General features: G+C 39.6%; 1 protein-coding gene and 1 long non-coding RNA gene across 9 annotated transcripts; one reads left to right on the forward strand and one right to left on the reverse strand.

Annotated features, from left to right (window-relative positions):
- Nucleotides 1–14,504: 14,504 nt before the first annotated feature.
- On the reverse strand, nucleotides 14,505–43,531 carry LOC106829453 (uncharacterized). 7 transcript variants are annotated; one of them, XR_011496695.1, is made up of 5 exons: nucleotides 43,469–43,531; nucleotides 42,743–42,795; nucleotides 28,429–28,528; nucleotides 27,205–27,349; nucleotides 14,505–14,824 (listed from the first exon to the last, which is right to left on the reverse strand). It is a non-coding gene; the product is annotated as an uncharacterized lncRNA (long non-coding RNA). The 7 variants fall into 7 exon arrangements; XR_011496694.1 differs by lacking the exon at nucleotides 28,429–28,528 and adding an exon at nucleotides 36,609–36,702 and having other exon boundaries at nucleotides 14,506–14,824; nucleotides 43,469–43,530; XR_011496696.1 differs by having other exon boundaries at nucleotides 14,506–14,824; nucleotides 43,377–43,503.
- A 7,264-nt stretch (nucleotides 43,532–50,795) lies between these two features.
- On the forward strand, nucleotides 50,796–97,729 carry TSC22D2 (TSC22 domain family member 2). Of its 2 annotated transcripts, XM_014838567.3 has the most exons (4): nucleotides 50,796–52,684; nucleotides 64,109–64,180; nucleotides 94,975–95,026; nucleotides 96,010–97,729. In XM_014838567.3, the coding sequence occupies exons 1-4, from the start codon at nucleotides 50,796–50,798 to the stop codon at nucleotides 96,268–96,270; spliced, it is 2,274 nt and encodes a 757-aa protein (XP_014694053.2). In that variant the 3' UTR covers nucleotides 96,271–97,729. The 2 variants fall into 2 exon arrangements, with proteins under 2 accessions (XP_014694053.2, XP_070349761.1); XM_070493660.1 differs by lacking the exon at nucleotides 64,109–64,180.
- The last annotated feature ends 46,450 nt before the right edge of the window (nucleotides 97,730–144,179 follow it).

Genomic DNA, 144,179 nt, shown 5'->3' on the forward strand with positions numbered 1-144,179 from the left:
CCTACTTTGAAGGGGCTCACCTAATCAGGAAGAGAAAATATTGTTTGCTGGCCAGATGTGTGATTAATTACAACGACTCACAGTTTCTATTCTGAGCTCTGCTGCTCTGCCCTGGGGAGCCCTGGGCGAGTCAGTAGGTCTCCCCGTGTCCTCAGTTTTCTCATCTGTAAAACAGAACGAAGAATGCCAGCCTTCCCCAGCTCCTCAGTGAGAATTAATTAAGGTTTGAGATTCTCAGATGAAAGACTCTCCGGATGCACAGAGGACAATTACACAAACAATAAACTTGCATTTATACACAGCTGGGCATGATTCACACGAGAAGAGACGAATTCTTGTAAGCTCTGCACCCTGTCGAGACCAGGATACGTGTCTGTCCCTTGATGGCGCAAGGCTTTGACTCTGTCTAACATAATAGACTCTGTCTACTTCTAACAGAAATAGAATGTGACCCACATACGTAATTTTAAGTTTTCTAGTTGCTGAATTAAAAAAGTAAAAAGGAGTAAGTAAAAATAATTTTAATAATGTATTTGATCTAGCCTAATATAACCAAAAAATCATTTCAACCTGTGGTCAATGTAAGCAAGTGGTAATGAGTTATTTTTTTTAATTAAGTAATTGAAATGTGGTATGTATTTTACAATCACAGCACATCTCAACCAAGACTAGCCAAATTTCAAGTGCCTAACAGCCAAACGTATCAGAAAGCCCAAGTCTAAGAGCTCCCACAGCTCCAGGCTGCAAGTGTCATCCATTGACCCGCATGCCTCTGGCTTCTCTTGGGTGGATAGGTCAGCACAGATATACTCCCTTGTCACCCTCTCTACTGTTGGGCTTCAGAAAGCATGATGCTAGAAAGTCCTTGCTTCCAGTAGTGCTCAGGAGATTAGCAAGATGGTAATGGAAGATGCTCCAGAGAGAAAAATGAATAAATCTTCCCCATTTCTCCCATCCGCTTGGGAGGGGTGCCTTGAGACACTGGGGGAAAGCTCCCTGTGTTTCCTACCATTACCACCAGCACACACATGGCACCCCACGGGGAATACACAGACTCACAGAATCACCCCCAGTCTCCAGTTAAGAACGTTCAGTCAACTTTAAGTGACTCCCAGTAAAGTTGGTGAGAGTTTGAAGTGCAATAAACAAAACCTGTTCTGTTTTGTTTCGTTTTGTCTCTTTGAGGGGAGACTGTCACCATTGATTTTTGTTTGTTTGTTCGGTTCTTCTTCCTCTTCTTTAAATAGAATTACATCAAATTATTAGAGACCTGAACTTTTGTTGATTTTAACCTTAAACTCATTTGTTTCAGACAAATCCTAACTCAAAAACTGTAGGAATTTTTCACATCAAGTCGAAATAACCAAGCTACAATGTAATCTTGCGTAATGGCTTGCATAGTGCATGCTCAAGAAAAAATATGCCTTAGCCAGACACATTGGCCATTTCATTCTTCCCACTGACCTTTGGGAAACTCTGTCCTTTCTTTGTAATCTCCAAATTTCACAGTGAAACCATCCTGTCTGTTTCCACTTAGCTCCAGTCTTGATTTGCCCCAGGGTTCTGCCCAGGACCTGCCCTACGTGTATTCTCTGTGACCCTCTTCACACAAATTGTGGCATGATCTTGAGTCTTTCAAAACTGACCTTAGGTCATCAGATGTTTATTGAACGTCTGCTATGGGCAAAACAGGGCAATGTAGAGAATGCTAACATAAGTACGATGAAGGACCTGCCCTCACGCTGCCTGTATCTAAAAGGATTAGTAGGAAATGTATATTATTACAATGAAAGAAATACAAAGAATCCTTTATTCAAGGGTGTTTTATTCGGCTCAAGCTGACACAACAAAATAGAGTGGGTGGCTTAAATAACAAAAATTTATTTTCTCACTGTTCTGGAAGCTAGAAGTCCCAGATCAAGGTCAAACAGAGTTGGTTTCTGGTGAGAGCTCTCTTCTCGGCTTGTAGATGGCTGCCTTCTTGCTACACGCTCACGTGGCCTCCCTCTATGCGTGTGGAGAGAGAGAGCAAGCTCTCTGGTGTCTCTTCTTACAAGGGTACTAATCCCGTGAGACCAGCGCCCCACCCTCAGGACCTCATCTAATTCTAATTACCTCTCAAAGGCCCCACCTCTAAATAACATCATTTTGGGGGTTAGGACATCAACATACGAATTTGAGGGGGACATAAGCATTCAGTCCATAACAAAGGGTCTCAGAGTGAAGAGACCCTACCCAGTTGGGTTGATCAGCAAAGATATTATGACGGAAGTTGCACCTAAGATAACCATTAAGGTGCCCTCCCTTCTGGGTACTAACAGAAGTCATGCATCAAGGACCAAACAGATGAAATAACTTTTATTCGTCAGTGTGGCTATTTCTGGTCAATGAGTCTGTTACCCTGGCATTTAGCTCACGTGGCCTTACCTCTCCTTCCTAGCTCCAGGCCTGCATGTCCATCTGCCTTCTGGACATCTCCACCTTTATGACGCACAGCTACATAAAACTCAACGTCTCCAAAACAGAATTCATTACCTTTCACCACCCAACTTGTCCTTGCCTTGTGCCTGCCTTCCTAAACTCTTTTGGTACCAACACCCTCCACTCAGTCATTCAACCTGGAATCTCCTCCTTCCTCACCCCTGAGTGTAATCTACTAAAATCTTGTCAAATCCACTCCTTATCCTTCTCATCCCATCCCCTCCTTACAATTTCCACTGCCTGTACCTTAGTTCAGACCATCATTATCTTTCGTTTGAACTACTGAAAGATGATTATTATATTTTAATAATAATAGCTAGCGTGTACTGAGAGCTTCCTACATGGCAGGCTCTGCCCTGAGCACTTTATAGGTATGGTTCCCTTTAATCTTCACGGCTATTATGACATGCATTTTACAGATGAGGAAAACAGGTCAACAGAGAGGCTAAGGAACTTGCCCAAACACACAGCTGCCAGCTGGTAGAGCTAGATGCCCAATCCCGGCAGTCTGAATCCAGAACTTGCCCTCCTCGTGACCCTTCTCAGCGGTGGACTCCCTCCCTCCAGACTGCTCACTTTCAATTCTTCCTCCATACCACTGCCATAGAGATCTGTCTAAATTGCAAATCTGAGGTTCTCATTTCCTGGTTTCAAATCCTTCGATGGATTCCGTCTCCTACAGGATGAAACTCCGTGGGACCAGGACCACAAGGCCTCCAGACTGCAGCTCTGCCTTTCTCTCCAGCTTTGTCTACTTTTGTTTCCTCATCTCACTCTTTGTACTGCAGCACATGGTTCTCAGGACACACCATTCCATTCCACGCCTCCAGGAGGACACGCACGCTCTCCCCTCGCCACAGAACATCTTTCTTTACCAGTCGCCACAGCCCTTCCCCCCAAACCTGTGCCTTCTTTATGTCCCAGCTTGAACTGAGCTTGCCCTCAGGGAAGCAAGCCAGTTAGTTAAAAATCATTTGCTGAAAGTCAATTCCTGAGTGATTACTTTGTCAAGGGACCAATTTACTAAATTTGTCAAACTTTACAATTTTTATACTATTTAGAAAGTTAATAATAATTCATCTTGGATGGGATAGTTTCTTCAGCTATTTGAAGATTTCTGTGAGGTTATTGTTGACCGGGTTAATTAATTGATCCCAGGACCCTGACCTACAGATTTTTCCTCCTTTTGCTCTGTGGCTTCCGTATCTATGTCCACACTCATCTGATGCACTTACCCCTCTGTGCAGTAATCATTTCACATGTCTGAGATCCCGAGAAGATTGTGGTCTCCACAAGGGTTTGGCTGTGTATTTTTACCTCTTGTCCCTCCACTCAGCGGAGTGTGGAGGAATATGATAAATCTTCAATAAATACCATATTAAGCTGAATCTTAATTAGTCAATAAATGAGCACTTTTATATCCTACTCATTTCAGCCACAAGGAAAAGGTAAATTATTAAGCAAAACAAACTATACATTCTAAAAACTTATGAATCATAGAAAATGCATACTCAGGCCTGCTCCTAGCCTTTTGGGGGCCCACCTTGAGCACAAATGGAGGACCACATGCCTGCCATATGAAAAATATTTTGAAGTTATAAGAGCAATCTAACAAACCATTAGATTAAATATAGTCTATCTTTTTACTTGAAAAATATAGCTTCAAAATTATCTAGAGAGCAGGATTGAATTTAGGTAGCGTGGGGATGTCGAACCCAGACCCTGGCCCTTGGTCCCTGGCCTGTAGTCCATGCCTTCTTCTACCTCCAGCTCAGCTCCATACTGTGAGCACACACACACACACACACTGATGTGGATATCCAACCACCTGGAAACAGCTGCCCCTTGGCCACATTTTGATGCTACAGTGGCACAGCCCACTCCTCAGGAGGCTGGGCCCTGGAAGAGGCCGGGGTCTTTGGGGCAAGGAATTCCTGGTCCATGCAACTAGAATGCCCTTGGCTCACAGCCATTAAATATCATATTGGAAATGTAAAGATATCCATGGTATATTAAATTTTAAAAACAAGGTTTGAAGGTTTTAAGACAGCTGTATAATAATCTATTTTTGTGGAAAATAGTATACATATATAAAGGTACATAGAAAAAATCTAAGGAAGTATACATCAAGTTTATTATGGTGGTTATCATCTCCAGGTGGCAGGATCAGGTGTGATGTTTTTCTTTTTACTTACCTGTGTTTTATATGCTTCCACTATGAACATGCATTATGTTATTTTTAAAATGATAAAAGTTAAAATCAAGAACATTAAAAAAAGTACTTATACCAGGATAATTTCTACACTGTTTAAGTGAAACATGATATTTGTTAAAACCTCAAAAATTTAGTATTTCCTGTGCAGGAATAGTAGAGGATTTATAAAATATACCAGAAAACTCCTTGGCTAGTGAGGAAAATGCATGGAGCTATTGAGACCCCCATATTTACAGACATGCGCTTATGAGGCTATGAATGTATACATTTATACTGAGTCATATAAAAATACTCAAAGTAGACAGTGCATATGTGTTCATCCTGGTGCCCGGAATTCTGTAGACAGAGAAGTGCTCTGTTCTGCGGAGAGCCTGTCACTAGCTTACTGTCAGAATGTGAGCAAACTGCTGTGGGCCCCAAATGGGGGAGTCGGGCTATAAAACCAGTCATTAGAAAGATGCTTGCAGAGTCTCACAGAAGGACCGTCTACCTGACTAGTATTGCTGCACTAACATGGAAGGGAAAGATATTATTTGTTGATATTCCAGGTAATTTTGAGGATTGTGTGTGTGTGTGCGCGCCTAGACAAATAATGTGCATACCCCACATGCATATGCAAATTGCAATTGGAGCCTGGATGCTTATACGCATGGCATTTCAATAACCTTAGATGTTGTTGGGTTTTTTTCCACTGAGAGTAAACTTCTGCTTAGAGATGGAATCAGAATAATCATCATATAAATTTTCAACAATCTCAGCGCATAATAAATTGACCCAAATATTCCTCAAAGTGTTCAAGTTATAAATTAATCCTAAACTAAGCTTCTCTGAACTCATTTTTAAGAGTTAGTTTTAAATTAGCATTTCCTGCCATTTGTAATAAATGTTACGTATAAACAAGAGCGTGACAACATTTCTATTTTCAGGGGATTCTATCTAGACCATAAATATTCACTCCAGAATAAATGTCTAGGGGGAAAAACAGTCCTTTCCCAAAAGAACTGCTATTTTCTCTATATTCTGAAAAATTTATCTGTTCAAAAACGAGAAAGTATTATACACTCAAAAGATTTATGCATTCTGTTGTCAATTTTGTCTCTCACAATACTAAAATAGAAATACAATTGCCTTCACGAGCTACACAAATAGCAAGTGAGAAATCAAAGAAACAGTCTACCGTCAAAAAGAATTAAAAACATTGAACATATTGCCATAACTTGCCACGTTCACACCCAAATCCTGTATTTATTCCTTATATTTACTTGTCTAGGCAGTTCTCTACTGATTGGAAGGATGTGTTCCAAAAGCTAGGCATTTGGACATTAGAACACATAAGTGCTTGAGATCAAGATTAAATTTGGGAGTTGGGTTTATGAGATAGCCTCAGAAGCCTACACCTAACCTATAACAGAATGGACTAGCCTTGGAAACTCACCACATTTATAACATTGTTGCTATGGGGACATGCATCCCCAAAGAGCTCAGGAAGTCATTTAACCACACTCCCTCCTCACTTCCCTGTGCTTTTGGACACAGAAGGGAATATGGTGGCTGGGGGAATGCTTTTGGCACTCCAGAGTTGGAGGTGGTCTGTCTCTCTCTGTTTGCTGGTTTTGTTTTTTTATTACTAACTGTGCCTAATTTTTCCAATCAGAAGAAATGTATGCCTGTTGCTATAAAAATTAACAATGAAGAACACATTACTAAAGAGTTGAATGTCTCCCATGATCCTTTTCTTCAGCTATACCCACTGCTACCAGTTTGGTGCACAGCCTTCTCATGCTTTTGTGTATTTGTGAGTGTTGCTATCTTGCATTAAAAAATCTATCATATCATACATAGCGTTCTGCAACTTGCTTTCCTTGACTTAAAATGTGATCTTGGACCTCTTTTTTTCTTGTACATACACTCTAGAAGTAGAATTTTTTTTTGCCAAAGTATATGCATATTTAGAATTTTACCAACACGTGGACAACTTGTACTCTAAAAGATTTTACCAATCTACCCATATATCAATGTGTAGTGTCTGTTTCCCCAATACCCTCCCCAGTAATGAATATTATAGAGCTCTTTAACCTACAAATTCAAAAGGAGAGAAAAAGATTTAACGTTATTGCTTCAATTCACAAATTATTAATGCACAAATATATTTTAATTACTAGAAAGATGGAGTATTTTTAAAATGTTTAATTGGCCACTTTTAGTTCTTTCATATACTTAAGTGGCCTTTGCTTGTTTTCCTTCTAGTTTGGTGGATTTTTTTCTTTTGTATTTGTAACAACTCTGCAGATTTGTGATATTAGTTATTTGACATGTGTACTACCAACACTTTACGTTGTCTTTTGACTTGTCTATCATTCTTTCATTGTATAGAAGTTTAAATTTTTTGTGTAGTATAATTTATGGCATCTGGGTTTCAACTTAACAACTTCTCCAATCCAAAATTGCAAAAATAATTACTTCCATATTTTCTTCTAGCATTTTTAGGGCATAATTTTCTATAGTTAAAACTTTGATCCATGTGGAACCCATCCCCCTAACTGTGCCCCAGCTTGCAAATTGTTCTAATACTGTTTACGGGATTTTCTCTTCTAATTTGAAAGTCTGCCTTTATCTCACACATGCTAGGGTGTATTTATAGATTATCTATTTTTTCCATTAATCTTCAATAAATCCTTCTCCAGTACCACATTTTATTTTAACTTACGTAGTTCTGTAATATGGTTTAATACGTGGTAACATAGAATCTCTCCTCTTTTGTCTTTTTCTCAAATTATTCCCGGCCCCTTTTTAAAAATTTTTTTCTCCTTTCAGATGAACTTTCTATTCATCTTATAAAGTTTCCAAAAATATCTTGTTGGGATTTTAATTGAGATTGCATTTGATTTATAAAATAATTCAGGGAGAAATGATAGTTACACAATGCTGAGTCTTCCTGGAAGGTTTCAGCATATATCTTTCCATTTTATTCAAAGATTTTTCATGCCCCTCAGAAAAAATCAGACTTTTCTTCCTGTAGAAACTGCACCTTCTTCATTAAATTTATTTTTAGGTAGGTTATGTGGTTGTTGTTGTGCAGTTGCTACTATGACGGAGAAGTCTTCACCATCACATTTTCTAATGAATTAATATTTTTGTGAGGAAAGCTAATTATTTTTGTATAATTCTTTTGTATCTAGTCACATTACTAAAATTACTTATTGCTCATAATAATTTTAATTAATTCTCAGATTTTTCTCCATATGTAATTATATCTTGTCCAACTAGTGACCATTTTGTCTTCTTTTACATGTGAGAACATCTGCAGTTCGAAGAGTGCCTTGTTGAGTTCCCGGTGCTGGAGCTGGCTCGAGCTCACATGCTCGCAAGAGCTGATGGTTGCATTTTCAGGAGTTTTGCAAACTGGCTTCAAGTTGGTAGCTTGAAATTGGTGATGAGCAAAAGTGGTCACACCACGGAAATCAGCAAAGGCTATAAGTCAGAGCTCCCATCCGACCCCAGCACCTCCAATTGGTCGTTAACCATTTACCCGCACCAGATTTACTTCATACCTGCTACGTCTGAGATAAAAAAAGAACCTTGTTTTTTAAAGCTTCCAGAAGTGAATCCACAGATTACAATTAAAACTCAATTCAATGAGTAACAATCTTATCAAAAAAATCCGTCCTTACTTCTAAGAGCATGAATGAGATGTTACAGCACAGTGGTTAAGAGCTCTGGCTTTGGATCTGAATTTAAGTCAAAGTTTAGTAAATACTATCTCTGTGGAAATGCAAATCAAAACCACAACGAGATACCACTTCACACTCACTAAGATGGCTGAAATAATGTCGGCAAGAATGTGTAGAAATGGGAACCCTCTTACATTGCTCACAGGATTGTAAAATGGTGGCACTGACTTGGAAGACAATTTGGCAATTCCTCGACATGTTAAACGTAGAGTTGTCATATGACTCAGATATTCCACCTCTAAATTATACCCAAGAGAAATGAAAACACGTGTCCACACAAAATTTGTACACGAATGTTTATAGCAGCATTATTCATAATAGCCAAGAGGTGGAAACAACCAAAATGTCCATCAACTGATAAATGGGTAAATAAAATGTGGCATATCCATATAATAGAATAGTATTTGGCAATAAAAGAAGTACTAATATAGGCTACAATGCAAATAGTTCTTGAAAACATCATGCTAAGAAGCAAGACAGAAAAGGCTGCATATCGTATGATTCCATTTATATGAAATGTTCGAAACAGGCAAATCTATACAGAAAGAAAGTGGATCAGTGATTACCAGGAGCTTCGGGCAGGAGGAATGAGGAGTGAAGTCCAGTGTGTACAGGGTTTCTTTTTGGGGTGATGGAAATTATCTAAAATGAGATGGCAGTAATTCACAACTCTGTGAATATACTAAAAACCACCGAATTGTGCACTTTAAAAGGGTGAATCTTGTGCTATGTGAATTACATATCAGTAAAGTGTTATTAAAATATATATATTAGCTTGTGGCCTTAGGTTATTTAATCTCTCTGAGTCTTAATTCCTTATCTCTATCGGGTTCTGTGAGCGTTTATTAATATATATATGTTTAACAAATATTGATATGTATATTCACTGTTACATACATAATGGACTGATATATATATGCACATATGTATAATCACTATTGTCAGTGATCTATATCTATATCTATGACGTAGATACATAATACAACACCATGGCTGACACAGAGCAGGCCTTCTGATGATGATAGTTGCTACATTAAATTCTTTATGTAACAGCAAACCTCCTTTTTAATGTCTTTTCTATGTCTTTTCTCGATGTAAAATAGCTAGCCATTCTCTGTCATGTATGTCTTCATCTTGTACTTGAAAATCACGATTATTACGCTACTCTCGGTTCATCTCTCTTTTTGGTGAATAAACCCACATTTCTAACACTTACCTGACTGATGACGTCACCTTTATCTGCTTGACTCCATTAACGTGTGTCCTGCACTAAACCATTGCAAGAAGGTGGGGCCCCCACCTGGTTTTGTTCCACCCTGAATCACCAGTGCTAGCCCAGGGCCAGACACACAGTTAGAGTTCAGGACGAGGTGTGGAATGAATGAATGGATAGACATTACATCTGCTCAGTGAGTGGCCTTCCTGTAAATGGGTGGTTCTCGGTGAGGGACGGGGTGTGGAGAGAAGGCAGGTTGTCATACAGGATACAGGTTGTCATATCTGAATCACCTGCAGTGGTTTTTTTAAAGTTACCTGACGCCTTCTCCCCAGGGCATATCATACCAGGGCCTACACTTTGCAGTTCACTAGCGTACTTCACACTAGTGTATTGTGGTGTAGTTCACACTTTGTGCTTCAGGGGGAGGAAGGCCCATTTCACCCGAAATACATCTCATACAACAGTCACTGGTGACAGAAATTTCTTTAATAGGACACAAAATCTTTCATTCATAATCGGAGATGAAGGCTAAGGTACAAATACCTTTGGCCAGTGTGATATGATAGAAACAGTGCTGACAGGACCAGGAGGCAGCAAAGCTGGCCTTTAGAGCCGCCTTGACTTTGGATATGGGTATGTGACAGGAAGGGAAGAGAGAGGAGTACACAGCCTGCTGAGCGTCCAAGGAGGTGTGGAGAAGTGGGGCATGAGCAGAGGGCCAGCATCACTGGGATACGGTGTGGAGGCCTCATCTTCTTCACGTTCGCTGGCATCAAGCCTACCTTCTGAGGGGCCCATCTGCTTTCTGCTCTCAAGGGGAAAAGCTCGTGAGTCACATGGCCTGGGTTTAGGACCTGCCTGGGCAATCGGGATCTGCCCGCCCAGCGATACTTCCACAGACGAGCCGGGAGGATCATTTCTCATCTGCTGGGTGTCCACTTCATTCTTATTCCCAACGTGTGTTAATGGTTTTTAACTGAGCCCTAACTGCTAGCTCATGTTCACCTTGGCTCCAGGCTGATTCCCAAGATCCTCTGCTGTATTCAAACTCTGTTTTAACTTTTTAAACTGTAAAATATAGCACCCATAGTGTACAGTTTAATGGTAGTATAAAGTCAACATCTGTGTAAGTAATGTACCGATTACATTATACGTTACATACATGTATAAACATTATCCATAGACAACATGTTATATTAATTTTATTGTACGTAAGTTAAACCTCAATAGGAATGATTTTTAAAGAAAAACAAAATGAAATGATATATTATAAAACTTCTGAAGGTCCCCACTCACGGCCCCATACCAATCACAAGCCCTTACATTCCTCCCTAAAGAAACCATTATTCTGGGGCTGGCCCCGTGGCCGAGTGGTTAAGTTCACGCGCTACATGTCGGTGGCCCAGGGTTTCGCTGGTTCGAATCCTGGGCGTGGACACAGCACTGCCCCTCAGGCCACGTTGAGGTGGCGTCCCATATGCCACAACTAGAAGGACCCACAACTAGGATATACAACTATATACTGGGCGGATTTGGGGAGAAAAAAAAAAGACGATTGGCAACAATTGTTAGCTCAGGTGCCCATCTTTAAAAAAAAAGAAACCATTATTCTGACTTTCATGTTAATCACTTTTCTTTCTTTTCTTAATGGATTTACCACCTAAGTATGCATCCCTAAAAAAATATGTTTAATCTTGTCTGCTTTTGAACTTCCCATAAGTAGAATCATACAATATATACTCTGTTTGCTGGATTTCTTTCACTCAACAACGTTTTTAAGATTCATCCACATTATGGCCTGTAGCTATAGTTTGTTGATTTTTATTTATATATATTATTCTAGCGAATGAATGTTCCACAATTTGCTTGCACATTCTACTGTTGACGGATACTTGGGTTGTTTCCAGTTTCAGGCTATTATGAGTAATATGGCTATGAGCATTCGTGTACCTGTCTTTTTTTTTTTTTACAGCTTTATTGAGGTATACTTCACATATCATAAAATCCACACATTGTCAGGGTACAATGCAAAGGGGTTTTTTCCTAGTTTCATTGAGGAATAATTGACATACCTTACAGTACAAGTTTAATGCATACAGCATGACAGTTTGATTTACATAGAGAAGTTTCCCCCACTATCTGAAAGTAGGGTGTTCCTGTGAAAACCTTCATGAGTGAAATGGCGTAAAGCAAAGAAGCAGTTACCGTTAATTTACATGGGAAAAAATCTTGAGTGTTCCCAGATCCCAATAACCTATCAAATCATACCAAATAACATATAAAACCTAAAATAACACTAACATATAGTAAAAGCAGGAATGATACGATAAATATACAGCCTTTATAAAGCAGAAATAATGTCTGTACAGTGATGTTTCACTTACCAGAATCAGGAAGGCAGTGAGCACACTGGAAGGCCGAGAGGTGGTGGTGGTGATGATGGGGTGTTAGGCTGAACTGTTGGAGGTTGGGGTGGTGGGAGGTCCAGGGGACTGGGGTGGAGGCAAGAGAGGAAGAGCGTCATCTATTAGCATCTCATCGAAGTCCGAATCCATCAGGGCGTGCAAGTCACTGACGTCTACACCGTCTTCTATGCCTGCTGCCTCGATGTCGAAGGTCGAGGTTCCTTGTCTGCTGTGGCTGATGTGGCTGGCTTGAAATACGACAGTATGCTTGACTGCTTAGCCTCTATAACTGGCTCGCCGCAAAAAAAATGCTGAACGCTTTTTTCACATCTTTTTTTGTAAAAGCAAAAATCCTCTTCGGATTTCTTTAGGTTAACAAAAACAGGTACTAATGTAAGTCTTTCCTTTTTTCTTTTTTTTTTTTTTGAGGAAGATTAGCCCTGAGCTAACATCTGCCACCAATCCTCCTCTTTTTGCTGAGGAAGACTGGCACTGAGCTAACATGAGTGCCCATCTTCCTCTGCTTTTTTTTTTTTATATGTGGGATGCTGCCACGGCATGGCTTGACAAGCAGTGCGTAGATCTGCACCCGGGATCCTGGCTGGCGAACCCCGGGCCACTGAGGCGGAACGTGAGAACTTAACCACTTCGCCACTGGGCCGGCCCCTAATGTAAGTCTTTCTTAAAAGCGAAGAGGTGTAAAGTGAACTTTGGGATAGTGAGGGAAACCTGTATTGTGAAATGATTACCACAATAGGTTCAGCTAACACCCATCTTCTCATATAGATACAATAAAAAGAGAAAATCTCCTTGTGATGAGAATGCATAAGATTTGCTTTCTAAACAACTGTCCTATATATCATCCAGCGGTGTCAGCTGTAGCCATCATGTTGTACATTACTTCCCGAGAACTTACCTTATAACTGGAAGGTTGTACCTTTTGACTACCTTCCTCCAATTTCTCCTCTCCCCTACTCTCCGCCTCTGGTAACCACAAGTCTGGTCTCTTTTTCTATGAGTTTGGTTTCCTTTTTCTTTTCAGATTCCACACATAAGTGAAATACAGGATTTGTGTTTCTCTGTCTGACTTATTTCACTTAGCATAACGCCTTCATGGTACACCCCTGTTATCGCAAATGGTAGGATTGCCTCATCTTTTACACGTGAGTAATATCCCATTGTGTATATGTATATATACACATATACACCACAACTTCTTCATCCATTCACCTGTCGATGGACACTAGGTTGCTTCCATGTCTTGTCTGTTGTGAATGATGCTGCTATGAATGTGGAGGTGCAGATATCTCTTCAAGTTAGTGTTTTTGTTTCCTTTGGATATATTCTCAGATGTGGAATTGCTGGATCATATGGTAATTCTGTTACCTGGCCCACCAAACCCATAAGACATTAACCACAACCCTGCTCAGAACAAGCCTAACGTATTATCTTTAGCTTACAGGAAACCACAAAGAGAGGAAGGAGGAGATGGCTGAGACATATAGTCGAAACCAGTCAAAACCAGTTGAAGGCAACCTGGCAGTCTGACTTAACCTGACATAGACCCCGCAGCTTATTATTCACTCATTGTAATATATTATCATGATACATAACACACCCACCAGTGCCATGACAGTTTACAACTGCCATGACAACAATGGAAACAAACCACATAAGGACCAAAGACGGACGGCAACCTCATTTCCCAGAAAAGCCTGCCCAGGTCCCCATGTTGCTGTGAATTGCTCTCCTCTTCATCGCCTGACCCCTTACAACGGCTGCTGGGTCGCCCCAAGGGCTGAGAAGTTGATTTGTGAACTTAGTTCCCGCTTCTCCATTCTTTGGCCATTGAATAAAGCTTGTAGTGTTGAACACTCAGTTTTGTTTCAAATCTGCAATACCGAACAGAAAAGACACCCTCTGAGGAAGAAAAGGGCTGATTGTGGGTTCAAGGTCCTCCGGCCCTGGGTTCTTCCTTGGGTCCCTTCTAATTGTGGGTTTAAGTCCCATGAGAGGGAATCAAAACTGGTAACAGTTCTATTTTTAATTTTTTGAAGATCTTCCATACTGTTTTCCATAGTGGCTGCACCAATTTATAATCCCACCAAGAGTGTAGGAGGGTTCCCTTTTCTCCACATCCATATACATGTCTTTTGATGTACATGTGCACCTATTTCTGTTGCATGCATGTCTAGGAGCAGGATTCTGATAACCTTTCTGGTGGTATGTGTATCTTCAGTTTTGTTGGATACTGTGGCGTTTGGTAAAGGATCTCCCTTGTAGCATCTGTGGTACTGTGCTGGTAAGTAGGTGCTTATATAGCTTCTGTTGTACAAAAACAGCATCTAGAGGACAAAAATCTAAGTTATAATCATTCCCAGCACCTGGCACAGGAATAAACAAATGATAAGCATATTTGTTATTCATGTAAAAAAAAAAAAAAACCTCAAAATTAGCAGCTTAAAGCAGCAAACATTTATTATCTCATACAGCTTCTGAGGTCAAGGGTCCAAGAGGAGCTTAGATGGGTGGGTTCTGGCTCAGGGTCTCACAAGGCTCCAATCAAGGTGTGAGGTAGGGCTGCAGTCATCCAAAAGCTTGCCTGGGGCTGTTGAATCTGCTTCCAAGATGGCTTACTCACGGAACTGTTGACAAAAGGCCAGTTCTTCTTCAGCTGTTCGCAGAGGTCCTCACTTCCTAACCACCTGGGCCTCTTCATAGTCCACTAACTGTCCTCATGCTATGGCAGCTGGCTTCCTCCAGATCAAGTGGTCTAAGGGAGAAAGTAAGGCAGAAGCCACCGTTTTTTTTTTTAATATTCTGTCTCAGAATTGACATACCATCACTTTTGCTGTGTTCTATTGATCACACAGAACAACCCTGGTAAATGTGGAAGGGCACTACACAGGGCACACATACCAGGAAGCAGAGATTACTGGGCTTAGAGGCTGACAACCACAGTAGGCACTTATTCAATGTCTCAATGAATCAATGAATGAAGAAATGAATGAGTGAAGTGACCTCCTTTGGACCATACCCCAAAGCTCTTAGTGATCCAAGAACCAAAATGAACTCATTTTTCTTAAGGCAGCCTTGGCTATGATAAAGTCATCTCTAGACACTGATTGGGACCACAAACAGCACATGAGAGAGGTTCCCATGCCGTATTTACCCACTCTCTGAATAGAAGGACATTGTCATTTTTCAGGAATATGGACTCAGACCAGAGAAGATGGAATAATTGACTTGAGGTCACTGAGAAGGTCAGATGACTCAAGAGTAGACTCCCTGTCCATGGAGAATTATCAGAGTGAGTTTTAGATGAGCACACCTTCTGGGTGCTGTTGAGTTGTTTGGGATGCTGAGTCTTCTCTACCTTCACTAAAGGGAGATTCGTGGGTCCAGGAGACGACCAGTTCATAGCATATCAGTGTGTTAAGAGTTTTCCTTTTCTCATTTTCCTAATTTTGGGATGAGACACACTTTCCTACTACATCCTAATCTCTAGTAACTGGTCATCCCCATGGATTTTACAGAAGATTCTCATGTGACTTAATAACTGTGGGCCCTAGAGAAGGGTTCCTGGCCTTTTACCGTCATCTTGTCCTTTTGTCCCACGTTAGCTCCCTGTATGGACTGTCTTTTCCTTAAATTTTAATATCAACCTACTGTAATTCTACCAGTTCTTCTAGTTCCAGCCAAATCTCTACTCCTTCAAGAAGTTTCTCTGATTATTCCATCCAGAGAGTTCACGTCCTCATTGGACCAACCCTCTCTCACAAGTTGTTTCACTCCTGTGGCATCTGAGTTTGTTTTCCTTTTGTTTTTTTTAAAGATTGGCACATGAGCTAACATCTGTTGCCAATCTTTTTCTTCTTCTTCTTCTCCCCACAGCCCCCCAGGACATAGTTGTATATTCTAGTTATAGGTCCTTCTGGCTCTGCTATGTGGGACGCTGCCTCAGCATGGCTTGATGAGCAGTGTCATGTCCACGCCCAGGATCCCAACCAGGAAACCCTGGGCTTCCAAAGCGGAGCACACAAACTCACCTACTTGGCCATGGAGCCAGCCCCTGAGTTTGTTTTTGAAGCATTTAGGTATGTGCAGGACATGTCATACATATTTTCATTCTCTAGTTCCCCCAAATAAATATTCCTTAAATGAGTAAATAAATACATTTGCTTTCATTTAATCGTAAAACATTCAAAAAGGTCTCTTTACTCTTGAAAACTTAAAGATGAACACTTTTGTAATATTCAAACTATTTTTCAATCTTTTGTTTGTTTTTTTAGTTTGTTTTTGCTTTTTATTGTGACTTCAGACTTTAAAAATGTTACACTTGAAGGCAGGACACAGATACTGTAAAATTAACAGGTTACACATGTGCAGTGTTGATACGCTTCTCCTTTAACAAAATTAAATTCACTAATCACATTCATTTCTAAAGCCCTTTGAAATTGTGTGTCATGCTTATGGGTGGCCACATTCCAGAGAACTGAGTATGTGCTACGAAACGAAAGGAGGCTTGGGGGTGGGGAGGAAACCCTTACAAGGCAAGAGAACTGAGCATGTGCGGGGTTCTGTACCAAACAAAGGAGGGCAGAGAAGTGCAGTTTTAGAAATACCTAGGGGAACGAAAACAGAAAGGGAACTGGAGAGCGGGGCATGGCTCACCACACTCAGGAGATCACCCAGAATCCACAAGTGGAAAGGGTGCACTCAAGGAAGGACGTTCCTTAATCAGACCCTTCTGGCATCTCTTTACCAGGCCCTACCCTTTGGGGATGCCCAGACCAAGCCATCACTCCTCACACTCACTGACTCCTGAGACCCCTGCCCTTTACCTGACACATGTTCTGTCACTCTGCATCAGAATTGTGGCTTTGGGTTTTTGAGAGGTGATGTGGTATGGGGAGTCCAATGGAGCTGGAAGAATTCTGGCTCACTTGCTTAGAAGCTGGCAACTTACTCAATCTCTTGCACCCTCGGTTTTCTCCTCTATAAATTGGGGATAATAACACCTACAATGCAGGTATTATTGTGGATTACAGGTATAGCAGGCATTGCAGGATTGTTGTGAGGATTACACACCAGCAGGTACTCAATCGACAGCAGCTCTGAAAAGCAGTGGCGTGGTGGCTAAAAGCATGGCGTCTGGATTAGACGGTCTGGGTTTGAATCCTTGTTTCATTACCTACTCTCTGTGCCTACTCTCATTACCTACTCTCTACTTAGTATCTCTGTGCCTGACTTTCCTAATCGATCAAATGGGACTAATAACGATAGCATAGTTTCTATCTCACAGAGTTGATGGAAGGGTATGCTGGTGATAATGCAGTGCCTGTCACATAAAAAGCATTCAGGAGATGGAAGTAGCAATAGAAGCTGTTTCTGTTATTATTTATGATAAAAGATGCAGCGGAGGGCAGCAGTTACGACTATGTACTCTTGCGCTGAACTCCCTGGGTTCAGATCCTGGTTCTATTTTCCCCCAGCTATATGAGGCCAGAGCCTCCATTCTGTAAATCTATCTGTAAAATGGTGATAATAATAGTACTTACTTCGTAAGATTAAATAAATTCATATATGTAAAGTACTTAGTGCTGGTGCCTAGTAAACAATACATGTTAGCCATTATTATTATAAATTCCAACAAGCCATAGCTCCAGTTTTTATGCATTTCGACAGGTAATCTTAAAGCTTGATACTTTGTACAATTAAATAAAGTTAAAGTTTATGTATTCTGTGGTGATTAACCTGAACTACCAGTTCCCTTGGAAATGAGCCAGGCTTTCAACCACAAAAGGTTTTCAACTGGGTCCCAGCTGACCGTCTCTTCAGTGTCTATGTGTACAGCAGATGGTGAGCTGCATTTTTTAAACTACTCCTTTCAAGTTCTCAGGAAAATTAAATGCCCTCATCGCAGGAGAGTGCCCTTGCCTCAGCCTCTCGCTCCGGCTCCCGGGAAGAGAGCTCACAACCAGCCAGGCTGGGGAGTCTCCCCGGTGCCACAGACTGCAGTTATCAATGACACACCGAAAGCCGGCCTCTTCACCTCACATTTTCACTCTGCTCTCTGGCTGTACTGCAGTAACAGGACAAGTTGTTCGTTCAGATACCGGAAAGGCTGACAGTCCAGGAAACTTTTTTTTTTTCGTTTCTGCAGCCAATAATCTTGCAGCACGATGATGTCACCCAACAGTTACGCATATGACTTAACTGTTGGCTAGGTGACAGGAATTCCACTGACACCGAGATCACAATGAAACTGCTTAGCTGCTAAATTAGTCATATTGTACGTTACCGATAAGTCCCTTTTAAACTGATTAACTGCCAGTTCAAACAGCGCTATTGTCTATTAGGGAAGTCAGGGCCCCATTGCTCACAGTTTAAAGGACCACAGCCAGCATTCTAGCACTGAAAAAAGCAAATCAGGTGGTTACTGAATTTGACAACATCACAGGCCACTCGAAGAGGGACACAGTGAGAAAAGGAAACACTTTCTATCCTCTGTTTTCAGGGAAAAATTGGTAGACTATCTCCTGGACTATGTCCTAAAATGAGTCATTTCAATCTCTTGATGACTTTCCCAATCCACATAAGATGAGAATAGGATTCTGTTCCTGAATGAAGACACAGATTATTTAGTGCTGTTTTCTTTTTCTAACACAAGCTGGCCTCTGTCCTACAATTCAACCACACTGTGAAAGGGGATTTTTACTGACCACAAGCCATGAGGTAGATGCCACTTATTCCACAGAATCAGTTATTAAAATAATGCTTACATTTTCCCATTTAAAAAGTAGTACGTGTATGAGAAAAAATTTAGGAAATACTAAAAAGTACGAAAAAAGAAGGATAGCTCCCGCCATCTCACGCTCCCCAAAACAACCGTAACTAAAACTTTGTAAATTTCTTTCAGCTCCAATACATATTGAATGAATACAACCACCTAACAAACTCCTTGCCTGGCAGCATGGTGGATGTCAGGCAGAGAAAGATAAGTAAGATTCCAGGCCTCTCCCTCAAGAAGCGCACAGCTTAATGTAATGGGGTATCTGAACACAAAAGAGGCATTTAGCGCAGGCTGGAGAGAGCGGAATGTGGACTGGAGGAGACGGAAGGGATTACCAGAGCAGATGACAGAAATCCTAGAGAAGGGCTGCTCAAAGCGTGGTCCACAGGTGACACCGGATCTTCCAAGCTTTGTACAGAACCTGAGAGAAAGCATTTAAAACTTCCGGGGAAATTTGACAGAGTAATTGTATGTCTTTTGAATCGAATAGTAATTTTTAAAATTGGACCTGCATTTTGTACGTCTTTTGCATTTCATTTTGGTTGTATTTATTCTTATTGTATTTTCAAAAAATCAGTCCACAATAGATTAGAAATTAAAATTGAAATAGATTAGAAATTAAAAATGAGAAACTCTTCTGTCACGACAAATAGTTTGAAAACCACTTTCCTCAGGGACACAATCGCTTAGTTAAGGGTAGGGTAACCAGCCGTCCTGGTTTGCACTAAACCTGGCAGAGTCCCAGGCAAACGGGGATGAGTCGGCCACCTCACAAGTGTCTAATTCCAAGAAAAAGTTAGCTTCACGGGAGACTAGATCACATAAAGGAGGAGGAGTCCTCAAAGCAGTGAGAGAAGAAGGTCTCTGCGAGCTGAAGGGAGGTGCTGGTGTTCAGGTCAAGAGGGTTCCCTAACGGCTGGGAGGGATCATTGAAAAGAGAGCCACAGCCTGCTACCCAGACTCACTTTCTAAATTCCAAGACGGAGAGGAAAATCCTGTGAGATTACACACACACAAATTGAAAGGAATAAGATAATTTAGGAAAGTGGTAAAACATGGTATCTATAATATTACATTTCTTTAACAAAAAGATCTTTGCTTTGGCTTCCTAAGAGAGAAAAGAAATAAGGAAGAATTGTCCTTTATATTATAACCAGGAGGGTAATAAAATGGAAATAGAAAACAATACCATGAAAGAGGGAAATGCAAACATGTTCACATAATTTATTTGATTTGGCACCAAATTTGGCTCTAAGCTTCCTGGTTGGTGATGGGGAGGTTAGGAATCACAGTCATTCGAATGGCTGTCATTATGATGAAGGAAGAAGTATTTGAGTTATTCAGCAAGACAGTCCCCGCCCCAGCACTGAAATTTAAAACACATTCACTCAAAGAGTTTAATATTGGGGGCCTCGAGTGTTGTGGTAGACACTGTCCTCAGTAGCATTTCTCACAAATGTGGGAGTGAAAGTCATGTCTGTGCTTCTTATAGAGATCCTCATTAAAACCCGTGAAGGGTTTCAGGATGTATGAATACATTATAGCCTAACGACCTTATCTGATGCGAAGCTAGATCTTGGAGCACCCTAGAGGAGAAGATGACTAGTATGTCACTTACTCTCTTCTGAATATCATTTCTCTCAGCAGGACCAATGTAATAACATAATTTGAGGCCTCATAATGTCTGAAAAGAAGTTACTCTTGCTCTTTCTCACTGATTAACAGTATATAAAAATCTCAGTTTCAAAGGAAATACAGTTTGACTTTGTGGAGCCAGCCTTTTTAGTGCTGATATTAGCATTAGACATCAAATTTGTGTGAGATTAGGCTATTATGCTTTCCATAATGAGTAATATTTTAGTAGTTATAAATAGCATTAACACTCACTTTTACTTTTCCTCTGGCACCCTTAATAAAACTAGTAAATATTGTTACACTTTCCTTAATGCAAATGGAATTGTTTATCAAAATATTGTCATAATACGCAGTCCTAATAATTTCAAGGTAGAAAAACTTCATTCACAGGCCATCTGTTTGAATAAGCAAAAATCAATTTGCAAATCAAGTAAGTCATTATGATCACTTTTTGTAAAATATATGTTTGTATAAACATAGTATTTATAAATACATAAGCATAGAAGAAAGCATTAGAGAGATATAAGGAAAATGTTAACTCTGCTTATCTCTGAGTTTGGGTGACTTTCATTTTCTTCTTTTTACTTGTCCATAGGTTTAAATAACTTGCATTATCTTTGCAAGAAGAAAAGCAGGATGATTCTTGTTTTGCTGGAAGGTCTGTAGGGCGAGAGCAAGTACTGTTTCTGCATCATTCCTGAAGCTCATTAGCCAGGTGATTTTCCTGCACCGCCATCCAGCCCTTGCATCACGGTGCCCCTTCATGGCCCACATGATGACTTGAAGGGTTGATGGTTTAAGAAAGAGTGTAATTTTGGTTGGAGACAATCCTCAACCCTGCCTCATTAGCAGCTATGTGACTTTGGGCAAACTTTTACACTTTTAATTCTATGGTTCCTCATCTTCCAAATGGAGACTGGATTGTTGTGAGCATAAAATGAAATCGCTGACACATAGTAAAGGGCCTGGAACAAACCAGGTGCTTGATAAATATCATATGCCACATTGCTTGCCCCCGTCCTGAAAGGGATCGTCCTGGCTCTGCAGACACTGGTTCTCTTCCCCACAGGAGCTTCGCATAAACCTGGTTTCAGTCCAATAAAGTCCAAAAGTGTTGGAGGAATAGGGAAGCCCACAGTCTCTCTTTTCCCATGTTCACTACTTAGAGGCTGAGAAAAGGAGAAAAAGAAAGGCTTACCGAGGCTCCAGTGAGTATCAGCAATGTCATGTGTGTTACGTTGCTTAAGGAAGGCTCCATATTTTCCCAATCTCTTAAACATCCGTAAAGTCTCAAGTTTCTACCTTATTATTAACGCATTTGCCTCCTGAGAATTATCTTACTTTGTATCATCATTCACCTGAAAACAGTTTCTGTATGCCTGTTTTTATTTTCACATACTCCTAGCTGTGACTTAGAAGTTTGGTTGGTTATGTCATTATCACAGGTCACATTTTCAGAACTACATTTCGTAGCATTTGGGACCCTAGAAATGTAAATTATATTTTTCTATCACTTCATCTACATGTCAAAATGGCTCTAATCTTCATTTTTTACATTAATTGGTTTGTAATCAGTCTCTCTAATATATGTTAAGCACGCCTTACTTAAATGAGTTTTATTTGATGTGGAGAAAATTAGACAGAAAGATAATGAAATGGACGTCTCTAATTATTAGGCCCCAGTTTTGAAAACTTGACTACACTTACCTTTCTAAAAAGAACTGAATCTCATCAAATTTACAAAGCAGAAAAGTATTCCAGTACAAGAACGTTTTGGGGTCTATGACATCTTGTTGTCTTTACAACTTTGCCTCAATATTTCAGGCAGAGACAGTTAAGCAATTGTAGCGAGACCTGCGAGACCCAGGAATGGGGCCTCCCTTCCTAATGATCTATTGCAGTTGTATTGTACATGGATTGAACAACAAAGGTTTCTATTTTCCTACTTTTTTTCTTCACTCCCTTCAAACGTCACCCTTTCTCATCTTTTATACTTTTGTTTCCCTGACATGAAAACTCTAAGAAGGCAAATTGCTAACTGTACCCCTCAAAGCTCCAAAAGAATATGATATAATTAACCACATAACATGACCTGCATCTTCTCCCCAGAAAGCTTTCCCAGCAACTTATCTACCAAGGCTTGGTTTTCTACAAACACATTTCCTAGGAAATGTCCCCAGATGGCACGTGATCTTTCCATTTTAGACAAGCTGCCTTGATCAGGTGTCACCCAACTGACCTGCTTTTCTCCACCTTTATTTTCAACACAATGTTGTCTCAACAGACTATCCGCTAAGCCCTGGTTTTTCTTCACTGGAGTCCATTCTCAGCCCTATTCCTACACCACACCTGCCACATGCACTGGTCACTAACATATCTTTTGTTATTTCCTCATGATACTTATAGAGCCTCTGAGCAACGTTGAAACTCTGTAATCATTTCCCCAGAGTTCTCCTCCAATACATTGGTTGTATGGAGCTTGGCTTTGGGTTTGTCATCACCTCAACTCCTTTTTTAGTTTCCTGTTTGCTGGGAGACAGCTCTCAGCTCTCTACCCTGTGCTCATCTTGCAGGCTACATATCCAGATCATCTTTAATCATACCTCTCTCACTATCCAAGGAGTAGTGCTTCCAGCCCAAAGCAGTGAACATGAACAACAGGGAGAGAAATCAACAGGGGCTCCAGGTGCTCTTAGACCACAGATCATAGAGTAGAGGGATCCTCGATGCCATCTAGTGCAATTCTGCCATTTTACAGACGACAGAGTTGGGACCTCAGAGTTTTAAGTCACAGACTATTCAAACGAATCAGTACCAGAGCCGCCAGGAAGAGCATTTCTAAGTGGTTAAAATCATTGACTTTGGAATTCTATAGACCTGGGTTCAAATCCCAAGCTATGTGGTCTTGTACAATTAATGTAAACCCTCTAACTCACAGTATCCTCACTATTAAAATGGGAATGATAACACCCATCTTACTGGATTATTGAGCTGGATATATGGTTGCTCTTAGTTATTAACTAGAATCCAACTATATTGACTTTTAGTCTAATGCTCTTTACAAGGTAATGCCATTATTACGATTCTAGTACCAACCTTCCAAGATTCCATTTTTAATTTTTACTAATGGTGGTGTGACTTTGAACAACTTATTTACAAAACTGTGCTTCAGGTGATTAATCCATAATGTAAAACTAATAATAATACGTAGTGTACAGGCAGTTGTGAGGATGAAATAGATAATCCTTGTAACTATAGCATTTCACCTGGTGTCTGGCATATAGGAAACAACAAAATATTGAATAGTTCTACATAGTCTCAAATGCCCAGAACAAATGCATGAATGGTCAGGATACTCTTCTGCCACGTACCCTCAGAAACAGATCCAGGGTTATATACTTGGTTCTCTTTGGCCCACGGTACCCAGGTTCCTTCATTCAAGCTGGGCCTTAAACAGTAGGTAGCATTACAGCATGTGGCTACAGAAGAAAAGATGTTTTCCACCAAAGCAACAACTACAAGGCAAGGAGAGATAGGGCAAAGTGCATGGCAGGGCTCTTAAATCCTAACTAATTGTCTGGTTTCAAAGCCTTCAAAGTGGCCTCCCCTCTTGTCCATCATCCTTGCTGCTGCCAGAAATAAAATACCAGTTTGAACATGACTACAATCCTGCCAATTTCACTGCTCCTCAGTAAATTCAGAACAAAGTCCCAAGTCCTTAGCACAACCTTCCAGGCCTGTCAGCCTCTCTTCCTGCCTGCCTTGCCAGCCTCAGTTCCTCCACTCTGCCAACGGCCCTCCCCGAACCACTTGCACCTGCCTGAATCATCTCACTCACCTTCGGCCCTTTGCACAGGCTGTTTCCTTGGCCAAAAACATTATGTGTCCCAGTTGGCCTTCAAGACTCAGTTCAGAGGTTGCCTGTAGGAAGCCTTCTGTGACACCCTTTGTCTACTCCCATCACCGCTGCCAAAGAGCAGAGTTCCTATTTGGAGGTCCCATAACAGCCTACATTTATCTCAAGCACAGCTGGTAACAATGGGATTCCATGTTTGTATCTCTCTCCCTTTAGAATGTGTGTTCCCTGACTACAGAGTCTGGGCCCTTCCGAGGGCCCACTGTGTGTCATGCACAGTTGTAGAAATCGGGAATACAAAGAACAAGAGAGACAAAGTCCCTGAGAATGGGGTGTAAATCAGACAAATAACAAATAGACAAATGCGTAAATAAATATTTCCAGCTATGTTTATGAAGTGCCATGAAGACAATAAAATGACACAGTGTGCTGAAGAGAGGTAAGGGAGGGGAGGGTCAACATAAGATAAAGTGGTCTCATCATAGCATTTGAGCAAAAACGGATGAGGAGTCAGTCATGCCCAGGAATACCCAGGGCAAGATTGTTTCAGGCTGAGAGAGGAGAAAGAGGTCATAAACACATGTTGAAGGAAGGAAGGGACTGGCTGAGATCTAGTTCAAGGACATAAAGGGGACTGAAACTCCTCCCATATAGAAACCAGGATTAGACTAACTTTTCAGTCCAGGAATATAAGGCAGAGAAAAGCACCAAAATTATCCCATCTATTTTGGACTTGGGGCCTTTGGAGGGCTGGGGGAGTGGTTAGGGACTAGGCTGAACTGGTGACCTTAGGGTGAAGTAGACTTCTATAAACCAACATTTCTTGAAGAATGTTCCAGAAACGCTGGGCTAGACCTTGGAGTCACCATGAAGTCTCAGTTTAGGAAGCACTGCTTCTCTTATACTTGTCCCACCCCACCCCCACCCTACCACCACCTAGGCACTCACAATGCACGTGACAATATCAAAGGCTCTGAATAGCTCAGAATTTGGAAAACCTGATTAACGTTTATTTTCCAAATTAATTTGACCACTGTATGTCGTCTGTTTTGTTTGACTATAGCACTGCTTAAATCCTGTGAACCAGTATTTTATGAAATACTGTGGGAAGCTCTGGTCTATATCACTCTCTATCACCCACAAGCCTTGCTGGCATGAACTCTGGCTTCCAGTTACATTTCGTTAAATAAATAAGGGGATATGATTTTTGAAAAGACGCAATAGTTTGGTTTGGACATGTGAAAGTAAAGGGTGCAAGAGTCTCAATAAATCTAATTTCACATTTATTCACCTTAAAATAATTTCAACAGAGTTAAAAACAGTTAATACACAAAAGGATGAATATGTGCAAATACATACTAATATAAGTTCTATGAAAAATAAGAAGTCTGTTCTAAAGGTTAAAATTCAGTTTGAATGCTTTCTTATGCACTGTGGATTAGTTAGACATTTTAAATTAAAATTAATAATTTCTGCTCAATCAAGTGCAAAAAAGTTAAGTTTACTCATCACAAAGCCATCTTGCTTATTTTGATTACAACCATTCTAAATGGCAGAACTACTAAGCATTTTAAGATTAATTTTTTTAAATCAAATACATTAGACTTCATAATAATACAGGTAATTAATAGAGGGGAAAATCCATGTCAAAGGCTAATTAACACCACTGACACTCTCCCAGTAGCTAAAAATAAGACCAACAGCAAGTTCCTCCAATACTGGGCTATGTTATATTTAAAGTCCATTTGGGAAACTGACTTGATGTTTTTTGATTAGATTTATCCTAACAAATCTAACCGTGCAAAATGGTTGTTCTAACCATGTGAAAATGTTGAATTTCAGTCATGAAGTTCACATGTATACTATCAGAATATGCAGAACCCACTTCCTAAGCTAAGTTTTTATCATGGCCATCTTTGTCAAATAAATCTTCATAAGTTTCCATTTTTCTAATACCTTTAAAATAAAGTGACCTCAAAATAAGTCTCTGAGGGAATGAATACTAGCAGTGTGATAACAATAAATGTTAATAGTGTGATTTATTCTCAAACCAAGTTTCCTCTGGTAAATAGCACATAATTTTGTTACACTCCCAAAACTGGTCTTCAAAACATAAAGAGTAGCTTAATTATTCAGCTGATTAATGTACATCTAATAAAATAAGATCAATGTCATTGTCAACTAGAATTAACCTAAGCCCCCCAAAATATGAATTTATACAAGCCTCCAGTCAAAATTAACCTTTTAAAGTCTACCTTTTATTTGGCTTGTAATAGGCAATTCAGAATTATAACGAATAATTTTTATCGTATGTTAACAAATGCTTGGCTGTTTTCAGCATCTCGATATTTATTCTTCATAGAATAAAGCACTTTAGCACTCATTTCAGTAATTTTTTTTTTTGAAAGTCACTCAGGCCAAATATCAAGGCAGAATATCTAAGAAAATGCTCTCTCAACTGGTAATGGCACATCTATGTGATGGAATATCATGGGCCCATGTAAAACTCACATCATATGAAGAGAGAATGGTCTTTTCAATAAATGATGCTGGGTCAACTAGATACATATATGAAAAAAAATCTTGATCCTCTACCTCAAAGTGTACATAAAAATCAACTTTAGATGTATTTTAGATCTAAATGTGAAAGGTAGAATAATACTTTTAGAAGAAAACATAGCAGAATATCCTCAAGACCTCAAAATAGGCCAAGATTTCTCAAACAGGACACAGAGAGCACTAACCATGAAAGAAAAATATTGATAAACTAGACTATATTAAAGTGAAGAACTCCTGTTCTATGAAAAGTCACCACCAAGAGTGAAAATGCAGCCATAGAGTGGGAGAAGATATTTGTAGCATTTACCTGACGGAGAACTCATCCAATGACACAAAGAACTCCTACGCTACTCCTCCTCTTCCAACTGCCCCCAGCATGAAAAGCAGACAACTGAAGAGGAAAATAGGCAGAAGCCTTGAACAGGCATTTCACAAAGGAGGACATCCACCAGCTGTGAAACATACGAAATGGAAATTAAAATCACAATGAGATACCACTTCCCACCCACCCAAATGACCAAAATTTTTCTGGATTTCTGTAAGTGAACATATTACCATTTTAATTAAAATGATAAATATGATCTATATACTCCTGTAGAATTTATACAAAAAGAATAAACATATGGGCCTTATCTGTCTAGCAAAAAGACGAATTTCAAGCAATTACCTTTAACAGCCTGACCTTTTTAAATTGAAAATACCAAGTGTTGGCAAGAATGTGACACAAGTGGGACTCTTATACATTACTGACGAGAGTGTGAGATTGCTATAGCCACTTTGGAAAATCGTCTGGCACTATCTAGTAAAGCTAAACATATGCCTATCGTGTAAGGCAGCAGTCCAGTCTCAAGGAGAGGAGTGCATATGTCCACCAGAAGGTACGTGCAAAGATATTCATAGCAGCACATTCATAATAGCTCAGGAGGGCAAACAACACAAATGTCCATCCAGAATAGAATGGCTAAATAAGTTGCAGTGTACGCATACAATGGAATACTACACAACAGCGAGAATGAGCAAACCACAGCCTTACACAAAAACTGAATGAATCTCACAACTCACTGATAAGAGAAACTAGACCAAACCCAACAACTACATGCTATAGTTTTTATAAATATTTTATGAATATGCTATTTATTTTATAAATATACTATTTACATAAATTCAAAACCAGGGAGAAAAAGTCTGCTTCAGAAGTCAAGATAGTGGTAACACTTGGGATGGAGCACAGTGTCTGGAAGGGGCTGAAGGAGGGTTTTGGGATGCTGGGATGCTCCAATTCTGAGGTGCCTCTTGTGTTCTATTGGTTACAATGGTGTGTTCACTTTGTGACATTCATCAAGCTGCAAACTTACAATTTGTGCATTTTCTGAATGTTATATACTCTAAAAAATCCTGTTGTATACATAGGACCAGGTCTACGGTATAGTGCTAATGAAAAGAAGGATACTGAGTATCATGAACATCACGATCCCCACTGGGGAGAAAAGGATGTATGTCCAGCAGTCTGTCTGGAATGACGGATACACACCAAATATTAATAGTAATTCTCCCTAAGGTTTGGGCCTTTTAGTTTTCTCTTTTGCATTTTTTCCGTATTTCCTGGATTTCCTTAAGCGAGCATATCATCACTGCAATAAAAAAGATAAATGTTATCTATATACTCCTGCCAGGATTTATATAAAAAGAACAAACCAAACTTACCAACATATAGGTCTTGTCTGTCTAGGCACGAGAAAGAGTTTTAAGCAATTACCTTCAATGACCTGGAAAACTGAGTCAAAACACCAACCTGATATGAAATATATATTATATGAAATATATTATTGAGGATCTGGGAAGCAAATTTGGATAAAGACAGTCAACAAATCGCTGTCTCTTCAATGTCAGGAACTTCTTGCTTTAGGAAATATCTGAAAAATTGCCTCATTTTGCCCACAAAATCCTAGCATATCAATAGCTCACCTACCATTTGGACATTTTAAATATCTCATCAGAAGTCTATGAAATGCATTTTAATGAAATAAGGCACAGGATAACCCAGCTTTTTCTAACGTGAGAAACAGATGAAAATATGTCCTCCTCCTCTCCCTTCTCCTCTTCTCGCTCTTCACTGTCTCTCCCACCTCTCTCCCCGTTTCTTCCCCCTCTTCCCAGGACTGCCCCGAACCGAGCTGGTGCCTCCTCCTTTCCACCCTTCCCCTATTTGGTCTCAGTCCTGAGGGTGCAAGCAGGGCTGGGAGGCCCTAAGCTCAGTTCTCCTAGTGTCCTTGGAACCCAAGCTTAAGTGGAGGCCCCCCTGCCAGCAGAAGACTTGCCTCTAGTCTCTCTAAAACTGAAAGTGCAAGGAGAGAAGAGAAGGGGAACAATTATGGGTTTCTTCTCCCCTTTCCGGCTCCCGCCCCTCCCTCTCAGTCCCCAGCCCAGGCCCAGCTATAGGTCAGAACTAAGCAGCTGCCAACCCTGGGATGCTAGCTCGTTCACACTGACCAACACTCTTCACGTGGTAGGTCACAGAGCAGTAGGGGAAAGGGAAGTCGTGACGCAACACCTAAGAGCCACGCTGGGGATGGGGGACCAGAAAGCTGTCAGGAAAACAACAAGATCTGGACAGTGGAATGGAGCCTGCGTCCACACGGTTGAGAGCGGCCCTTCTCACCTACAGTTACAGGAAGTGCCAAGCAGGTGCCGTGTGCAGTACAAGAGAACAATAAATGATTACACAAATGAGATGGCATATATCCAAGTTATCTGAAAACCCTGACATTCTCCAAATATCAGGGATTAATTAGAATTACGAAGATACGTTAGGGAATTTTGGGGCAACTCATAATTTTCCTGAGTACAAAAACTCGAAAATCAATAGGCATCCTAGAAACTTCCCCAACAGAAACTCTGAAGCCTGCATCTAGACTTTCCATTTCACGGGGACAAGGAAGAGGGGTGCTTTCCACTGGGCCTAGCAGAGGGAACAGAAAGGTCATCTGCAAATACCTGAAACCCCCTTACGCAGGGTGGTGACAGGAGGCTGGGAGACGCGGAGCACATAGGAGACTTCAGGCGAGAGCATAGAGAGCAAGAACCAGCCCACAAAAGAAGTGAGGGAAGCTGCAGTTTTGGCCTTGCTGGCACCCCAGCCCCCCAGAACAGAACCACAGCAGAGGAGGATTGCGCTGGGGCCGGGCTGCCTGGCAAAACTAGGTTGAAAATGTCCTGGAGCCAGTGACTTGGTTTGAGTGTCTGATGTCAGAGGGGGATTTGGGGGGGGGGGGGGAGCAATGATTCCCTTTAAATAACCACAGTATCATTATTATACCTTAAAAACAATTTCTTAATATCAGGAGATATTTTGAAGGCATTTTTATATTAAAGTCTCTCCTGTTTGTTATACCCAAAAGTGCTTGTGCATCTTAGAAGAGTTTAGAAGGGCGAGAGAAAATTTTACCATAAGAAGGGGCCAGGAGATGAAGCTGTATCAGGAACTCTGGGAAGGGCAAAGATCCAGCACGAGAGACTGTGTTATTTGGTTTTTCATATAATACAGCTGTGGGAGGACAAAGATTGTGCAAGACTCCATCCATAGCTCTAGAAGACTCTGTAGCAATCAGGAGACACAAAGCCAACATTCGAGCTGCTCTTGGTGACACCAAAGAACTGAGAGATGTAGTAATGCGAAAAAGGATGTTTTGTGTTGCGCCTCTCTCAAAGGCAGTGAACATTTTGATGGTGCAGCCCCATCTACCAAAAAAAAAGTCTATTGTACTAATATAGTATGTGCCCCATAAAAAATTTTAAAAACAGGTATCGTTAGAGGATGAGATGAAAAAATAGAGGTAGTCGTTCTCATATTTTTCCTGCACCTGAGTAAATCGTCTTGGGCCCCTCCCTTTGAGCCTGCCGCACTTGACTGCCAAGTGGCTGACAGGGAAGTCAAGTCGGGCAGGTTGGAAATGAGCCTGGGGTGCCTGCACAAAGGCCAGCAGAGGCCCGTGGTCTCAACTCTGCCGGATGTTACAGTCGGCCTGGGAGCCTTTAAGAAACGCCAGGCCCCACCCCATTCCAACCAAATCAGTAATTCTGGGGCTGGAGTCCAGTGCCTCAGCAATTTTTTAAGCATTCCAGGTGATTCCAATGCACACACAGGGTTGAAAAACCTCCAGTATAGGTGTTGAAAAAAAAAGCTGCTTGACACAAGAATATTAGTTCTGACAAAAACATTCTGTTCTACCACTTTCCCATTTAAGAGTGGGGAAAATGTTTCACTCTCCAGTAAAGAAAGGGTGCAGGGAAGTGAGAAGTAAAGAAATGCAGAGAAACTTTAAAGTAAAAACCATACCTAATAAAATAACAGTGAGGTTCTCCCAGAAAAGGGTGGTTTCATTTCCATATTCCAGGTTCTAATTTACTACCTTTTAAACTGCTCCAATTTTGACAGACCCTATTTTCATTTAACCAAAAACACTTATCTTATTAGATTAGTAAAATTATCTAATGACTATTTCATATTGCAATCATGGTTATTTCATATGTCAAAATAATTAATTCCGACTACTTAAATCTTTTCTGTTTAACCATGTTTATCTCTCAATGGGGGCGAGGTGGGGGAAGCTGGCCTTAAAAAAATAAAAAGACGTTTTCTATCTCTGAGGAACTGACTTCATCAAATTATCCTGGAGGGAAAAGCAAGTACAAAAATGTGAACTACAGGCAGCAGGAAAGTAAAATTCTGCACAGTGAATGACACACCGAATCCTGCAGGGAAATATGCACCACAATACATTATTTCCTGTGGCTTCCTGCCTGAGGAACACTGAGGAAGAGAAAAAACTCTTCCAGAAATTATTTCTTCAGCTGTTTCATTATGGATTTAGCATAGGTATTTGGTCAAAATGTTGAATTGAATCATTGTCAAATCCACGGTATATTTACAAATGTTTACATATCTAATTACGAGTGCCGCTCAAGTCCTTCGAATGAAGGTTAAAAGAAACGTGAGCAGGAGTCCATTTGATCATAAGCCTGGAATGCCGAAGATGCTGTGGCAAAGCCATCAATTCACTCATCTAAGTGAAAAGGCTATGAAATCACAGGCATCTTCAGCCACATCCTTAAATTTCACCACTTTACCAATTCCACAAAATTTGTATTGACATTATCTTTCATGCTGGAAACAAAGTTAATGGTCTTCTGCAGGATACTTAAAGAAAATCAAAGGGGCAATCAAGTTTATTTTACGATGTTTAAAGAAGCTAAAATGAGCTTTTTCCACAAATAGGCTTCATAATAAATTCGGGGAAGTCAGGAGAGAACTGTTGATGGTTGCACACACCTACTGTAGATGGCATTGTGCATTAGATTGGCCACAGGAAATATTTGCTACGCTGGGGCTAAGATTCCAAGTTAGGACAGATAATAATAGCAATAATTAATATCTTTTTACGATAGTAAATAGTACTTCACCTTTTTAAATGACTTCTGATTACTTATCACCTCCTCCTCGACATGCTTATTGCCATTGTTCAGGAACTCCATCTCTCTCAGCTGGACCGTTCCTGACTAGCGCCTCACCTCACTCAGGCCCATCTCACTGTCGGCAGTGTTCTTTTGACAATGCCACCTGGAGCCTGTCACTCCTGTTACCTATCTCAGAGATGTTCCACCTCTTGTTTCTCACCTCCCACCTTCCCATAGTTACTCCTTACCCGAGCCGCACAGAGCCTCATGCCATTCCCCAAACATAGTGTTTGGTTCTAAACTCTATTCCTTTACCCTATACCATTCCTTTGCTATCCTTCACGAATATCATCCGTGTCCCCTTTGCCTGACTGGCAAACCCTCACCAGGCCTTCAAAACCAAACCAAAACTTCACCTTGTCTGTGGAAGCCTTTCTGGAAAGCCCAGGGTTGTCTTTACTAGCGATTGTGCTATCTTAACCTTTATACGTAATTTTATTGTCATGCTATCATCATTGCCTATTTCAAAATTTAGGTTCCTCTCCTTCCACCATCATCCCTAACTAGAAAATGAGCTCCTCCGGGCCAGATGTTCTGTCACAGTCATCTGGGATCCCCAGTGTCCAGCAGCTGCTCAAGTCAAGGAACTGATGAATTCAACTGATGAGTGAATGGAAGGATTTTTGTTCCTGTTTGAGACAGAGAAAATGGAATAATGCAAGTAGGAACTCAATGCTCTTTCACCTAGATCAAAGGTGAGAAATCTATTTTACTGTGAGCCAGTTCAAAACACAAAAATGGTTACTGGCTGCATTTTTTTAAATATGTAAGATTTTGAAAATATTTTTATTGAGTGAAAGAATTCCAGTGTGAAAATAGGCACTCCTGGGATGGGCACTGAAGGGTTCACATCTGAGCAGACTGGAAAGGCAGCAACACAGAGATCAATTTGTCATTTTTGTTTTTGTTTTCGTTTGTTTTTAATCTTTCATGTGGAAATCCATTTTGGGCAGAATCCCAAAGCTGAGTAAGTGGCAGCTTGCTCTTCATGAACCACGGAGGACCACAGGGCCACCTGGTCCTTGTTCCTTAGGAAGACTTTTCTTCAAAGGCTGACTGTTCCTGGCGCCGCTCGCTAAGGGGCCTCTTCAGCCCCTCTTCCAAAATGGATCCTTCTGCCTCCTCCACAGCGCTGCCTTTGTGGGCCAGGTGCTGGCGTTAACACTTAGCAAGGCAAAAAAAGTTGCTCCCAGCAGCCTTGCATAAATAATACCCCAGGGGAAATACCTGTATCTATGAATAGTTGTTTATAAACTATGATTCACAGGGTCTCAAGGGGTTACATAGCAAGTCGGGAGACTGGTTGGATGGGCATGTTTTGACTATTCCATCACGTACAGGCCGTGAGCATTTCTGAAGTCTTCTCACGGTACCAGGCCACACGTAACACATGAACACTCAAGTTGTGTCTACAAGACATCAAAACAGCTATCTAATTTGAGCAAATCAATTATCTTTTAAAGCATATCCATCTAGGATGGGAGAACTGGTTGTTTTGCATCATGTAAAAGGTAAAACAAGCATATATTTAAATACGTATTTTAATTCTGCACCTGATTCTATTATAGAGTTGAATAAGCACCACCATAATACGACTCAAATGATTACTGTTGTGAACCTGTGACGAGGTTCCTACCTCAGAAGGGAGGGAACTGATATTTTTTGAACATCTGCCAAGTGCTTTATAAGCATAATTTCATTGAATCACTCAGCACTGCTATGAGGTGGGTATCATATAGCCCCATTTTACAGATCAGGAAATTATGGTTCAGAGAGGCTAGGCAACTTTTCTGTGGTCACATGAAGAACATACTATTGAGCTGGACTTTGGCCTTAGGTCTATCGGTCTACAAAGCTAGTGCTCTGTCCTTCAGCCCACACCTCCGCCAGAGGCCCCCAGAGTTCCAAGGAACCCAGAAGCTGAGCCAGAGCCTTTCTCCATAACTGCACGTAAGCCATGCCAGACGGCTGAGTGTGCATCATTAGTCCCACACACCTCAGGAAAGGAAACGCCTCATCTGTTTAGAAACTGGGATGGAACAACCCTTACCAGAACACAACATTAACCCAAACTTGACTTCATAAATGCAACAAGCAGTGAATTATCACCCTGAGAAAAGACAAATTTCCCCACATTTGGATATTATTAGATCACCTCTTAACTGTATTTTTGTGTAGTTAAACTGTTTTGTTTATTTTAATCAAAGTTATACATGCACATAGTTTATAGGATCCAGCTTATATTTTTTTTCGTGAAAATAACAGTCCCTCATGCCTCCCCCCAGCATCTTTCTCCCCACTTCAAACAGCCATATTCAGCGTTTCTGGCTATTTTATTTCATTTGTTCCATGAGTTGGTTGATTGACGTTTTTGGTGTTTACTTTCACAACTTTAAGTGTGCTACATTTGTTTATATTGCTAATCTGATTTTTCAGGTGTAGGCATTTTCCATGACTTCTCATGTAAGAGCATAGCTTTCTTTCCCCACCTGCTCCCTGCCCATCACGCAATCCCCCTTCCCATCTCTTGGTCCACTCAATACCATTAGGTCATGTCTGTTTGGATTAATACTTGGTGTCTATTTTATAGTAGACGCAGAAAGGTTACAAGAGCTAAGTTCTATCATATGTAGACTGGAATTCTTTTCTTTTTGGCTCAAACTTTTGTTTCCTTGGAGTTGGTTTTGTTTTGTCAAATAGTCTGCATACTATCATTACTTTAACCCCAAACTCTCCAACAATTTGTTTAACCTTTTTCTTAAAATGCTCAAACATATCAGGAATTCTTTCATTTTCATCTTCTTACAGAAGTCTTTCCTCACATCTTGTGACATGTGTGGACCAGACAGATGGTCCTGGACACCAGGTGCACACTCACCACCCAGGCTCTCCCTTCCCTTTCTCCTGGGAGCTCCCTTTGCCTGTATCCTGTATCCATTGTCTTCCTTTCTCTTGCTTCTTTCCTTCATTTTGGTGGGGCACATCCTGGAGTAGCTTCTGGGAAAGGGTGTATGAGAGGTAGAAACTTTTGAGACCTTACATGACTGAAGCTCAACTTGCTTTCTATGTTTTCCCATTCCCAAATTTCCAACCTTCACCTATTTTCTATATCCTCTGCCTCTCACACAATTTGTTACAAATCTCTTAAACAGGTAGGCCCAAGGCTGACCAGAGTAATCCAGTAATAGTCTGGAGAACGTAATACAAGAACTACTTTGTGATTCCTGCATTTGGATTCTGAATCCCTTTCTGCCACAGTTGCATCTTGCAGTTATGGTACATTTGTCTCTCCTGCCTACATGTGTTCCTACTTAGGATTAACAGCTCTCAGTTTTGCCAAGGTCATTTTGAATTCCATTCTTATACCCTTAAGTGCTAATAATGCTGTATCTTAGCATCAGCCATAAACTAAGCTTCATAAATAGCATCCAAATTATTAACAAAGCGCACAAAGTACCACTAGACTCTCAAACTCGCTGCCATGTCTTCTAATAGCTAATTCGAAATGACTTCAAATCATTAAACAACGGGAAAGCTTGAAACATATGACATAATTGTTTCTTCATAAAGAAAAGAATAGTTTGATAGTTGAGTTTCAAGGTCCGAGTTCAAGGGGATTTATCCTGTTGTTTTTGCAAGGGTGTTCAGCTTCTACTTTTCAAAGGCAATCTCTTCTCTTATTTAAAAAATTAGGTAGCACATAATTCTTTTTCCAGACCTCAAGCATCGATTCTATTAATACTAAACAGATATAATTAAAGAGGCAGCAGGGCATAGTGAAAGAGCACTTGCTTGAAGAGTGAGAAGACTAATAGTCCTGAAGCTTATCTGTGATCCAATGTGTTGGCTGTACTAATAATCCAATATTTATTAATCCATCAAATGTGTCTTGTGCACCTTTTATGTCCAGGTACTGTTCTAGGCACTGAGGCAACAGAATGAGGAGGACAGACACGGTCCCAGCCTTTGTTAAATAGGACAACAGACTCTGAGCAAGTAACAAGTTGACCATTCCAGTAACTTAACCTCTATGAGACTCAGTTTCCTCATGAGTAAAATAAAGAAGATAATAATACCACCTCTTTGGTTCAAACAAGGTAATATAGTAGAACACTTTACAAGCTCTCTTTTTTCCAGACAAACTACAAGCATCTACTAGCTTTGGCTTTCCAGGGACAAGGAGCATATCTTACTCACCTTTGTAACCTTAGCAAGCAGGCAGTGCTGGTCAAGTTAGCAGGAACTCAACACATGTGTGCTGAGCAAGCAACAACTCCAAAAGAAGATGAATCTATATTTTCAAACAATGGAAAATCTTTTTGTTTTCTTACCAAGATTATCCACCCATTCGTGAACTAATGAAACTCATGCAGTAGAAACACATAAAGTATTATTATAGTAAAATGTTTCCATTTAGCACATATTCATCATTAAGGTGTATACATTTGAATAACTGAAATATTATAACATTTAGATTTTTATCTATTCCATTTCATATAGCAATCAATTGTCCCTAATATAATTTCTGAGGGTGGAGTGTAATTTTGAGTGTTTGACAAAATTATTTGAGATTTAAAAAACACCCTAAATAGGACGCCCAAAACAAGTCAATTACTTTAAATTTTAAACTGAGACGTAAAAAAAAAATTGAATCAGCTCCCAGCGAAGTTTCAGACTAGAGAAAAATTTTCTAACGATGCTAAAACACATCCAAATAAGTGTATGGAAATGTCAGCTGACCTGCTTCCCAGCAAATCTACAGGAGTAATGGAGTTTAAATCTTTGAAAATTTGTACAGTAGACAGAGTTTTGCCATGGAAGGTAAATGTTTTGGCTTTATTCCTCCAGAGGCCCTAAGGGATAAGCTGTGATTTCTGTTCTTCTCATGGAACCACAGAGCGGAAGGGCTGGGAGGGGCTCAAGGAATTGTCCCGTCCAGCCTCCTTATTTTTTGGAGGAGGAAAAACAGAGGCACAGAGAAGTGAGATGACTTGCCAGTTGCGGAGCTGGGACTAGAACCAAAGTCTCCTCTTCCCTGGAACAGGAAGCAGCAGCAGCCTGCTGAAAACATTGCCTGCTATCCCGGGAATTTGCTGGTCTGCTGTGTGGAGAGAGCCTGACCCTGGAGAGTCCAATTCCAAGACAGTTACACATACATTCCAGCTAAAGATGCATCTTTATTTTAATTGAAATAGAATGACAGACCACCACCTCCAGTTGTTTTTTTTTTTTAACAATAGAAAAATGAAATTCTTCATCTTGTGTTATAAAAGCTCCACTCCTTAATATCAGCAAACAGAAAGTCCTCCAGAGAGGCTTCTCCAACCACAGCAGCGGTTCCCGACGCCCCAGCCTAAGTAACTGGTGCACCCAAAGCCCGTGCCAGCCCCCTCCTCCTCCTTTCTCAGGGCATGTAAGTGCCCACTTCCTGCCCACTTCCTCCCCCACTCAAGAATCTCACTGTCAGCAGCCCTGCTCCTCAAATTCATCCATAACAGGTTCAACCCCTTTCTCTTGGCCTCTCCTTTCACCATCATGAGATCTCAAAACAAAACCAAAACCCAGAAAGTAGTTCCTCTTCACAAGTTTGGGGACACCTAATCTGGTGGTTCATAAGTTATAAAATGGAGAAAAAGAGAGAACATGGCCCCAGGGAGCATCAGATCCAATTCAAATGTGGCTCTGATTCTAAACTCTTGAGGAAGTCCTCAGTCTCTCTGAGGCTGTTTCTTCATCTCTACACTGGAGATGATAATGCTTGTCCCATAGAGTTGTCGTAGAGATTAAAGGGAGATACATTCAAGTGTCCACACACTGCACATGCTACTCACTCGTTCTTTTCCATCTCTCTGCTACTCACTTTCTCTACATTTTCTAGGAACCCAGCTGAATATGTAGGTATTGCCATTCACTATACAGTTCTCTCCACTTTTACGTATATTTTGAATTCCCCATTATAAAAATTTCTTAATAAAATAATCTAAAATAGTCATTTTCTGATGTTAGCAATGTTTAGCAAACACAAATAATCTTTCAATCACATAGATTGGGGTAATGTATTTTTAAAAAGAACAATAATTTGGAAGCTAGAGAATATCATTTCACTCAAATTGAGACATCATAAAATAGCCAATGTTCTTAAGGTTTTATTCTAATATGTAAGCTATATGACAAGGCTATAGCAGATGACCACCTTAACTATTGCTTATGAAATATTATTCTGGTTATATATATTTGTAAAATAGTAGTTCTATCAAAAATATTACCTAGTTCTCCTTTCAGTTTACGTAATTCATAATAATTACGGGATTAATTGCCCCCAAATTGGGTATCTTTTCAAACAAATCGGTTTTGTCATCAGTTGTCGTATGTAGGCTGACTGTTGATCAGTAATGGATGAAATAGTATTTAGTTTGATGCATTTAAATAAAATTAGGGAGCTAATGGTTCAGAATGAATATTTGTTTATATTTTTTAGAGAGTACTGTTATCTGCTTAAGAGGCAATATTTTCTCCTTTGTGATAAAATCTCATGATTTTTATCTGAGCTACAAAATACAAACCTTTTAATCTTTGGTTCTATGTGTTTCTTGGGACCAATGTGATTAAATACTTAGTCTCTTGGTCTCACTTGGTCTCTCTAAGTTTCAGTTTCCCAAATTAGATGAATAACATCTTACATTTATAAAAATACTTTTCATTTAAAGAGTTCATAATGTATTGGACTATTCTATTATAATTTGAAGCATTCCTATAGATTTAGGGGAGGGCATCTATTAAATGCAGCTTACCAAATGGGAACTACAGTCATGGGCTGAGTGACTTGTCCAAGGGCACACAGATACAGGGTTGTAAGGGTCAAATGAGAGGATGCATGGCGGGGGTTTGACAACCATAAAGTGTTACATGAATGCAGGGTATGGCCAGAGACATGAACAGATCCGTGATGAAGTCTTACAGTTATTGACTGCTATTCTTTATACTGTGTTCCCTCGACTTTCCAGTCGAAACTAAAATAAGACTTTCACCAAAAAATCTCATAGCACACAGTGAGGAATAAGGAAAAGTTGGGAATTATACAGAATTCCTTGGAAATATGGTGCCATGTTATTTTTATGGATGTTAATAATGGCCCTGCTATTGAAATAGTCTCCACTCCACAATTCTTTTTTTTTTTTTAAAGAATAAAACAAGTTTGAAATTCTGACCAAACTAACTTGGGGATTGACTTTCAGTACTTCTGAATTTCTCGTGCTGCATCTACTCAGTTTCCTACTTGGCTGGAGAATTATTGAGAAATCTTGTAGTGTATTTTATGTACTTCCTGCATGCTGCTCTCTACACTGCTACAGAATATCAGCAAAACTTGTGTATTATTCTCAGAACTCTTTCAGAGTATAATGAGCTGCTGCAAAGGGGTCTGAGGGCTTCTGATGAAAGGTGTTTAGAATGCGCCAAATGTCATGGTTACTACGAAAATTATCAACCAACTAGAAACAATAGTTATTTTATGCCCAAAAAAAGTGTTTTAATAATGATTCATTTTTGGTCATTAGCTGATTATTCTGAGTTCTCATTATCTTGAAACTATATTGGCACCAAGAAAAAATATGTTTTCAAATTTGGCCTCTTTTACATGGTGGTTCCATCTCTCATGCACCAACCATAAATCCTTTGCCTCTGGGACTGCAAATGCTTCAGGATGTAATGGAAAGTTAGTATCACATGGCAAGACATTTGTTCCCATTACAGAGTGAGGCCAGCTCTGAAATTCAAACCCTAATGAGAACAAGTATGTAAATGAGAGCAGCCAAACCAAACAGATGAAGAAAACAAATCCCAAGGAGTCTATAAAAGACATTTTTTTTTAGCCTAGGTATTCATTAATCCATAGCATTTAGACACTATGAATGCAAAATAGAGCTTCTTTTCCCAATAGTTTGTTACTATAGTGACATATCTATAGACCTACTTTTAAAAAACTCAACGATGAGAACTTTTTACTCCTGGAGTGGCTCTACTGATTAAATTTTCTTATGTAAAGGAAATGTTATTTAAACTAGAATACTATACCAAATACTAAAAATATTTAACGTACCCTAAATCAAATATGATTAAGAATGGCTAGTGTTGGGGGCTGACCCAGAGGCGAAGAGGTTAAGTTTGCACGGTCCACTTCAGCGGCCAGGGGTTCACCAGTTCAGATCCCGGGCACAGACCTACACATTGCATGGCAAGCCATGCTGTGGCAGGCATCCCACATATAAAGTAGAGGAAGATGGGCACGGATACCAGCTCAGGGCCAGTCTTCCTTAGCAAAAAGAGGAGGATTGGCAGCAGATGTTAGCTCAGGGCTACTCTTCCACAAAAAAAAAAAAAAAGAATGGCTTAGTGTCAAAGGAATGCGTATACTTGATCAAAATTTCAATCTTATGTTTTCTGCAGAATACTAAAGATGTTATATTCTCAAAGACTTCCACATATGATCCAATATATAGCTTGCATATATTTTGAAATTTCTGCAAAGAATAAAATTGCTTCAATAAAAAGGTTAAAAAAGGGGCCGGCCCAGTGGCACAGCAGTTAAGTTCCCACATTCTGCTCAGCAGCCCGGGGTTCACCAGTTTGGATCCTGGGTGTGGACATGGCACCACTTGGCAAGCCATGCTGTGGCAGGCATCCCACATATAAAGTAGAGGAAGATGGGAATGAATGTCAGCTCAGGGCCCGTCTTCCTCAGTAAAAAGAGGAGGATTGGCAGCAGATGTCAGCTCAGGGCTAATCATCCCCTCCACCCCCGAAAAAAGAAAGGTTAAAAAAGATCTTTGTCTAATAAATGATTTCTTTTTTTTCCTCTTAAAGATGCATGTTTATAAAAGTACCCTTTTGGGCAGGGCATTTCCCACTGTACCAACATGCCACAATTTTAGGCACGTTTACTGCTTCACTTTCATAATTCTGAATGAACATGTTGTAGGATGTTGTAAAAATGGGAAATTCATTTATTTATACAATATTGAGACTCTAATATGTGCCAGGTTCTATTATAGACCTTGGGAACACAAGAAAGAACAAGACAGATGGAAGCCCTTGCTCTCCTTGGAGCCATCCATTTTAGTGTGGAAAGACAGACAACAAAGAAGGTAAGTAAAGAACATAGTATATTAAAAGGCAGTAAGTGCTACAGAGAAAAACAAAGCAGGAAAGAGGGATGGCACTGGGATAGGCTGGCAGTCTTAAACAGTGTAGTCAGAGCAGGCCTCACTGAAAGGAGACATTTGAGCAAAGACTTGAAGGAGGTAAGGGAATTAAACAAGCAAACATTTCAGGGAATGAGCAGAAGGTACAGTAAGTGCAAAGGTCCAAAGGCAGGAGGGCACCTTGGGGGATCAGGCAAGAACTAGCACATTGGAATGTACTCAAAGCTGCAGCACAAACAACTTGTGAACCCATTTATACGTTCGGTGTTGCACACAAAATCAAGACTTCACACTTGGATCTGTCCTTTGGGAGTCTAGATTCATAAAATCTTAGAACCAAAACTCTTACTTTACAGATAAAGAATACGAAACCCAGAGAGGTTACGCCCTGTTCAAGGACCCACAGCTGGACAGAATGCTGCAGAGACTGCACCAGGGTCTCCTGACACCCCGTTTTCTTGCAAACCTACTTCTCATAGTTTAATGTTCTCTCCCTTACATCCTCGTAATTCCTTTTTGATTTCATAAGTTAACTCTTTAAAGTGTTTTTGCATTAATTTGATTCAACTGAAAAAGTGTTAATCATTCTTAATATTATCTTTTGACGGCATTCAAATATACACTACTTCTGAGGGGCAATTCATCTTTGGATAGCAATTACCAATTGCCATCTATCAATAACTAAAATGTAGTCTCGTCTGTTGTTATATCTTTACAAAGTTACTCTTGGCTTAGGTGGTGTGTGTAGGTACATTTTTTATATATAAAAGTAATACATTCAGATAAAAATCATATGTGACCATTGTAGAAAATTTGGAAAATATTTTAAAAACTAACCAAAAAAAGCCTACAGTCTCATCACCCAGAGATAGTCAGTACTTAAATTCTGATGCGTTTTCCCCAAAATTTGTTCCCTATGCATACACGTAATTTGCTTTCAAAGATGAGACATAGTTTTGTTTAATGTTTAACTTGATATTCCACCATATGTAACGTTTAAAAAACATCATCAAATGATGACAAATGTTCGTCTTTAAAACAGTTTTGGTTTTTGAAAAGAGAAGTCGACTAGAAGTAAAGGTTATTAACAAGGTGGGCTATGAAGTTTGGGTAATACTTTTCTACACATACCTGGGTGCTCTTGTCGAGTAATACGATCAATATCCGTAAGCTTCATAACTAAGCTGTAAAATAATTGAAGAGTTTCAGAATGATATTTAACAAAAACGCGACACTGGAACACATGCATCCCTTTTAAAGAATTTGCACAACAAACTTGGCATGCTACCCTCTTCTTAATCTTAATGCTGTATAATCATACTTTAGAAAAGACCAAATTCCATCAAATAATAAGTAATATATTTCAAAAGTACTGGATAAGATAAGCAAACTTCCTTTTCCTTTTCATTTGGAATTTATACCAGCCCGCTCACACTTACATTGGGGCCTATGGTACAAAAAAATACGTAGGTGTTTCTTCTTCCATGTTCAACTAGCAAAATAGACTAACTTTGTGTGCTTCAAAGACAGGGATAATGGCCTGTGCATCTGTCCCTGCTGAAGCTCTCAGCCACGCTGGCACTGCTTTGGAGTCACCACGGTAAGAACAAGTTTAACCTTCGCACACACAGCCTGGAACTGCTTAAAAAAACGAGCCAGGCCAGTTGTCACCCCCAGAGCACCAGAGCGTAACCTCGCTACACAGTGCTATCTTAGCATTCTCTTGTGAACGAAGAAATAGCCCATGAAATAGAGTAAAACTCACCCACTGTTGGACTGTACCTTACAAGGAAGTAAAAAGTAACCTCTAAAAGAAGGGCAACCCACCAATATCGAATGTATGGCCTCGCCTCCTACCTCTCCCATCAAGGGCCCTCCTCTGTGGATCTTTCATGACTAAGTGAACGCATCCAAGTGTCCCTAGACTTATCTGTGAATATTTTTATCTCATTGGAAAAACGAGGCTCAGCCCTGAGCCTCCCTAAAATTAGCTCTCCTTGTCAGGTGATTCCACCACACTTATCTAATAATTACATTGACACAAAACGGTCTCCTTTCTCACTGTTGTTCAGAGTTGTTGTTTTATTTTTTTAAGTGGGGCATTTCAAGTTCTTCTTGAGTAAACAAAATCACTGCCATTAAGTTAGTTAGGGTTTCATGGAGAAAAAGATCTCTCTCACACAGGGATTTAATCAGTTGACAGCAACCAAGTTATTAAATCTCTGTATAAGAAATGTCATGTTGATTGTCAAATATTTCTACCATTTTAGTAAGACACAATGTTATAGCCCTATAAAGAGAAACTTATCTTTGACTATCTAAGGTTTTTTTTAGATCTGTATAAACATAATACTTATGTTCAAAACTGTGAGAGGCTAAGAAAACAAAAAGGTTTCTTTTTAACTGTAAATCAGACTACCTTAATCCTCTGCTTACAACCCTCCTGTGGCTTTCCATCACACTTAAAATCCAATCCAAGTCCTGACAAGGTCCGCAAGGCCTGCCGCTGCTCCCTCCAGATGTCCTCTCCGATGCCCCAGCTCCCTCCCCATCACACACGGGTCTCTACCACAGAGCCACTGTCTGCACTTGTCTCTCTGCCTTAGCTACTGGCTACTGACAAGGAGCTTGCCCTTGGCTCAGAGACGCTTTCTCAGGCCCACCTGCCAGACGCCTGAGGCGCCCTCACCCCCACCTTCCCCTGCTGTTTTCTTTCTTCTTAATACTTAGGAATATTTGAAATTATCACATTTATTTCTTTATTTCTTTAGTGTCTGTTCCCCTATTAAAATATAAGACCTATTAGAACAAGGGCTTCCTTTTGTTGTCTATTTTACAACTCTTTTCCCCAAGTCTAGCAAAGAGGCCAGCACATAGTAGGCTTCTAAATATATGCTGAATGAATGAACAAGCAGATATTTGGAACTGTTTGTTCGAAACATAAGGTTGATCCTGCTAGGAGAATTTTTTTTCTCACACCAAAATAAAATATTAATAAGCAAAATTATTTTAAACACTGTAGTTAAGCTTAAAGAAATTCAGTGGAGAATATTTGAATAATGTGACTGAATCATCACCACATAATTTATCTTTCTTGAAAATATACATTTTTGTAGGAGGGGTTGATTTTTTTCAACCCCTCTATGATTCCATAGAGTGTAGAACCATTGTATTTATGGAGTATCCATAAAACAAGTAAGAATGAAATATTTATAAACTAAAAATCTAGAATTAGATCAGTTGTTGAATAAACATATGCAATATGCAAAAAAGAAAGATTAGTATCAAAATCTAGAAAAAATGGGGTGAAGATAGAGAACATATTCTAAATATTTGAAGACAAAAATATATTTGTATCTGGCCAATTTAGTTTAAAAACAGGTAAATGCCACAAAATGAGTGTCATAATAATACCGTTATGATTATTCATTAGGGATTTGATGGCCACAACTGGAATGACCCTATGCTTAACATTTCACCTTGATTTTGCATTTTCTCCCTATTTCTTTATTTCTTACTAGCTTCCCTCCTGTCCAAAGACCTCAGGTTACAGATGAGGGAGGGGTGTGAGTATTAATTTGCAGAGAGCAGCTCATTACACGGCCATTTTAAGTAACACCCAAATCCTTGTGCAAACATGGATCATGGGTTGAGCTTTTAATGAGTATGAACGCTGTCAAAGTAGGATTTCAAGTATTCTAACGTTAAATGCTAAAAGTGTTTTGTTTCCAGTGACTAAAGAGCTAGTTATTTTGGAATTAAAACATAACTGAGAATACAAAGTAGTCAAGATTCTATCTGTGACTTTCAACCTTTGGTTCCTATGAATTAAAAGTAGTACAATTAGCCAGGTTAGAACGACATTCAGATTGTCAGTCAAGAACACTTAGACATCCTTCATGTCTAAAGCCACTTTATATAAGTTTCTACACTCAAATATATTTTTTAAAACTTTATAAGCTAATAATAGGAACATACATATGGAACTGCAACCCAGAAGTCTACAAATTGGCGATGTCTTTCAATGTTCTTTTGTGAGTGTTAAAGTTACAACTTAAAATTACAGGTATATTACCACTTGAAGTGATATACAATCACACCTGTGCATACACGAAATTCATATATACAAGAAACACAGAATAGATGGTGATGATTCACCTGACCAAAGGAGATGCCATTAAATGTCTATAAATAACTAACCCATCTGTGACAGACTATGGCTTCTTCTTAAAATCATGTATACCTAGGAGCTTTCTTTTTTAATTAACAAAGGGTACTGAAAATATTACTGCCAATAGTATCACATTGAGTTGCTATCTTTTCTTCCAAAGATGCCAGAACACTGCCACACCTTATGTTTCCCCATCCACTTGACCAGCGGGATTGGTAGTTTAACATCTCTTCATCACAACATTGCTCTTTTCAGTAATGGGGAAACTGAGAGATTAATAGATTTGTCAGCAACCACAAAAGTTTATAGCAAAACTGGAGCTTACTCTTTTTTTTTTCTTTAAAGATTGGCACCTGAGCTAACAACTGTTGCCAATCTTCCCTTTTTTTTTTTTTTCTTTTCCCCAAATTCCCCCAGTACATAGTTATATATTTTTAGTTGTGGGTCCTTCTAGTTATGGTATGTGGGACACCGCCTCAGCATGGCCGGACGAGCGGTGCCATGTCCGGGCCCAGGATCTCAACCAGTGAAACCCTGGGCCGCCAAAGCCAAGTGTGCGAACTTAACCACTTGGCTACAGAGCCAGCCCCTGAAGCTTATTCTTGATCTCAAGTTTTCTCCAATTAGGCAATGTAGATTTCTTCAATTTTATCCCAAGTGGTCACATATAATGTAAGAAAAAAAGAAAAGGAATACAGGCATTAGCAGATTTTCTATTGAAGTTGCCTTATATTACAGCCTTTAAGCCAGATTTCAGAACCACAGAACTAACATTTTATATTCTAAATTGTTTCATAAGAAAAGAAAATAGGCTTTACTAGGATATTTATTATTAGTTCAAAACGCACCTTTTTCTTCTACCAAATTGCCATGTTTTGCCCAAACTTCAAAGGTCTTTGGGACTCAAGGAAATCTTCACTATTAAAAAAAAGTCATTGTTTCACAGTATATCAAACTCTACAAGAGTATCTAATAAAACTTTTCTTAAACATGAAAGTTTTACACGCTTCATTCTCAAGTAAAGTTTGTGCACCTCAATCAGATTATGTTTTCCTTTATAAAAGTATTCATGGAATTTCATTAGCCTTAGTCCTCTTTCATTGCATTTTTTTCCTTTTTGGATAATATTACACAATGGCCTCACTGCAAGAGGTTATTAATAAGATATTGTTCCAGAAATGGAAGACCAGGAAAATCATAGCAATGAAGCAAGTACTACTTGTTTAAACAATTAATATTTCTTTCCAGCAAAAGCTTTTTGGAACCTGAAAACTAGTCCTCCATTTTGTATTTTCTAACAATTTGGTGATAAAAACATAGAAAGTAAACATAAGCTATTTCTAAATCCCGGAAAAACTTGTTGGCTGGGATCCAGGCTGTCCAATTCCTAATGCACACAGGGAGTGCTCAATAAATGTCACTGACTGAGAGTATTCATTCTAAAGGGTTACTTCTCTTAGCCTGGGGAGTTGTTTAGTTTTTACTGAAAGTATGATTTTCTTTTCTCTATCCTAGAGTGTTTAGATTAATATACCATTACTATTTTAAATATAATATGCATTCAATGAAAAACAAAAAGTCAGGTTTTCTTGAGTATCTGCAGTTTACTACTCCAGGATCTTGTGAGTGTGAAATAATTTACCATGTGGTACTAACAAGGTTGGATAATAACCTAGTAGAATTTGGGGGTATGATGCTCTCAAATGACGAAAAGATCTTGCTGCAGTAGTTGGGTTTTGAGTTTTTTTTTCATCAGTGAAAACAGTCCTTAGTTTCTAAGCCATTTTTCCCTTTGCATTGTTCTTCCTAAATGTACTTCCTATACGTTGCTTCAAATTAAGTCTTTGAGGGAAGTACCGGCTGTAGGATAGCCAAATTGGGGGTTCTGGGGACAGGAATCAAAGATTCCCACAGTTTCCACCATGGTTTCTGGGTGCAGACATGGAACCAGGATAGCTACATTAAGATGCGAGTGTCAAGGTTTGGGACTCCAGGAATCTCCCCAGCTCCAGTGAGTTAGGCTACCACGTTATTCTCAAGTCTCCATGCATGGAGCATGCGTACTTGCATGAATATCCTGCTTTTTATCATTTTAATTAGTTATGAGAAAGGTTTTAATCCTTTGTGGACCAACCATGAATTACATAGCTTTTCGTAGTTTGATGATAGTTACATGATTTTTTATCCTCTGTTAAATGATGTCAAACCTATTTGCAACAACCAGAATTCTTATCACTTCTTCATAGCAGTTTTATGTGATAAATCCTCTGCATTTTTAAAGAGTAAATGTATAAAAGAAGCTAGGGCCTTTAAACTTTTGGAAAATTTACTTCGAGAACTATTTTATTAGTTTAAACACGCATAAATCCTTAAACATGTAAACAAAACATTTTAACTTTATAAATCTTATTTTTGGCTAAGACGTCTTTTAATATCTTTAACTCCATCCTTACCAGAAACATAGGCCACTTCTTGATCTCTTCTAAATTATCTTTATCATCACTTTCATTTTATAATAAATCCTCTAAAGGTTCTTTAACCAGAAATTGTATTACAGATTAAGATTTCTCCTTTAAGTGTGTGATTTAAGAGTATCATAACAAGTAATCAAGAAGGTTACGTAATAAGATAATGTAATGGGACAAGCAGGCATACAATAGTCATTTTTCCAAAAGCCGCACACTCACCATCACCCACTGATCACGACTTTCAACAATCTGGTAAATCAATCCAAAATTAAATTAAGCTTTCCTAAATTCTTATTGGATTTAACCAGTTGATCTAACTTATTGATGGAAAACTGTCTCTAACAATTACTGAAATGACAGACTTAGAAATGAAACATTCCGTTAGCTTTCTCTGCCACAATAGCAGCATAATGTTACACTTTGTTCCTTTACTCTCTCCCACCCCCTTAAGAAACAGGGGTATTATTATGCGGTCTTATTTCACATCCTGACCTCAGTCACTTGGGTTTGGAGGACGCGGTTTCTACTAAGGTTAAAAGACACAGCTCTGTGTATTATTTACAACTAAGTACTGAAAAAATTCTCTGTAAATTTTAATTCTCAAAACATCCTTTAGGATAAAAAGTATTTCTAGTCTTCAAAGATTAGAGAACTGAGAATAACGATTAACTGATTTGTCAGTCACCATGATGCGACTGCTAAGGCTGGAATAGATATGAAATTGTGACTTCCAGTAAGACTTCCTAGATTCTACCTAAATGATGTATTAGCACTTCAAAGTTCAAGAGCTGCCTTCCCCATTTTTTTTAACTGTTTAAAAGAATGGCCTGATCATTTTCTTTTGTCAGCAAGTAGCCAACAGATGATAAATTCGCCAGTACTTTCACAGCAGCTCTCTGTAGTGGGACAAGAAAGGGTGCTTTCTGACTTGTTCTGGTTGTTCGTGGCCCAATCCAAGCCATATAACTCTGGCTCCGACCAAGAGTTTCACAATAAACAAAGAAAGAAATATAACTATTTAACGCAGTAGGTTCTACATTTATGGAGCTCATAAGCTGATTTCGTGCTGAAAGTAAAAACAGTCTCAGGAGTTTAAACTGGTAACCTCTAATCTTTTTTTAAACTGACCTCACCCTGGGCAAGTAACCATCTCCTGATGCCATTGTTGGAGACAGAATTTCAGGCTGAGAGATCATTTTTCTGACTCAATCTGGCTTGCTGTTCGTGGTTAATCATCCCTGTTTCTCTCAACATTTCACTCCTCTGACTACAGCGGTCAACCTTTCTTTTCAGGAAAGACTTTTTAAGTGATTCAGCTCTTCCAGCCGTCTCCCTCTTTCTCGTATCTAAACCCCCCAACCCCCATGCCTACCGCCCTTGTTTCGCTAAGATTTTGCTAAACATTAGACACAGCACATGACCTCCAGCCTTCCAGTGTCTCGGAACAAACCGTAGAAAAACACCCGACTGGCGTGGTCGTAAGCTGCCCTAGGCTGGGGCTTTGCGTCTTTAGCTCTTCACCTCTTAAACACCCACAGAGCAAAATTTAAATTTAAAAATTTTTAAATTAAAAAACCGCCCCCCTTTTTAACCTCTAGCCCCGCCCACCGCCTCCCCCCGCCAGCCTCCACGCGAAACTCCGCAGGAAACCGGAGGGGGCGGGGCGGTGACGTCACGACGCCGGTGCGTCACGGAACGGCGGCGGCTGCGGCGCTGGCGGCGGCTGCGGCAGCGGCGGCATTTTAGTCGGCAGCGGCGGCGGCAGCGGCGCTGCTGCTCCTCCCAGCATCCCTGGCGCGGCCATTTCAGCCCCATCTTGGCCGAGGGGCGGGAGCTGCAGCCGCCGCTTCAGCAGTTTGAGTCTCAGTTTCTCCGGGGTCTGCGGACCGGGCGCACCGAGGGGGAGCCGGAGCAGCCGCCTCACGAGCCGGAGCGCCTCCGCTCGCCGGCCCGCCGGCCGTCGCCCCTCACTCAGGAGCCGCGAGGGGAGGCCAAGCCCGCCCGCCCGCGGGGAGGCTCCCTGAGGGGAGGGCGAGCCGGCGTTCCCCTCCCCCGGAGCGGGCTTCCGCCAGGACGGCCGACATGGCCCGGGGCTGAGCGCCGCCGGAGCCCGCAGCCCTGCCTGCTCGCCTCAGCGTCCCGAGCCCGGGCTGACGCCGGCGCCGCCCCTCACGCCGCCGCCCTCCCGCTCCACCCCCGCCGGGCCTGCGGGCCGCGCGAGGCCGGGGAGTGCCCCCGGCGGCCCGGGGACGGCCGGAGGACGCCGCCCGCCCCTGGGGTCGCGCTCGCGCCGCCGCCGAGGGCCTCGCTGAGGCGCCGCGGCCGCGGAGGCGCCGCGGAAGGAGCAGCCGCCGCCGAGCGAGCCGGCGGCGCGGAGCCGCGACGAGGATGCCGCACGGGCCGGCCGGCGCCCCCCGCAGCCCGTGACCGCGCGCGCGGGCCCGGCCCCCGCGCCGACCGGACTTTGTCTTCGGGCCCGCTCGGCCCCGCCTGGCTTCCGGCGGCCCGCGGAGGAGCGGCGCGCCTCTGCCCCGGGCCCCTCGCCATGTCCAAGATGCCGGCCAAGAAGAAGAGCTGCTTCCAGATCACCAGTGTCACCACGGCCCAGGTGGCCACCAGCATCACCGAGGACACCGAGAGCCTGGACGACCCGGACGAGTCGCGCACGGAGGACGTCTCCTCCGAGATCTTCGACGTTTCCCGGGCCACGGATTACGGCCCCGAGGAGGTGTGCGAGCGCAGCTCCTCCGAAGAGACGCTCAACAATGTCGGGGAGGCCGAGACCCCCGGGACCGTCTCCCCGAACCTCCTCCTGGACGGGCAGCTGGCGGCCGCCGCGGCTGCGCCCGCCAACGGAGGAGGAGCCGGCCCGGCCCGCGGCGTGGCCGGGGCGCCGGCCCATCCCCCGGCGGCGGCTGCCCCTACGGCCGCCGGCGCGCCCCCGGCGGCGGGCTCCTCCGCCGCGCCCGGGCCCGCGGCCCCTGCGCCGCCCCCCGCCGCGTGCAGCTCCCGGTTCCGCGTGATCAAGCTGGACCACGGCAGCGGGGAGCCGTACCGGCGCGGCCGGTGGACGTGCATGGAGTACTACGAGCGCGACTCGGACAGCAGCGTCCTGACCCGCTCCGGGGACTGCATTCGGCACAGCAGTACTTTCGAGCAGACCGCGGAGCGGGACAGCGGCCTGGGCGCCACCGGAGGCTCGGTGGTGGTGGTGGTGGCCTCCATGCAGGGGGCGCACGGGCCCGACTCGGGAACTGACAGCTCGCTGACTGCTGTGTCACAGCTGCCCCCGTCGGAGAAGATGGGCCAGCCCGCCGCGGCCCCGCCGCAGAGCTTTGGCGTGGGGCAGCCGCCGCCGCCCGTAGGTGGGGCTGTGGCTCCGGGCTCGGCTCCGCCGCCGCCGTTCCCGGGCGCCGCGGCCGGGCCGCCGCCGCTGATGGCCGCCCTGCAGCCCAGCCAGCTCCAGGGGAGCGGGCCCGCTGTCGGCCCTCCGGGGCCCGGGGGCCAGGCGCTGCCGCCTGTCGCCCTGGCGCAGCCCGGCCTGGCGGTCGGCGCTCCTGCCCCGCAGCCGCCGCCGCCCTTCGCGTACCCCCAGCCTCAGCTGCCGCCGCCGCACCTGCTGCCCGGCGCGCCCTCCGGCCAGAGTGAGTACCTGCAGCAGCACGTGGTCGGCCTGCAGCCGCCCAGCCCCGCGCAGCCCTCGGCCGCCGGCGTCAGCCCCGCCGCGGCGGCCAGCCTTCCCGTGGGCCCGGGCCAGAGTGCCGCCTCGGCCGGCGCGCAGGTGATGGGCGCGCCCACCCTGCCCGGGGACGCCGTGGCCCCGGGGCCGGGACCCTCGCAGGGCGGCCAGGCCGCGCCGGGCCAGCCGGCCGGAGGACCCCCTGCTGCCGTGGGAGGCGCGGGGCCGCCCCTGTCCGCCCCGCAGCCGCAGATGGGCGGCGGCGGGGTGCCGCCAGCCGGGCCCAGTGGCCCTCTCGCCGTGGTGCCCGGAGTTCCAAACGTGCCTGCAGCCGTGCCCGCTCCAAGCGTGCCTAGTGTGTCTACCACCTCTGTTACTATGCCAAATGTCCCCGCGCCTCTGGTCCAGTCGCAGCAGCTGAGCAGCCACACGCCAGTCAGCAGGAGCGGCGGCAGCATCCCGCATGTGGGGCTGCCCGTGGTGCAGGGCACAGCCAGTGCACCAACGAGTCTACCACAGCCTGACCTAAGCCAGTTTCAGACTCACACCCAGCCTCTAGTGGGGCAGATTGACGATACCAGAAGAAAATCCGAACCCCTACCTCAACCGCCACTTTCCATCGCTGCTGAAACTAAGCCTGTTGTGAAGCCTCCTGTTGCAGATGCCCTGGCAAACCCCCTGCAGTTAACACCCATGAACAGCCTCACCACCTCTGTGTTCAGCATAGCTATTCCTGTTGATGGTGATGAAGACAGGTATGGAACCTATTCAAACGTTTGATAGGAATGCTTGGCCAGGCGTTGTAGTTGGGGATGCAGCTTTGGAAGAGCTCTTTTTTCAATGTGAGGCCCTCAGCATATTTAAATGTAAACGTTTGTGCTTAGTAAAATTGGTTTATCAGTTCTTGAGGTGTGTAATGAGAGAGTTGGTTTTGTCACAGTTTAAAAACAGTAAAGTGGTTAGGGATGCAGCATTGTTTATTCAAAAAGATGGATTTTACCTTACTCCTCTCAATTTAGAAGTGGTAGCTGGTAGGTTATGCCCCACAGGATTGTCCCTTTCTTAGGTATGAGTCGCACTTGAGCGCTTACAGCAGAGTCTTGTTAGTATCTGCAAAGGCTGGAGAGAGAATGGTAAAATGTCAGATCCAGCCTTGAAGATCATATCTTCATCCAGCCTCTTATTGCAAGGGGATGGGAGGTCAGGAGGCTTCCCAGTGACTTCTTTAGGATACTTTTGTTTAAAGCAGAGAGTATTGGAAAGATGTTCTTATCTCCCATCAGTCTTTTCACTGTGGGAGGAGGTGTGAGAGACTCTTTGACAGTAGTAAAGTTGTAGTTCTTGAAATTAGAATAATTTTGTAGTACGAGTGTAAGTGTCAACAATTGGCTCCCTCTATTTAAGGGATGCTTTTTTTAATGCTTTAAGTGAAAATTGTTGGATTGCCACACCAGTTCTACAACAGTTGATAATGTTTGGTTATGGTTTAATCAGGATTTTAAGTGATTTTGAGGAAATGTCACATGAAAACTTTCATAATATGTATAACGCAAGTTTTTAACGACTGACTTGTTACAAAGCTTTAAAATTACATTTAAAAATTATATAGAAAGTTTCAGGTAATTTACTGTTAGACATTTGTTTGGGGGCTTTTTGTGAGGTTGATTAGATGTGTTAAAAGATTAGAACTAGTTTTATGGATTTCTAGAATAATTAGTATATAGAATACATTGAGACCTGTTAAAGCTTTTTCTTCCGCTGTTTCTTCTGAGTTCTTTCACATTCTTTTCTTAACTTTTCATTTCTACGTAGTCTTGTATTTTTGTTATACACTTCTGTTGGTTTGAAAAATGATCACTGAAATTCATCTTCTCTGCTTTTTATAACTCGAAGTTCGTCTTTTTTTGTAGGTGACTTGCTTGTGTGGAGTCTTTTTTCCATTTGAGAACTCTCAGAGAATACCACGTGCCCATAATTGAGCTCAGCCAGCTAGTTGTTGAGAAATTTTATGTGGATGGGACTACCAAGTAAAGAAACTGATTCCCCAAGCCACTCAGAAAAATCTCTCTTTATGTTTGCTCCCATTTTTCACTTTTCACACATAGGGGCACACCTGAAATGCAGATTGAGTTTACGTGTTCACCTTTGGTAATACTCAACAGGCATCTTCCCTTTCCTAGCCGCCAGAAGCCAGTTTTTTTCTGATGGGTTGGTAAATAACCGTTTACTTAGCTCTCTGTTCCTGTTGTTGGCTGCCCCCATCGCTCTTCAAGAAATGATGACTGGTTTCCCAAGCCCCCCAACACATGCACACATGTGAATGAAGAATATATTTTCTCTTCTTCACACTTCTCTCAGTTTACAGCACATGTAATTACATTCCCCAGAACTTTAATATGATGATACGGCATGAAGCAGAGATCTGTTGATAAATGGAAACTCTGGGATGTATTCCTTAGGGTATGACCTCAAAGATGCATTTTTTTCTTCTCTTACTTTATTAAAAGAGTTGCTAATCTCAAGAATCTTTATTTCCAAACATGTCAATGTTTGAACTACAGATACTGCTGTGTCAGTGTCCTTATCAGTTGCAGCAGTTAATCCATTGCCGGGGGGGTTTTGATGTGTGTGCAGTCCTATTTTAAAAGTGGCACTTCTCTCCCCCACCTAGTCTTTTAAAATCTGCATTGCTTATCAAACGTGCATTTCTAATTTTTGTTAGTAGTCTTTCATTGATTTTTAATTTAACACGCTAGTTTCCAAGATGTAATCTTATACATTTGACTGTTTTGTCACTGGAGCAACATACCTGGTGAAGGAATAAATCCATTAAATAGGAATAGTTTTGTTTTTTTAAAGGAAAGCCTTTGTAAAAGAGAGGGCGTTTTAAACTTGTTTGCTTGAAATTAATAACACAGCTTTTCCAGACATATGTTGAAGTTACTGAGAATGAGTGCTTTTGAGGAGACAGTACTAACAAAATCATAATTTTAAATGATGATTTTAGGTTCCCCTCTTAAATTAAAATCTGCATAGTTTTATTTGCCATCATGCAAATGTAAAATGAAACACTAGAGTCACTAGAGTGAGAGGTCTTGAGTAATTATGACTTAAACTTTGTGAATAGGTTGACAAATTTCAGAGCCTAAGAAAATACCCGTAAGTAAGATGTTTGCTTTTTAAAAACAAAACGTTGATGTTAGTAAACACAGTCAATTTGAGAAAAGGAAGGAAAATAGAAGATTAACAAAAATATTGAGGTGGTTTAGGTTGATATATGTTGAAAATTGTCTGGTGATTTTGGTTCTGTCATCTTAATACAAGGCTCTATACTGGCTCATTTTGAGACCATTTATTTTAAAGAGTCAGACTCCGTTAATACGTCTTATTATTATACCTTTAAAAGGGCTGATGGTTGTATGTACAAAGAAAATGTCTTAAAGTTCTCAGTTAACATTGTCTGTTGACCCTACGATATACCACTGTAGCCTTTCTTAATTAAAAGGCTTATGGTCAGTTGTTGAGATTTCTTCAAATTGATTTCGTGTTATCTGGAGGATATAATAATGATTGAAAATATAGTTCATTAAAAAATGTGTAGCTCCTTGTACAGTGAACGTTACAAAATTTGTTTAAACTACCTATACACTTAACAGTCTTTTTGGTAAATGGGGGGAGGAGCAAAATATTACTGGCCCTTTTGGAAAAGGAACACAGTGCAGATCGTTTTCCGTAGATAGCTGACCAAAGTGAACTCTGTAGACCACATTCCAGGAACTCTTATGAATGGCTGCAATTGTGAACTGTCAACTGCAACCAAAAGACTGTTGAAAACCTGATTGTAAGGATCCCTTAGTGGCATATATCTCTACATCTTAATGATTTTATTTCTGTAGTTTGCTAATGACTACTGATAAAGTATCATAAATTGTGAATGTTAAGTGGTGTGTCCTGGTATGTGCTATAAATACAAATTTTGTACAATTATATATATGAGATATATATGTATGAAATGTATATATATCTCATATATGTAGATGCGTTTTTTATGGAGTTTGTTTTGGTTTTACTAACATTTAAGTGAGAGGATTATGTAAATGTATGTCAGGAGGCAGAACTCTCACTCTTACCTTTGGTGTAAAATCTATAGATACTGCTTAGAGCTCTGAAAGTCTTACTGCATTTAGTCTTTAAAAATGAACGCTCCTTACTTTAATCTGTGTCTTTCTTGGGAGCTTACATTTCTTTATATTTAATTGTGGAGGTAATTTTGCCCTTCTAGCTTTACAGTTGATGTTCACATCACACGCTGGATACCATCTTACACCTATCTAAATATCTAGGTACTCTTACCAAGGATTGTGTAATCAAAGTATAGCATCCTATGTATGGGTGATGTTGTTATTTAGTATAAAAACTGATATTGATATATTCATTAGAGTGCATGCTGATTACTAAAATACTCATCAGTCATAAACATGGCTCTAAGTAAAGGAAATTATCATAGATTTCCAGAAAGACTGATCCAGAAGTGCCTGAAATTCCCTAAACCAAGAGTTGTATCAGTCAGAGTATAGCCATTTTTATTCATAGTGACACATACAGTGTTTAAAATTTTGTGTGAACCAAATCATACGGACTGAACATTGCTTAGCTTTTTAGAAAACCCAAGGACTTGTGTGTGTGGATAAGACACACTCCTTAAGTAACTATTTTAGTAACAATTGTTTGTTCCTTATAGGGGAAGGAGGATATTTTGAACAAAATTGCCTTTCTGAGAAGTGGTTTTTTACAGTACAATACTGATAGTGGGGTATATTTGTTTACTACTTCCTGAGAATAAATGTAGTACCAATTTATTCTTTGAGAATTCTGATAGCACTAATTTGGAAATAGTAAAACATGATACTAGATTTATGGATCTGGTACTTGCTAGTTTAGAATGGAGTTATGTCTTTCAAAGAGATTGGAAGCAGTCATGGTCTCTAGTGTCCTCCAGGAACAAAGAGCAGCCCCACCAATCAGGTGATAAAGAAACCAGAATGAATCTTTTTCCTGAGGAGTGGTTGATTTGGGAGGGGGCAAGATATAAAAGGATCTTGACTTTTCTTTCCTAAAATGGCAGAAGTTGGAGGGTTGTGGGGGATAGAGAGTGATGCAGGTAACCAAAACAAAAAAAAGTAACGTGAAATGACATGAAATAGGGTTTTAGACCAGTATGCATTTCCTTTTCTGAACACATACTGTTTATTTCTTAATTGCATTACTCTTTAAATACTTAAGTATGAGGAAGAGAGGCTTTATCAAAACAAATTTGTCTGGTTAGGTGTAGCTTGAATGCTGATGTTTCCTACATAGTTTCTTATTAATGGAAAGAGCAGATTTTCAAGAAAAAATCTTACTAGTTAATAGTATTTTAGGGGTATGTGTAGCAAAATTCCAGAATTGGAATAAATCCTTTAAGTTGGGTTTTTCTTTGTACTAAACTAGTGCACTTGTGATTTGAGGCTGCCCTTTTAGATGGTATAATATGAATTACTGCATCCACAAAGGATATGCATACCTAAGTCATTGGTATAATTTAGATCTTTCCCACAGCAATTCTTGAACATACCAAATTACTCATTATTTGTTATATTCTTAATCTGGCATTGCTTAGGGCAAAAGTCAGGACTCTTCCATAAAGATTTAGGAAGAATAACCAATTTATCATTCCTATCCATATCCGTCATTACATAACTTTAATAATATATTTCAATGTATGCACTTCAAATTTGGCTGGTAATTTAAAGGTATATTGATTATCTGCTTTATCTCTAAAAAGTATATGCATAATTTGCACTTTTATATCAGATGAATTAAATTTAGTCTATTCTGTTCTGGATTGCTTACCTCTCAAATTTAAAGCCCCAAATCACATTTGAGTATTTAGTTTTATTTCTTTGTACTCAAGCTAACATTTATAATGAATGAACTCTCATTCTTCAAATTATACATTTATATAAGATGGTTACGTGAAAACTCTGCAGATGATTGAGTTAATTTTAATAGTCTTCACCTGGGACATGGACTATTAGTAAATATCTTGTTAATTTAGACTAATCAGAGTAGGTGAGACAAATAAGTGAAGACTGGATGTTAAATTACTTAAAGCCTCCTCTCTCAAAAGCTTTCACTAAAATTTGACTAAAGAATATTGATGTATAGAAGAGAAACTGTGATTAATATGTCGTAAATAATGCTAGTGTATTTTAAATGTTATTTTTAATGTTTTAGACTCTCCCTCTCCATTTTACACAAGTAAATTGTTTAATCTGTGAATGAAGGATACCCAAAGCAAAGTTTAAAACCAACCAGTTTCTAAAGTAGAATTAGAATTCACTTTTACTAAATGGTTTTATAAGTTAAACCGAAACAAATCCTTTGCTTTGGTATATGGTCTACCTAGGCTTTGAAAACAAAACAAAAGGGGGGGGGGGCCCTCTTGATAAAATCAAGTGTATTTAATTATGTATTAGCATATCATATGAGTGACCATTACAGACAGTGGAATCAGACATGCTTGGGCTGAAATCCAGCTGTGCTGCATACTTAAGGCATTTGACCTTGAGCTAAGCCTCTTGTTTCCCCATATGAAAAATGGGGATAATACCTACCTTGGAGAGTTTGAGAGGATTAAATGAGGTATGCAGGTAATTTGTGAACAATCCATACATAACATAAGATGGTGTGTATGGCAAGCATACGTCACAGAAATGTCAGTATTTCAGTGTCCAGGCTGCTCTCCCAGATCATCCCTTGGCATGTTACAAATCATACCAAGAGTCTTCAGTTTTGATCTGAAAATAATTACATGGTATGGACATTGTTTTAGGCCAGAAAAGTCATGGTGTAGTAAGAACTACACTATAGGATTGTGGTCTAATCCTGGCTTTTCCATCACTTTGCTGGTTTCTTTGGTCAAGTCATTTAACTTCCCTCAGTTTTTCTCGTTGGTAAAATTAGAATTTGAGACTTGATCAGATTTTAAGCTTCCTTATCTATAAGTCCATACATTTGACATGTTTCATGAGACAGCTGTCAGCTCAAACCTTCCTCTTATCAAATCCTTTTCCTTCCACCAGACTACTGTGTGACATAAAATGAAGTTTGCAAATATGTACTCAGTTAGTTGGTTGAATGCCCAGGAAAACATTTAAAGTGACAATATGTCGATCATTCAACTTTCTTTGTCTTCTATGAGTAGTAGGTACTGGGATACAGAAATAAGACTATCCTGTCCTGTAAGATCTCCGGTTATATGAAAATAATTAAATTATACTTTGATAGACATTATAGGCTGCAATGTAGTAAATATAAGGTGCTGATGGGAACAGTTTAGGACATTATGTCAGATTGGTGTGGGGCAGAAGTAGTTAGACTGACTTCCGTTTAAAATTAATTTATTCTTTGTGTAGGTAATGCATTTTTACAGTTCAAAATTCAAAATATACAGGAGTATAAATTGAAAGCCTCTCTGCCACCTCTGTCCCCCAGCCACCCAGTTTCAGTCCTCAAAAGCAGCCTAGTATTGTGCATTCTTCTGAAGCTAACTCAAACTGAATCTTAAAATTAGGTCACTGATAAGAGGATAATTTTCCAAGTGGAGGGAGAAGGCAATTTGTGTAACAATGTCAGCGAGTGAGAATATGTCAGATTTGGAAAATGATGTGATTAACTTTATGGGAACCAGAGTGGAGGGCTTAAATGTCATGGTAAGAAGTTGACATTTTTATTCTAAGTTTATGATTGCTGTTAAAGGTGTTTCTTGAAGCTTTTATCATTAAAGTAGTACATATCTTGGAACCATTTCAGTATCCTTTTCAGTGATTATTATATTTTTAATTAAAATCTTGTGATAAAGTTGTGTATGAGGAAATCCTGGGGGAGTTCTGAATCCCAGAAGTCAGGATTCTCATCCACTGGAATGTACTAAATAACTTCGTATACCTAGCTCTAAGTTGAAGTATACTATTTGCCTTAAGTATTCTGTTTGCCTTGATATTACCTTAATAATGATATATTTGGTATATGTTAAGATACTCTGCCAAAAGTTGGTTTTTATACAGCATAATTTGGAAACTATGACCCTATAGTAAACACAAACTGAGCTTAATTGTGTCAGGCCCTATGTTACGTATCTCATTTGATCTTTTCAGCAACTGTAAGGAAGTGTTTCCCTCCCCTTTTTACGGACTAGAGAAATTGAGGCTTTGAGCATTTGAGTCACACAGCTGTTAAGCAACAAAGTGTAGATTCAGACTCAGGCCTTCTGACTCCAAAGCCAGTGCTCTTGCATATCCCCAGAGTTAATTTTGTTTTATTACTTTGCTGACTGTAAGACAGGAGGAAGGAAAAGCTAAGTAGCCGCTGATCTGTTGTGTTGTAACCCTTCACCTAAAGGATCTTTTTAATCATTTAAAATCCTTAAATAGTAATGTTGGAGATGGCCCTCGTTGTTCCTCTCCTTATTGTATTTCCTTGGTTTCTATTTAGAGATTCTCAGAAGTTGAGTTTTGACATAAAAGAAGGAGAAGGTATATCACTGAGTTCAGGGCTCACGTACCTCAACCTTTAAAGGTAAACAATTTTTATAGCTTAGTTTTGAGGTATAGTATATATGTATGTTTCTCCTCTGTTATGGTTACCCTACAAAGATAGTATCTTAGTAAAGCAGGCAGACGTAGGTCACAGTAAAGCAGGCAGACGTAGGTCACATTTTGAGTCACCTTCTGATGTACTGCTTTCACGTAGTTGGAAACTAATGTGACAGACTGGTGTGTAAAGTCAGGGGGAAAAGAATGTTTTGTTCACTGGTTTTGAAAAATGTCTGCAAATAGGAAAACAGCATTTCTATTTAGGTGGCTGATATAAATTCAGAATAAACCACATCTCAGTCTTCCTAAGAAGTGCCTCGTTGGCTCTATATTTAGATTAGTTGGTTACATTGACATCAAATGTTCTTAGAAACCTGATTTCAAATTTCATTTTTTGGGAAGAAGAGAACTTGTGACCAAAGCTGCATGAAATTTATTATTTCTTTCTAATAAATTTTTAATATGTCAGTTGCCTCTTGGTGTCTTCAGATTTCATAGACTGTAACCTTGAAATGATCCCCATTAACAGCATTTTTCTTGGGATTTTCATTTCCTCAATTTTATGCCATTCCAAAACAGAATTCTTTGATGATCAGGCCCTTTGATATTTACAGATGGCTCTTAAAATTGATCAGCTAGGTTTCACAGACTTGACTCCTTTAACTATGCTTGTTAATCAGTGTTTTGAGACTAATTGTTATTTGCTAAAAATTTCTAAGTTCATGGATAACATCCCAACTGAAGTATTTGAGAAACCAAAAACTTCATATTTTATAATAAGACTATCTAAATGTTTATCCTTGGAATCTAGACTATTTAAGCTTTTCTGTAGTGCATAGCTTGTATAGCTCCATATGGCTTCTTCATTTTGAGTATATGTAGAAAGTGATTGTTAACTGCCAGCTTTTGCAACCTTAGTGTATTTGTTCTGAGATGTTCTAAAGGTCCATTTATAGTAGTTTATTTCACAAGTTCTTTTCTTGCCCTAGGATATACGACTAACTGCAGACATGTTCTTTTTTCACTTCTACATTTGACTTATGAGAAACATTTCATTATTAGAGTCTATGCTGTAAAAGTCCTGAAATTTCATAACTTAAGTCATATGACTTCATTTAAAACCAATTTATTTGGCATATGAATTTGATTCAAATTAAATATACATGTATATATTTTTCCAGAGTTGGGGGATCTGAAGTTCTTTAAAGACTGTCATCCTTATAAATATATTATAAATACTCTTTAATGAATTTTAAGTTCCAGACTTGCAGAATAACTTCCAGGTTTAGTCTTTGTTACTCTCTTGTATTTACTACCTTCCTCTTTGTGTCACTGTTTATTTTAAACCCAAGGTCTCCTAACAGACCTGTGTGACTAGCAAACTTGTTCTCATGTGGTCCTGGGTAAGCCTGGTAAAAAAGCCAAATTGAATTTTCAGTTGGTTCAGTTGGCTTTCATTTAATTTGGCAGACTGATTTCTAAGTACACTGAAAAAAGGAGCCTGACAAATATATCTTGAGAGAGGTCACAGCTGTTAAATAAACAGTAGTTTAGCAGTCTCTTAATCTTTCCTTGATATTAGTATGTCTAATCAGTGCCTTTGATTACCTTAGACCTAGTCAAGAGAAAAGTAGAGAAAGGGTTAAAAGAACAGAAAAGAGTTGAAGTGTAGGGTAAGCAAAGAAGTACAGATACTAAAGACTCCTCATTGATCACACAGCTGCTTCCGTGATGCTCTGGCATGTAGTGTCTGCCTTTCCTAGTTTTGCAACATCTAAGGTGTAGCCTACTGGTTAAAATTAAAATTGTCATCTAAAAAGTATTTTTTAAAAATTCAGGGGCCGGCCCTGTGACTTAGTGGTTAAGTTCAGCACACTCTGCTTCCGCAGCCTGGGTTTGCAGGTTCGGATCCCAGGTGCGGACCTAACACCACTCGTCAGCCATACTGTGGCGGCAACCCATGTATTAAAAAAGTGGAGGAAGATTGGCACGGATGTTAGCTCAGGGCTAATCTTCCTCGCAAAAAAAATTCCATAACACAATGTCTTAATCTGAGTTTTGAAATCATGGAATTCTGTGGAGTGTTTGTTTTGTTTGAAATCTTTGATACTTATTGCTATTCCAGTAGAACTTGGAAGTAGTTTTCTTATTGTACTGCAATTCTTATTGCAGAGACTCTCTTAAGGTACTTGTTAGGGTCTCAGAATTGACATGCACTATCTAAACCTCATTTTGATGATAAAATTGACCTGTCATTTATTGAGCATTGACTGTACGCCAGGACCTTTACATATAGGTGCAGTTCTTGAACTACTTTGCAAGGCTAGATAGTAATATCACCATTTAACTGATAAAGAGACAGACCTAGAAAGGTTAAAATTTAACTCTGCTGTATATTTAGCATAGTGGTTAAGAGCATAAACTCTGGGACCAGATTGCCACCTAATAGTTCCATGACATCAAGAAAAGTGCTTCTTACCCAGTTTTCTTACCTGTACGGGAACGATAATAACAGCTTCCTCTTAGGGCTGTTTTGGAATTCAGTTAATAAGTGTAAAACAGAGTAGTGTCTGGTATATAATAAGCACTTATATTCTTAGCTTGCTGCTGTTACTCTGTTGCAGCGTGGGTCAAGAATTTCAGAAGTGATGTGGCAAGTTTTTTTAGCTTTCTACTGTACAGGTTGGGGGTGGGGGAGGCTATGGAAATATGCTGAGGTGGGGGGGGGACTGTTAGAGAACAGGTTGGTCAAAAGTTTAGTCCCCTGAGAAACCACTCCTGAGATGTGAGGTGAATCATGTATTCTGGGAGCTTGCCCCATGAGCCCATCAGTTAAAAATCTATGGTTGAAGCCCCAGGGACTGTGTCGCCAGGGGATAGTAGAAATGGATGGTGATTGAGCTGTATAAGCTCTTAGCCCTTGAAGGGGCACTGTACTAATGGAAGAAATTAGAAAGCTGCTGTAAAATTGCGGCACAATTTTTTGCCCAAACCGAGAGAAACCACACATACATAAATGGATTCTGAAGCTGGAAATTGTGTCCAAGTCCAATGCAGAAAAGAACTCACTGTTCGTCGTCAAACCCTATCAAATAGATCCTATGAGGAGTTTTTATATTATGAAGGTGTAGCTTAACTTCTTTCACATGAATACTGTACCTGAGAACAGCTTTATTAAACTGCTGAACTTACAGGAATTTATAAAGGTATCTGATACAGAGTAGTATTGATTAGCCTATGAACTGGTCACGTTCATATGTATATAAACATGTACACATAGACACACACATTTGGATGCTAGTTAGTATTGAATTTTATCTGTATTACCCCTTTCTTTCAGAACTGAATTTTTGGGGTCTGCTGGATTTTGGATTTCATCTAGTTTTTCATTTCTTTCAAAATGTTTTTCAGAAGGCTTTTTTTTTTTTTTACTAAAGTAGTTACACTGTATTAGAAATCTAAAATCTTCCGTCTTTTTTTGAAAAGTAGTGATTGTACTGTACTTTCTCAACCTCATTTCCATTTGATTCTTGGATCTCACAGGAATCCTTCAACTGCTTTCTACCAAGCGTTCCATTTGAACACGTTTCAGGAATCAAAGAACCTCTGGGATAGGTATGAATACTTAGATATGGAATGTATACATGCAAAAGGGTATGCATGAATTGCTTTGCATTGTACTGGTTTTTCATCATTAAAACTGATCTTTGTTATTTTAGCGGGGAGGGAAATCACGTGGTATCTAGCATGGGACAAAGCAGCAAAATAAACCAAAAGGACAATCTATATTTTAAATAGAATATAAACATGCTTTTCTTTTTACTGCACTTTTAAGTGTATTTACTTTTTGGAAGGATTTACATATTCTATTGGATTTTAGTATATGAAAGATCCACTTACCCTTGTGTATTTTAATATAAAAATATATTCTATAAAATAAACTACGTACAGTTATTTTAATTTTGTGTTATTTTATATGATTTCTCTGTAAAAGCCTTAATGACTCAAAGCAAAATGTTATTTCATATTGAGAAATTGGAGGAGGGAAAAGACCAAGGTATCAAAGTAATAGCCATTGTTAAATTCTTGGCAAGAAACTTTTTTTGTTTTGAGGAAGGTTAGCCCTGAGCTAACTACTGCCAATCTTCCTCTTTTTGCTGAGGAAGACTGGCCCTGAGCTAACATCCATGCGCATCTTCCTCTATTTTATAAGTGGGATACCTACCACAGTGTGGCTTTTGCCAAGCAGTGCCATGTCCACACCCGGGATCCGAACCGGTGAACCCCTGGCCGCCGAGAAGCGGAACATGCGAACTTAATCGCTGTGCCACCAGGCCGGCCCCGGCAAGAAACTTAACATCAAGCTTGTTTGCTAAAATTTACTAGATCTGCATTACTGTTTTGTAAACCCCTAAAATGGTTTGTTTTCTCACGTTAATGTTGTATAAATTTTACTTTTAATTTTTTAATATATAGACTGAAGCCTTGGAGTTCATTTATGGCAAAAGATACTTTGGTTTATCTTTCTGCTTAATACACATTTAAGTAGTATATGCTCTGTTCAATTATTTTGCTGGATATTTATTAGCACTCCATTCTGTGTCTAATAAATAGAAGTTGAGCACAAACGATCTTTTTAAAATTCACACAAAGCTTTGTTAGATTCTTTTTACCTCTGCCTGGCAACGCATTTGTGTTCTCTGGCATAGTTTGGATAACACTCATGGACTCAGCTCCATCTCTTTCATTAGGAAAGAGTATTGGTAAGTGCATGTACATATCATGTTAAGACATGGTCTACATTGCCTAGACATGGTAACAGTCTTTTAATTCTTAGGCTTGATTTGCTGTGTGTCACTTGAAAGAAATTTCCTAACAAAGTATCTTTTTAGTGATGTGTTCCTTACTTAACTAAAAATATTTTTAAATAGTTACCTATAGAACAAGAAGTTTTAAAAGTTATAGTACCATGTTTATAAATTCAATTTCTAAATTGTATAGCTACAGCAATATAAATTAAGACATAAGTGTAAATTGTGGCATGAAACAAGTATGAAGGTTTAATCATTCAAATGACTTACCAGATGTATCCAGGGTGAGTACTTTGTGGTGTACTTTGTACTTTTCCCTTAGAAAAAGGAAAAATAGCACTCTATTTAGAAATGTAATAACAATAGTTTTCAGATTGTATGGTAATTTATTTCAAATAGCTAACTTTCGTGAGCTACCATGACATCAATATGAATGATACCTATTATTTTCATCAAAATGATGTAGAAAGGTTTGAGCTTTATTTTTTATAATTTGGGTCTAATATTAAAAGATTTCTTTTGTTCCATAAAACAACCATAGAAGTTGCCTGCTCATCATTTGTTCTTACAGCTAAATACTCCTTATCTGTTTTCTTTTTTAGATACCAGAAACATTTAAGGTATCAGAAATGAGGCAAGTTGCTATATCTGTAGTGTCTCACAGGTTGAAAGTATTTACTCTTCTTCTTGGAGTCTGTTTTCCATAGCCAAAGAAGTTAACAGATACTTGTCTATAGTGTGTTAATGCCAAAATACAATCAGAACTTATATCCTAGATCAGCATTCTTCACTGTAAGTTGGCCTGTTGGTACCAAGGTGACAAGCCCAACGCAGTAGAAACTGACTAGTGGCTTCCTTTTAACTTTTCTACTAGCTTGTTAGATTTCCAATTCAGAAGAGCAGTAGTGGCTAGCTTTATTAATTTCAGCTATCTACAACTTCGCTTGGCCAGCATCTACAGACTTTTTAATAGGCATGTTAGCTAATAAAGTATTATAGGACTGTGTATTCTTTTTCATGGCAGATGGTTTGAAGATTTGTGTGTTAAGATTTACGAATATTAACTACGACTTCACCAGAGATTTTGTTTGTATTATATCCCACCAAATTGCCTTGTTCATTTTTGACTATTATAAATTTAAGATTTTTTAAAAATTTACTAGTTTGGCAAATAAGTATTTTGCAAGGGTGATTCTATTAAATAGAACCATTTGGGAGTTTAAAGGACTATGAATTCCTTACATTATCTACTTACTTTGAAATATAAATTTGTCTATCAGTGTTGATAGATACCCTGTTTCACGCTCCTATTTATGAAATCTTGGAAATCATTTTCAGTAGGGGCAGCTTTTAAAAGCCGTGTGCCGATTTTCATTAAATCTGCCCTAGATAAATGAAGGTTCTTGGTTTTGCCTTACTTGAAAGACTAGAATCTTTTATTTCCAGGATTCTTTTAGCAGAGTATCTTCTAATCAAAATTTAAGTAACTAATATACCTTTCTCACATTGACTTAGAGTTCCCTAATGACCCCTTTGTTTCCTTCCCTATTTAAATTAGAATTAGCAAGTTGAGAAGCTTTTCACCAATCAGTCTGCCTCTGCATATAGTGAGATAATCTCTCTTTCCATTGATATCCAGTGCGTTATTCAGTTATTGTGCTAAAGTTGAAGCTACTGTCAAGCCTTCTTTCCCCTGTTCCTGTACGTGCCATCGTTGTTTTCTGTCTTCTGCAATTATCGTTTGCAGAGTTCTCAGGGAATCAGTCAGGTGAAACCATTGCCAAATATAGGAACAATATAGACACTGATAGCTCAAAAATAATACAACCCATTCTTAGGAAGCCCAAACTGTTTTATTTTGACTCTTTATTAAAAGGAATGATATAGCTTCCATAATTAGCTTTCTAGAGACTATCTTACTGTGAAGACATCAATTTTTAGTGATGTCCTAGCGTGTTGCTATTTCAGAATAGTAACTTTAAACTTTGACATTTTTCTTTTTTAAAGAACAGCTTTCCAAACTTAATTATTGGCATTGCTTTGTTAAATTGACAGAATTAGTTTAGAAACCTATCCTGATAATCACTGGGGAGCAGGCTCTCACTGGGAATCCTTTGTCTGCAAAAGCTCAGGTTAAGAATTTATAGCAAACAATTTTAGCCTCTTGTAAATATCAAGTAAGTAAGGTAAAGGAGTACTGGAGGGAAGAAACTTTAGCTCAGGTAGACTAAAGGAAGGAGTAAGGGAGCTTTAAGGATTTAACCTTGTCGATGAAAACTTACAGTATTTCTTCCTTAGTGAAGAAAATGCAGAATTGTAGTTAACAGATGAGAGTAAGAGTTGCTAGGTGCACCATCCCCTTGAGTCGGCTTGTCCTTCCTTATGATAGCACCAATATTTAAAGAGAAATGAGTAAGGAACATAGTATACATGGGTTTTTAACTTAAAATGAATGTCTAAGTAAGATGATGGTGTGTCTTACTAGATACCTGCTGCAAGTTCTTGTTTAGATAACCTGAAGTAATTTGTGTTAGAAAAGGTTTCCAGTATTTCATATCATTGTTCCCTATTTCATTTTTGAAGTTAGGTGTAAATCGGAACTAAGCTGCTGGTATGAGACAATTTGTTTTGTTTTACTCATCCTCCAAGAAGCTTGGATATATCATGAACATCCACCAGTATTTGTTAACCCAATTGGTAAAACTCATGTTTCAGAACTTGCCTGATCTAGTTTTTGAATATTCAGTGATAAGACTTTTTGAAAATCTTTTTATTGAAGTGTAATTTGTGTCAGAAAAGTACACCATTCATAAATGTACTTTGCAAACTGAACACACTTGTGTAACCAGCACCCAGATCAAGACAATATTATAAGCTCCTTCATGACCTCTTCATGCCCCCTTCCTATCACTTCCCTCCCCTATCCAAACTTGTAATAAGTGGAATCACACGCTGTGTTTTGTATCTGTCCTCTTTCACCCAGTATTACGTTTGAGATTCATCTGTATGGTGCTGCATGGTTGTAGATCTGAAATACATAATTTTAAAGACTTACCATAGTGAGTTGTAAGTACCTTAAGGATATGAACCCAAACTGTTTTGTAACCACTCTAAATATATTCTCTAATAATTTGTACCTAGTACTTACATAATTTATTATCTGATTACATTTGTACCTATTCCAGTTAAGGATATCTGGTAGGGGATAATCAAAGATACTAAAAATCGGAGGATAAGTTCATAATGAACTGTCACCTTTTAGGACTGGATTTCAGATTTAGATGAAAACCTAAGGACGTGCTTAGAAAATGTTCAGATGACGTTAAAGCAAGAAGTCATAGCTATTATGGGAAGACGGCATTTATAAATTTAACAGTCTGAAGCATGTGCAGAAATTGAGAAGTTGAAATAATTTGTATGTAAATTCAAGGAGGTTGAAACTTAGGTTGAATAGAGTAAAAACATACCTAGATGCGGGGCCAGCCTGGTGGTGTAGCAGTTAAGTGCACACACTCTGCTTTGGTGGCTGGGGTTCGCTGGCCCAGATCCCAGACGTGGACCTAGCACCGCTTATCAAGCCTTGCTGGGATGGCATCCCACATATAAAGTAGAGGAAGATGGGCACGGATGTTAGCTCAGGGCCAGTCTTCCTCAGCAAAAAGAGGATTGACAGCAGATGTTAGCTCAGGGCTAATATTCCTTAAAAAAAAAAAAAAAACCTAGATGTATTAGTTGACTTCATTTTACAGCTTTGGTTAACAAGTGACAGGCCTGCCACAAAAGCTAATGTAATTTTAGGCTATGTTTATATAACCAGAATAAATAGGAAAAGATTGTGACAGACTTGTTGTACTCCATTTCTATAGGATAAATAGCTATATAGCTAAATAGAAAGCTAACTAGAAAATCTACTTTCTTTATACTCCACTTGAACAGCAAGGTGGATGTTTGAACAGGCAGGCTTGAGCTTACTTTCTGAAAGTAGAAGAGCCTCCTGGAAAATAGTCTTGCTATCACTAGAAATAATAAAGCTGTCTTCCTGACTATTAATCAGAAATGTTGACTCTGAGTCAGGTTTAGAGCCAAGTACTTTTAAAATCCCTACTCTGTGGAATGTTATTCTTCTCCCCCCCCCCCCCCCCACAACACACACACTTAGTTTTAAAAGGAAAAGAAAAAAGGGAAGAAAAGCAGTGGAAATGAGCTCCTTTACTTCTGTTTTGTCATTGTTGGCCATGACTATCAGAAAACCTGAAGACTGTGTATTTGCTTAAGAAATGGAAAGCTGGCAAACTGTTCCCTATTAGGAAAGAATCCCATGTCAGAGGTGATTAGTGGTGGTCGAAAATAGGAAAACCAGTAAGCTGAATCTTAATATGGAAAAGATAGGTAAAAACATCCTTACATGATTGAGAGTGATAACTATCATTTAAAAATCAAGCATTTCATGCCTCTCAAGTACATCTGGAGAGATTGGTCAAAGCTTCATTAGGAGGTGGCTTTTTGATTGGAACCTGAAAGGCCGGTGGATTTTGATCTTGCAAAGAACGAGGAAAAGGAAGCATTCCTGTTAGAGGAAGTACTGTGAGCCACTGTGAAAGTATATAGAGCACATGTGATAAGAATGGTTAAATCTGATTGGTGCATAAAACATTTGAAAACAGTAGAGAAGAGATGTTGGAGTGGATAGAGACCAAAGATACTAGAAAGGTAATGAAGGCCTGAATTAGGCAATGGAGATGAAAAAAAAAATGGTTGTCAGAGGGTGGAAATTACCTGATTTTGCTTGTGATTGGATATGATAGAGAAGCAGTCAAATTTGACTCCAAAGTGTCAAACCTAACTGACTGAGGGAACAAAGTTGGTAACTGGTAGGAAGTATTAGTGAAAGAGTTGGCTTGGGAAGGAGAAAATAGTGATGAGATTTTGGTGTTAGCTACTTTTGGATGAGTTTGAAGAACTGATGGAAAGTCAAGGTGGAAATACTTGGTTGGTACAGCTGGAGCTGCAGACCTGTACCTTGGTAGAGAAGTTAAGGCTAGAAGAGGTTGAAGAATCTTTTATTTATTTTATTATTATTATTATTATTATTATTATTATTATTATTATTATTGTTATTTTAGAGTTCAAGCTTTAGGAGAGGCTGAGTTTGCCAAGGAACAGAATAGGGTAAAAGGGTCAAGCCTGGACTTTGGGCAACACCATCTACATTTAGAGAACAGGAGAAACTTCAAAGGGGATAAGTGGTCTTAGACTAGAAGATTCTGAGAACATTATTTCCTAACCAAAAAGGAGGGAAAATATTTGAATCTGTATTTTGAAAATATTTCAAATTGACAGAAAAATTACAACAATAGTACAAAGAGTCCCAGTAATCTTACAAAGATTCAACATTTGTTAACATTTTGTCATGCTTTCTTTATCATCCTAACATACTACTTAGGAACCATTTAAGAGTAAGTTGCAGATATCATGTCCATTTTAACCCAAAAGTACTTTAGCGTATGTTTCTTAAAAATAAGATTCTATTATGTAACAACAGTATAATTAGGAAATTCAGGTTTGATATACTATTATCTAATATGTGATATATGGTTTTTATTCACATTTTGCCAGTTGTCCTGGTAATGTCCTTCATGACCATTTTTTACTTGATCCAAGAGCCAAAACAAGATCACAGATTACACTTAATTTTCAAACATCCATGCTTTTTTCCTCCTGTCTTATATGAATAAATAAGTACTTCACTTGTGTTAGTCTCTTAGAGGATTGTTTGAAGTTTAAATAGTCACAAAAAAGAAATGTTCTGGATAAAATACTAGGGAAAAAAGTGCATCTGCTTTTAGCGAGTCTATAATATGGGGGGGTTGGGGAGGGGAGAGAGGCAGGGGAATACTGCCAAAACTCCAGCTGAAACAACTACTAGGATTGGGGAAATTTTTTAAGAGGTGATCTTTCATTTCTTAAAGTTTGTGGGGGGGTAATGGCAAGAGAAGGGGAACATGGGGATATTAATGTGAGTGTGTCCCTTAGAAATTGAGACAGATTCATGTACCAGTTTTTTCTGTACTGTAATTTTTATACATATGTGTTAAATTGGGATTTTAATTATCTTAAGTTGGAAAAAGGATTGCAATTTGAAGACATTTTTACTCACCACTTTGGTTTATAAATTATGTAATTGCTATTCTTTATATTGTGTCATACACTCCTAGTTTTATTCTGATAGTTGTCTAGGGTGGATTATCTGCTGCCAGGTTTTTAACCGTAGATCTGTATCTCATTGTTTGAAGTAGTGTTTCAGTGGATCCTGAGCATTTCTCCTCCTCTGTTAGCCTTGCTATGGCTAGCTGACATGGGACACCTGACGTTCTGTCGTCACTTTTCATAACATGACCAGACCTTCCAAAGTGAGGAGGAGTTAAGTGCTCATCCGTTATTATACGCTTCTGCTCATGTGTTTACCATCTTCCTCTTTAGTTAGTACATTTTCTCAACATAGGAGTCACCACAGCCTCCTCTTGAGAGGTCATGGCAGTTATTTTCAGGTTGAATTTTGAGAAACAGTTGGAAAAGGTAGAAGCAGTTGATAACGTCTCTTTCTTCTTCTTGCTGTTATTTATTTTTCCTCTTCACTAAATGGGTTTTAGGTGAAACAAGCCTTTGAATAGAATGGAAACTTGTGTATTTATGTATGTATGTAAACTGATTTGCTCAACCCAATTTATTTTTTTCTGTAGAATCTAGAACTCTGTGGCAAAGCTTTTTAAGAAAAAGAGGGGCCTGCCCGGTGGCGCAGCGGTTAAGTGCTTTGGCGGCCCGGGGTTCGCCGGTTCAGATCCCGGGTACGGACATGGCATTGCTTGGCATGCCATGCTGTGGTAGGCGTCCCACATATAAAGTAAAGGAAGATGGGCACGGATGTTAGCTCAGGGCCAGTCATCCTCAGCAAAAAGAGGAGGATTGGCAGTAGTTAGCTCAGGGCTAATCTTCCTCAGAAAAAAAAAAAAAAAATTTAAATTAAGAAAAAGAAAAGAAAAAGACTTACCGAACTTGTTCAGATGAGAAGGAAATTTCGATATAGCCTGAAGTTGTTGAACTAGAACAAACGTATAACACCCGTTTTGTTTTCTTGTATTTTCCATTCTAGTCCTTAGTAATTTAAAAATTTAAACTCGCACATCTTCAATGTGTTTAAACCCGCAGATAGTTTGGCCAGCTTTTGGGAAGAAAGAAATATTAAAGGGAATTATTTTAATTTTTTGTTTTCAGATTTGGGTTGGTAGGTAGCTAGGTGAGAGAAATAACTGATTATATTCTAGCTGACATTCTTTATTTGTGTGTGTGCACACACGCATACTAATACTCTGAATCACTCAAGTGAGGAAGTATATTAGATTTTTGTGATTGATATAGAGCACTTAAATGCATTAGCTTACCAAAAATTAAGTTCTCTGTTTAGGTTTCAGTTGACGCCTTCTAAAGTATTTTTCGTATTTGACAGAAATAAATATAAACAGGTGGTAATAATTTAGGAGGTGTATCCACTGATAAATATCCTCAAGAAATAATGTTTTTATACCATTTTGTTGCCTGGTTATTTTCAAAGTTTGAAGACTCTTGGTTATAAATGCTAAAAGGTTTAGAAGGTGCTCGTTTTTTGTTTTGTTTTGTTTTCATTTCTTTTATTTGTCCCAGAAATAGTAGTGTGTGTGACCTGTGTCCTAGAAGCCAAAAACATATCTTTCCACCTATCTACCTGGTGGTAATACCATGATGAGAAGGTATTCTGTGTCAGCCTGCACACTAGTAGGAGGGAAAAAGAGTTGTAGTGTTCGACTAATCTCACTCCTGTTCGCAGTGACTGTTAACCCTTGATCTTCAGAAAGTTTGTGTGTTTATTTGCAGCAGCTGTTTTTAGCCGTATTTTAGATAGGGCTAACTTAGTCCAGAAAATGTTGTTAATTCTATGTCTGGGATGGTCATAACATACTTTGTTTCAATAAATGAGATATTAACTCTTAAAAGCATAATATGTGATGGTATCTTAAATTTTAAGAACAGTTATATTTCCTTTATGTTAGCTGTTATTTAATAAAAGCTCAGAGTCAAGTATGCAGCTTTCTGTTAACAAAGCCTGCAGGTCCTTATTGCATCTATTTGACTAATATATAACTGGCTTCCACTTACTTTTGTTTCTCCATTTTTATTTTCTCCCCATCTCCATCCAATTTTAATTTCTTATGGAGTTTTTTTGTAGCTTCTATAAGCTTTTTCTGCTCCTTTTGCAATAATGAGGAGTATAAATCATTTGCAAATGAAGATAATCTATTAAAAATATGAGTAACCTATCTTGTTAGAGCTGTTTTTCAAAGCTGTATTAGTAAAATTCTTTAAGCTATATATTTTGCATATCTTTCACCAATAGGTGCATTTGATATCATGCAATCATGATAAACACCTTTTTTTATATTTAGTTTTTAACATAGCTAATCATTGTCTGAAATCATATTTTGGCTCAACCACAGATATGTGGGGTTTCCTGTAATTTTGTATGTCTTCTAATATGTGAATTTCTTGGAACACACTGTCTTTCCTGTGTTCTTATTCTATTAGGTACATTTGGACCAAATTTTTTCGTAAGTTTATCTTTGATACTTCTAGCTTCATTTCCCCAATACATAATCTATGGAAAGACTATGTGCAGTTTATTAGGGGCATACAGGGTTGCCCCATTTTCCTCTTTTTCTCCATTAAAAAATAAGCATTTCCGACCTTCAGAGAAGCAAGCACTGATTTGTCTTGTCCAGGATTTCTCAAAACAGTGTAGTGAACTTTTTAATTTGGTTTACACTTGAAAGTGAAGTTTTGTATCAAATGAAGCTTAAGCACATTCATTCAAATAGCACGTTCCTTTAGAAATTCTTGTAGATTTATTTGATTTCACATATCAGTTTTGAAATGACTTGATGTAAATCATCTACCTTTTTGCCCCTGTGTTCTCTGTTTTGTTCTAATATAAATTTGCCGTAAAATTAACTAAGTAAAGGTAAACATAAGCCTAGTTCTTGCTTTACTATACTATGAGAACTTTTACTACCACATTCTCAGTTAAATGGGATTTTTCCTCCTCAAAGATTGAAAAAGAATGAAATAATAACTATGAGAAATGTTCAGGATTTGTTTTTTATAGCAGTCTTGCCAGAGATTCAAGATTATGATTAATATATAAAAACAGCTTTCTAAGTAAATAGCCTTTTTAGGAGAATTCTCAATATCTAATCTTAGCTTTGTTCATCCACTAGCATTTCAGTTACCCAGTTTTATCTCAGATTTTTAATAAGGATTTTCCTACATGTTGGAATTTAGTGATGGAAACTCTTCAGGTGTGACCCCTGAAAATGTGTGTTCAGGAAAAAGTTGATATTACAGTTCTTGAGTCGTAAATTTACTATACGTTTGCATAATGTACTCATCCTTTAAATTTTTTTCTACAAACTTCATAGTGAAGTGACTGAATTTGCTTTATATGGCTGGTTTAATTGTGTCTTCCAAAGGCTTTCCAGGCTTTTATCATAACAGTGCTTGTTGGCAGGCCCTTTAACAAAGGATCAGGTAGTCTGCCCTTTAAATGACTAGTTCACCAAAGCCTTAACAGACAAGCAGATTGCCAACATTACGGTACATATATTTCAGGAAGCATTTACTTTGCTAAATTTGGCTGGGTATTGTATCTTCTCATGGGACTTGTCCCCCAAAAAAGTAAATCATCAAAATAACATTTTTAATAATTATGGTAGCTACTTTTGGTTGATAAGAGACAAGAGCTGCATAAAAATTTGCTTAAAACGTTTTGGTAATACGTTGATGAAATGACCACAACTTTGAACTATTATTTATCCTCAAATATGGATTTTTGCCTTCACCAGGTGATTACATTATAAGGCTGTGCTTTGACAAAAGACACTAAAGTTGTAGGATTTTATTGAAGTCAAATGTGTTGTGAGATTGCATTTGGAAAGATTATATTTTTAAATTGGAAAAATCCTAATAGTTCTTCAGATTGTATAGGAGACTTTTAAATGGCCATGTGTAATAGAAAAATTCTATTTAAAGTTAAAATCTTTAACAGCATAACTCCAACCCCTACATTTGGGTCAAATATCTCTAGAGATGGCTGCAGAGTTTCCTTTAAAAGGCTATCTTTGCGTTTTCTATAGCTTTGCACATATTGGTCTTCCTTAGTAATGGCCTTCTTCTTTTCCACTCTCCTTGCCCCATCATGTCATTTTATTTAGGGGGCTAATTTAGGCAAAAAATATCCCCATAAATATGTGGGTTGCCTTTTCTTTGGATTACTGGCAACTAAAATATAAATGAGCGTTCTTATCAGACAGAAAATCTTATTAATATTACCCTTCAGTGATTAAAATAGATGCCCAAGTGAAAGCTTTCTTGTTAAAATTTAGTAAATTTAAGATTATATTCTTAATGAAGTAAGAATTGCTTCATTTTACCATTATTAAATCTTCCCACCCCCACCTGATTTTCTTCTCTGTCCATACACAGATGAGCAGCAGTAGGACCACTTCTGTGTGATAGGATACGTTGTCATGTCTATTATATAAAACACAAAGAATTTTTATTCTTTCTATCTTGTTGTCTGATTTTAAAATTGGGGGTGATAGAGACAGGCTAGGATTTAGGTATAAAAACTTGAGTGCTTTCTTGAGCATTTAAATGATTGGAATAGATTATTACTGATCCAGCCACTTGTGCTATAAGTCTAGAAACTCCTATATGGATATGGACCAAACAATAGAACTCATGTGCCATTTTACAGGACTACGAAGCTGTTTATATCAAGTTCTGGAGTTAAATCATAATTTCTGGATCATGATCTTAAACCTTTAATTGGTTTCATTTCTACTTGACTCTTTGCTAACAAGTGTTCCTGATGGCCTGAAAGTCCATGTTGAAATTTAAAGTTTGAAGTATCTAGATCAAATAATGAAATTATTTTACATTAAAAAAATACTTAAGTACAAAATATTAGTTGTGTAATCATGGTAAAACATAAAACTTTGCTATAAAAGATTTTTAAAGGCTATTTGATTAAAACACTTATTTACTTAAACTCTTTGCTAGAATTTTTTTTAGAATTCAGCATCGGAGGAGGAATGTGACATAATAATGATCGAAAGCCGAAAGTTTAAAAGTTGTGATGCCCTCACATGGTTGGAGGGTTAATCTAGCTTCTAAGGACTGAATGTTGTCCACAAGAGTGTCTCATCAGGTCATAAATTGGTAAGACTTAATGGATTAGATTTTATGTATTATACCTGATGTTATTGTATTGAGATGAATATTTATGAAACAAAATGAGCACATTGTATAACTAAGTATAGTATTAAATATAAGTTAAAACTAGGAATTTTAAATACTTGCAGTATGTAATCCATTCAAAGTCTCATGAGGCTGAAGGCCGTATCTTTGCAGTGGTGTTTAATCAGTTTAAAAAATAGAAGTGACATCCTGTATTATAGTAAGATTATTTAAATATTGCTATTGCGTCTGTTATAGATGCTTACAATATTATAAAGAGCCCCAAATACTTTCTAGCTATTATCCCAGGAGATATGTGAGAGATAATATATTAATCTTTTATTTTTTAAAAATGCATCCATTTTCTTCATAAAGTATAGTTTAAAGTAATTTTATTGCTTTGGGGATCTTATTTTTCTTAATAAAAGGCATTTTTCTTCTAGATGTCTTTAAAAATACAGCCAAGAAACGTTTCTTAATTCCTACATTGAGAACACCTAAGATGCCAGTATCAAATGAAGTGTTATATTAGAAGTCAATATACATTTTTTTATGCCCTGAAAATTAAAACATTTCCTTTCAGAATGTATTCTGCTTAGAAAACAAAATTTTTTTAACTTGTGTACCTTCTTCTTTTGCTTTGTTTTACACAGCTGTATTTTGTAAGAGGACTCTTAGAATAATACAGTTTAGATTAGGATGAGATCTCAGTCTTCAATCTAAAGATTATCATATTTTGCAGATGAAAAAAAATAACCTAGGTTAATATGTCCAAGGTCATACCGTTGTAGAAAATTAATATTTTCATTAAAGTACGGTGTATATATCCTGCAAGTCTATCAGAGATTGAGATTATCATCTAAAAAGGCTATCGTATCTATTTCTGACTTTATTCTTAAACAGAGAGATGGTATTCTCTCCCTTACATACACGCACGTGTGCACACACACACATAACCATTCTATCTTTTGAATGATATTCTAAGGTGTTTCTGATATGGTGTTCTGATATGGCATCCCTTATTCTACATACTTTTTGGATTTTTTTTTTCATTTTTACAATAAATCTACAAAACTTTAGTAATTAGGAAAATAACTTCTATTTTCTTTAGTGTAAGACATGCATATTTAGTAGTCAGTGGTTGGGCTTCAAGGGATCATGAACCTGAAGAATTTAGGATATAACTTTGTGTACATTCAGTTTTCAGTGAAGGCTTCAGAGCGTTTGTCAGATTTTCAAAAACAGTTAAGTAACATTGCTAGTGAATGTTTGTGTCTAAGGGACAAGCCTTGTTAAACACCCAAGTATGTGACTTTTGAAAGAAATTTTTGAGGAGTACACTAATTGTGTAACTCTTACTGATATTTATCCAAGGCTGGTTTATTATAGGTGACCATTAAACTAATCAAACAAATCAGAGCCTAGCTGCTTTTAGCTTAGGAATTTCATAGTCAGTCTCTGTGCTTAAGTGTTAATTGGATTTCTCCACAAAGAAGTTATTTTTGCTATCGAGTGGTTACTATGTGTCAGGCACTGTGCTAAGCATTTTTGGCATGTTATTTCATTTAATTTTCACAACAGCCATATTATGTAATACTCTCAATATCCTCTGTTTAAAGAGAACAAAATTGAAAACTTACAGAGATTAAGTAATTTACTCAGATATAGCTATTAAGTGGTGGAGCTAGGATTCAAATCTAGCTTTCTAACTGGAACCTGGGCTCTCAGTTGGTATACTGATATGCAGGGTAATCCTGGAAAACTTGAAGGATAAGATAAGAGAATTTTATATTGTATGAAGATGTGAATACATACATTTGATTTCCTTTGAACTTAAGTCGCAATGGATCATCCTCTATTATAAAACCATGTTTTAAAGCATTTGTCAAAAAATAAATTTAGTTATTTGCTTACTAAGATTAAGCGTTTATTGCATTAGAAAATAACCTGTTCAAATTTAATGCTTGTGATTATAAGCAAATATGTATGTATTTAGTAGGAAGGTTTTTAGTACTTACTAGAAAAGTGCTGTGCTAAGTGTAACCGTTAAGGAACGTACCCTTTAATATTTAGAATTTATAAATAGCCAACACTGGGAAGCCATTTAAAGCTACTTTGAGCTGCAAATGTTTCTTGGGGGAGGGGTATGAATCACATGTAAATCCCCCTTCTAAGTGTTAGATCAGTGTTTCCCGTTTGCCCTTAGTTGTCAATAAGGCTACTAAAAAACCTTTTTTGTCTACTTTTAAAACACTTATGCAGCAAAATTTATTTTTTGAATACATGGATTTTTTGTATTGAGTATCTACTTTGTGCAAATCCTTTTGGTTGGTTTAATTTTATTCTCAGATGAGCTCCAAGTTATTAATTATGAACTTTTCCATATTTTGAAGTGTTAATAATGAAGTTCCTTTGTCTAAATACGGTTAAAATTGAATCCACAATAAGAGTACTGCTTAAAACAAAAACAAGTAAAACCATTAAAATTTGTTTATTCTTCAGTTAAATTGAAATAGTTTGCAGATCAGATATAAACTTAATTTCTTCAGGACCATGGTTAAAAATGTACAAATAACTTGATAGGTCATCAGAATATGAGAATCCTGTCTTAAAAGTCTTCTTTTAGAAAATGTTTGTACCCCAGCTTCTTCAATAGTAATATGTTTGCCTTTTCAAAATTAAAACTATGGAAAGTTTGGGAAATAGAATAAGAACAATCACACCTAATCCAAGTTTTTAACACAATTGCTGTCTCGGTGTTTGCATATTCCCTTTCCGACCTTGAGTACACATGCGTGGATATTAATAGTTGCATTCATGGTTAAGTAGCTTTTAAACAGTTTTTAGTGTTCCAAGTATTTGTCCATTTTTATGAAGCTAATACTGATATGCCATAGGTTTTGAATTTTGGACCGATATTTTGACATCTGTGATACCAGCCCTTCCAGTTTTTCTTCCTAGCTCTCTGGTGGTTTCTTCTCAGTCCCTTTGGCAGACTTTTCCCTTATTTGTTCTTTTAAATATTATTTGTTTCCTCAGGATGCTGTCCTGAGGGTCTCCTCCTCTCATCTTCATCAGGCTGAGAGTATACAGATGGCTTTGGGTGTCACCTCTATGCTGTAGAAAGCCATCCATATGCTCTAGGCACTCAAACTTGTTACCTAGGCATCTCTCCTTACATCCAGACTTCCCTGGTCTCTCATAGCCAGTTCATCACAAAGTACTGTCACGTCTACCCCCTGAGAATTTCTTCAGCCTGTCCATCTCTCATCCCCATTGAGGGCACAATCCTTTCTTAGTGGAAATGCAACAGCCTTCTAACTGTTCTTCATTATTTGAGTTTTCAGACATGGCTAACTGTACCTACTGTTCTTTTTACTTGGAACATTTTTGTGTGAGTGTCCTCTTCTTCTCCACCCCGCTGTGGCACTCCTACTACACATTCTTTCCTGACCCTACATCTTGATTATGTGCTCCTGAAACACCCTCTAAAATCTTGCACTGTTTTAGCATTGATCACACCTCTAACTTATCTATCTCTTGCGCTAAACTGTGAACTCATAAATTCTGGGATTATGTTTATTTGGTATTGTATCCCCATAATCAGCATCTGATAAGTGTTTAAGTATGTTAAAATTGCTCTGGAATGTGGCATCACAAAATCTGATATATGGAAAGAATGTTGAAAATTATTGTGTACGGTTAGGGGCAAAAGTCAGATGTAGAAACCAGGTCCCCCAATTTCTAAGTCAGTGTTCCTTGTATATTTCATGATATTTAGATTTTGGCCCCTATATCTTGCTAATACAAATTATGTAGTTAACTTACCATGTTCCAGACAGTAATGCATTATCTTATTGAATCCTGTGTACTGGGCCTATTGTTATCCTTTAGGGAGGCTAACTAAATTGTGTGAAGTCATAATCATAAAACTGATGAAGTTGGGATTCAAACCTTTGTATGACTCCAGAGCCAAAGCCTTTTTATTCAGTACCACCTCTGAGTTTATCTTCTGAGTCTAGAATTACAAATCTGAGTTGGAAGGGAATTTAGTGGTCATTTATTCCAACCACTTGTCTCATCCTCGAATCATGTCTACAACATACCTTCCAAATTGCCATCTAGTCTTTGAACACCTCCAGTGATGTTTATACTGGCATCGTACTCTTTCTTTTTCCATTTCACATTAAAACTTTTATAAACCCTTCCTGTAAAATAGGGAATCTAAAATGTGAAGCAGAAAAATCAGATGATTCCCATTACAGAGCATTTAGTAAAGAGATTAGGTTCGTGTAAAAATATAAGCTGCACTACAAATTTTGTGGAAACGTTGAACTGAGAACATTCTGTAATTAAGTTCTGTGTTTTCATAGCTGCCACAATCAAGAATATGGGTTCCCGTTAGTGGTTATAAGTCATCAGTGTTAGTACAAATGTAATTCTAAAGTTCTTTTTCAAAAATGGATAATGAGACATTGCTTAACATCTTAGGGATCACAGGGATGTTTTCCTACTTCATAATTATCGATTCTAGTGATGATGCAAGGATTTCACAGATCTTTGTATGGGCTTTGATCCCACCAGTGTAAAAAGAGTGAAGTACATCTGAGTTTCTTCAGAGTCCTGGATCTGCTTTACTTAGAACTTCCACTTGTTCATGGGACATGCTTAAAGGCATGGTAGCTTGGATTGTCTTACCTGACCTGACCAAGCCAGAAGGACTTTAGCCTCCTCTTTTCCACCTTCAGGATAGCTTTTCATTTCTTTCACTTTTTCCCTTTAGGTTCGTTGTCAATAGAGAATGATATTGGGCAATAGAGAGAACCCACAGATGGATATTTACACAATTAAACCATTCTCTGGGTTTACAAAATGACTTCTCCCTAAATCTGTGATTCTAATGTAAAAAGATCTTTGTCAAGGTTTTTATCCAAAAGGTCATTGAGTTTTTAAAGTCCACTTTTATTTTCCACAAGTCTTACATGACTTTGTCATCACCACGATCGTAACTGTTAAGTTTTATTGGCCTAAAGTAACTTCAAAATTCAATAGCTTTTCTATTCCTCAGACTTAAACAGTTTTTCTTCTTGACTTCAGTTGCCTATGTTATATAGAAACTACTACACTTTCTTCCTCCCCAGTGAGTAACAACCAGACACAAGGAACATCACGAAAAGGTTGATTGGCCTTTTATTTAACCTTTGTCAGGGAGAAAACAATTTCTGCCCTTTTTTTACAGTGTTCCAGTGACACCCTTCTAATTAGTTTCTAATAGTGTAAATAGCTGGTTAACTTCTTAGTTCTTTTTCCTGGCATGATAAGCCCAACATAAGTTCATGCTGAACTTACAAAATATAATTAGATAATATATTAAATACTATAAGTTTTATTCCAACTTGTTCTTCAACTAAATGTTTAATATCAGTTATATGCAGAGTAGTGTTGTAATAAGTAGACCCTTGAGACGGACACAGTTCCTGCCGTTAAGGTTTAATTCAGTGGAAAAGAGCATTCAATAAAGACAAAAGCAAAATTGTGTATGGATGAATCAGAGGTGTCCTGGGACCTGTTGGCAAGAAAGGAAGACAGCAAAGAGAATTGTAGGTGAAGCGTTCCCTTTCAGAGGATAGTCTTATCTCTAGAATCTAAATTGATTTAATAAATTTCAGGTCATGGTGTAAGTCTAGAATCCATCATTAAAAGATTTTACAGAAATTGATACATACAAACTATTGTAAAATTCTGTCATTTTCTACTTCTGTCTTATAGAATTGTTATTGCCTAGAAGTCAAGGACATGGATCTAGATTTAAATAAGAAAAAGTTATTCGTTAAAAACTTTTTGTCACCAAAAATGTACCTATTTGAGTACAGTTCTGCTTGAGTAAAAAAACCTTGTTACTCTTTAGATTTTATAGTAGTGCTGCTCTGCACTCTTCTTTATTGTCCTCCACTAGAATCCCTTTTTGAATTAGATAATTCTGAAGCAGTGGTTCTCAACTGGAGTAATATGTGGTTTAGAAGCAAAGCAATACTTTATCTTACTCTTTTGATTTGTTTTTAGTAATATATATTGTTGAAATTTCATAAAACACTAAAGGAAGACATGGGATATTTTTAGTTAAACCCTCTTTTGGAAATTTTTATTTTCAATTAAGTTAATTCAGTTATATCTCAGTGGGCTTTGGAAAAATGTCCCACAGTAGTTAAGGTTATTTTTATTCTAAACAGTGAAAGGCTGAGATTCTGTAGAGGATCGATAAAAACTTTATTAATGTTCAATCCATAGGAATGCTGTGCTTAATAAATATTGATGTAAGTTTAAATCTCAAGTCACACAATTTTTATTAGCATATATTTTGTGACTGCATTAAATCTTTAACATTTGACTGAGTACAAAGAAATCAAGTTAATGTAAGGCATAACTAGGATTATTTCATTCTTTGGGTGAGATATAAATACAAAGGCTGATTCTTAATACTAATCATAACTGATTTTTATTCATACCTCACTGTTTCAGTTGTACAGATACAACTGAATAGTAGACCTTATACAGTGTCAGAGTCCGAATTGATCCAAACAGTAGAAGGAACTAATTTTTTTTTAATGTTTACTATTGTAAAAAGTCTCATAATCCTCACAACAATCCTTTAAAAAAGGTAGAACCATGAGCCATTTTACAGATGAGGAAGCTTGGTTTCCTTATGTTAACTTGCTAGGATCACTCCACTAATAGCTAGTGAAGTTGGGATTTAAAGCTAGCTTGTCTAATTCTAAAGCCTGTGCTCTTAAGCCACTTTATTATTCTTGAGAATTCAGCCTTTTGCTTAAGCAGCTGGGAAGAGGTAAGCTGTCTTACCCCGAGAATGAAGCAGAGAGCAAGAAAAAGTTAAGCCAAGTGGTAGTGAACTGATAACCTAGACAACTTTAACTCTTCAGGGCATAGATTCACGGTACTTTGTATATGTTTGTTGAAGGTGAGCAATTTAATTTTTTACTCAAAACTAAGCCAATCTAAATTTTTAAAACCTCCCAAATGGAAAACATTCATTGATTTATTAAAATGAAAATAGACAAAATTTTTTCCCTCATCCAATATTCTCTTCATTTTATTAAGGAATGGTGACCATGCTTGGTGCTGCCCCTTGAGCCTAAATCAGAGCAAAGCACTGTCTCTTTAAAAACCTCATGATGCTCTTAGTTTTATTTTTCTGGATGTATTCCTATTTTGAAACAGTTCCTTGGTAACCTCCATTTTTACTTACTACTATCCCTGTACTTTGGAGACGGATTAGGAAGAGACATAAAAAGTAGCGAAGAAACATTAGTTAATCACCTAGGAACAAAAGCTGGGTTTTGGTCAGATAATCCTAATGGCTAAGCTACTATAATTTGACTTTGTCAAATATGTTGTTCATAGAATTATATTTTTTCTATAAAGCTATTTTAAATAATATCTCTGCACCTTCAAGAAATGTGCATAAATGAAAAGATGAGCTATAAAATGATCAAAAATTATCCGTGTGCTCTTCACTGGTATTTGGTATGCAAGGGGATAGTCTCGTTTTCATTCATTTGGTTAGGCCTCATTGTAGAAATGGGATTGAGAGAATTTGTTCAAGAAGAGCTGTTTAGTTGAAAAAATGGTATCTAGAATACTTAAGAAGAGCCAAATATGAGGTCAATGAGTAGAAATAATTAGCTTTCCCAAGCCCATCTTCCGTAACTCTTCACATGTTGGTGTTCTCCAGTGTCTGGACCCATTTGTCTTCTCACTGTAAGCAAGCTCATCTCCCACACTTTGAGCTACTCACCACATTCTGACAACTCTCAAATCTAGACTTCTAGGTCAGAGATTGCACTTGAGTTGTGGATACCTGTTTCCAGCAGCCTTCTTTCTAGATTTCTCCACCAGGATTATATCCCAGATGTCTAAAAATTTAATAGTCCCAAGTGAAACTTAAATTTCTCATCTTCCCCACTTTATTCCCAGGATCCTTTGCTGCTCACTCCCCACCTCTCAAAAAATCCAGCCTTTTTCCTGTGACACATTACCATCTCCCTTCCCCTAGTTTCTCCAAGCTAAAAACTCCAGTCATCCTTGGCATTTTCTTTGTTATAGGTGAATCCCTTTCCTTTATCATCCCTCTGGTCTCTCACAGATTCTCTGTGCTTCAGTTGTAGAAGCTAGTTCATTTTACCTTGCTTAAGGCCTGTGAACCAAGCATTTGCAGTGTCCTGCTATCCCCTTTCCTTACTTAGGTATCTCTTGTTTCCAAGACCTATCTTGAGTATTACTGTTTCCTTCTCACCAAACCCCTCTACACACACATACACACACACAAAACCACATTTGAGTGGTTATACTAAGTTCCTTATAAGTCTTTGAAACTAGATGACGAAGAAAAAAGCTCAGTGAGAGTAACTTGCCTCAGGACACAGCACATCTGAGGTGAGACCAAGCTGCAACGTGTATTTGCTTATTCATTAAATGTTGGGTACTGTGCAGGAGACAGGTTGGAATCTAACATTTTTTACAAAGTATCATCTAGAAAGATAAATGTTACTGAGATTTGTCTATATAGGAAATAAGAGGCAACGTTTCTTCAGGATTTATGATCTATTGCCTCCAAAGGAATTTGGATTACCTACATGTATGAATTAGATATTCGGCAGCAAGAACATACAGCAAGTTTAGTTTCAGACTGAAAATGAGAAGTGAGATTAAGGAATATTTCCCCCTGTTACTTGTTTTGAGTTTAGTTAAAATGATAGCATACCCGTGTCCATCAGATACCAAGGACTGCCTGGAAAAAGTCCCTTTTGCCATTAAGTGTAGGAAATGGCTTTGGAGGTGACCCAATACGGCCTCTTCATTTTATAGCTAGAGAAAGAGGCCCCACAGTCAAAGTAGCAAGTCATATAATTAGGACTCAAATTCCAAGTGCACAATGTGAGAGTCCAGGCTTCTACAGCATATGAATTCTTTAGTAGGTAGCTACCAGCTTCATGGTAGATTTTGTATAGCACTTAAGAGCTTTGTCTGGTAGGATGTAGATGCAGTTGTTAAAATATAGCCTATGTGGTCAGTGCCATAAGGGTAGTGTGGGACATGACTTACGATACTACCTCTGGAAGGGTTAGAGAATCCTTTACAGAAGAAAACATTTGAGCTGAAAGCTATAAAAGAATGGTAGAATTTCTCCGGAACTATTTAGAAAGTGAGAAACAGTATGAGCAAAGAGAGTGAGGGTAAACCATGGACAGTCTCAAGGAGTTGAGGAGATAGCCACTTTAAAAGTTGAGCAGGCATTTGGAATGGGGGAAGAATGTAAAGGTTAGCATTAGAAATAAATTAGTAAGCTAGTTTCTGATTTTTTTTTTCCTTTGGCCCATTTTTATGTCACTGCTGAAGAATTCTGAATTACTTTTAGAAATTTTAGGTGAATTTAGCTATATAAAAAGGTTGTTTTTATAATAGGCCCTCTGCTGGGTGAAAATTTATTCAGTGCTTCTTGGTCTCTGAAATGAAACGCAAATCTTAGAGTTTTACATTTTTGTTTTTATTTCCCTTGACATTCTTTTCTGTCATATTCTTTCTCCAATTTTGTTCATTTTCATATACTTACACCATGAAAATTTCCTTAGGTGGTAAAAATGCTGTTATTTCCTCATAGTCAAAAGGAAGGAATGCTATTGTTAACCATTTAAAGGGGAATTGATTTTTACTACAAAATGGCTGTTAAACATAGTCTTTTTCCCTGGAAGGCTTTTTCTTAATCTTTATCCTTTTCCTGTCACAGCTGAAATAATTTGAACTCTTACGTGTTTTTAATGTCTCCATTCATACTAAAAATTTTTATTGTCTCCTTTTCTATTTAAATTTTGTACTTTTGAGGAAAGATAGTCCTTAACCATCAGTATTGAAAAACAGATCTTTTACTAGATTAAGATATACTTTAATCACTAAATTCTCATATTGTTAGAAGTTGGTTAACCATCAGCTTCTATCCCAGCAGACTGAAGAAATGGTTTTAGAATATCTAGAATGAATATATGGAACTACACCCTTGTCAGGTCTTCTGAGCTGGACATCACTTGGCAAAATTTGAAATCCTTTTTAATCCTTTTCCCTTTTTTTCCCCACTCTTAGGTACCAGTGTACATTTCAGTCTAGATAATTGTCAGTTAAATACTGTTTTCCCAGTCTCCAGGAAGTAAACCAAAGTGGCCAGGACTGTAGTGTCAAATTTTTAATTTGGGCTTCAGCCCCTTGGTATGTTTCCTTCACTCCTCAGTAATGAATTACGTTATCATCAAATTACCTATTGCTGCTGTGTAAACAGTACAGTGAAATCTCTTTCAAGAGTGCCTGCTCTAAATGTAAGCACTCCAACATTGGAGAGAATGCCACCCTCCTCCTACCCCTTTCTCACACCCTTTCTTATTTCAGTCTGACTCAGAGGAAGGAAATCACTTTTTCATCCTGTCAAACCTTGGCTAATGTTAGTCGAATAAGAAATAACTAGCTAGTGCATAAGCTCATTTATCTTAAGTAGATGTGATTTCATGTTCTTAGAACATTCAAGTATTTAACTTGAAATAATAGAGTACTAATTAAACTTTCTTAGTTTATTTGGAATATTTGGATTGTAATGGTAAAATTTCTATGTATGTTTCACTTTTTATCAGTCTCCAGTTTTTCCGGACTAAATTTGCATCTTCCATATTGAGTGTTTAATAGAATTTAATTCAGCTAGTTTTTATATTGATTTTTTAGAGTGGCTCCACATGAAAAAAAACTTTAATTATATCATAATTTTACCACAAAATACTAAAATAATTCCCCCCAAAATATCATAACTTGGAAATGTAAAGAGATCTAGGGAAAAAAGGTAAAGTTAATCTTATCTATACCTCCTTTGTAATGCATTTTTAATGTAACTTTTTTATTGTGTAAGTTTATGTAGCCTGTTGTATCATATGTTTATCACAAACTTTTACTATTTACTTACCAGAATCACTTTGAACAGAAATAGTGATACTGCAAGTTATAAACATTATTTACACCTTACTTTTAAATGATTATAATTCACCCTAAACCAAGGAAATAAATTTTACAAATCACAAATATTACTTATATTGATTGATTCGTACATGGTACCTTATCTTCCAGAATGAAATAATTCCTAAAGAAAGTGGAGTTGTTGGTTTCTTTTCCCTCCTTGTCTCCCTTTCCTGTTTTTTGTCTGCCGTTTGTCCCTGCCTGGAGATCACACTCTGCAGAGTACTAACTCCTTCATGAGTCACTTTATTTTGGAATGTGTTTTTCAGTATTCTCCAAAGTTCAGTGAAAGTCTTGCTTCTGTCCCTCTGCCCCATATTCCTGCCTTCTCAAACAGTTAACCACTTTCTTAGTTTGTGTGTGTGTCCTTCTAGTTTCTTTATGCATATACAAGCAAATACAATATATGTTGTTATCTCCTCCCCCTTCACACAAATGAGAATTTACACAAGCTGTACTTCTACTTTCAAAGATCTCCAGGATACATTGTTCCCATCTCAGTACACAGAAAAGCATGTTTGTGGGGTTTTTTAAATAGATGGGTAGTACCCATTGAATGGATGGCTATACCATGATTTATTTAACCAGTTCCCTGTTGGTAAAAGCCTTGCTGTTACAAACAGTGCTGTAATGAGTAGGCTTGTAAATCCTTATTTCCTATGTATGGGATAAATTCCCAGATGTCGTATTACTGACCTAAAGACTAAAATAGAGAGAGAGAGAGAGAGAGTGTGTGTGTGTGTGTGTGTGTGTGTGTCTATATAAAATTGTTAGATATATATCAAATTGCTCTCTATAGGGGTTATACGATTATACTTGCCCCAGTACTTATGAGAAGGCCCATTGTCCCAGAGCCTCACTAACGTGTATTAAATTTTAATATATTTGCCATTCTGTTTAGGGAGATGGTATTACATTATAGTTTTAATCTATATTTTTGTTATAATATGTTGTTGTGAGATATAGAGTATTTTTTCATTTCTTGTGGACTGTCCATGTGAATTCTACCCATTATTCTGTTGGGCTTCTAGTCATATAGATTTCCAGAAATACTTCATATTTTAGGGAAATTATTGAAGAAGTTTTTTAACTTTTATTTTGAAATAATTATAGATTCATAAGAAGTTGCCAAAAAAGTACGGAGAGGTCTCAAGTACATTCGCCCAGTCCCTTGAATGGTAGCATCTTACGTGATCCAAAGGCAGGAAGCTGACATTGGTACAATCCACAGCATATATCCTTTTTTCTTCTTTTTAAGTATTCTTTTCTGGCCAGGATTTTGACCTAAAATTTATTAGATGAATGTAAAATATGCTGAAGGCATTGGTGAGCAAGGTTTTTGTAGATGCTAAAAACAAATATCAGTCTTCACATAAATGTTTAACCAGGTTTTTAATGGTTCCTTGGTAAAGGCCTTTTTCACACCATTGTAAGACTGGTTGCTTGAGAAAATAATAACATTTAGTTTCATAAGTAGCCATTTTACTTAGAATGGATGATAGCTTTTATCATCCACACAGAATCGCTTATTTTGTGTTACTAGTAAAAATCTCCATGGGGCATTTTTGTGAGTTTTGTTAATCATGAAATTAAACAGATTATTTGTTTTTACATTTGCAGAACTTATGGCCAATAGGGTATATAAAATTTTTAGTTCTTAGCTTAATTTACTATTAGCTTTATCTAATAGTTTTATTCTTAACCACAGAGGTTTGCGTTTGGCCAGAGATTAAGTCTACATGAATTTTATCTATCTAGGCTCTGTTTTGGAAGAAGAATTGTTATTTGCTCTTAAATTAAATGTGAAGCTGTAAATATTTTTTAAATTCCTCTTACAGAAGAGTGATGGATTTTTCTTTTTGTACTTAACCTCCACAGGCTTGCTGAGCTATATTCATTAGATTTATTTTTTTGCAATCAGCAGCTTACTGGTTTCTTTCTAAAAAAAACAAAGCATGCATGTCTTAGAGAAGAGGCAAAATGTTATCCAGGTTAGAATTCATGCATTTTAGTAGTAATGATGTCACTATAGAACTTATTGTGCAAGGTGGGGGGAGGAGGGAGTATGAAGGTTGTAAATGATACCTGGACACAGTACATGATTCCTGAGGACTGGTCTCCAAGAAAGATTGTAGCTTCTACTTGTGAGTTTATGAAGAATTATTTTTATTCATTGTTTGGCTAAGGAGGCTTGAACATAAGTATATCAGAGTTGACAACTCAGTCAAAGAAGTTTGTTCTTATTACAAAAGATCTGATTTTGTAATTTGGGGAATTCCTGTAGTGGATTTTTAATTGTAGTTGTGACTCAACACAGAAAATTAGAAGGGTCTTTGAGTAAAACAAGGTAAATTTTTTTTTTACAATGTTTTGCATACAGATGCATATAATTTTAAGATGTCTTCAGCTTTCTAACAAACCGAAAGAACATGTTAGTTCTTAATGAATAAGTAAACTGTACTGGCTATCTGAAGATCACTGAGCAAGTGCCTTTTTTAAGAAGTTAGCTCCCTTGTTCTCAGAGCTGAACCTCTTCTAGGAATGTGCTAGATAAGATAAATGCTGTATTATGAACATAGTTTTACCTTTGGATCCATGCTTATGGTTTCACAGCTAGCATTTGGTGCTTAGTTAAAGCACTCTTCATAATAGACACAACTCTATTTCTTGTAGGTCATTATAGATAGTTGCTTTCTTCCTTTCACAGTCTTATTTTTATGGTAGTAAAAGCACATGTTTTGACATTAATTAGGTCTAGGTTTGAATCCTGTTCCTAGCATCCTGTCTTTGACAAGTTACTTGGCCTCATTTTCCTCCACTGTGAAATGGGAATGTTGCTCAGGCCTGTAGTGAGCACTCACTAAAGTAACGTGTGCCTGCCACGCAGCGGGCAGTCGTCTGAGTGCTCTTTCCTCTACCTTGTGGCTTTGTTAGTTAGCATTTGTATTGAGGGGAGAACAGAAAGGGGGTAATCAAAATGTAACAGAGAAGAAATTTGCACTGTTTGGATTTTAAACAAGTAGCTATACTTGTTTAAGATATTAATAAAGATAAAGAAAAAATTAATTTCTCAGAAAAGTTTTTTTTAATGTGAGATCGAGTTAGCCTAATTTTGTCTTCACTGATTATAATTTTTAGAGAGGGAAAACTAGGGATGATTTGCGCATAGTTGCTGAGCCGAGAGCGTGGATGAAGCGATTAGCCTACTAAGGATGAAAATACAGGGAACTTGTGAAGCTGGAGGTTCATGTGTGGCCTCTTGTCTTCTCAGTGAGTTTGCAGGTGATCTGCTGTGACAGGAGTAATGATGCCTGGGAAGAAAAGCTGTGGTGGGGAGCTGATCGGGATGAATTAAAAGATGAACAGCATGGGAAGCCAAGCTGTCTTGCTATATACTTTGAGTTTTACTTTTCCTGTGAATGTGATTGTAATTTACTTTATTTAAACATTAAATTCAAGCTCACGTAGTTCTTTTGGGGACCCCAATTCCACTAAATAAAAATTCATCATATAAAAGTAATATAGTCTTTCATGTTGCCTTTTTTCCACAGTTCTATATTTCTGTCCATTCCCTCCATACCCAAAATTTTTAATTCATCTAGTAAATGCTAATCAGATTAGGTATGGTTTTATTCTAAAAGAGTGACCCATAGTAAACAAAGTTTCTGTCTTGTTAAAAATTACCCCTTGCCTTTATATAGTGCTTATAGTTTACCAGAAGAGGTACAAAGTCTTCCCTTAAGGAACCTCGGAAACTAGTTAACTATCAAGTTATAGTTTGGTAAATGCAAGAATGGAAAAGAGAGTAAGGCATAATACTATAACATTAGGTCAAGGAAGCCCACTTCAATTTATCTTCCTCATTTTAAAAGAGTGTGAAACCCAAACCACTATGTTGACTTGGAACACAACAGAAAACAACTCATTACCCTCATTGAAATAATATTCTTAAACTGTGTTCTGGGATCTTGAAATAGAATACCCTCTTATTTGCTTATTTAATACTGTCATATTGATATCTTTTCTGTAAATCAGGCTGTTTAAAGCAGTGGTTGTCAAACTTTAGTTTCTATCAGAATCACCTGGTGGACTTATTAAAATAGATTTCCTTGGTCCCACTTCAAGAGATTCAGTAGGTCTGGAGTCAACCCAAATATTTACATGTCTAACAAGTTTCCAGGTAATCCTGATGCAGCTGGTCCAGGGACCATACTTTTTGAATTTGAATAAATTAGTAGTTCTCAAATTTTTAATAGCTTCCTGGTATGAACCAGTAGTTGTTGCAAATCTAATTACTGTCATGTTGACTCTCTCAGTATGCATTTGGACTCCTGTGTGCCAAGCACTGTTCACTTCCTCACCGAGGTGAAGAAGATAAGGAACCTCCTTCATAGGAGTTTTGTGGATTGGGGCATATAATCCTTATTTTAGATGGGAAAAAATGAGGTCTAGAAAAGTTGAATAATTTCCCAGAATTCACACAGTGAATATACGGAGGAGCCAGAATTTGCTCTTCTCCTTTCCTGGTTGTGCACTATAAAAAGTTTGTGAAGATTAGTGGACCACAGGAGGGAACCGTAATTGGTTCTACCTCAGGAAATCAGAGGGAATCTCAGGAGAGATGGCACTGGAGTATCTTAAGGAACAAGTGAAAAAACAGCCAGATGAATTGGAATTTTGAGCACTGCCAGCTGAGGAAGAGTTTCTGCAAAGCCATGGAAACCTGAGAGAACATATATGTGTTCCACAGACTGCAATAGTTCTGTAAGACCATAACACAATAGGACTGATGGAGTATGAGAGGAAAGCAGACCATAGAAGGCAGAGGTCAAGGTCATGAAGGGTTTTTGTATACCAAGCTAAGAAGTTTTTAAAATACAGTTAGGTTTTTTTAATCTTTCTCTTAACAGCTTTCATCTCTGTAAGCCAGTGATTTTCAAATTATGGTCTGTCAGGCAGGATCAGCATCCCCTGGAAACTTGTTAGAAATGGAGATTCCTGGGCCCCACCTCAGACCTGTTGAATCAGAAACTGAGATGAAGCCCCCTCTCTGTGTTTTAACAAGACCTCCAGAGGACTCAGGTGCATGCTAAAGTTGGAGAACCACTAAGTTAATAGAATTTTTGAATAACAGCCTTCAAAATAACCAAAGGTCGCTGTAGTGATGGTAATTGTATCTGTGACCGATTTAATTATGTTGAAGTACAATGCTTAACAAAATTGAAACATTAGTACCTTTTAAGGGACACATGTCTTCAGCATGATCCGTTTATACTTTGCAAACCTGCTCCTCTGTCGCTGTAAAAGAAGTCTGAGTTCAGGACTAGAGTTTATTAGATAGCAAAGAGCATGCTGCTGATTATTGTTCCTTAGCTAAGGGAATGGTTTAGAAATGTACTGATTTGATTTTAATTATCAAAAAAATTAAGCAATAACCTTTTTTAAGGGTTTAGGGTTTGTTTTTTGTTTTGATTGCTTGTTAATGTTTAAAACTGGTGTTAAAGTTAGCATTTACGGTGTTCTGTTTAAAACAGATGTGTTGAAAGAATTGAATGTATTTAAGTCATGAAGAGGCTAAAACTGATTCAGTTTTTCCTTGACATAGAAATAAAAAATGTAAAAAGTATGATCAAGGATTCTCAGGCAAACATAATCTTTTTTGCCAAATTTTGACCAGTAGTTAATGAATATATCCACATGGTGTCTGGACTGAACTTTATGCTGAAACCTAACGGTTTAATATAGTTGTTCTGTAGTTTGTAGTTACATACAGCCGTTCTTTGCTTTGCATAGCTCCCTCTGAGCATTTAAAGCCTAACACGTATAAGTATTTACTGATGATCTATATATCCTTTCCAGTTATTGGGTATACAGAAGCCCCTTTTCATCTTAGCAATAACAGCAGCAAAAAGTGAAGCAGTATGCTGTAATTAATGTGCTTAATGCGCAGATAAACAAGCTTAGTGTTTTCCCTGTATTGATTGAGAGTTTTAAGGGTTTAGAAGTGTAAAAGTCGCTTGAGGCATTGACACCAACCCCTTCGTTTTACATATGAAGAAAATGAAGTCCCTGGAAGTTAAATAGTTGATTTGCTGATGGTCACACAGATAGTGAGTAGCAGAACCAAGATTATAACCAGATCTATTTGGATTACAGTATAAAAGGCCACTACATTAGGATATTTCTGAGCCTCAATCTGATAAAACATTGAGGATCCCCATCATATAAAGTAAAATAGTGTTCAGATATATTAACACCTAAATTTTCCTAGGTGGGGTATACTTTATGAAGAGTATTTAGTAAAGTTTTGTATAAAAATTGTTTGAAGACCTCTTTTTAATTAATACAGTAAATTAAAGTATCAGATTTGTCTTTACAAGAAAACCTAATAACTGTTCTTCAAAATTTACAAAAACACCAAGAAAAGGATATAGGTCCTCTCTAATCTTATTTAATACATAGGAGAATATAAGCTGCCAAAGAAGACAATTATTAAACCTTCTGTGTCATTATCATACAAATGCTAAGGTGATATTTGAACTTGGGATGTACTTACCAGCTAAACTACTTCCAATTATTTCCGGGAAAAATGAGTCTATCACATACATTAGGTGATTTTTGCCAGCTAGTAACCTGTAGTCAAAGCCTGTAAGTCAGAATGTTGAGTTCCTTGCTAACCAACCCTGCAAGTACTGTATGCCCAAAAGCCCTCTGAATCATTTTTAAAAGCCAGTTCTAAAAATGTAAAAGCCAGATATTAAAATATAAAATCTATAGAAGAAAAGTCATCTGAATTTTAATACAATAAGTAACCACTAGAATTTCCACATGAAAGGCAATTAGAATACATAGTTGGTAAATGAAGTTTGAGATGTGGAGAGAGTACTGCTCATTTGAAATGTGTCTTTTTACGTTCACTAAATTAAGAACTCCTGACTAGAATTGGGAGTTACTTTTAAAGTAGCATGTGTATGTCATAGGCAAATTAGAATTGTTGAAACTACAAAGGATTTTTAAAAGTCATCTGTTTTCTGAGATACTCATTTTCAAGATGAGAGCTCTGAGTACTGAAATTGTGAGAATAGCCTTAATAAGCTATTTTAAATTACTATCTTTGATGTTAAGTAAAACAAATGTTTTCATTTTAAGAGTTGTAAGGGAGGTTACATTTTTTAGAATAATTTAATGAAATATTCTAATTTTTTCCAGTGCATCTGGGGGAGGTGGTGTAGCCATTGACAACAAAATAGAACAAGCAATGGTAAGTAAAAGTTTATAGTCCTCTCCTTTCATAGACTGTTGTTTGTATGAAGCACTTGGTTTTGATCAATTCTAAAAGACAAACACCTAATTTCTTTAAACCAAGATGACCAAAGTATATTTTTTGATAGTGAGATTTAGTTGAAGATGCTAAGACATTGAGAATTTTTAGTCTAGAAATACCAAAGGAGTAAATATTTCCCGCATTTGAACATCTCACATTTCGTGCATTACTGTTAATAAGAGCCATTTTGGGGGACAAACATATTTAAAATGCATAATGTTCCTCCAAAATATTTCAGCATCAAAAATAGTTTAGAGACAACAGAGTATTAAAATGAAAACTTAAGCTGGAAACCTCTGTCGTCCTCTGGTCATTTACAGACACTGTTTTGTTTTACTCAGCTTTAATAAATAGATTTGTTTCTGTTGATTCTGGTTCTGATCTCTGCTATTACTATCAAATTTTGTTGTTCACTTAAAGATATTCTGTTCATATTATATAAAATATTTTGATTCGAGTTTATTAACACTGTAGAAAGGCTATAAATAAGGACCATTAGTCTCAAACTATTTTTTTTTTAAATCCTAAGGTTTTAAAGTTGGAAATCGCAGGTCACTTTATCTCTTAAAGCAGTACTGTAACTAGTTTAATCTTTTGTTTTCTTGGTCTAACATCTGAGTATGTGATTTTAAACTTTTTTTGAATTCTAAGCTTATAATTGACAACTTAAAGAACTAGTATTTTTGGAAGTCACTCCAAACTTTGAAAAGAAAATCGTGGGCTTGCTGCCCTGGTTGGGAGCTGGATTTTTTCCATCCCATCTCCTTTAGGGCCAGCCAAGATACAGTAGAAACATGAAAAACAGGAGCAGGAAAACAAAGGTAAAAACGCTGTGTTGATACGGCTCCATAGAGGCTAGAACCAAGAGCAGCACCTTTCCCTCTCACACTTCTTGACGTTCCTAATTTTGTTTTTCACAGGATCTGGTGAAAAGCCATTTGATGTATGCAGTAAGAGAAGAAGTGGAAGTTCTAAAGGAACAAATAAAAGAATTAGTTGAAAGAAACTCTTTACTTGAACGAGAAAATGCACTGTTAAAATCTCTTTCAAACAGTGATCAGTTATCCCAACTCCCAGCCCAACAGGCCAATCCTGGTAGCACTTCTCAACAGCAAGCAGTGATAGCACAGCCTCCACAGCCAGCGCAACCTCCACAGCAGCCGAATGTCTCCTCAGCATAAAGCTTTCTTGCCTCATTAAGACAAAACTGAAAGCAATCTATCCTTGTGTGCCACTGGTGTTCTTTCCACTTTATATGAAAGCAAGTAGCCATGCTTTGGTTGTGTGTTTGGCCTTTTCAGTATTAGACAATCATTCTACAAGAGCTTTTCCTCTCTTTGAGATGTTATGCAGCGCTGTTGATGTCCAGTTCTATGTCATCAGTACACAAGGAGAATAATAGATGGGGTTTGTTAAAGCGAGCAAAGTCTGCATTTTACCTGGTGGGCATGAGTGGGGTCTTTGAAGAGCTTTGGTGGCTCTCCCGTGTTTCCCATTATCCCTGGATTTACCCTGAGCCTTCCTATCACATTATAAATAACAGTTCATCTAAAGAGCCACTTTTCTTTCAATATCAGTAACATTTGCCTACATAAGTTTTCATTTATTTGTGTTTTATTTATTACAGGGCTGCTATTTTCATAATGTACATGAACAATGTCACAGAACTTTTTAGATTTTTTTGAATAATTATAAGTATCAGTAAAGGAATTGAAAGACAGGATTACATTTAATAGATAAAACGTTTAGGCAATAATTGAACAAAAGAATCCTGGCATATTTCTAACACTAATGGCAATTTACCTTTGGTATTTATTTTCAGTAGTAAAGACCCAGCTTGAATGTAAATTTTGTATAGTGTAAGTATGAAGAACATAGTGCAACTGTACAGGTAGTCACCAGTTATTGTGATATAATAAATAATTGGGCTATTTTGATGAAGAAAACTTTGTTCATTTGTTTCTACTTTCTAATAGAGAAATTGCCACGATTCCTCTGCTTTTCAACATTTCGTATGACTTTTTTTTTTTTCGGGTGGGAATAAAAAGCTGTGAAATTGTTCAACCTACTTTGTAACCAAAGAAGCAAAGCTGTGTAATGGAGTTTTTTTTTTTTTATAATGCACATTCTTTATGTATTTTTATTTAGTGTTTTCTCGGTCACAATTTTCTTTGCTGTCTAGCATGATCTGCATGACCTATAATCTTTGAACCACTTTCGTACCTCATGTTTTTATCCAGCACTCTTATTGTAATACGTACTAGTCTGTGAACAACGTCGAATAAAAAGAACGAGCAGGTAGTATGGTGGAGCTGCGCTAGTGTGCTATGCGCTAGTTGTAAAAAAAAAAAAAAAAAAAAATGAAGTGAGCCATCTTTTGTTCATTTAAAATGGTGTTTTGAATTTCGTATGCAGAAAACGTTTTGTTACATTGCAGATTTTAATGTATTTAATAAATGCAACATGCAGATTAAGTGCAGTGTATACTGAGTATTTAAATTAAAATGTACATTTCATAAATACAGTTTCAGGAGAGAGCATCATTTTGTGTATACTAACACATTAAGTGTATGTCAGAAATTGATGTATAAATATATATTTTAACACATTTTCTGAAATTAAACTGCAGTTTTGTTGAAATATTTGGCTCTATATGTGTTCAAAATTTAATTTGATTAGATTTGTATTTTCACAGTTCAAAATATTCCTTAAAGAAAACCTGTGTTATTAATGACTTAATGATAGTGCTTAAATTTTCAAAGTAAAATAATTTAAAGAATGCAAGAATGGAAAGCAATATTTGTACTCAATATTCGTGTTATGTCAATGACATTTAAGTAGGAAATCCTTGTCTACCAAAACTTTTACTTGAATTCAGAAAGGTGCCTGTAGAAATTAACATGCACTGTATCTATAGCCAGCTAACTAATCAGGAGTTTTAATGAGAACCAGTAGTTCTCTGTGTTAAAAGAGGATAAAGAAGTGTTCTGTATCTATTTAAAATAAAAACTTAATCGGATTAGCCACAAACTAAATGCATAAAATTGGGGTGGATGTGGGATTACCAAATATGTTATATTCTAGTTGTGCTGCAGGATATATTGTTCAATATAAACAAAATTTTAATGTTAGTGAACAACATTAGAAATAACTAAAGGAACTGAGTCCATAGGCTTGAAGAAGCAACCCTAAGATATAGAGTAAGATTTTAAGTAGAACCACCACAGCTGAGATAGAAAGTGAACCTTCCGTGTTGGAATCTCAACCACAAGGCTCACCGGTGTCTCCCTCAAGTGCAAACAGTATGATATTTAACACAGGTGGCGAAAAACTGTTAGAAAAGGTTGGGATTTTTGTAAAATATAAATTTTGCTTCTGGGGATAGAAAAACACTTTATAAACATAAAAGTAATAGTCACAAAAGAAATGACTAATGTTAGTTAAAAATGGCAGTTAAAAACAATTATTACATTTTTAAAAAAGGAAAAACAGAAGAAATAGAGAATTCACAGAAGAAATAAATGGCAGTTTCTAAAGGTCCAACCTCTAGTAACATAAGAATTGCAAGTTAATATTTGTAGCAAATTGTTGTGTCTTTTAAATAGCAGGACCTAATATAGAAAGGCAAGCTTTCCTGTGTACTTCTAGAAAGTAATTTGGCAATATGTATCAAGAGCCTTACATATTAATAACTTTTCAGTTTAATGACATAAGATGCTCAACTCATGGTGCAGTGTCAAAAAATGCAAAATTACAATAGTGCCTGTCCTCTGCTCTCCCATCGCCCTTCCTTCCCATGGCACCCAACCTCTACCCAGAGACACCCCCAAAATAGCTGTGAAAGGAAACCTCTACATCCAAACCTACTCCTGTGGGGCACACCCCATCTCTGAAGTCAGGAGCAAATTTAAGGGTAAGAAAGCTGTTGTGCTAAATTTTTAGCATCAGATATTACTGTATTTGGAAACAACATGAAGCGTTTCCCCATTTGATTGGTTTGTTTAGGATCTTAAGTAAGTTTCAGCTTTACCTCAGAGATTTAGGGTCTCCTGCTCCACATAGCTGGAATTTTATTGAGATGCTAATTTTTGGACACAGTCTTAAACGAATGCCATCTCTAATTGTCTCACTGCAACCTCCGTAGACCAAGATGCCACGTAAGTTTTCTGTTGGTTTACTTTAGCCAACCAGAAAATCATAGGTAGAAAAATTTGTTTCTGATAATGGCAACGTGTCTGCAATACAAACGTAGCTTTCCCCAAAGAAAGTTCATTTTAGGTAGTTACAGTGAGATTTTACAGCTTGCTACACTGCTCCCCCAGCCCCAAGAAAAGGCTGTGAGATATTAAGTATGCAGTTACTTTAACTCATAATTGTATGTCCAAAATAGCTAGATATATCCTATTTCATTTCCTGTTCTCTGAGCTAAATACAAGTGCTGAGGTAAGAATGCTGTATCATCAAGCCCCCAGTGATGGATAATCAGAACTGCCACTAATCACAAAGAATTGTCGCAGGTCAGAGATGATGGTATATCTGCCAAGTTCAGAATTCTGGTCACTCCTGGACCTTTAAAAAAGAGGGATGGTGGGAGAGTGCTTAAGATTAAGCCAAAATACTTGTTCTTCATGGAAACTTAGCTTTGTAGAACCAGAAATAAAATAGTTAATTTTCTGGAAACAATTTTTAAGATAATCTGAAGTCATATGTTTTTTAATAGGAAGCTTCAGAGCTCAGTAGCAGGTACTTTGTGACATGACTGTTCTCTTCAATAATCTTAAAAGGACAAAGCCCAGCCCTCATGACTGACAGTCTCATTGAGGATATAGACAAATCAACAGACAGATAGAATGCAACAATAAAGACGTGTCATTGTAGAGAGTCAAGGATGGCTTTGTCAGGGAAGGTTTCCCCTAGGAGGTGACACCTGAGTCTCGAAGGTCACAAGAGTAAGAAAACTGCTCAAAGGCTGAAGGGAGGGCATGTACAGCTATAGCTACAGATTGGCCTCACAGGAGGCAGGCAGGCAGGGCCTCGGCCACCTTAGGGGTTTGGCTTCTATTCAGAAAGCAAGAATGATTTATTGAATGATTTTAAGCAGTGGGTTTGTGATCAGATTTGCATTTTAGAAAAATTCATCATTCCAGTGGCAGATAGGAGGTAGATTGAGGGGCTGAAACTGGAAGCTGAGAAATAATTTAGGAGGGACAAAAAGAATCCAGAAAAGAAATGCTGACTAGGCAGAATTACACAGGCATTCTTGTGTCGCTCATGAAGGGAGTCTGTCTTGGGTCTTTGTATGCCGTGTTCCCCTCCAAGATGAGCACTCCATTCCCAACACCAGGTGCCTCTTCTTTCTTGCTCCAAGGAGAGATCAGAGAGCCCCACTCTTAGAAAGTTTGAGTCAGACTTTTCCTCCCAACAGCCGTATATCTCTATGAAATGAAAGTCTGTCTCCTTTTTTAAAAATTTTAGAATTTAGCAAAAAGGTGGCGGGGAAAGGATGGAAGAGCCTTGGCTGTCACTTCATCCCTTGTGTAAATTCAGCCCTAAAGGTAAACTAAATTTCGTCCTTTTATGGTGACTGGGATCAGAAGCAGAGTCCAAAGCCTGTCCCTCAGAGCTATCCCTTCCTCCACAGAAAGGACAACAGGGGCTCTGGCCCCACTGCAGACACCCACAGCCCCAGTCAGAATACATTTTGCTAGGCTTCAACCCTTTGTTCTGCGACACACTTCAACTCAGAAGACTTCTTTCTTCCCTCGAAGTCCCCGGTCTAAGCAAATCTGGATCTTTTCTCTCACCTCCTCCTGCCCAAGCCTAGTAACCCATGTTTCTATTTTCTAGCATTGATAAAAGCTTATTATTTTGTCATGTATATTTGCAGCCTATTGACCCTTTTCAACATTCCAGAATGCATCCCTGTTTCATATATTTCTGTAGCAAGTCGCAGAATTTCTATAGCAAGATCTGTTCTTTGAATGCATGTATTCCCTTCGTCAGGGCAGGGATTACTGTACAAGTGCTTTATAATGATGTCCTTAGTGGGCTGCAACTGGTATGACATGCTGTGTTCACAGATGAAAAATGCTAACTGAAGCACTATACAAAGCTAGGTAAAGGTCGTAGCCATCCTTTCTCTTTTTTTAACAGAGTCATCGTAAATAAAAATGGCAGCCTTTTAGGATTGATAATGGTAAAGTCAGAAGCTGGTATTTTGCACTGGCACAGTCCACTTGCTCACAGAATTTGTTCAACAGACGTGGATAGTGAGTTAGCTTTATTTTTCCTTCTTCTCACCAGGGAAACAGGTAGATCAGGCAGTTTGGGGAATTTTCCCATGGTCTGATGTCATGAGCGGAGCTAGAAAGCAGAGCATCTGAGTTTCTGGACTAAGACATTAGCCACAGAAGCCAAAATTAGCCCTTTGAAAGAGGGAAGGGAAAGGTGTACGAACTCAGAGCATAAGAATCACTGAATTGTAAAACAAGGCAAACGCCACACTTCTTTCCCATTAAAAAAAAGTTGAGCTTACCTTTTCATTTCATTCTTTTGCATGCCTGAGATATTTCTAGATAAGAACTGTAAAGTATTCTTGCCCACTGCAATCCAAAATGTTTTGCCGATCACAGTTCTTGCTGTCATTTCACAGGCAAGCAACATATCTGTAAGTAGATTGTACCTGAGGAAGCCCATGGCCGGCAAGGGAATGTTTCCCCACACTTGGGCATGAAATAATACCAGGTCAGTGTCTAATTCTAATCATCCTACTAAAAAATATATAATTTAATCAGATGGCCGAGTGACAGAAAAAGATAAATATGTATAACTTTGTAAAGCCCCTAAAGTGAAGGTTTTGTTTTTGAGAAGTTCGGGTTTTATCTTGTTATTTTATAGAAACACTGTTGAAATGCAATTCAGTTCTATTTCGATTCAGGTGCTGCTCCCTGTCCTACATGTTTGGGGATAGAGAGAGAAATGGGACATGATTTGTGCACTCCGAGAGCTCATAGTCGACGTAAAAGTCAAAGCTAATGTGCCACATTGTTTATTTAAAATGAATGTCATCATTTGGGGGCCTCATGTCAGTTGTTGAATGAAAGGTTCATGTAAACCAACAGTCATGTTGCCATGCCACGCAAAACCCTTTGACATTGCCAGGAAACAAATTTAAATCGCCAAAAAGCTTTAACATCAAATAATTCTTTTTTAGAAAGAGGGGACCTGGTGAGAAGCCGCCTGTCTCTACATTGAGCCTATTGAGGTGTCCCCTAAAAAGGAGGGGCTGATCTCAGAGAGAATGGACACATTTTCCTAGTACACATTGTAGGTAAAGAAACTGAGTTAAATCAAACGGCTAGAATAGGATTTGTGCGTCATGAATTAGATCACCTAGTGTCTCGTAAGCAACACACTCACTTCCTTGGCTGACAAAATCAGCTACCATTCAGTGACCCAAGTTAAGAATAACTCAGGTGCCTGGTGCCAAAAATAAATTCTGATAAAACTGAGAATCCAGAAACAAACACAAGTATATATTGAATAAATGATAAATGTGACATTTCAAATCAGTAGGGGAAGAATGGATTATTCAACAAATAGTATTGAGACAATGTAACCACTTGGGAAAAAAATAAATTTAGATCTCTAACTCAGAAAAGTTAATTCCAGCTAGACTAGCAGTGAGTCTTAGGAGTTCTGGTCACATATTCCTTTTAGAAATTCCCCTGTGAAAATGCACATGAGCAAAAAGGTTTACAAATAGGTTACGAAGGGCTGCCCAACCTCAGCAAAATAAGGGAAATGCACATTAAAACACAAGAAACTAGCTCAGATCCAGTTGGCAAATATTTGAAGTATATGTAAATCAAGAGCTGGCAAGGATGAGGGAAAATCCTACGTTGTTGGTGAGTGTATAAATTGGCACGGCCACTTTTGAAGGCAATTGAGTGGTATCCATTAAAATTTAAAATTCACATGCCCTGTGACCCAACAATTCCAGTTTTTAATAAAACACACTCTATATACCTGTGTTCACAAGGTGGCTTGTACAATGATATCAATTGCATCTTTGTTTATAATAGCATAAAATTGGAAAAACCAAAATACCAAGAAGATGGAGCATGGTATACATTATAAAATACTAGCCATCAATGAAAAAGAATGAGTCCTACATGTGCTGACATGGAAAGATCTCTAAGATACAATGTTAAGTTTTTTTAAAGTTTGGGGAAAATTGAAGGACAGTACATGTCATACATATGACAGCATTGATGTGGAAGCACACGCCACATACATTCACACACACTGTATAGTGTACTGCTTACGCACCTGCTTGTGCATTACACGGATGTAGAGGACGGTCTGAAAGGATATTAACCAAACTGTTAACAGTAGTTTGGTGGAGTGCATCAGCTTTAACTGTAATGTTTGATGTTTTTGAGTATGCATTCATGTATTGTTTGTGTAATGACAAATTAATAAATCAGAAATAAAATAAAATAGAAGGTGTTTTCTTGTCTGCTGCTAATGTCTCCCCTGGTGTTCTTGGGTCTCATCTCTTCCAGCTTTCTCCCCTCCCCACGATTGTTTTGCCCTCTCTGTCCCGTTTCTTCTACTTCACCCTCTTCTCTGGCCTCTCAGTATCTGTACAGGTTCAGTAAGTAAATAAATGATAAATAAGTAACCCTCCTCCCCTAACTGGGAATGTGCTCCCTCCCCTGGCTTTTCTGCTCCCTCTCCTTCCTTCCCACTTCCGCTTCCGATCACTGCTGCTCACACCCGCTGTGGCTGGAGTCCCCACTGTGCCCCAAACCATTCTTATCACGGGCACCAATGATCACTTTGGTGCTAATTCCATCTGATGCATTTCAGCTATTGTCTTATTGAACTGTTTTACCTAATTTCTGTTTATCATTGTTTAGTCCAGTAGATAGTCCTTTAACTCTTCATTTCTCCTTTGCATTTTTGTAGGGGTTTTGCTTGTAAAAAACAAAAAAAGAAAATATATATATAGGGCCAGCCCAGTGGCCGAGTGGTTAATTTTGCACACTCCACTTTGGCGGCCTGGGGTTCGCAGTTTCCGATCCCAGTGAGGACCTACACACCACTCATCAGGCCATGCTTTGGCAGTGCCTCACATACAAAATAGAGGAAGATTGGCCTGGATGTTAGCTCAGGGACAATCTTCCTCAAGCAAAAAGAGGAAGATTGGCAACAGATGTTAGCTCAGGGCCAATCTTCCTCAAGCAAAAAGAGGAAGATTGGCAACAGATGTTAGCTCAGGGCCAATCTTCCTCACCAAAAAAAAAAAAATATATATATATATATATATATACATATGCACAAATATATATATATAGCTGAATTTTTAACCTATTCTGTGTTTTAATTAGATTAAGTTAATCTGTTCCCATTTATTATCATTACTGGCATACTTGGATGTATTTTTGCCATCTTATTTTGTGTTTTCTCCTTAAAATGCTTTCTATATTTTCCCCCTTTTATCCCTTTACCTGGCTTTTATTCAATTAATTGTTTCCTTACTCATTTTTGTACCCCTCTAGGGGTTGGGAAGTTCTACCTTCCATGTCCATTCTTCCAGTGGTTCATCTTACAATTTTTTTACCATTTTGTTGTGGAAATTTTCAATCATGCACAAAAGTAAACAGCATAATGAACCCCTGTGTACCTGTCACCCGGCTTAAACATGGCCAATCTTGTATTATTTACACTCGCACTCATTCCCACCACGATCCTCTGACTTATTTTGAAATAAATTCAAGATATCATAACACTTCATCCATATATGTTTTATTTAAGCACCTATCTCTAAAAGATAAAGATTCTTTTTTAAAAAAAAAACACGTAATACCATTATCCCACTTCAAATTAACAATAATTCCTTAATATCATTAAAAAGCCATTCAATGTCTACATTTCCCTGCTTGTCTTAAATTTTTTTACATTGCATTTCTTTGAATTTGCATGAAAATAAGTTACATACATAGCAATTGACTGGCGCGCTAAGTCTCTTTTAATCTATAGGCTCCCCATTCCCCTCTCTCTTCTTACCTTGAAATTCTTTAAAAATTGGATTGTTTGTCCTGTAGCTTTTCCCAAGTCTGAGTTTTCCTTATTGCATTCTTGTGGAGTTACCTGTCCAAAAATTAGTTAGATTTAGAAGCTTAATCAGATTGGGGTTCATATTTTGTCAAGATTAAGTCGTAAGTGGTAGTGTATACTTCCATCACACAATGCTGACGGCTCGTATTTCGTGATCTTGGCAGCATTGATAATCATTGTGTAGACCCATCGGCCTGTTAATTCTATCATTCCTTCTCACTTGTTAGTGAAATGCTTCTCTAAAGAGAAACTTGCCCCCATCAACTGTTCAGTCACTTTGAGATACAGTTCATATCAGGAAGGCAGGGACTGTCTTCTTTCCTTTTATTTCTCAGTTTTCAAAATAATGCATTGAGAAGCTAGAAAGCAATAAAAATAAATAGTGATTAAGGAAGACGTACTCTGATATTTTATTCTGAGAAGAAGGGAGAATGAAATGGGTTGATTTAAGATACTGTATTTCAGGTGTTGGTAGGGAGAAGCCAGGAAATAACCCCAAAAAAGTTGATGACAGGAAATGGCAACATGAAGACTCGTCTGTTTTCTGCTGAGTCTGGGAGTAACTTCTGAGTCAAGAGTACCTTGAGGGAATGCGGGTGCGAAGCCCATATCTGGGCAGAGTAGGGACTGGTTCAGAAGCAGCATCAACAGCCAGAAAAAGCAGGTCAGGTTGCCCTGAGGATCCGGGGAGTGAAGAGTCACACAAATGAGCAGTGGACTTTTGTGTGCTTACTTTCTGCCAGATAGAGACTGGAGACACTCTCCTCGCAAGCTGACGACAAGCCAGGAAGTTTCCTAAGAAACACAGCATGGGATGGGTAGCATTTAGCTTATGCAGCATTACTTCTAAGCAAGGCAATAAAGATCAACAACACTGGTACCCATGCGTTTTATTGCCTTTGTTAACCATGTCTTGACTCTCCATGAGGATCAATTTCTTTATCATTCTTATGGTCTTGTCCTGGACACAAGAAGATATTTCAGTGTTGGGACATCACTTAAGAACCCAGGTGGTTGGCACAAGAACCTAGTTCTGTGTGGCCCTCTTAGAAACCACTCTTGCTATCCTTCTTTCTCCAGCCAGCATTCTCTCCTTTCTTCTCCCCTTTCCCCAACCCATCCTTCCTCCAGTTGACTGTCCTTGTTAAACAATCATTGACAAAGATTGAAAAGGAGCCCCCTCCCAAGAATATTGTACTTTTTTTAAATGGGATTCTTGAAGGCTACCCTGTCCTGCACTCTAGAGAGAATGAGCAAGTGAAGACTTCGCACTGGCTGCAGAAACTCGGCCAGCCCCTCGCTCCCAGCAACCTCGAATTCCAAACCTGTGAGTCTCGGCTTTTTCACTGACTTCAGCTTCCCAAACCTGTCCCAGTTCAGCATTAGGTAATGGCTGAGACGACAGCTGACTCATCTGGGAACACAGCTCTCCTAGAGGTCTCCTCTCCTCGGATAATCACACCCTGGGAGGAAAAACTGGTTAAAACAAGCTTCTACTCCTGGATATTCAAGAATGTTGGCACAGGGTGGGGAGTTCAACGGGAGAAGGAGAAAGGGCACCAGGGTGCGGGACCAACACATGAGGCTTAAAGTGAACAGTCCAGAAAACACGGGGCAGGAGGTGCCTGTGCTTAGAGCCAGAGGCTGAGGGTGTAAAACTGAATGATAACCCCCTTTCCCCTTTGATAGCCGGGAAACTTCAAACCAGGTCACCTTCCCAGGTACGTTCTGTGAGAGCAGGGGCTTGTGCTTTTTTATTCACCTTTGTATTCCTGGTACCTAGTGCTATTATTAAATGGATGAATGAATGAATGAGAGTTCACACTTATGTTACGCATTCTTCATTCCTGAGTTTTCTGATCTTTAAATGTAGCCTGAGATAACTAAGTCATAAGCTTGTTGTGGGGATTAACAAGGTAAAATATGTCCGTCCCCTAACTGGGACCTGGCCCATGGTAAGCCTGCAATAAATGCTGGCTCTTGCTCTCCTTTTACCTCTTTCTAGGCATCTGCTGGAGGCCATGCTCTCTTTTCTTGTGACTTTTTGACCAAAAGCTCTAGGGACAGACTGGGTGATTTTAGGCCCTGGGACTGGCACCTAGATAAGTTAAACCACCTTCTCCAAAATCTTTTCCTCTCCCTTTACTTCATTAGATCCTCACTACGATCCTGGGAGCCTTGGGAAGCAAGTAGTTTGTTCATTTGGCAGATGGGGAAGCAGGTTCAGAGAGCCCAGAGCACGTGTGCCCCGCCCCAGCCCTCAGTCCGGGTTAGCCATGGAACGGGATTCCAGGCCAGGGGACACCGGAGCCCGTGACTTTCTCCCCATCGTACTCAGATGGGGTAGAGGTCACAGGAAGAAAGAACTCCTTTTTTGGAACAAATTACCTTGAAGCCAAACACAAATTATTCATATTCATTATTCATCTATTTGATTTCATTGAGGCAGCTCTGTGACTCAAAAGATGGCCGCATGGGATGGGCAACATGAGAACAACATATGACAATAAATCCTCCTTGGAATGAAAAAAGGTAAGTCTCCAGCCACAGAAGACCAACCAGACTACAGTCAGCTCACTGAGACCTCTGATTTCTGCAGCCTGAGTGCAGGGGAGGGGTGCTGACTGTTTACTTGCTTGAAATGCGTATTTTCTTAAGCACATGCTCATTGAAAAGTTCCAGTGAAGAAGTTTGTTTTTCTTAAAAAAGCCAAAACCTCCCCTCCTTACTCCTCCTTAGCCCCACTCTGCAGGGTTCATCTCTGCTAACAGATAGTTTTCTTGCATATAATTGCGATACATACACGTTGTGGGGTGGGGGGGGGGGTTAATGTAATGGCTAAGCATATTCTTCAACTTGCTGTCTACAAATCCACAGTAATCATGGACAGCAAAGAGGTCATCTTTTTTTTTTTTTTTTTTGAGGACGATTAGCCCTGAGCTAACTACTGCCAATCCTCCTCCTTTTGCTGAGGAAGACTGGCCCTGAGCTAACATCCGTGACCATCTTCCTCTACTTTATATGTGGGACGCCTGACACAGCATGGCTTGCCAAGCGGTGCCATGTCCACACCTGGGATCTGAACCAGCAAACCCCGGGCCGCCAAAGCAGAACATGTACACTTAACCACTGCGCCACCGGGCCGGCCCCTTAAAGAGATCATCTTTGTTCTTTGAAATGGTTGCAGAATATCGTGCAATGAGCCACACCCTGGTGTTCCCCTGTCAATGGACAATTCGATGGCCTTCAATTTTTCCTACAACCAAAATAGCTTCTCCACATATCTTTGTCCAGTTGCATGAGAATTTTCTTCGGAGTAACAATGGCGTTAGCCAACATTTCTTGAGTCCTTGCCTTCACATCATGTAGATAAGAAACAGGGCTGACTGAGCGGTGAGCATAAAGTCATTTCGCTGTAAAAAGTAGAGAACTAGGGCTCACAAAGGGTAAAACCAAAGTTTTGTTCTTCTTTTTTTTTTTCTTTTTTTAGATTTTTATTTTTTCCTCCCCAAAGCCCCCTGGTACATAATTGTGTATTTTTAGTTGTGGCGTGTGGGACGCCGCCTCCGCCTGATGAGCTGTGCCATGTGCGCACCCAGGATTCGAACCGGCAAAACCCTGGACCACTGAAGCAGAACGTGCACACTTAACCGCTGTGCCACTGGGCCGGCCCTGTTTTTCTCTTACAACTAGGTAAGTACACACTTGTGCTACTCTACATTTCTTGGCTTCTGAGGAATTTTTCCCTGTTGACATTGCGTCACCTTCTAAAAAAGTCTTGAAATAATTGCCTGGGACTTACCACAGGCCGATACTGGGAGAATGCTTGCCATTGGCTCCATCTGCTTTCTTCATGCTACACAAAATCATGCAGAATTAAAATGATGAGATAAATTTTAACCTCTGAAATTAGTAAAGAATTCTACAAGTAGTAATCTTCAAACTGAGCACAGATATGGTAAATAATCATCTTCATTTATTTATGGTGGGAGTCAAATTTCATAAAATCTTTAATTTTATTTTTACTTTTTTAATTGAGGTATAATTGATATATAATGTCATATTAGTTTCAGGTGTAAAACATAAGGATTCAATATTTGTATATATTTCAAAATGATCACAATAATTCTAGTTAATGTCTGTCACCTTACATAGTTAGAAAAATTTTTTTCTTGTGATGAGAAGTTTTAAGATCTACTCTCTTAGTAACTTTCAATTACGCAGTACAGCGTTGTTAACTGTAGCTATTTGCCATGGAATTAGAACAGAAACTCAGTTCCCTAGCTCCAAAACCCACATTCCCTTTATCCTCCAAATGTGTTGATATTCTAATGATAAGATATCAAAAGGCTGCATTTCTTTTATCTGAAGCCCTTGTACCCTCTATCCCACTTAGCCCCCTGCATCCAGGGGAGAGCTGAGTGGATACAAAAGCAAAGATGCTTAGAATCTGGGTGTTCCAAGGAGACTACTCAGAGCAGGGAAACATTATTTAAAATAGCCTCTTATTTCATATATTTTAATCAACTTTACCAAGGTACGAGCTATACAACAAAACGCACCATTTTAAATAAACAGTTTGATGAGTTTTGACAAATGTGCACAGTCCTGTAACCACAGCCCCGTGGAGATGAAGAACAGTTCCGTGGCCTCGAGGAGGTCCCCCCGCCCCTTGGCAGTTGAGTCCCGCCCACCCCCGGCCATCGGCTGTTTTCCTGACGATTTCGAGTTCCCTTTTCTTGAATTTCATATAAATGGAATCACGCAGAATTCACCTTTTGGACCTGGCTTCTTTCGCTCAGTGCAGCTTTTGGAGGTTCATACGTGCTGCTCTGTGAGGAATCCATTTCTTCGTATTGCTGAGCGGTGTGCCAACGTGGAGATGCCCCTCAGCTTACCGTTCAGGGCTGAGCAATACTTGGGCTGCTTCCCACTGGGGGCTATTGTGAACAAAGCTGCATGAGCACCCGGGTACGAGTCTTTGTGTGATTGTTGTCCTTTCTCTCGGATAAATACTGGGGAATGGTTCATATGGTAAATGTATGGTTAACTTGATTTTAAAAACTGCCGAAATGTTTCCCAAACATTCAGATGTTTCGCTTTCTCACTGAGCGTTCCAGTTGCCTCACGTTCTTGCCAGGACTTGGTGCTGTCATTCTCTAATTTCAGACTTCAAAGGAGTAGGCAGTGGCACCGCATTGTGGTTTACTTTCCATTTCCCTTGTAACTAATGATGTTGAGCATCTTTTCATGCACTTATTGGCCATTAATATCTCTTCTTTTGTGAAGTATCTCTTCAAATCTTTTGCTCATTTTTAATTAAGTTGCTTGACTAGTTGTAAGATGTCTTCGTATAGTCTGTTTACAATCTTTTGTCAGATATAGCTCTATTTTCTCCCAGCCTGTGACTTGCTTTTTCATTTTGAGAATACTTTAATTTGATGAAGTACAATTTATCAAAATTTTCTTTTGTCATTCCTATTCTTTAACTCTAAGAAGAAACCTTAGCCTACCCCACCCAAGTCATGAAGATTTTCTCCTTTGTTGCCTTCTAGGTATTTTATATATCTAGCTTTTACATTTAGGTCTATGATTCATTTTGAGTTAATTTTTGTAAACACTATGTGGGGTTTTTTCGTTTTTGTTTTTGTTTTTTTGAGGAAGATTAGCCCTGAGCTAACATCTCCCGCCAATCCTCCTCTTTTTGCTGAGGAAGACTGACCCCCAGCTAACATCCACACCCATCTTCTTCTACTTTATATTTGGGACGCCTGCCACAGCATGGTTTGACAACTGGCATGTGGGTCCATGCCCAGGATCCGAACCCACAAACCCTGGGCTGCTGAAGTGGACTGCATGAACTTAACCAGCACAACACTGGGCCAGCCCCTCATTTGTCAATTTTTTTAAAAAGTCTGATGAGATTTTTTTATAGAGATTGTGTGAATCTGTAGGTCAACTTGGGAGGACTTGCCATCATAATAATAGTCTTCTAATCCATGAACATGGAATTCCTCTCCATTTATTCAGACCTTTAATTTTTCTCCCCAATATTTTGCCATTTTCAGCGTACGATTTTTGCACTTCTCTTGTTAAATTTATTCCTGGTCATTTTATTCTTTCTGAGGCTTTTGTGAATGGAGTTTTTTTCCAAGATCATTTTCAGATTGTTCTTTAGTAGTATATAGAAATGCAATTAATTTTTGTTTATTGATCTTTTACCTGGTAACCTTGCTGAGCTCATTTATTAGTTGTGGCCATTTGTGTGTGTGTGTGTGTGTGTGTGTGTGTGTGTGTGTGTGTGTGTGTGTTTGGGAGGGGGGATTTCTTAGGATTTTTTAGATACAGGATTATGTCATCTGCAAATACACTTTTTCTTCTTCCTCTCCATCTGAATGCCTTTAATTAATTAATTGATTAATGTTATTTCCTTTATTGCATTGACCAGAACACCTAGTAAAATGTTGAATAGAAGAGGACATCCTTGTCTTGTTTCTGATCTCAGGGGCAAAGCATTCAGTCTTTCACCATTAAGTATATTGTTAGCTGTGGGGTTTCTTTTTCTTTTTTTTAAAGATTGGTCCTGAGCTCACATCTGTGGCCATTTTCTTCTTCTTCTTCTCCTCAAAGCCCCCCAGCACATAGTTGTATATTCTAGTTGCAGGTCCTTCTACTTCTGCTATGTGGGACACTGCCTCAGCATGGCCTGATGAGCAGTGTTAGGTCCGTACCCAGCATCCAAACTGGCAAAACCCTGGGCCGTTGAAGTGGAGTGCGCAAACTTAACCACTCAGCCACAGGGCCGGCCCCATGTGGGGTTTCTTAGCAATGTCCTTTATCTATAAAACGCCCCTTATATTTTCTATTTCTCTCTTCATTATATTAATGTTCTCTTTCAAATCCTTGTGCATATTTATAATAGCTTTCTTAAAGTCCTTACCTGCTAATTCTATTGTCTGTCATTTCTGGGTTTGTTTCTATTTACTTATTTTTCTCCTGATTGACAGTCACATTTTCCTGCTTTTTTACATGTCTACTAATATTTGACTGGATGCTAGACATTGTAAATTTTACATTCTTGATTACTAGATTTTGTTGACTTCCTTAAAAGAGTGTCAGACTTCATTCAGACAGCCAGTTAAGCAAATTGAGGATAAGCCTGATCTTTTTGAGGCTGATTTTTAAGCTTTTCACAGGGCAGGCCTACAGTAGCCTGACTCTGGGGCCAGTTTGCCCACTTCTAGGTGTGACTTCTCTGTGGTCTCTGCAGAAGGCCTGGGTCTTCCGTGAGGGCTTTACACTCTGGCTGATCGGAATTCACAATGAGCTCTGGGATGTTCATCTTTCAGCTCCCTGCGGGATCTTTGCCTCGTCTCATACAATTTTGCCCTACACCTGTATAATCTGGTGTTGAGCAATATACTCAGTGGGACCCCTGTGCCATTATCTGGGGCTTTAACTTCATTCAGCTCCTTCCTCTCCAGCTCTCTGCCCTGCAAATCCAGCCACCTCGGCTTTCCCAAACTACAACCTCAGTCTTCTCAGTTCAGTGAGAATGCTGTCTCCTGTTTGAGTTCTCCCTCCCAATGGTGGTCTCTAAGCAGAAAGCGAGGGTGACCACAGGGCCCATCTCATTTATTTGCCTTCTGTCAGAGATCACAGTTCTGCATTGTCTTTTGTCCGATGTTCAGAAACAGTTGTTTCATCTATATTGTCCAATTTTCCAGTTGTTTATGGCAGAAGGTCAAATCTGGTCTCAGTTACTCCATCATTGCCAGAGGTAGAAACGCAATTTTTTTTAACTTTGAAAATTACAATGTTATCCAAAACTAAAACCTATACAGGCCCAAGACTCAAACATATCAATTATCAGGAGGAATAAGTTCTGAGAACTTAATGTACAGCTTGGTGACTGTAGTTAATAATACGGTATCGTATGTGAAAATGGCTGAGAGTACATCTTAAGCATTCTCACTACAGAAAAAAAAAGAGTTAACAACGTGAGGTGATGGATGTGATAATTATCTCGATCTTGGTAATCATTCCACCATGTTCAGGTACATCAAATCATCATGTTCTACACTTTAAATATATACATGTGTCAATTACTCCCAACAAAGTTGGAAAAATAAATAAATAAAATTGATCAATTCTCAAGATTTTGCCTTCCATTCTGTAGTGGGCAGAATGGTCGCCCTCCACAAGGTATGTCCACATCCTAATCCCTGGGTTCCGTGATTAATATTGCCTCATGTGGCCAAAGAGTGAATATTATCTAATATAGCAAAAGATGTGATGAAGTTGATGATAGCGAGAGGAGGCGCTTATCTTGAATTATCCAGGTGGACTCTATACGCAATCGCATGTCTCCTCTCTAAGAAAGAGACAGAGGGAGTTCTGACGCAGACAAGGAGGAGGCCGTGTAAGCATGGAGGCAGAGCCGGGAGTGGTGCAGCCACAAGCCAAGGCATGCCTGGAGCGTTCGGAAGGCGGAAGGGGCCAGGAATGAATTCTCCTCCAGAGCCTTTGAGGGGACTGCAGCTCTACCAACACCTTGATTTGGACTTTTGACCTCCAAAACTGAAAGAGGATAAATTTCTGTCCTTTTAAGTCACCAAATTTGTGGTGATTTGTTATGGCAGCCGCAGGAAACTAACGCACATTCCTTTTAGTTTTTTTTTTTTCCTTGCTGAAGTATTTTAAACCAAATCTCAGCTCACATGTTATCATTTAACCTTTTCTTCTCTCCTCCCTCCCCCCATTTCCTGTATCGGGAGTCACCTCTGGAGCCCCGCTGAGATTCAAGTTCCACATCTCTGGCAAGAAGCTTCCCCTAACCGGCCCTGTGCCTCGTGCGTTGTGTTAGCAGACACACAGAATCTGATTGTTCTGTAGCACATTTTGAACGAGGGGCAGCTTTCAAATCACTTACACAATCCCTACATAAAGACAATTTCCAAACTAATTTTAAACCCACATTTAAAATATGTCTTCTAATCCAGGCATAAAAACAGTGTTTTGAACAATATTTTGTCTGAAAATATCCTATTATTCCCATTCACACTTCACACAATCATCCCCAAACCTTCTTGCTTCTGGGTCTAGATTAAGTGCCTCTGAGCCGTCTCCAGCTATCACTGAATAACGACCCGTGCTGCCAGCCCCCAGAATGGTCAGATGGAACAGGAATGAAATAGACAGCGATCAGATAACTTCAGTTTTCCAAGAGGCCTACGTTATGCAGTTTCAAGCAGGGATCTTCACCTTTCCTCCTCAGTTACATTGTAAGGATACAAGACGGTCGGCATTGATCCTTCTGGTCACTGTCTCTCCCTTCTGCACTTTACTTTGCATGGAAGCTCCCTGCCTTCCCCTGGAACCGTGAATATTCAAGTCTTTTTCTGTCCTTCACCCCAGGGCACTTCACTGCCACTCTCCAACCTAACAGAGGGCTGCTGTGCTCACAGCTTGTTCCCTGGGCTGATACCCAGGGACCACGTGTGAGAATGTCAAAAGAGAAGTTCTTTCTTACAGTACACCAGGCTAAGAGTCAGAGGCCCTCGGGCCCAGCCCTGGCTCCGGCTCTGTGGGACTTAAACCGTTTTTAGGGGAAGTTACCACATGATGTACCATAGAGTTTCCCACCCTTGGGGAGGATGTTAGGTATTATGTAGCCATTCATCCAGCAGAAAATAATATTGACTCACACAGAAAGTTATTCAAATTTCAATTAACTTTCAATTTGCATGACTAGGTCACCTCAATTTTGTGTTATTGTGCCTTTAACATTGCTCTTAACATTGGGTATTTTTTTTTTCTTTTAAATTGTGGTAAAATATACAACATAAAATTTGCCGTCCTAGCCGTTTTCAAGTGTACGGTTCTGTGGCATTAAATACATTCACAGTGTTGCGTTACCATCAGCACCATCCATCCACAGAACTCATTTCATCTGGAAAAAGTGAAACTCTGTGCCCATTGAACAATCCACATTCTTCCCGTCCCCAGCCCCTGGCAGCTGCCATTCCACCTTCTGTCTCTATGCATCTGACTACTCAATACAAGTGGAATCATACAGTATTTGTCCTTCTGTGACTGGCTCACTTCAGTCAGCATAATGTCCTCAAGTTTCATCCATGTTGTCGCATGTGTCAGAATTTCCTTCCTTTTTAAGTATGAATAACATTCCATTCTGTGTATAAACCATATTGTGTTTATCCTCCACCCACGGATGTACGCTCGGGCTGCTTCCGCCTTGTGTCTACCGCAAATGCTGCTGTGGACACAGGTGTAACGTGGCTCTTCTCCCTTTTAGGAAAGAGAGGCTCCGGCCTGTCTCCAGCAAGTTCCTAAGCATCTAGCTGGAATTTAATAACGTCTAAGGACACTCTCCTGTTTTTCTTGTATTTGTTTTCGTGGTTTTATTTTATGGCAAGTTTACCAGGGCTGCTGCAACCAAGAACCGCAAACCGGGTGACTTAGAAAAGCAGAAATGTATTGCCTTACAGTTGTGGAGGCTAGAAGTCCAACAGCCAGGTGCGGGCACGGCGGTGCTCCCTCTGGGACTCGAGGTGGAATCCTTCCTGCCTCCTCCAGCCTCTGGGAGTGACCACCAGGGCCACATGATCCTTGGTTTGCAGCTGGTCAGTCCAATCTCTGCCTCCGTCGTCATGTGGCCGTTTCACAGTCTTCCTTCTGCACTTGTCTGTGTCTGCGTCCAAAGTTCCCGTTTTTATAAGGACACCAATCTGACTGGATTAGGACCCACCCTAATGACCCCACTTTAATTTGATTATCTCTGTAATGACCCTACTTCCAAATAATGTCATATTTTGGGGTGATGGGGTTTAGAACTTTGATATGTCTTTTGGGGGGGGACACAATTCAACCCATAATAGCCAGGAAAGCTGGTTTTCCATTTCATGGTGCTATAGAGCAGTAGAACCCAAGTCCCACGGTGACTAGATATCCAATATCACCTGAAAAGGAACAGGCTCTTCTTGAACAGAGAAATTGCACATGGTTCCTTTCCTCCTTGACCTTCCATTTTCTATTTCACTCCCTCCACATGAATAGAACCTAACAGATCGGTTCTCACCTGCTGGTGATTTTGCCCCACAAGGGACTTTTGGCAATATCTAGACACATTTTTGGTTGTCATAACCGGGGGGGTGGCGGGGGGAGAAGCGGCTACTGGTATCTAGTTGGTAGAGGCCAGGAACGTGGTTAATTATCCTTAAGAACACAGGAAAGCACTCCCCCAAACAATAGCAGAGAATTAACTGCCCCATAATGTACTGTGGTTGAGAACCCCTGACTCCACGTAACATCTTCTCAAGCCTGAAAGTCTTTATAACCCTAACCCTCTTCTACTTACTGCAAGAAAAATATGCTCATAAGGATCAAAATACGTGTTTGCGATGGTCTGAATGTTTGTGCCCCCCAAATCCATATGCTGAAATCCTGCCTCTCAATGTGGTGGTGTTAGCGGGTGAGGGCTCTGGGGGGTGATTAGGCCCTGAGAGTGCAATCCTCATGGATTGGATGAATGTTCTTCTGAAAGAGACTTCAGAGAGATCCTTCACCTTCCACCACGTAAGGACACAGCAAGAAGACGGCCGTCTGCGAACAGCCCAGGGAGCGGGCCTTCACCAGACTTCGAACCCGCCAGTGCCTTGATCTTGGACTTCTCAGCCTCCCGAACTGTGAGAAATAAATTTCTGTTGTCTGTGAGCCATCCAGTCTAAGGAATTTTTGTTATAGCAGCTTGAGCGGGCTTGTTATTTTTGTTATCCATGACCATAAAGTTCTAGGTGTTAAATCTTTTTCTCAATTATCATTATATCAGCACACAATTGATCAAAAAAACAAAATATATTAAAAATCATGACAAATTTCAAACTTAAAAAGAAAAGCTGGGGCTGGCCCAGTGGTGCAGCGGTTAAGTTTGCACGCTCAGCTTCAGCAGCCCAGGGTTTGCCAGTTCAGATCCCAGGACCTATGCACTGCTTGTCAAGCCATGCTGTGGCAGGCGTTCCACATATAAAATAGAGGAAGATGGACACGGATGTTAGCTCAGGGTCAATCTTCCTCAGCAAAAAGAAGAGGCTTGGCACAGATGTTAGCTCAGGGCCAATCTTCCTCAAAATATAAAGGTAGAAAAAGAAAAGCATACTGGAAACATATCTTAATAAGATGAATATGGCTGATAATGTTTTAAGTTAATTGATGCATTCATGGATGAATATTACTTATTGGTTGAATGAGACAGATTTACCATCAATTCCACTTCCATTTTTCACCTTAGAGATGTCAGCTCTGAAAAACCTTGTTGACATAAGTAGATGAGAATAGGAGTTTGGTGACAGCAACATCCATCTTTGAATTCATTTGAGTTCTATCCCCAAATCCATATGGTGATCATCAGATATTGTTTTTAGTGATCAACAAGCTAAAAACTCAATTAGGTCTTTCTTCAGTTTTGCCAAAATCAAAAATTGAGAAACTCCTGCCTTGCAAAAGGACTTGTTACGCAGTCAGCATCCAGCTGATAGTACAAATTGTCTGTTTAGACCCTGGAGATTTTTATGCCCTGGGGCAAGGCTGCAAAGTCAGAACAGGATGGGGAGACGGGGCCGGGGAGAAGGGGTTCCCAGGTGGACCTCTTGGTGAAGAGCCCCCGTAGCAGTTGGGATCTGAAGACCAACTGCCTTAAAACTATCCTTGCCTGGTTCCTTTGTAGAGTCTTCATTCCCTGCTATGAAGACCATTAATACAAAATTTCCTTTTAAAATATGCTTATGTAAAAAACAAAAAGAAGTGAGTCGATTTAAACATATATCTTAACCAAGAAATAAACCAGCAGAATATGCAAGAAAAACATTAATGGTGGGTAAATGACTGAAGCGTAGGGAGCCCCGCCATGGTGGATGAAGCAGGGGCTTGGACACCAAACAAGCACTAATCTGAATTCCAGGGACCTTGCACAAGTCACTTTAACACTCTGAGCCTCAGTTTCCTCATCTTAAAATGGCAATAATACCTGTTTCACAGGGTGTTTCTATGGGTTGAATGAAGTAATATACAGAAAAATACTTCTGTAGACTATAAAAGAAAGTTACAAAGCCTTGTTGAAAGTCATGGAAGGGTGTTTCCTCTCTTCTCACCCTCAGTATTAATTGAACTAATAGCAGATGTCTCAGCAGAGGAATATGCTCCCTTGGGCCTGAGTCCTGGGCTGAATAGTCCGGATTCATGAGTCTGATTCTGATACCAGAAAAAATTGACTCAAAACTTATCTATAGCATCTTATTAGTGTTTACTGATTCCGTTGCTAAATATGACAATTGTGTCCTAAACCATAAAGCTTAGCAAACACTAAGGTTGCTTCCTACCCCAGAATGCTAGGAACTTGCAGGAGAAGAACATCTCCTGTGCAAGCTCATGCGTGGGAAGCTCGCATTTCGGAGTGTCTTCCCGACGGCAACTGCTCTGCTCCACACCAGGTGTCTTAGCTCATGATGGCCACGCACATCTGAGGTTACTATTTGATGTTTGTGGTATTATTAAACACTTATAATACACAAACATGTTCCTCATGGGCCGAAGGCTGAAAGAAGGAAGTTTCCAATAAAAAACTGTCTTACAGTTCCAAAGCTTTGTGCAAATTAAAAGAATAAAATGGTTAAAAACCTAAATATGTCAACATAAAGTGAATGATTGTACCCATCAGCTTCTAGAAAAATCAGCAGAGAGCTATCAAACAGGATATAATTAAGGATTTTTAGAGCATCTACATCAAGAATACATGAAGATCATAAAATGTGTGTACTGTGTATGCACTGCTTTCCTTTGTTTCAGTGTTCTTATATTAAAAAAATTGGGATTTTTATTTTATTTTTTGTGTGTGAGGAAGACTGGCCCTGAGCTAACATCTGTGTTGATCTTCCTCTATTTTTTACATGTGGATGCCACCACAGCATGGCTTGATGAGCCATGTGTAGGTCCACGCCCGAGATCTGAACCCTCAAATCCTGGGCTGCCAAAGCAAAGTGCGTGACCTTAATGGCTATGCCATGGGGCTGGCCCCAGGATTTTTTTATATTATGCTATGAGACAACATATAGCAACAGATCTGTCTGATATTTTACCACATATAAGATTTTTACCCCAAAACAGTATTGCAGCTATTAAGCTATGGAATAAAATACCCCCAAAATGCTATTTCTAAGAGTTTGTTTTTATGTCATATTTTATAGCAAAATATAAAATGAAAATATTTTACTTAATCTCAGTATACTTTGTTCTTAGTACAATATGATAATTTAATTTTTTTCACTCATTATTCTTCCTGTTATAAAGATTAAGAATTGCAGTAAATTACATTTATATCATTTTTTGCAGTACTGATCTGTTTGGGAGACAACAGATCACACACACACTGTCTGCCTTGAGCTCTTGGGGATATTCAGTCAAAATACATTCTAATTTTGAAAGTATTCTGAGGTCAAATAAGTTTGGCAAGTGTTAGATTAAACATTTAAAATCTGCTGTTGTTCAAAAGAATTGGCTAGATATGAAATGACAGAAAAATATCCATGAAAAAGTAGAGAATGACATCAATAACAGTTTTGCTTTCTGAAGGCTGTGTGTGTGTGTATATTAAAAGGTCAGAAAACATCCCCCAAACCTCTTGCAAGGATTACTTGGGGGTTTGGGGTTAAGAACAGAAGGGGGTTGTCAGATGGTCTTCAGATTTTTATACACATTTTTATTGAATATAGTTACAATGTGCAGACATTAGTTTTCTAACATAAATATTTTAGTTACAATCATCTGGGAGTGTAGTTTCAGCAGGAGCAAAACTAAGTCGATTGTGAGAGTTCCCTTTGAAAGAGGGGTCCCTACCCAACCGGAGCAGTTGAAATTTGCCTGATTTGCCTTGAAGGAATTTGAGACCATCTCCTCCACCGCTCGCCCCGAGGGGCTGCCCCTCCCCACCCCGCCCCCAGCACTAAAGACCGTGGCCTGCGGGGCTCCCTCGGTCAGCACGTCTTGAGCAGCTACTGTGTGCTAGCACTGAAGTGCTGTCCAGAACTCCGGAGCGAGCTCTTCAGAAGAGAATCTCAGTGTCAGCCCACTCGAAATGAGAAAAAGGTCACTTCATTCCGTTTAGAAATGTTTAGATAATTCTGAGCCTCATTGCAAGAGACTTGTTTTCTCTGCAACATTGTTTCTGCCCCTATTATTTACTATTTCTGCTAAAATAGTTACATCCTACACACTCTCTTTCTAATATTCATATTTCTTGGTGAAGTGTCTCCCAAATTTGTCTGATCACAAGAATCACCAGAGATGTTTGTTAAAGATTCCAGGGCCCCACCCACACCTGCTTCGTTAGGATCTCCAAACAACTTTGTTTTGTTTTGGTTTTTGGTGAGGAAGATGGGCCTTGAGCTAACATCAGGGCCCATCTTCCTCTATTTCATATGTGGGACGCCACCACAGTGTGGCCTGATGAGCGGTGCAGGTCCATGCCCAGGATCTGAACCAGCAAACCCTGGGCCACTGAAGCGGAGCGAGGACCTTAACCACTATACCACCCGGCCAGCCTCTCTGAAGTACTTTTAAATCACCCAGGTGATTCTTATGATCAGGTAAGCTTGAAAAACATGGCCTTAGTGAAATGACTATCTAACAGTCTTCAACTTTTGTAGCCAGGTGAGTTCCAGAGCTATTCTAGGCCGGTGGCTCTAAATGGGGGGGTTTGTCGAAATCACCTGAGCGTTCACCACCCACGACTGCTGGGCTCCACCCCCACTTTCTGATCCAGCGCGTCTTGGGTAGGGTTGAAGAATCTGCCCTTCTAATCAGTTCCCATATGACGCTGCTGCTGGTCCGGGGATGACCCTTTGAGAACCACTGCTCTAGTCCGGTTGCTGTCAATTTTTTAACCACAAGCCACAACAGGAGAAACACTTTACATCAGAACCCAGTATTCACACGTGTTCATCTGAAAAGTTCCACACAACAGTGCTTAATTCTTACCATGAGCATCGCACACGGAAATTTTGTATTTTATTTCACTCTTTAAAGATCTACTAAATAGATTGCACAAACCAAGAATAGGTTGCCATCACCAGTTTGAAAAAAACACTAAATCTAGTCTCCTCTCTGGGGGGTAGATCAGTAATCTCCACTTTTCTGGTCATGTGCCATGAGGAGCAAACATTTTTGAGCATGCACTCCCAAAATGTACATGTTTATAAATTATATACTTCACCCTCTTGATTCATATATCAAATGTTAGTATAGCTTAATAGTTTTCCTTACATTTCAGAGGGAAAACATGTAAATAAAGGTTCTAACGTTTCCTCCAGCTCCCTGGTGGCATCTTTGCAAGGACTCCTGGAGTGTGTGCTCCACCTTTGAGGCTCCGACACCAGCGACACTGAATGAGTAGTCCAAGGTCCCGGGGCCGGCTTCCAGTGGGGTGATTTGGTTTTTGTTTTAAAGCTCTTGAAAAGTAAGCAGGTACGTGTTAAGTAAGAAGACAGTCTTGGCCTTCTTTTCTTGCTCCATTGTTTTAAATCCCCGAGTGGTATAGGAAGAAATGTGAATACCATTACATTTTTCTCAAAAGGCCACCAACTTCCACACGATGTAGTTTCACAGAAGTCTCAAATATGATGAACGGCGAGACGGCCTATTCTAAAGCAACGAAGCTGTTCCAGTACCCCCGCTACTTTCTAGTTACGATGACGACTGTGCAGACGGTTGCCTCGACGCCTCGTCTGAACAAGGAGACCCCCAGGGAGAAGTTGTGCCCAAATCTGGGCTCCGGCTCCTGGCTTCACTGCGTCCAGTTCCTGGTAAATAAGGAGAAGTGAGCTAGAGATGCAGGGCCGTTTCCCCCTCTTGGCCACCGCAAAGCTGTAGTGACAAACTTTTGGATCCCTCAAGAGGCAGGAAGCAGGGTCTGCTGTTCCCCTATGTTCCCACAAGGGAAATTTTATCTTTGTTCCTATCACAGAACATCTTCACAAGGCTCCAATTAGGCAGCAGGCACATGACTGCTATGGCCCTCACACACACACACACACACACACACAATAGATTTGAGTGGCACTAAGGTCAGAACAATTATATGGCCACTAGAATTACCATAACTTCCGAATATTATGGAATGAGAAACCCCTAACAAAAAATAGGCATAAAGCTACCTGACAGCTTGTGAATATTAAATATCTGGCCCCCAAAGGCAGCACTTCTAAAACTACAAAGAGGGAACTTTAAAAAACTCAAGTGATTTCTTTCCATGGGGTGGGAAAATCTTCAAAGTTTGGTGGAAAAAGAAATCTTCATTTTAAAATTAAACTTTGTAGTTTGCAAATAAAAGCAGACCCAGCTCCCAGTTCAGACAGGGGCGGCTTGGAGGCTAGTCAGCCTTTGAGCGCGCTCTGTGGGACAGACGGCTGGCCCGGGCACCCTCAGTGCACAGCCACCAGGAGGGCATCACCACGGTGCTGGCCCCAGACAGACAGTTGGCCCTGGCTCCCTCTCCGTGCTTGTCTCACACTGCGCAGCCGTCCACCCTCACTCCTGCCCCACTCTGTGCAAGCCGGTCTGTGTCTGCATCTGCTCATCTTTCTTCCTCTTTTTTTTTTTCCTGCTGTTTTTCTCCACTTCATATCACCCACCCTGTAGCTGGCCATGATGTAGCATGGAAATACATTTACTTTTGTTAAACTTATTAAAAATATACAGGTTTCCCAAAAAAAACAACGCACTAACTGGGAAAAAATATTTGCAAGTCATATATCTGACAAAGGCTTAATATCCTTAATATATAAAGAACTCTTGCAACTCAATCACAAAACATCAAACAACCCAATCAAAAAATGGGCTGGAGACATGAACAGACATTTCTCCAAAGAAGATATACTGATGGCCAATAGGCACATGAAAAGATGCTCATCATCGCTGATCATCAGGGAAATGCAAATCAAAACTACACTAAGATATCACCTTACACCCGTTAGAATGACAAAAATATCTAAAACTAATAGCAACAAGTGTTGGAGAGGTTGCGGAGAAAAAGGAACCCTCATACACTGCTGGTGGGAATGCAAACTGGTGCAGCCACTATGGAAAACAGTATGGAGATTCCTCAAAAAACTAAAAATAGAACTACCATACGATCCAGCCATCCCACTACTGGGTATTTATCCAAAGAGCCTGAAGTCAGCAATCCCAAAAGTCCTGTGCACCCCAATGTTTATTGCAGCACTGTTTACAATAGCCAAGACGTGGAAGCAACCTAAGTGCCCATCAACAGACGAATGGATAAAGAAGATGTGGTACATATATACAATGGAATACTACTCAGCTGCAAAACAGAACAAAATCATTCCATTTGCAATAACATGGATGGACCTTGAGAGAATTATGTTAAGTGAAATAAGCCAGCGAGAGAAAGATAATCTGTGTATGACTCCACTCATAGGAGGAATTTAAAACTATGGACCAAGAACAGTTTAGTGGATACCAGGGGAAAGGTGGGGTGGGGGGTGGGCACAAAGGGTGAAGTGGTGCACCTACAACATGACTGACAAACATTAATGTACAACTGAAATTTCACAAGATTGTAACCTATCAATAACTCAATAAAAAAAAAGATAAAAAAAAATATATACAGGTTTCCCAGCCTTAATTTTAAAAGTCATTGATTTGAACACATTATGATTCTCTTCGGAAATCTGTATTTGTTTTGAATTTGCATGCGGGCTTTGGTCCACGAGTTTTTATTCCATAGGAGGTCAGTGGCTCACTCATGAGAGAAAAAAATTCTCTGTGATTTAGCTTAAGGAATTGCTCAAATTCAGCATAAAGCAGACCTAGGGAATACGTAAATCCGTTTTATTTGGTCTCCACCTGGTGGTTGGAAATTAGAATACAAGCCCTTAGGGAACTGGAAAAAATACTCATTTCAATTCATCTCTGCAAACACAGAATCCACAGCTAATGAGGACCGACTTTTTCTTTGATGTCAGCATCCCCGCTGAACACTAAGCCACGTGAGGCAGGAAGCATGGACCTGCTGGCTCACCGCTATGTCCTCAGGGCACAGGGCCCCACCCACAGTAAGTACCCCATAAATGTATCAGGAACAAACAAGCCAGCGCAGGACACTTTATATAGTTTCCTTTCTGCTATCTTTCCTTGCCCTCTTACTGTTCTTTTCTCTTCAAATACCATAATGCTATTTTTCACATATTCTGCTTTTTTCACATTTTAATATCAAAGAGAAATCAGAATGAGTCATACAACCCGACAGTGTCCTGTGTTCACTGTCATCCAGGCAGCAGCTGTGACATGGTTGTCATTGCCTGTGTGTTCATGACCTTGGCCACGGCTGTCCTTATTCCCTTCTCTTCTGTTGAGTTGTATGCATTGTCATCTTGGCTGTGGTAAGCTTAATTGCCCTTTAAAATGTCTTCAAAATGTTTATACTATGATTCAATATTGAAACAAATGGAAAAGGTCATTGTATGCAAAGAAAGGCCTAGGAGCAAAGGTGTGGGCTCAAGTTTGATCTTTGTAAAGCAAACATTTGTTGTTGAAGGAATTACTGCACCTCTGTTTTCTTGCAAAGCAACAAGAAAGTGCTTTTCCAGACCACAGAAAGGAAGATACTCACAAGAAGAAGAAGAGTTACATTTTGTTAAAGAGACGTGTATAAAAGATCGCCTGTCACCTTGCTATTCAACGCGTGGTGTGCAACCAGCAGCCTCAGCAATATCTGGGAGCTTATTAGAAATGCAGAATTTTAGCCCTGTCCTTGACCTACTGAACCCGAACTTGCATTCTAACAAGACTCCTAAGTGATTCACGTACCCAGGCAAGTTTGAGACGCGCTGCCATATCCCATGACAAGAAGTGCAGCTGAATGAACCGGAGATCCTCCAAATCCTTCAAAAAAGATGAAAGAATTGTCACAGTAATGAGAGGTTAGTGTGCCCAATTATTGCATGAGGACTTCAGCTGAGACACTGTGCCATCGTTTAATTGGCAGCACTTTTTTTCATTCTTAATGATACCTAAAATAATGGTCCTTCCTACAATCAGGGCATCTTAGGTTTGATAAAATACTGTACTATTGGTTCAAGATGTTTCTTTTGCTCCAAATTATCATGGTCACAGGTGTGGAGACCCAAGAGGAGCTAATTTGTCACAATTTAGTCATTCAAGCAGCAAAGTCTCAAATCAATAATGTTTTTCAGTTTCAGCTCTTGGAAAAGCCCAGATTAAAGCATCAGCGGGGCAGAGAGAGAGACAAAGGGCCCTTCTTCGGGGACAAGAAAAGCAATAAGCCATTCTTCACAGGTGGTCAGAGTTCATGAGAGAAATACCACTATGACTGAAGATCGATGGGGGCATTCGAAGGAACAGGAGGTAGAAGAGAAAAAATAAGCAAGAATACTCTTCATTTTGAGAGTTAAATCGTATTTAAATTTTTCAATTAAAAAATATTATGATATTCCTCATTTTTCATCATTCTGGTCCACAGTGTAGGACAGCATGTCAAAATGAATAGAGTTGGGGGAAATGCAAACAATTGGCTTAATATTAACAACGATTGTTTTTCTTAAGCATCTCTGAGTTTTTATAGGTTTATAGATAAGTAAATGCAAAATGTATACAAATATACTCGTTTCAATCCATCAGATATGTTACCTGATATAATAGAGGTTAATTTAAACCCATGGACTCTGAAACTGACTACCAAGCTTCATAGCCAACACCCCCACTTACAGTGTGACTTTGGGAAAGATAGTTAACTTCTCTGTGACTCAGTTTCCTCATTTGAAAATAGAAAAAAACAAGAGTTGTAAAGACAAAATGAGTAAAGCACTTAGAACAGTGTTTTGTTGTATGTAATAAGTGGTCAATAACTATGAGACATGATTCCTTCCGACATAAATATTTTTACCCTTCAGCATTAATTCTCAAAGCATAGTCCCTCGGCCAGCAGCATTAGCACCACCTGGAAATTTGTTAGAAAAGCAAATTCTCTGAGCCCCACCCAGACCTCCTCAATCAGAAACCCTGGGAGTCATGCCTGGCAACAACTCGTTTCCACACGCCCTTCAGGTGATTCTGACGCAGGCTAACCTTGAGAACACCTGCCCTGGGACTAGCCCGTTAGCAGAGGTCATCTCGAGCTTGGGTTCCGGACTCTAGCATTATGGAACGAGCCAGTGGAGGCGCTGAGCTGATTTATAATCTGGTGCAGGCCCACTCAAAAGGCTTGATAACACTCGACTTGAGTTGGAATAAGCAAGTGACTAGGAGGCGGGTCGTAGTAAGGATGAGGCTACGCAAAGAAGAGAAGCCAAGACAGCAGGAAACCCAAGTCCCAGACAAAGGACTTAAAGCCCAGCAAGAGGAGAAGCTCGGAGGGCAAGATGGTAATGACACCATGTGAGTACAGGGCATCTTCTGCAGCCGAGAACAAGAAGGCAAAACGAGGCAGGGAAAAGCGGAAATGGCCGGAGCGGTCAAGGCAGCGGAGCTGTGAGTGAGATGCTGAGCCCTGCTGTGAATTTTGTCTAATCATTCCTTGGATCTAGGTTACTGACAGTCAAGACACTGAAAAGGTCTGAGGTCTGAGCTAACATTTGTTACCTGCTGGGTTGAATCCCTCCTGGAAACTTGGAGCGAGTCTTCTCGGTTGGCTGACCACAATGCCTGGGCACTGGCTGCCAGGCTCCTGATGCACCTGATTTTTATTTGCTTCCCCTGGCAATGACGAAAGATGCTCACTAGAAGTGTTTTAAAGTGGCAAAGTATTCTTTACTGAACTTTAGACATAGCCAAGAAGTAGATTAGGAATGCCTAGTCACGGGCCTAAATGCTGCTTTTTCCCTTTTTCTCATCCTGGAGAAAATTTTGCTTTGAGGCCATCAATTTCCCTAAAAAGAGCTGAGACGACCCTCCCACGCCTCTTCTCTCTCCCCCTCCCTCTGCCCCCAGGCCAGGAATAACCCTCTCCCCTTATCTCCTGTTGGATCAGAGATTTCAGTGACCTATGCAGGGCATTGACTGATTAAAATGCTAGTCCTCAGAGGACTTTTAAGATGCTTGCCTGATCAAACTGATCACACAACACTTGACAAACATGTAGTGTTACATAAACCTCAACTAGAGAGAAATGGTACCTCTGAAAAGTGTCTGTGTTTGATGCGTCCATGTAACTCTTCACTCTGTTCTCAGCTGAATTGTCCCAAATTAGCCTGGTGATTCATATTTAGTTAGATAGTTAGCGCAGAAGAGTGGGAGACAACATAAGGAGGGTAACACAATGCCCAGAGGGTCACAAAGTCTAACGAGGTGCTAGGAAAGACTTTCTCCCAAGACTGTGCAGCTGCCTAGAATAAAGACACGAAGACCATGAAGTGGCCTATAATCCCTGTTCCGTTTACTTTCCTTTCAAATATATGTTGTCCTCCAATCACAAAAATATTCCTTATCGCAAAAATAAGCAAAAAAGTCAAAAAGTGGAAGCAACCCAAGTATCTATCAACGGATGAATGGAGAAACAAGATGTGGTAGACACATACAATGGGATATTTTTTTTAGCAATAAAAAAGAAGGAAATTCTGAAACATTCTACAACCTGGATGGATATTGAGGACGTTATGCTCAGTGAAATAAACCAGTCACAAAGAGACAAGTACCATATGATTCCACATGGATGAGGGATCTAAAGTCAAATTCATAGAGAAAGAAAGTAGAACGGTGGTTGCCAGGGCCTGGTGGGAGGTGGGAATGGGGAGTTGTCTAGTGGGTACAGAGTTTCAGTTTTGCAAGATATAAAAGTTCTGGAGATCTCTTTCACAACAACCTGAATACACAACACTTTTGAACTGTACACTTAAAAATGATTAAGATGGTAAATTTATATATTTTTTATGACAGTAATAAGAAAGTTAGGCTTCCTCTGGAAAAAAAAATGGTTAAAATGGTACATTATGTGTTTTACCACAATAAAAAATACAGGTAAAAAATAATAGAAATAACCCAAAAGCCAAAGTGCCACATAAGAACCCTACACTTTTTCCTTAACCTGGCTCCCAAAACAATCCTATCGGACGGTGGCTATTAATGAAATAATGATGTTTTCATTTCTGCTGAGGAAAAACTGAAGCCGGGAAAGAGCCCCAAAATATAACCTAGGGAGTCTGCCTCAGATCTGCTTTCGTACATGCTGAACTAAGCAACGCTCTTTCAAGAGAAAAAGAGATAAATTTAAAAAGAAAAAGCTTGTCAGTGCAGGGCCCCGCCCTGCTGTCCCGCAGACAGGGAGAGACTGAGCCTCCCACCCCTTGAATGCAGCTCAAGTCTGGACACGGATGTAAGGACATCCCGTGCGGCCCGGTGAGTAGCTGCCGCTGGTTAGAGCGGAGGAAGGGACGAGAAGGGATGAGCTTAAATTTCATCAGAGAGATTGGGGGAGAATGTCCGTAAGGAACTTCTCTCTGCAGAATTACCAAGCGCAGGGCGGGAAGGAGGTGGCGGAGTTCTCTGGAATAGAGTTCCTCTGGGATGTTGTGGGTGCAATCCTGTGCAGGGTCAAAAGGATGAGGGAAGGGAATTGTCAGGGTCTCTTAACTCCGTGGCTCTTCTGTTAACTAAGATTACTGTACTCGCATTCCCGGGAACTTCAGCTGAGGTCAGCAGGAGCCCCTGGAGTTCCCAATTCACCTGGTGACAGGGAGGAAGAGAGGAAACTGTGGTCACAAGAATCTATTGCTGTGCGCGGATGGTACACAGGAGCGGAGCCAGGACTGAGGCGGGGCTGGACGAGAGGTCAGTATACCTTCCCCACCTTGACTTTAGGCCTTAGATATGTCCATGGCTCTGAATCTACAAGGAACAAGTAGGAGATCTTATAATTAATAAGAGAGCAGAGATAAACGTGCCCCTGTCAAAGTGGATGAAAAGTCACAGACGGTTGTATTCTCTTTCCATCGTCAAAATGTATCTATTTTAACACCATATTAAAGAAATATAAAGCCAACCTCTGCTTCACACTGTGCAAGAAAATAAATTTCACTTACATTAAAGAATAAGGGTTTAAAGACACAGAGAAGACAACTAGGAAAAATACAGAATGTTTGTTTACCTCTCAATGAGAGAGGCCTTTCTGAAGGGCACCAGCGCCCACACCATCAGAAACAACTGGCAGATCCACAGCCGTGAGAATGAGAAACCACCAAGAGGAACAGTGATTCTGGAAAAATATTATTTAAATGTTTAGTATTACTTTAAAAATAATTAAATATTTATTAAAATTAAATAATTATTTAGACAAATATTTTAAAAACATTACAAATAATGGGACAATGTCTTCATTAATAAAGAGGACTTAAAACTAACTAGGAAATCAAACATATTTTGTGTGTGTGACGAAGATTGCCACTGAGCTAGCATCTGTGCCAACCTCCCTCTATTTTATGTGGATGCTGCCACAGCATGGCTTGACAAGCGGTGCTAGATTCCAGGATCTGAACCTGTGGACCCCGGGCCGCTGAAGCAGGGTGCACGAACTTAACCACTGCGCCAACCGAGCTGGCCCCAAGAAATCAAATATTTTTTTAAAGGTGAAGGACATGAACAGAAAAATCACACAATACAAATGACCAACAAAGCTATGAAAATATAAAATTGCAACATCGTTAATGAGAAAAGAAACAGAAAATAAAAATAAGTTGTCATTTTTCACATCTTGTGTTGGCAAATATTAAAACCCTCTTCTTCCACCCTACAAACTGGATTCTTACAAAGCCGACACGGGAGTGGTGAATCATGACGACTCCTGCGTTTGTCCAAGTCTGGGAACCGCTGCCCACAGCCATGGTGCTGGGCACACCGCGAGACCAGGAGGCAACTAGGTTTGACGGCAAAGGTGAGGAAGTGGTCCTCTCGGCTGCTGGTTTAATAACTGGAATAGTGGAGTCCTCATGTGATGTTGGTGGAGGTGTCAATTAACACAAGCACTTTGGACCCCTGTTTGACAGCGTCTGCTGCAGCTAAGCTTACACATCCCCTGTGACTCAGCATTTCTACTTCTTGGTGTACATACGACAGAAATGAGTGCTTGACCTGCGCCCAAGTTCAGCCAAAGCAATGTACAAGAACGTTCATAACTTCAACAGCCCTTCATGATAGAAACACTCAACAAACTAGGAATAGGAGGGAACTTCCTCAACCTGATAAAGGACCTCTACAAGAAATCCACAGCTAACATTCTTAACGATGAAAGACTGAATGCTTTTCTCCTAAAATCAGGAACAAGACAAAAATGGCCACTCTTACCACTTCTATTCAACACTATATTGACTGTTCTAGCCGAGCAGTTAAGCAAGAAAATGAAATCAAAGCCACACAGACTGGAAAGAAGTAGAATGATCTCTATTTGCAGATGACATGATCTCGTATGTGGAAAATCCTAAGGACTCTACTAAAAACTATTAGAACTAATAAACGGGTTGAGTAAGATTGTGGGATACAAAAATCAATACACAAAACTTAACCATACTGCTATCCAGTTTCAGTGAGCCAATAGAAAATAAAATTAAGAATTTTATTTACAATAGCATCTAAAGAATAAAATGCTTAGAAATAAATTTAACAGAAATGCAAACCTTATAGTCTGAAAACTACAAAACACTGTTGAATGAAATTAGAGAAAACCTCATTAAATGGAAAGACACCCCATTTTCAGGGATTGGAAGATTCAACATTGTTAAAATGGCAATGTTCCTCAAGTTCATCTACAGATTCAATGCAATCACTACCAAAATACTAGGTGACATTTTTGCAGAAATTGAAACATTCCTATGGAATTGCAAAAGACCCAGTAGAGCCAAAACAATCTTGAAAAAGAACAAAGTTGGATAAGACAAGCTTCTTGATTTCAAAGCTACAATAACCAAGACAGTACGGTACTGGCAGAGTCCAGACATATTAGACCAATGGGCTAGAACTGAGAGTCCAGAAATGAACCCTCACAATTATGGTTAATTGATTTTTGACAAGGGTGCCAAAAAAATTAAATGGGAAAAGAAGAGTCTTTGATAAATTGATGCTGGGAAAAGTTGATATCCGCAGGCAAAAGAATGAAGTCTGACCCCTACCTCACAACATACACAAAAATTAACTCAAAAATGGATCAAAGGCCTAAACGTAAGAGCTAAAACTATAAAACTCTTAAAACACAGACAAAAATCTTTGTGACTTTGATTTTTTAGACATGACACTAAACCATGAGCAACAAAGGAAAAAGTAAGGTCGACACCATTAAAATTAAAAACTTTCGTGCTTCAAAGTACACTATCAAGAATGCGAAAGGAAAATCCACAGAACGAGAGAAAATTTTGGCAAATCATCTGACTGATAAAGGGCTTATATGTAGAATATGTAAGCAACTATTACAACTCAATAACAAAAAGGCAACAACTCATCTTTTTAAAAATAGGCAAAGGATCTGAATAGACATTTCTCCAAAGAAAATATACAAATAAGCAGCCAGCACATGAAAACGTGCTCAACATTATTAGCCATTAGGGAAATGTCAGTTAGAACCAGAATGAGATACTATATCACATCCACTAGGATGGCTAGAATCTGAAAGACAAATGATAACAAGGGTTGGTGAAGATTTGGAGAAATTGGAATCCTCATACATCGCTGGTGGGAATGTAAAGTGCAGCTGCTTTGGAAAACAGCCCAGCAGTTCTTCAAGCAGTTAAAGATAGAGTTACCATATGACCCAGCAATTCCACTCCTAGGTATAAACCCAAAAGAAATGAAAACATATGTCCACTGTCCATACAAAAACTCGGACACTAATGTTCATAGCAGCATTACTCACAATGGCCAAAGGCAGAAACAGCCCAAATGTCCATCCACTGATGAGTGGATAAATAAAATGCGCTATATCTAGACAATGGAATGTTTTTCAGCAATAAAAATAAAGTATTGATATATGCTACAAAATGGATAAACCTTGAAAACATGCTAAGTGAAGGAAACCGGTCACAAAGGACCACATATCGTGTGATTTTATTTGTATGAAATGTTTAAAACAGGCAAATCTATCGAGACAGAAAGTTGGTTAGTGAGGGGCTGGCCCCATGGCCGAGTGGTTAAGTTCGCGTGCTCCACTGTGATGGCCCAGGGTTTCATCGGTTTGAATCCTGGACGCGGACATGGCACTGCTCATCAAGCCATGCTGAGGCAGAGTCCCACATGCCACAACTAGAAGGACCCACAACTAAAAATACACAACTACGTACTGGGGGGCTTTGAAAGAAAAAGGAAAAATAAAATCTTTAAACAAAAACGAAGAGTCGATTAGTGATTTCCTAGGGCTGGGAGAATGGAGTGATTGGGGTGATGGGTAAGAGGTCAGGGTTTCTTTTGGGGATAGTGAAGATATTCCAAATTGATTGCAGCGATATATGTACAACTCTGTGAATATACTAAAAGCCATTGAACTGCACACTTTAAGTGGGTGAAGTATATGGTATGTGAATTATATCTCAATAAAGCTGTTTTTTAAAAAGGATGTTCAGGGCCAGCCCCATGGCCAAGTGGTTAAGTTCACATGCTTCGCTTGGGTGGCCCAGGGTTTCCCCAGTTTGGATCCTGGGCCCAGACATAGCTCCACTCATCAAGCCATGTTGAGATGGCGTCCCACATAGCACAACTAGAGGGACCTACAACCAGAATATACAACTATGTACTTGGGGGCATTGGGGAGAAGAAGAAAAAAGGAAGATTGGCAACAGATGTTAGCTCAGCCACCAATCTCTAAAAAAAAAAAAAAGAATGTTTATAGCAACTTTATTTATAACAGCAAAAACTGGAAACAACCCAAGTGTCCACTGGCAGTAGAACAGATGAAGAGAAATTGTACTATAGTCACACAGTGGGATATTACACAGCAATGAAAAAGAATAAAGTCTTGCTATATGCCACAACGTAGATGAATGTAACAGATAGAAAGTTGAGTGAAAGAAGCCAGACATCAAATAGTACATACTGTATGATTCCATTCACACCAAGTTCAAGACCAGGCAAAACCATTCGGTGGCAAGGAGGTCAGCAGTAGTTACCTTTGGCGGTACTGCCTGGGAGCAGGCATGAGACAGCCTTTTGAGATTCTGGAAGATGGGTACAAGAGTGCATGTGGATATATACGTTAAAAATTCATTCAGTGGTACGGAGTATTTGTTCCCTTTACCATGTAAGTTAAAGCACAATTTTAAATAGTTTTAAAGTACAGATAAATAAAATTAAAAAACACCATCCCACCAGTCTAGGTTGCCTGAGAACCTTCCCATCACTGAAGCAAACCGGGCCACAAGGCTCCTCTCCTCCGCCTCCGCGGGCTTTTGACTTTGCGGGGTCAAGGCCGCCTTCAGCTGTGGGTTAGAACCGATTTCAGGGAGATAAACAGCGCGGAAGGGAGACGGGGAAGGGGCGCGGAGCCGGGGAGAAGAGGCCCTGGACGCTGGAGCATCTCCTCTGCGCCGGGCCCAGCTGCTCTCGAGACACCGGTTTTGTTTGTTTTTCATCCCTGTCATTTCTCTTCATATTTCAGAGCTCAGGCACTGAATGAAATTTTGGACTTGCCACGCCATCCTGTTTCCTCTCAAATCTCACTTGTCCTCTTGCTGGCCGCCATCCCCCACGTGCCCCTGCGTCTGCAGAGAAGGCCGGACGCTGTACGTCTCCGTCCCCCTGGGACTGGCCCCCCGGGCTGTGAGTCTGTGCGGCTCAGCTGGTGAGGAGGCAAAAATAAAGATATCAGCCTGAGCAGGAAGAGGGAACGCTGTGGCTTCAGGGAACGCCCTGGATTATAGAAATAGCGGTGGCCCCACTCCGTTTGGGAAGGTGGTCCTTTAGGTGTCAGAATTCACTTAAAGTTTTCCCTCTGTGGCTGAGGCCCCCTGCTCTTTCCAGCTGAAGGCTTATTGAGAAGGAGGCTGGGACGGCCGCGCTGGAAAATGCCGCCTTCGTGACGTCTCAGTCAGGGGCTGACATTCCTCTGCGAGTTCCAGCTCGAGCTGGGTTTTCCCCGGTGCCCCAGCACCGTCTGTAACATCAGTGATGTGACACCGCACATCCTCGCTGGGGGGCAGTGTGGAGGGCAGCCCCGCTCTGTGACACACCGTGAAACAGTTACCTCACAGACTGCTGCCGAAAGACCCAGACGTATTTTTGAATATTTACATTGAGAAATACCCCGACCAGATAAAATATGTGAAAACTTTATAAGCTGATAGAAGTCACATAAATGATCCTTTTAATTATGTTATGGAAATCTAAATTATGGTCCTCTATAAAGTAAGTGAAAGCATTGGAACAACTTCCTCCAAATGGGCCTTTGAAATGGATCTAATAACTCCAAATGCTCCATTCTCTTTTTTTTTAAAGATTGGCACCTGAGCTAACGTCTGTTGCCAGCCCTCTTCCCCTAATCCCCCGAAGCCCCCCAGTACCTAGTTGTATATTCTAGTTGTGGCTTGTGGGATGCCGCCTCAGCACGGCTTGATGAGCGGTGCCATGTCCCCACTCAGGATCCGAACCTGTGAAACCCTGGGCGGCCGAAGCAGAGCCCTCGAACTTAACCCCCACTGGGCTGGCCCCTAAATGTTCCATTCTTAAATCTGAAAATAAACCAAGCCAAAGTCAAGAGGACAGTAATGTTTGACAAAACATTAGATTGTGGCAGTTGTCAAGACGTTTGATAACAAAATATCTGAAAAACACACTATGATCACCAATTACCAAAGTCCTGTCCGGGACCACCATTAGCCAAACTTGGGAATTTGTTAGAGACGTACATTCTCAGGCCCCCACCCAGACCTACTGGAATCAGAAGCTCTGGGGCGGGTCTCAGCAATCCATGTGTTAAGGCCCCCTCCAGATGATTCCACTGCACCTCAGGTTTGAGAGCCGCTGCTGGACCCAATCACGCCTTGTGTAGGCAAGGGCGTTATAGATGCTCGAACATGCCAAACACCTGGCTTCAGTTCAGAAGCCCTGGACGGAGACATTCCGACTTCAACTCTCCTTTCAGTTCTCTGCCGAGGTTATCTGCACTGTAGGATGAATCTCAGGCCATACACTTTGGCTTATTTTATTTTCTATTACCTTAATTCGGACCCTTGGTCCTGGGGTGGAGAGAGATGTCATCCCGGTGGTGATGGGGTCTCTCCCCTTCCCCAGCGATGCAGCTCCTCGGAGGCATCTATGGAACTGGAAACTGGGTCCAACTTCCAGTCCATTACAACCCCGCTGACTCCCTCGGGGTCCACAGTGGGTTGTAGGGGTGCTCAGCCTCACACCTCACAAGGGGTTGGGCAGTCTCCTCCCAAGGGTCCCTCCAGCAGCCACCCAGTCACCTCCTGCCCCAGGAACCCACCGTGTCTCTCTGCTCTCCCACCCTCCATGACCCGGCTTTATCGCTTCTCTGGGCTTTTACAAAAGACCAGAAGAACATTTGACTTCTGGCGCTTCTTCATTTAATCCTCCAAGGATCCCTGAAGCCTCAAAGCCCAAAGGACCTGAAATTTAGAGAGAATAAACACAACTTAAAACCTCCATAAGTTACCTTGCCATGGGTGTCTCCCACCATCTCTTAAATAACCTGATATGTGTTATTTATTACACTTCAAGGTTATGTTTAAGGGTAAAATATGAAAAGTTGTGACCAAGTCACAGTTACAATAACAATCAGCAAATGCATATTTTTTTCTCTTGCTTTACTTTTGCTTTTTAAAATTATCCAATTATGGATATATTGATCAAAGTAAAAACTTTTTTTAAAACACACATATGACCCTATCTTGGTAAGAAAAAAAAAATCCACCAAGTTAATATTACTCACACTCCTTTCTCATTTTCATAAGGATATATCAATACACGTATTATTTTATATCCTGCTCTTCTCAGTTATTAATGATTTCCATGTTACCATATAAACTTATTAAATTAATTTACAGGGACTGCATGAAACCAACTAAAATATGCACATATCCTTCAATCTAGTAATTCCACTCCTCAGAATTCTACTTCACACAAGTGTTCAGAGCAAACGAATCCATATTTTCTTCCTTGTCGATGTTTCATTTGTCCCCACATTTAAGGAAACAGGATGCTTCTGAATTTTACTCCATCCCTTTCATCTCTTCTACTTGAAACGGCAACTGCCTCAGTCAAGGCCTGTGTAGGACACCGCTGTTGTCTCACGACAGAGGCGTAACATCCGTGCGCAGCAGAGCCAGCCGCCTCCCCATTGCCGGAGGAAGAGTCAGCCTTCCTGCCTTGCATCCCGCCCGACGACTTTTCATCCATCTAACTCCTCTGGAGCTCCCAGGGCTGGGCATGCAGGGCCGTCCCCAAAGTGCTTTCAGCCTGTGATAATAGATGAGAAAATCTGCTTAATCTCGCTTCCTGGAACCAAAAGTGATAAGGTCCAATCCTGACATCTGAAGGAGACTCCTGGATGCAGCTTCCTCTTTCAAACTCCTGCAGGGGTTTTCAACACACTTCACAAGGAGCCGTTTGGGGCAGGTCAATGGAGAACGGATTTCTGTCCCCAGAACCTGAAGTGTTTATACTCTGTGCATGTTCTATAAGTGGACAACCGCCCCGGCTGCCCGTCACCCACTCCTCCGCAAAGAACCTGACAGTCCCATGGGCAACCAGGACCAAATCTTCATTTATGGCCCCTTATGTTTTCTCAGGAATTTCAGGAGGAAATGGGGGAAGTGATATGAAAGTAATTCCTTTTCTTTCTTTATTCCCTACTCCCACCCTCAAAATAGGCTCCATCAACTGAGCAAAAGATAGAAGAGAAAATGCTGGTTCTTCTCTGAAAAATTACTATAAAATCCAAGGTTTTGTTAAAAAAAATTATTCGTGACACTCATTAAAGAATGGTAAAGCAGACTTCATTCAGGACCATTTCTATAGGTGGGGGGACCACTGCAATCTGGCTCTGCAGTGGGGGAGAGAGATTGGGTTCAACTCCAAATACGTGAAAAAGTGAGAATTTACAGCCAGGGAGCAAGGTGAGGGCACTGAAGGGAAAATTACTGACAGAGGAGACTCCAGGGGCAAGGGGCTTCTGGCTAAACTGACCTGACAGGATTCTTGCTGAAGGCAGGCCAGGTGGTCAGACATCACCTGGGGGTGGCGGGGGTGAGGAACCTTGTCAGGTATGGAGGATAGGGGGTTCTGGCTAAACTAACTTAGCAGGGTTCTCGTTAAAACTGGGCAATGAAAAGGTGAACGTGGAAGCCCAAAAGTCAGGGCCTAGTTGAGAAGAGACGTCTTGGTCTGCTACAACAAAAATACCACAGATCCCCAGCTGAAACAGCAAACACTCATTTCCCGAGGTCCTGGAGTCAGGGAAGTCCAAGATAAAGGTGGTGGCAGACTTGGTGTCTGGAAAGGGCCCCCTTCCAGGTGCGTATTCAGCCACCTTGGGCTGTGTCCTCATGCAGCAGAAGAGGCAAGGGAGCCTCTTCTATAAGGGCACTCATGTCACCTATGAGAGCTCCACCCTCATGTCCTAATCTCCTCCCAAAGACCCCACCTCCTAATGGCATCACCTGGGGGGTTAGAGTTTCAACATATGAATGGGGGTGGGGGGCGGGTCACAAATAGTCAGTCCACAAGACAGTTCGTTCAGAGGAGCCTGATGAAAGTTTGGCCAAAGAGAGACTCTTTGTCAGTTGTAAGAACATTTGCAAATAGCATAAAATATTATTGGGGGTCTCCATTGGAAAACTAGCACTATTGAGAGCCCACCCTTTCAGGTTACCTGATTCTAGTGTTTCACTGCCTTTTGGCTGCTTACAACTCTGTAAGTTGTGGATAAGTGATAGCAATGCAAGGGAAGCCTTGTCTGTAGACACGCAAATGTATTTTGTCTGATGGATGTGCAATTGACTTTCCTCCTCCCCGTGGAAAAAGCTAGTAATCCTGTTCATTTGTAAATTCATCTCAACATCCCTTTATTCCATATAAATTTGTGCTTCTTTGACTTCTCCTTTGAACTGGTTAACATCTTACAGGTTCCTTTATGAACAATGAATTAAATAAATCTTTAACACATGTTCGTATTGTAGCTGTATGAGAGTTATGATGTTAGCCTTTTTTGAAAGTCATCCTTTAACAAGGTCAAGCCTCCCAATTCCAGTAAGAGAACTAGAAAAATTTATCCTTCCATTTAAAGAATTGCTAAATAAAATATAAAAATAATCCCCTTAAGTGGGCAGCTAAACTCACAGATTATAAGGGAGAAACCCCAAGTGCCAGAGTAAAGAAGAAATGGAAAACCATGGAGGTGAGCACAGGAGACGACCCTGTGGCTGTCTGAGAAGTGGCTAGGGGACTCGAGCTAGAACTTGGTTCCACAGGGTTAGAGAGGTAGAGAAGAATAAATTGAGCCCTTTGAGGGTGTCAGGAGATTTTCATATATTGAGGAATATGGGGTAGCTGTGCGAGTTCAAACTGATTCAGCTTGAAGTAAAGAAGCCTGACTTATGGCCCATCGAACATATGTTGTCCATCTGCTTTGACCAGTACAGAATGCACTCTCCTAAGATAATAATGCAGACTTCCCCTCTGTGCGCTATTGGTAACAGCCAGGTCCCTTTCCCAGCATCAGGGTCCTGCTGACCTGCTAATTTGCAACTAAATGCCTCTTTGAAACTTTGTAGGTGTATCCTCAGGTGTGTGTAATGTATGTTCTCTGCTCTAAAAAGATAAAAGACTGTACTGAAAACCACGCTTCTCCAGAATGCTTTCTTCCTTTCTGGAAAAGGCCCTCCCAGGTTATAATCCTCACTCTGGCTCAAGGAAAATTCACCTTATTTGTCTTATCTATAGAATGGTTATAGGTTATTTTGTGTCCACAAAGGTCTACACCCTCAGTGAAAGAGTGAAATGTGCCCTCCAAGTCAGAGGCATGTCAAGGAAGTTTGTCTGTCTGCGTTCTGGGGTCTGAATTAGAAACCAGTCTTTTTTTTTTTTTTTTTTAGAATTATAAAACCCTGGGACTAATACCTCAACCAGTTTTGGTGTAAGAATTTCATAATCCAGGAACTCCACCCCCACCTTCCAGTTGAGAAATTAACATAAAATGATGTGAGATTAGTGATATCTCCTGGCTCCTTGTATTACCGAGCCCTCAGGGACTGGTGACCTGCAAGTGGATCCTTTTGCCCAGAGCCACCTGCACCAATAGAGCGAGACCAGGCCAGGAACAGCAGAGGAGAAGCGTCATTGTTTCTCCAACAGAGGAGGCAGAGCTCCTGCTCTCAAACACCTTCTCCCCGGAGGGAAGGTGGCAGGGTTCTTATGGGATGTGGGGAGAGGGGTCTCCAAGTCATCGGTCAGGGTGGGGCATTTAGGGTATGCCCAGATCTTCCCTTCTTGTACCCAGCACCTTTTGCACACGTTTCCTTTTGCGGGTGGCATCCCATAGCCATCTTGGACCTTTCTGGTTTGGACTGGTTCTGTCATTTGCCCACTTGGCGTTGCTCTGCCTGGGTTCCTCTAAGCAGCCACAACTTAAAAACAAAGCATTAGACATGGAAAATGTTTTAGGGACTTCCCTGGGTGACACTTGAAGAACCCAATGCTTCTGTGGAAGAATGTTTCTACCGCTCAGGCCACTGACAATTTTCACAGAAAATACAGCCCCCAATAAAGATGAGTTTACTGCAAAAAATTGTTAAAGCATGAGGAATTATTCCACTGTGAGTGAAAGTCAGTGAACACAAATACCAGAACTTGAAATAAGTAAAAAGACAAACGGAAGGAGAATAAAATAATCTTTAAAATTATTAAAAATACTTTTAAAATAATCAAAACCAAAGAAAACAACAGGACCATATTTTTAATTTTATTTTTATTATTTATTTTTGTGAGGAAGATTGGCCCTGAGCTAACATCTGTGCCAGTCTTCCTCTATTTCATGTGGGATGCCACCACAGCATGGCTTAATGAGTGGCGCTATGTCTGCGCCCAGGACCCGAACTGGTGAACTCTAGGCTGCCGAAGGAGAAGGTGTGAACTTAACCACTATGCCACAAGGCCAGCTCTGGGACGCTATTATTTATTTATTTATTTATTTATTTATTTATTTGAGGGAGATTAGCCCTGAGCTAACATCTGCCACCAATCCTCCTCTTTTTGCTGAGGGAGGCTGGCCCTGAGCTAACATCCATGCCCATCGTCCTCCACTTTATATGTGGGACGCCTACCACAGCATGGTGTGCCAAGCGGTGCCATGTCTGCACCCAGGATCTAAACCAGCGAACCCTGGGCCACCGAAGCAGAACATGTGAACTTAACCGCTGCACCACGGGGCCGGCCTGGGACCCTATTTTTTAAAACAGGAAAATTTGAGGAGAAAATTTGAAAAAGAATTAAATAGAAATTTTAGAAATCAAAAGGAGTTATTGAAATTTTTTAGAAAAAACGATGGGTTAGTAAAAACCCATTAAACCAAACTAAATGGATAATTATCAAGTTAGAAGATGGATACGAGAAAATGACCCAGGGGCTGGCCTGGTGGCGCAGCGGTTAAGTTCATACGTTCCGCTTCTTGCCCGATCGGGGTTCACCAGTTCGGATCCCAGGTGCAGACATGGCACCGCTTGGCAAAGGCCATGCTGTGGCAGGCGTCCCACATACAAAGTAGAGGAAGATGGGCATGGATGTTAGCTCAGAGCCAGTCTTCCTCAGCAAAAAGAGGAGGATTGGCAGTAGTTAGCTCAGGGCTAATCTTCCTCAAAAAAAAAAGAAAATGACCCAAAATACCTCAGAGAGATAAAGAAAAGGGATTATGACCAAGAGATTAGGAGACATAGAACACAGTGTGAGAAGTTTAAACATAGTTGGAATAGGGATTCCAGGAAGAAAGAAGGAAAAGAGAGAAATTTGAAGACATAAATGGCAGAAAATTTTCCAGTCTTGGTGAAAGACATAAATCCCTAGATTTAAGGACCGTTACAATCTGGAAATCAGGAAGAGTAAAAATAGGCTTACTGTCCCAAATACCTTAGTGAAAGTGCAAAGCACCAAAAACCAAAAGGGAGTCTTTTAAGACTTAGGAACCTTGAGAGAAAATACATGTAACTCAGAAAGGAATAAACTGACAGCTGACTTGACAGCAGCAGTAATAAGCCAGGAAATAATAGAGTAGCATCTTCTGATTGCTGAGGAGAAATAACTGTCAACCTAGAAATCAATACCCAACTCATTCGAGAAGACAAAATAAAAACATGTTTGCAAAAACAAACAAAAAGAGAGAATGTATCACTCACTGTTAGTTACTGAAAGAAGTGGTAAGGGATGGACTTCAGGAAGGAGGAAACGGAATCCAGAAGGAATGAGAAGCAAGAAGGAACATTGAGCAAAGAAACTGATAAACATCAAGAAATGTAAAAACAGCACATGCTCATGGAAAAAATAATATAGCTAATTTGGGCAAAAAAAAATTACTAGACAACATTAACATAAAATATGGAAGAGGGAGATGACCGAAATCAAAGCATTTTAAGGTCTATGTTCAAGAAGGCAGAAATTGGGGCCAGCCCAGTGGCACAGCAGTTAAGTTCACCCATTCTGCTTCGTCAGCCTGGGGTACTCCAGCTTGGATCCCAGGTTCAGACCTATGCACTGCGTATCAAGTAATGCTGTGGCAGGCATCCCACATATAAAGTAGAGGAAGACGGGCACAGATGTTAGCTCAGGCCCAGTCTTCCTCAGCAAAAAGAGGAGGATTGAAGGCAGACATTAGCTCAGGGCTAATCTTCCTCAAAGAAAAAAGAAAACGAAGGTGGAAAAAAAGGTTAACGTTAGACTTCATCAATTATACCTGGTTGAGTTTCAAAAGTGTTCACTGAGCGAATAGAAATGGAACATATGACTATGAAGCATAGAGGGGGGAGAGGGAAATAAGGAAAGCTTAATCGGGTGCTCTCCCACACACCGCCACGACCCTCCCATGACTGCTCTGCCCCATGCACCTGGCTGGGAGATAGAGACCCAGACCTCCACCACAGCCATGCCAAGAATAAGAGTAAAAGCAGGTGCAGAGGTAGGCATGAGAATGACACTGAAATAAGAGAACTGGTGTTGAAGGAGAATGGACAGGCAGGCCCAGGTGATCCGAATGTTGGAAGATGGACAGTTGGAAGCAATATGTTTTGATGGTCAGAAGAAACTGAGAAAAAAGACTTGGATGAGAACTTCAGTCATTATATTGGTGGGCTTGCAAGACTATTGGACAGCAAAATGATGCAATTTTACATACAGTCGTGCGTCACAACAAAGGGGCTACGTTCTGAGAAATGCATCGTTAGGTGATTTCATCATTGTGCGAACATCATAGAGTCTACTTAGACAAACCTGGATGGTACAGCCTCTACACACCTAGGCCATATGGCTCTAATCTTATGGGGCCACTATCAGATCTGCAGTCGGTTGTTGATTGAAACATCGTTATATGGCACATGACTGTACATTGCTAATAAAGGTGGACATCTGAAGGCATATGTTGAGTTTCCAGGACAAGCTACAGTCAAAGGCAGGTTAAATTTGTTCCCAGAGATGATTGCAAAATCCAGTTTGATGATGGAGATGATGGTGAAGATACTGAGGAGAACCAGATTGAACTCAACACTTTACATTCCAATTGCCTGGAAGATTGTTGCACAGTTTGGATCACAGCCACAATGGACGAAGACTAAAACATCGTTAGCATGAGTGAAGTTTGTTTAGCAGATTGATTTTTGATGCTTCCTTTAATGTATTCTGTTTCTTTAAAAATGTATGATACTGAATAATCTTAAGTCAAGTGTTAAATCCACTATGTTCTTTTGTTGTAATGGAATTTACTTGGGTTAAAAAAAAGCCACATCTTCTGTTTAGGAAAAAAGTGTTAATAGTTTTCCTGCTATGACCACTTCTCTTCGAGTATATGGATGTTTTGAATAAATACTATGCCCTACAATTATCATGGGTTACGTGTAAATCCCTAGTTTTGACTGGCCTGTGCACTGATCAGAGTCTCTCTGTATGCTCCAGCTGTCTTAATGTCCTCATGAGACTGAAAAAATTTAAGGGAGGCAGAAATCTGCATTTGATATCATGATGCATGGCTCTTTTTTCGTATCTTAGTAGCTTGTGGCTTTTTTTTTTTTTTACTAATTTTGATCACATACATTATTTTCATACTCTTATGTTGTCAACATAAAGAAATCAACAAAAAGCCGTTTCCAAAGACAATTTTGAGAGGTTGGGTTTGAATTTGTAAGATTAGTAGTTGCAGAAATTGAACACTGGGTGGCACCCAACCATCATCAGAACTGACATATCAGGGGCGGCCCAGTGGTTAAGTGCACACTTTCCGCTTCTTGGCAGCTTGGGGTTGGCAGGTTCGGATCCCCGGTGCGGACACGGCACCACTTGGCAAGCCATGCTGTGGCAGGTGTCCCATGTATAAAGTGGAGTAAGATGGGCACAGATGTTAGCTCAGGGCTGATCTTCCTCAAAAAAAAAAAAAAAAAAAAAAAAGACACATCCATTCACTTTTTTTTTTTACCTAATGTGAATGGAAAATTTCACAAACAAAAGAAATTTTCTTTATATATTTTGCTAAAAATGGAGGTTTTAAACTTTTTCTTTGGAAATAATTTCAAAGTTATAAAATGTTGCAAATATAAAAACAACACCAAAAACAGTCATACACCCTTCACCTCCATTTACCTATCATTAACATTTTATGCCATTCACTTTGACCACTATCTCTTCTTTCTAACTATTTATAATTATTTTCCTGAACCATTTGCAGACAAGTTACATACAT

This window comes from Equus asinus, chromosome 21 (genome assembly GCF_041296235.1).
Source record: "Equus asinus isolate D_3611 breed Donkey chromosome 21, EquAss-T2T_v2, whole genome shotgun sequence".
Lineage (NCBI taxonomy): Eukaryota > Metazoa > Chordata > Mammalia > Perissodactyla > Equidae > Equus > Equus asinus.

Coding starts and splice junctions, on each gene's coding strand:
- TSC22D2 (XM_014838567.3), top strand. CDS start 50,796: ATGTCCAAGATGCCGGCCAAGAAGAAGAGCTGCTTCCAGATCACCAGT. Junction 64,181..94,974: donor TCAAAGAACCTCTGGGATAG/GTATGAATACTT, acceptor AATTTTTTCCAG/TGCATCTGGGGGAGGTGGTG. Junction 95,027..96,009: donor ACAAAATAGAACAAGCAATG/GTAAGTAAAAGT, acceptor TGTTTTTCACAG/GATCTGGTGAAAAGCCATTT.